At 35.3% G+C, this 144179-nt stretch overlaps 1 protein-coding gene across 6 annotated transcripts; it reads right to left on the reverse strand.

Moving 5' to 3' along the window:
• Positions 1-17630: 17630 nt before the first annotated feature.
• Positions 17631-120020, reverse strand: LOC145674498 (uncharacterized). 6 transcript variants are annotated; one of them, XM_081744641.1, is made up of 3 exons: positions 34890-35116; positions 24045-26101; positions 17631-20179 (listed from the first exon to the last, which is right to left on the reverse strand). In XM_081744641.1, exons 2-3 carry the CDS (start codon positions 25520-25522, stop codon positions 18343-18345), a joined length of 3315 nt encoding a protein of 1104 aa, XP_081600767.1. In that variant the 5' UTR covers positions 25523-26101; positions 34890-35116; the 3' UTR covers positions 17631-18342. The 6 variants fall into 6 exon arrangements, with proteins under 6 accessions (XP_081600767.1, XP_081600768.1, XP_081600773.1 ...); XM_081744642.1 differs by lacking the exon at positions 34890-35116 and adding an exon at positions 34441-34610; XM_081744647.1 differs by lacking the exons at positions 17631-20179; positions 34890-35116 and adding exons at positions 104529-106238; positions 119560-120016 and having other exon boundaries at positions 25551-26101.
• Between the last annotated feature and the right edge of the window lie 24159 nt (positions 120021-144179).

Raw genomic sequence — 144179 nt, forward strand, 5'->3', positions numbered from 1 at the left:
ACCCAGTACACATACGTTGATATTTGACCTTAGGTCACGTAGTTCTTCTTGGCCTCGAAGCGGGGCATTCTTGTTCTAGACTTCAGTTTGGCTCTAACGTAGATATCTCTTGCGTTCTGGCAACACTTTTTCGACGCTGCCTCGGACATCAGCTTCACTGTACGTTCCACAGCTTGACTATGGCAAGGAAATGTGTTGTTAGAGTAGCTGAAGTTCGGATGTTTTCTTCAAGCTGCTGTACTTTATGTTTCGTGTGATTGGCGGCTCTGTTAGACATTTAGACCAATTAATCATGTCGTAGTAATTTTCAGCTGTAAAGTTTAATTTCGGAACAATGAAGTCACGTGGGCGGCTTGATCTCGGAGTCTTCTGGCTGCGGCACTTTTTTTATCCTTCTCCAGAATAACGTTCATATATGAGGATTTTTATCTGCTGTCATCGCTACCAGCAGGTTTTCATGATGAGCGTAGTATCCGTTTGTTTGTCAGATCCCGACGTGATTCCCGATTCAACAGCTTCGCTGGATTCCCCTGACGACGCCAGTATCCTTCACCTGTGCCTATGCCTAATCCCACTAGTTGATGGACTTGCTTCTACACTTCCAGCGTCTTTCTTGGTTGTCTGCCCCTTAAATCTGGCTCACTTTACGGGAAAACATCTTTGACAGAGATTTGCTTGTTCAGACGTCAATGTTCATTTTCCGTGATGTTCTCTGGTCCAAAAGAAACTTGAATTCTCGTTTTGGAATCTTGCTTGCCCTTTCACAGTTGCAATCTTTGGCGATTTTACATTTGCAAGACGCAATATCAAAAAGAGGCTTTTCCGCGTGTGCAACAAAACCTGCACGAAGTGTTGCTTCTTGTCCTTGTCGACTGAAATGCTTTTCCTTGGTGCGACACTTATTATAAAATGTTTTCAGCATGTCAAAAACTCGCTTTTTTGAAATCACAGGAATGCTTGCTTTACGCCAAATATGTACAACTCTTTGTCTAACTAGTTTACAAATGTCAGTCACTGGTAATTTAGTTACACTTTCGTCACCACTTCAACCACTTCGAAACCAATGATAATGTCGCATAACGTCAGCGTACGTGGGTAACTGCACTTCACACAGTTCACTTGGAGTGCCAAATAAGCCTCGTTTCACACTTTCCCGCGTTCGTCTGCTATCAGGATTTTTCTTCATCTTGCTTTCCATTGCCTCCTAACTTGGGAACAAAAGTATACAAAATGTCTGAATCGTATAGCACTAAGAAGACTGTAACTTTAGGTACAATGCATAAACTCTCTGTCTTGACAGAAACAGTAGCGAACTAAAACAGTTAAAGCTTAAGCTGCAATAAACTGGCCTGTTGAATTGGTTGGCCGAAGCACGAAATATTTATGTCACTGCCGAACATCGAGCGAGAATATTCTAGAAACGTCGGCGTAGGTTCTGGAGCCAACGAGGCGAGCGGGAGGTGCGCGAATCTTTTGGACGGAGCCAGACGCTGCGACGACATTCGAAGAGCGTGGCCAAAGTAAGCAGCCACGAAGTTGTGTAGCTTGCTGCTAGATTTCATTTGCTGTCGGTATACATAACAAGCGAAGAGTTGCCAAAAACAAATCGTGCTGTGTCTATAATCATGGTTAACGTGGCATTCCAAACAAAATCTGGACATTCATTCCAACAACTGAGCTAATATGGCTGTACTTTGACTCATAAACATTTTAAAATTATTTACTGGCATTAATAAGGTTTCTTTTAATAAAATAATTGTATTACAGTAATCAAGTAACTAAAAACGACCACAAGTAGCTTTTCTGTCATTGGTGTTGTGCGTGTTGCCTAACCAAACACCTAAAAACTTTAAGTCTGTGGGGCAGGGTAAGGAGTTGTCCAAAAAAAATTTAAACCCTTACATTCAATAGCAACCTTTAATGGCGAATAACTACGAAACAGCTATATTTACACAAGTACACCATGTAATGTATAGTTATTCACCATTAAAGGTTGCGATTGAATGTGTGATCATGTTATTTCTCCACTTTCAGACTTTCAGGCACTATATTTCAAAATGGCATAAACTATTAGGAAAGATTTGGTGTTAAAATGTAACCCTGAAATATATTCTCGACAAAAAAGCAAGTATTAAAAGATGAAATGAAATCTTTGAGTTTTACGTCCCACGGTTATGCCGGTTAGGCTAAAGGAGATGGTGATGAAGAGTAATGAATGAAGAAAGTGGGAGGAAACGGGAGTACCCCGAGGAAACCCACGCACATGGTGTTTGTCCACCAAAAAGTTCACTTGGCGGGGGCTGGGATGGAACCCGGGACCCCAAGTACCAGAGGTGAACACTCTACCACTGAGCCACTGCGGCCCAAGCAAGAATTAAGTTAATTTGTTGAACGATAGTCTAGTTATAATCGTTTGAAATGGCTATGGTGAAATCAGTGGGCGCCAATATTGATGACTCATATTTGGCATAAATCTGTGTCGGACGAAAGCCCACCAAGCAGTTTTAACATACTGGACCACGTATCTGTTCAAAAAGTATTGGGGGTTTTGCCCCCCTCCCTCGAATGGTACCAAGATGTTGTCTGGCCCATGGACTAAGGGTGCCTTGTGGACAAACACCGTGTAGTTTTCTCTAGTTATTTCCGGCTCCTCCCACTTTCTTCATTTACCACAGTAGCGTAGCCAGGATGTGTGTTTGGGGGGGGGCAAGTGCTGTTATAGGTACATATAGAAAAATTACAAACAAAAAAATATATAAGCATAAACATATATAAAAAATTACAAACATCAAAGTACCAAAGTACATTGTTGGACCTCTTTGGGGGGGCGGCCCCTCCGGGCCCCCCTTCCCTACGCCACTGTTTCACCATTATCGTCTTCTTAACTTTGTTTCATAATGACTGGAAAAAAAATCAAAATGTTGTTTTTACTCTTTCTACATCTCGTGGTGTACGCCAATTTTGTGGTTGCAGTGAGGTACCATAAAGAACACCAAAAGCGATTCTACTAATGTAATGTCGTATAATGCATTGTCCTTCTTCCTAAGATACCTCTATTGACATGTAATGGGTTCTAATAACTTTATCAAGAACGTGGTAGGTATAAACTTTAATGTATGACATTTTAACGAACAGTCGTAAAGCATTATAATATTTATACATGCCATTAAATTGTGTCATTGTGACTCTATATTGTGTTTGCAATTATAAAAGAAAAAAACATAGTACATTTTTTATCTAAAAGAAGGTGACTGAATGAAAAATGGGAGAATACATGTTGATTTCGAAGTTACGACTACTTACTTTATAAATTTATAGTTTATATCTATTCTCAGGTTATCGAAATGACTAACGAAAAATATATAACTAGTTATGTAAATCAAAGAAATATGAGTGGAAATGTTAAGTTTTTGTGTAAATAAATTTATAGTTCTTTAAATACAGAAAAGGGAACATATCATACACATCGTTATTTTAGAGAACCTAACTATTCATCGAAAACCATAAAGTGAAAATTGTATGTAAGAGAATAACACTTACACAAATAATAAGATAATATATACATATACTGTATTATAAACAGGCAATTTGTGATACCTTTATTGAAGTTATAGCATTTGTTCCAAAGGATCAAACTAAACATACCCATGAATATATTATAATGAAAGAAATACAAGAGAGTATGAAGATAAATATGTGAGTAATGTATTGGCTTATTGCATATTATTTAATCTTAAAAAGAATGTAAAAGTATGACGAGGAAATATTATCTTGTAAAGGACAAACTGCGTTTCTTTACTAATATGACCGCAAACGGGGTAACCGTGGCTAATATTGTGAGAAAACGGGTCTTTGGGGAGCCAGTTTATTTATTTTCTTTAATTATGTTGCTTATTCAGTTATGAGTATTTTAAGTTTGAAGTTACCGACGAAGTGCCTGTGGTGCACCATCATGTAAGTAGCCGATTATGAGAGGGATATACTTTACACAAAAGCTCTTCCAATTTTCAAATTTACATTGTGTGTTGTAGTGGTAGTGAGTGGACGTGTTTTCCTCTTGCTCCTGAGTGCAGTGAACCGTGATGGATGTTGAGCTTGGAATTTATAGGGCCAGAATAGGCTTATTCAGAATTGCTGTGAAAGAATAATCAGGTTCTGTGTTAGTGAATACACCACGCTATACGAAAGTGCTTTTTGCCTACGGATTAATAATATTTACTTTGTTAATCATTGGGGGTGTAGAGCAGCATCCTGGGCCTCCTAGCACTCAACGCAATGACATTGCTGAAATTAAAGATATATTATCCTCTCTTCGCGCGTCCAATGAAAAAGTAGTGGCTGAAGTGGCATCCCTTTGTGCAGCTAATGAACACTTAACAACTGAAATCAAAACATTAAGGGAAAGAGTAACAAAACTGGTTGACAGAGTAGATACCATCGAAACGAAATTATTGGAAGTGACGAGTGAAGTTAGTGAACTACATCGCTATACTACGTTTTTAGAACAAAAAATTGACGATCTCGAAAACAGGTCACGAAGACAAAATTTAGTGTTTTATGGGGTGAAGGAGGAAGGGAATGAAGACTGGGCAACTACAGAGAAAAAAGTGTGTGATTTGCTAAACGACCGACTGCAAATGGAAATTGATGACAAACTTATACAGAGGGCTCACCGCGTTGGAAGAAAGTGTCAGGGCAGAACAAGACCCATAGTATGTAAATTTTTAAGTGATAAGAAAAAGGAACACGTATTACAAAATAAAAATAAACTTCGGGGTACAAACATTTATGTGGACCAAGGTTACTCTAGTTCTGTAAGACAGGAACGTAAACAGTTACCATATTATTTAATGAAAGCGCGTTAAGAAGGAAAATATGCAAATATCAATTTCCGATATTTGTATATTGAAGGGAAAAGATTCACGCTTGCCGAACTGCAGAACAGTGAAGACAGGTATTTCCAAGAAACTAACCAAGCTGAGGGAATTTACAATTAGCCACCTGAATCGCCTAAAGCACCTGTCAATCAAGAACAAGGAAAACCTCGACAGCATCTGCGACAAGAAAACCAAGCATCCGCTCCCTCCCCCAGCCCTCAATCTGGACATTCTAAGGCAGGCAGAAAGATATCAGCATGAGGGGGGTGCACCAAGGACACTTCCGTAAGTACAAAAACATTCGAAATGAGAGGTGAAAGTGACAATATAGTTAAGGGGAAAGATGGCTATTTTAATATATATATTCAAAACGTAAGGGGAACTCGTACCAAATTAAGAACGCTGACCGAAAATGTATTAAGTAACAATTATCAGGCAATTGCATTAACTGAATCTTGGCTTACTAACAGTCATAATGACTCTGAACTCTTTGATTCGCGGTATGTCGTGGTAAGAGCTGACAGAAATATTGTTACTTCTGGTAAGAAATTGGGTGGTGGTGTTGTATTAGCTGTAAATAAAAAATATCGTGTGCAGAAAATTCCTTCCCGAAATATTCCTGGTGTTGATTGTATTACAGTAAAAGTTTTTGTAGATACGGTTAATTGTATATATATTGGTCTTGTATATATTGCACCTGGGTCAAATCAATCAACGTATAGAGAATAGGCCTATTTAGAATAGATATTTAGTGTACTACAAACCAAGAGTAACATTCTTCTGACAGGCGACTATAATCTCTCACAGGTCACGGGAACTGATTTCAATTTTTTTAACATCTACTGGAACCTGTCAAGAATTATTTCACTTAATGATTTTTTATAATTTAAAACCTACAATAATATTAAAAAGTCGTATGGCAAAACGCTTGACCTAATACTCTCGAATCTTACCAGCGTAGAGGTCATACACGAACACCCTCCCCTTTTAACGGAGGATGCTCATCACCCAACCCTCCTAGCTGAATATAAATGTATTAATTCTAGAAATGCTAAGTGTACAAACAAAAGCGAAGTAAGAGACTATATTTTTTAAAGCTGACTTTGATAAACTGTATCGCGAAATATCACTAACAAATTGGGAACCTATCACAGATAGTTTGACTGTAGATGGCTCTGTGGATTTTTTCTATAATATACTCTATTCTATTTTTGACCGATGCATCCCGAGAAAAAGAGATAAATTCCATAATCCTACTTGGTTTTCAAGTGACACAATTAGATTAATTAAGAGCAAATCATATCACCATAAGAAATGGAAGCAGGGTTCTCGGGACGCACTTTATCACTATAATAAATTTAAAGAATTGAGAGCTCTTTCTAAAAAAAGAAATTTCTAATGCGTACAATATATATTTAAATAACTGTGAGGCCAATATTATAAATAATCCTAAACTTTCTGGGCGTATGTTAAGAATAAAAAGAGTAATTCGGGAAGTAATATCTTTCATTATGATGGTCAAACTTTGAGTGACGATGCTGGTATTGCAAACGCGTTTATGACAAATTTTCAAGTGACACACAATAAATCGAGCTACAATCTTATTCCTATGGAGCAACACAATAATTCGGAAATCCTAGACAAATTAAACATTAACTTTATAGATATCGAAGATGTGGAGAATGCTATTAAAAAACTTAAACCACGGTCATCTTGTGGACCAGACAAAATACCACCATATATCATTAAAGGCTGCTCAGAAATACTGAAACATCCCCTACAAGTTATTTTTAACAAGTCAATAGCTTCTTCTACATTTCCTACGAAATGGAAGATTGGTGACGTCTGTCCCATTCCCAAAACAGGCTGTCCTACAGACCAAATAAAAAATTATCGGCCGGTAACCCTACTATCTGCCCCACCTAAGATATTTGAAATTATTATATACGAAAAAAAAATATTCACATGTACGGTCAGTAATATCTCCCTTTCAACATGGTTTCATGCCAAAGAGGTCAACTGTAACTAATCTCTCAGAACTTACACATTTTATAGCTAATTAAGTTGATAAAAAGGAACAAGTAGATGTAATTTATACAGATTTCTCCAAGGCGTTCGACGTAACTAATCACGATATACTTCATAAGCAAACTTGTGACATTCAATTTTTCACAAAATCTTCAACAACTTATAGCATCCTATCTTTACCAACGGAAACATCGCGTTCGATACAAGAATATTTTAACTAAGGAATATGTCGTAGACTCTGGTGTGCCTCAGGGATCGAACTTAGGACCTCTGTTATTTATACTACTTGTTAATGATTTACCACCTGTAATAACATCTTCCCACAAACTTTTGTTTGCTGACGATCTAAAAATCTATCGCAGTATCTCCACGGAATTGGACGCAATTTCTTTGCAAAATGACATTAATGCTATTTTCCAATGGTGTGAATCAAACAAGTTGCTACTAAATATTAGAAAATGTAAAGTAGTATCATACACCAGGAAAATAAACTATGTACGCAATGTGTATACTATTAATCAAACGTCAATTGAGAGAGTGGATTATGTTACTGATCTTGGAGTCACTCTGCAGTCAAACCTATCATTCGATATTCATGTCAACAGAGTAATTGGTGAGGCCTTTAGGAATCTTGGCTTTGTGATGAGATTAGGAGGTGATTTTTCTAATACTAATGCTCTCAAAACATTATACACTGCCTATGTACGGTCTAAGGTGGAATATGCAGCGATAATATTCTAATAGCAAGAAATATATAAACAAAATCGAAAACATTCAAAATAAATTTGTGCGCTTTTTGACATATAAAGAAACAGGTATATATCCAAAATTTGAGAACTATGAAGGTCTTCGAAACAAATATTCATTACAATCTCTTGAAAACAGAAGAAGTTATTTCATATTATCTTTCTTACATAAAACAATTCATGGTGCAATAGATTCAGAATATTTGTTATCAGAAATCACAATTCGCGTCCCACATAGAGCAACGAGACACCATAATGACATATTCCATCTTTCAGCGCAAAGGACTAATGCATTAGATGTATCGCCTATCAGAAAAATGTGTATATTGTATAATAAGATGTCACAAGAACACCCAGATATAGATATTTTTAGTTACAAACAAAATTTTCATTCTACATAAATTTGTTGTATCCTGTATATCGTGCTATTTGTATTTTAACGTATATTTTACTTTCATATTATATTTTATTATATGTGTATTTTAGAGTGTATTACAATGGAATTGAGGTCATATTAGTATGTTATTATATGTGTATTTTAAAGTGTATTAAATACACTTTACAATAAGGGAAAACTGTAATTACTCATTTGCCTGGCGTTTTTCCGAAATAAATAAATAAATAAATTTAAAGGTAGTGGAAGAAATAATAAAAAACGACTTGAACCATATAAATATTGTTACTTGACTATTTCAACAAAAACGAAGTTGCAACTGTACTGACGATCTTTACGGGGATGGAGATTTCACAAGTTTGGTTGGACCTCGCATAGAATTTGTGTGAAAGACCATGAAGTCTACGAGCAGCCCTATCTATTGCTGACCTAGTTCATTAAGCGGATGTCAGCTTCTTTTTTACAAATATACCAATATATGTAGTCCTTATTTTAAGTAGAAAAATGCAGTTGGTAAAATGTTAATAATAAAAAGTCTTCAACAAAAAGCTATAATCTTGAACAGAAAATGGGTAAGGAAAGTAAGAAGAAACGCAATTATTACAGCAATAATATCGTTAATAAGTAAGCAATGGTTAGTATAATCATGACTTGTTTACAAACACGTATCTTCAGATCTTTTTGAGTACTCTATTTAGAAAGTTTAGAATATTTAGTTTGTTTTTCATATAATTCATTGAGAGTCAACTTTGCTGGGTTCTTAGATTGTAGGAACTTTTCCCATATTACAAGTAACTTTTCTCCTCTTGACATGATTTACAGTCGTGAAATTTAAAATAGAAGAAATTGTTTTATAACTATAAATTTTGGTATTTATTTTTTGTACGATCTTGTACTTAGTGAGAAATTCTAATTTGTAATTGTGAAAGTTGTGAATATTTGGAAGAATATGAAGAAATATTTTTTCATAGCCTTGTAAATGATAAACAAAGTAAATATTTTAAGTAAACACTTTTGTAATTTTCTTTCAAAGGATTCTAAAATGACGGCTTATATTTTGATGTCCCTATTCAAATTACCCGTCCCGAAAACAGGTTCGCATTCATTTTGACCAATTTGAAAATACTTATTTCCAAGGCTTTTTAATTAACTTGATTGATATTACCTACGATTACAACTACCATGTTCGAAAAAGTGTATGTGTGTCACCTTACGAAAAGAGAAGCAAGCTGCTAGTTTGATACTGCCAGGACAATGAATGAAAGCTGTCACTGATTATTGGCAACGAAAGATGCAGTTGTTAGTGCAACATACTCTTTTTTTTTATAAACATGTAAACTTGTACTCGAGCATCTCATTTTATTTGGTTCGATGTGATTTATCGATTTATGAATATATAATGTGCTTGATAATGTTATTTTTAAAGAAAGAAAATCAACATTCTGGACTATATCTCATTGAGTAATGTAGTCTTAGAATTGGTGTAATAAAGATCTTAATGACAGCGATGACAACATCTGTATAACTTTGGGGAGGCATTGAAATATGTGTATTTCTTTGTTACAAATTCGAATAAAGATATCTACATCCAGGGAGGTCAATCCCCAAGTTCAGCGCGCATGGTTAATGACGATATAATTCAGTTTCACTTTTATATCAATACGCAGATGTAACAAAGCATCAATTTTCATTTCTACGAATAGGATACTTTATTACATGTTCCAGAAAACTTTACATGGAAAATCTTTGAGTTTTACGTCCCACGGTTATACCGGTTAGGCTAGAGGAGACGGTGATTATGAGAAATGAATGAAATGGCGGAATTAAGAAAGTGGGAGGAAACGGGAGAAAGTGTTTGGCCACCACAAAGTTCACTTGGCGGGAGCAGGGTTTGAACCCAGAACCCCAAGCACCAGAGGTGAACGCTCTACCACTGAGCCACCGTGGCCCCCAAAAGTTTACACGGGTTCTTACACGCACGTATGACGTTTTGTTTACCTCAATATTATCAATGGAATGATTTATGTCTTGTCATTGGAAGACTGTTAGGACTACGCGTATCATTCTTGGAAATATGTGTGTCAATGTTAAGAGAAATCAAGCTACAAAAGGAACAATCCGATTGTTAACAGTTAATACTTTTTACTTTAGGAATCTGTTATCAGGATCACAAAATGCATTAAGCATACAAGTTACAAAACACTAGTTACTAATATGTATTTACTGATAGCTGGAAAGTGAACGCAACAATACTAATTTTCCTTTTATATCAACTAATCTTCGATCATATTTAATCCACATTAAACGTATTAAATACATAAGGAGAAACTTGCTATGAAAATTATTTGTTGGCTATCCAATAATTACAACATATAATTTTTAATTTGTCTTTTCGGGTTTGATTCCCAGTAAGAGGGCATTAAAATTCAAACGCTTTACGTCACGTCTCATCTAACCTAAGTACAGCAATGGGATACGAAACTCCAACAACCAACATCAGTAAACATTCATTTTGAAACATAATTGCGAATTTATAAAAGTAGCACACATAATTAAAATACCCTTTTCAACTTTCTTTCATAAATAATAATAATTATTTTTTTTTCGTAATACTGTGGGATGACGATTGAAGAATACATCTAAAATAAATGATAGTTCGGTGACTTATCCGTTGACAGATTTGTCCATTCTCACGATTGGCGCATTTGGTCATTTTCGCGTTTGGCGCATTTGGTAATTGACAGATTTGTCAATTGGCTGATTTGTCCATTTTCACAATTGTAGCATTTGGTCATTTTCGCGTTTGGCACATTTGGTAATTGGCAGAATTGTCCATTTTCACGTTTGGCGCATTTGGTCATTGGCAGATTTGTCCTAGACCCAAACGACACTGCATAAAGCACCATATCTTTTCTCCAGTAGTCAGGCATTTAGTATGACTTTAATTAGACGCCAAAATGGCTCTGCATAAGGCCCACACAAGTTTACAAGACATAAGTTAATCAAGTCTTATATGACTACTAGTATATTTCACAAATATTTCCCCGCAGACTGATTATACGGATCCATACATAAAGTGAAGAGATATGTACTTCTTTCTGCCTTCCCTTTTTGACAGTAGCGGCCGGTGGATTGTAGTTTCGGGTGTTGCAATACAAAAGATTGGAGGCAGAAGATATAAAATGGACTCAGTGATTAATCAGCATAACTTTAGATGCAAATGCTATGTGACATGTGAAATTAAATAAAATTTGTTTTAAAAAAATAAAAGACAATGCAAAGCATTCTATCCCATTAGTCACCTTATTTAATTAGAAAGTCCATTCTTCTTTCTCACTGGAGTAGATTTGTCTAATACATGCTGGTTGAACTGTGGTATTCCCATTATAAGGTCTTTTTTAGTGGAAAGCATAACGAATGGTGGTAACTTTTTTTGGAATATTCAATTCCTTCAAAGTGTCAATTCTTTTCGATGTGGAAAAACGCCTGTCTCCGTTTGCTTACGACATAGATTCAGAAGCTTTGCAGATTCACTAAATATTTTTCTAGATTATTGCGAACAATTCATTCTAGCAAACCAAGTCCCTCACAATGATCCAAATTCTTCTGCAGCGTAGACTGATGACATTTTGTGGCAGATTAGTGTTATAAAAAAATGTAAATTGAACACACTTCATTCACAGTTTATCTAGAAAAAAAAATTAAAACATCATTGATGCCATAAGACGTTCTGTGAATTTAAATTGGATTTTTTCGAACATTTCTGAATTGCCCTTTGTTTGTTTTGTCTAAGTCTTAATTGCAAATTTTTCCTCAGTGGAGAGTTGTGGAAATTGCTTTTTTGTAAGTTGTTTACAAAAGTCATGCTTTACAACTCATTCAGAATTTCTAGGTTATCACAGAATCAGAGCACGCACAACTCAAATAAATTTAATAACCAGAAACCAAAACAGCCGATTCAGGACAAAGAATAGCTGATACAAAAGAGGTATCTGAATCGTGAATGCCATAATCACCAACCCACAGACGTGCGTAAAAGAAAATTTACATTCCAAATCATCCGTCTTGGTTGTAAGCAATGCACGATTAACACAATATATTTCTACACGAGAGGAAACATTGCCTATATCAATATGATAATTCTGGAAAGCAAACCTCGAAAGGATCAGCATGTAACAGAAACAAAGTCAAAGAACTTGAAAACAAACAACATTGCCAATTCTACACCCAAAAATGTTTGCTGGGGGTGGTCCAAAGCGTTTGATGGGGCCCAATACGCCAATGTAAAATAGAACTGTCTTATTTTGCACCAAAAACGACGATAAGTAATTAATTATTCACACCTATATTTCTAGAACAAAATGATAGACCTATTATTTTTATAAGAAAAGAAAGAGTACATGATGAGGAGTAAAATAAAATATTTTGCCTGCATCAATCATTTCTCTGTTCAACAAGGATATCGTTAAGAAGGTCTACAAATGTTAGTCGAGTTTCGAAAAATTTCGGAAGTCCGGACCCGGTGGACCCCCTTTGTGGCTGCTCCCCTGAGCATTGCTAACGAGTACGAAATCAATGTGGCGTTTGCGATCATACAGTTTTATGTGGAAAGTTAACAAGAATATAAAATACATTTGTTTTATAAAACAAATATGTATATGCCAAAATACTATCCACAGAGGGGGAATTCTATATACTGACTTACTAATATTTGCTTCACAAATTCTTGTAGAAGAAGCCTCCATTATCTATATAAGCTATTAATTAACCTATAAATGTGTGTTTACTTTCATTTTTTTCAACTCTTATAATTTCTTTCTTATTTTATAATTTTGCGATAAGTTTTTTGTCATTATATTGGTTTGCTTCAATACTGTTCCATAAGTTAAAAATACGAATGCATAAAAATAAATTCCATTTGTAATTGGTACTGAAATAAAATACAGAAATCTTAATTGGCGCGAAAAACCTTCTCGTTCACTGGAAACCGTGCCGTGTTGTTGCAGAAGCACTGCAACGACCAGAGCTTTAACTTCTGAGATAGGGGAAAGGAGAATTAACAATCGCTCCAATTGCCGAGCTGTAAAAATCTGGTGGTTGTATGCTTGCTGCAACACAATATAAATTAGAGACTGTGACGGATTGTTTTTCACTTTTCAAACGGATTAATGAAGTTTACAGTTATGAATTAAAAAAAAATGTTATTTAAAGTATATGGGACTATTAGAAAATATTTTTCTCTTGTTCCTTACTAGTAGTGATAACAATATTTTTTCTTGAAATACTTTGGTCGTTGCGCAACGCTGCAATACTAACATTAGACGCCACTGAACTTTATCCCTTCAGCAATCATTTCTGAGTTGTCCAATTGCATTCGTCGTTGCACATTCAGTTTAAAAAGTATTGTCAAAAACACCAACCAACCTGTGCTGGTGGCCACTAAAAAGCACGAATGCTATATAACCGAGTCAGGTCAGGAGCACAGCAGGGGGCCCGAGCAATAGTGAGGAGGTGTGAGGAACGTAGCAGGCGCATCAGGGACGGCGGGTATACGCCTAAACGAGTATTCTGTAAAACCACTGCTTTCACGATAGAAAGATATGTGATAGTCCCTTCACTTACAAATTAAAAAAATACCTTTACTATTCTGCTCATCTTTAAATCTTAACACTCTTTCATGCTGACAATTTGTAACAACTTCAGAAATTTACATGAACTCCACCAACACTTCAATAATTTCGCTTCTTAACTCTTGACCTTTTCATGCCCTGAGCCAGTTTCCTTCACTTTATACATTATGATCAATGCTTGTTACGTTTCGATTTTTGTTTTTGTACGTACAAATCCGTGTCCGGCATAATAACACAACGTACTTCGTTTATTCACATAATGATGTATTACAATATTATTACTAATTTATTATCTAAATTTTAAAAATGGTGCATCCGTCACTACCGGTACTTAGCTTACGAGCAAACACGTGCATACCAGGTTCGACTTTCATTAATGTATTATTACGTACATACGCATCTCACAGTAAAAGCACACCATATCTTATTATTCACATGCTACTGTATTAAAATATTATTGCAAAATTCATCTGTAAATTTTACAAATCTGTGGATTCGTATAATCGATCTGCAGCAATATTTCAGATACTACTCCTTATAAGTGCAAGTGAAAGTTTACGGAAGCGATTTCAAATTTTTCCTAGGCCTTTTTGCACTTGGACCTCAGGGTCCTGTTTCTCAACGCAATAAGTGTTGTAAAAGCTAGTGCATCTTGTAGCCATGTTTTTTACGAGTTTCTCAGACTGTACCTAGAAGTTTCAAAGGACAGGTGAAGAGTTCAGTTCCAACAAATGCTTGAGAAGCTCTTTTGTATATAATAATGACACAAATATTAAAAATATGTTGATGAGTTATGCACTATAATAGGATTAAAAAAGATGCAAAGCCTAGCAATGCTGGAAGAATGACTCGATCCAATGGACCGCTTGGATCCCAAGTGATGCAACTCCAAAATTGAAAATTTTTAGAGATGAAATTTGAACTTAAACATCTCATGTAACTAGCATCAGTCAGAAAATGAAATTTCAATCATGTTTTCTTTGCAACAATAAAAGAAATAGGTTTTTTTCATGAGGCTTTGAACTTAAAAGGTCTCTCCTGAAATATTTGAAAGTTACACTACTTGGAATCCAAGCGGTATAAATGTTGCTTTTCCTAATTATAACAGTGACAATCACAGGAGTTGGATATGTACAGCTGGGGAAATAAAAAACCCAGAATCTTTAACAAGAATTAACTACTAGTACTAGAAACACTCTTCAGAGGTCACGGTTAATTTTCCTCCTTTGTTTTTTCACAGCAGTCTAGCACTAAAACTCAGAGAATGAAGGGTAAGCGGAGATATTTTTTGAGGAAAAGAGAACATACATCACACAGAACCACGCAAGTAACAAAGCTGTCTTATACATGTCGTAAAACTGAGCATAACTTTGAAAAAGCTTCTAAAATCATATACAAAGTAGTGAAAAATTGGAATCAATGAATAAGATTTTCAGACACCGGTGGCATGAGTTTGCTTTTCTCTAATGTTGATGAATACAATAATAACATGATCTTAGCAAACACAGAACTATGTAGTATAGCGGTTAATGTGTGGAATATTTAATCTGTAGTGCGAAGATTGATCTAAGCTAAGCTATGTATGTTATTGTTTGGATGCCAATCCGTTGGCTAGCTACTCCAATTGAATGTAAGAAAGGTGGATGGAACCTCTAATATAGGCTCTTTTTAACTTCCTTCCCATTGTTTTTGTTGTAAGCGTCGATTGTTGATTTAAGGGTAAAATATACTTAGTGGCCATATCTGTAAGATAATAAGAATAATATTTATACCTTATATTTTTATCTTCTAGGTTTGTGAAATAGATTTCCCAAAGCATCAGCTAATCTGAGAAACGTCTCATTTGGCTGAAAAGTTGGAAAACTTCTTAACGTACCACTAACAAAACCAAGCTTAAGGGATGACGATATACTAACAATTTTTTCTTTGGTTGTCCAGGTTACTTATCTGCAGAAGGTCCCTGTTGTCGTGACTAGACTTCATTGAAGAAACTACGAGGAGAAGCAAATGCTGTGCAGCAAGCCATTGAAGAGAGTCCAAAGACATACACAGAATACGAAACACAACACAAAGTCGACACATTTGAGAACTTTGTGGTTCTGAATAAGCAGACTAAAATATATCCTTTTGGATTGTCATATTTCACTTAGATACGGTAATTTATGTTTCGAATTGATGCCATGACTATTCAAGAATTGACGTATTTTGTCATAGTTCACAAAGATTTACGATGTCTTTGCTATTCAGGAATTTCGAAACAGGTCATTATATTTGAGGTGGAAGATATCCTCATCTGCATTGCTAATACCAAGGACAATGTAAAATCTGATGTTTCCTATAAATGTGATATTTCAGAATCGGATTTACTTTCACTTCAAGAGTAAGATGAAAATCGAGCATTTTATACATTCTCCTTCTCTCAAATCAAGCTACTACGAAACTAGAAATCGAGGTAGATAGCCTTGTGATTTGTTTCTGTTCAGTTCATTGTTATTTGTAATTTCCCCACATGCTTATAAGCTCCTGAGAAGTCACGGGAATATAATTTATCCTCATCTATCTACTATAAGGTGAATTTGCTCATCCTTTCAAAGCAGTCTCCAATATAAACAAACGGAAGAAAACTTGCAGTTTTATATAAAAGACAGGATATTACAATCCTATGAAAAGTATGTGGTGGATGAAATCTACCTCAAACGGCTTCTGAAATACAAGGTGGAAGTGTGGTTGGTGCTTGATCTAATAGTGATAATGTTACTACTAGTGCGCATGTGTTTATGATAGAAAAAAGGTATTATATTTCTGCGCTGTTGGCATCTAAAGCCACTTAGCCCGTTACGTATTAGGGATGACGTCTCTCTGCGATCACACTATCCGATGAAAGTGAAGAGGGAATCGGCCTGGGAACATTATGTTAGGTACTTTTTCATAATTTACCTGGTGTGAATGAGGGAAACCCAGTAAAAACATGCAAGATGGCTGGCCTGAGAAAGCTGTCACTTTTTCGACTGAGTGTCCCCCAGGAAACATGTTACTGGTCTGAATAAAGTGCACCATGAAGATAATCTTCCACATTAGGAAGGTACTTTCATATTTATAGACAATTTAAAATTGATGGAATATCGTCAATACGAAAACTCTTTCAAAGACAAGCGTCTTCGAGATGTAATCAAATTCCGTTAACCAGTACCACCTCTGATGGACAATCTTCATATATCAATACTTTCGTATGTTGGCATCACCGTTGGCAAGAACTAGCACTGAATTTTGGCGTTCTCTGCGAAGACATTCATTCTGCACTGGCCCACACAACCTATGCTCTGCCGGAATTGACATCGAACTGTCTCGATGAATTAAATATGCAATATGTTTTACTACTCAAGTTTCAAATTGATGTACTAGAAGCTCGATTTGTATTCTACAGGCAACTGGCAAGCACACAGTACCATATATCTATGTGCTAATACTTCGAAATTAAATTTCGAATGCCCTCACAAGGACCGGACATCCGAATCAAACCTTGCATGGAACAAGTTTTCCAGAGGTGCTATGTATTGTTTCCATTACGTACTTGAACAAAGACAGTTGGGAGAATGTCGGGAATATTCCCTCTAGAAATCCCTTTCATGAACTTGCACTTATCGAGTAGTCCCAGTTAAAAGCACACAATCTAAATGTATCTCGAATAGTAAAGGGCATAGAAAACGTGTGTACCAAGTTTTGTACTGATAGACAGAATAGATATGAGGGAAGAGCTTGCTCCGAAACTAACCACTTTTTGGCAATAAAGTAGGACTTATATCGGTATGCATATTCTGGACGCCTGATGTACACGGATCATGATCCCAAAAGTTATTGGCTAATAGCATTTCTTCCCGAGCAATTGATAAGCAGAGTATACAAGATAAATATTAAAACGAACATGGATAACAAAATTAATATATTGAAACTCACGTTTACAAAATACTTTGCCAATGAGGAATCTTTTATTTTCAGCACAGTACATGTTTTCTGCATTCCTTCGTGCTGTGATTGTACGATGAACTCTAAATATGAGAAATACAGAAAGCAATAAAATATTGTTCATCCAGATAATGGTTGCTGGTCCAGTAACCTAATCACATAGATAACTGTAATTTTGTTTTAGTTCCCTCGTCTGTTTTCAAATACTTCAAATTTGCTACAGTAAACAGGTATTCGGAAGTTGTTTCCTGATTTTAACTACGAAATATTTTATTTTTTTCTTTTTCACTCTGAAGGACAAAATAATACAAAATCTTTGTACCAAATCTTAATCGTCGTAGGGCTGTGCCAAATATCAATATTAAATCTTCATTCATTAATGCGCGTGTGGTATTAAATTTAGGCGTAAACTATCGCTAAAACTAAAACGCTTTTTACAGTGCTTTGAAGGTTCTTTTCTACTTTTTAGAACTACGCCTCAGCATAAGAAATAAGAACGTTACAAATATGTGAAAGGCAAAATTACAAATTTTATTATTATTCTGATCACATAAAAAACTAAAATTTAAGGTTCCACATAAGAGTAAATGAATGATTATTATTATCAGAGGAGAAAACTACACCATTTGCACTTACATCGCCAAACTGAGCCCCGAATAAATTCATATTACTCTTTACTCAATGATGCATTCCAAGTAAGATAATTATTTGAAATTTTCATTGCCAGAAATTTCAGACTCTTCAGATTCCAAAGATTTCTGACGGAAGTGTAATCGAGTATGGTTAACTAGAGATACCTTAGTTGCAAAATTACTTCCACAAGTTTCGCAACTGAATTTCTTCTCCTGTGGAAAGTGTGTAGTCATATGAAGTTTCAAGGATTTTTTGATTAGTGTTTTACCACAGATCTCACAGGAAACTCTAATTTTCTCTCTTTTTGTATGTACTACAGTGATATGCCCTTTCAGTCTAAATGCAGTACAAAATTTTTTTCCACAATATTTACATATATGAGACCAAGTTTCGCGATCAGTATGAGCTGATAGTATATGTGCTTTCAGACAACTTGGAATGTTATATGTTCGTCCACATATGTGACATGCGAATGAGTTTTCCTTAAAATGGTGTTGCATATAATGTGTTATTATATGTTGTTTTAATTTGAACTTCTTTCCACAATCGTTGCAAGACATCTCCTGTTTATCAGAATGAACTAGTTTTGTGTGACAAAGCAAATTTGACCTCTGACTGAATTTAGCATTACAGAGTTTACAAACAAACGGTTTCAAACCAGAGTGTAAATTTAAATGATTTTTTAAAGCTGGCTTACTAACGAAACCTTTACCACACTGATAACAAAAATATTTTCTCCTATTCTGAGAATGAATGTCTTCATGAGTTTTCAAGTTGCTCTCTTTCATAGACTTTCCGCAGGTTTTACACGTAACGTATTTTACCTCCGTGTGAACCTTCTTCATATGTAATAGCAATTGATGTTTAGACGAGAATACGTTACCACATAAAGAGCATTTTACTATCGTTGCCTTCAAATGCACAGTGCTCATATGATTTTTACAATTTTGCTTTAGTTTAAAAGATTGTGGACAGTAAATACAACTGAATGCCCTTATTTTATTGTGTTTACCATTCATGTGTGTTTTAAGATTAGATTTTTGGGTAAAACTTTTCCCACACTTCTTACAATTGAATGGTTTGTAGCCTGTATGTGTTCTATTGTGAAGCTCAAGCTCTTGCTTATTTGCGAATGACTTGTAACAAACTGTGCATAAGATACTGAAGTCATGTACACGTTTGTGTGCAATCAGACCTCCCTTATATTTAAACGATTTTCCGCATTCATTACATAAGAAGGCACATTCTTTATGTTGTCGAAAGTGTTTATCAAACTCTAACTTGCTATAGAAAATTTCTTTGCATATTGAGCATATTATTGTGTTTTGGCGATGCTTTTCTACGTGAAGTTTAAAATTATTTTCCTCCCTAAATCGTCTTTTACAATATACGCAACAGTAATTTTTTGCACTATGACGCAGTTTGTGCTCCCGTAAAGACCATCTTGATACAAAACATTTTTTACATACTTTACACCTGAATGGTTTTTCTCCAGTATGTGCTCTCTTATGAATCTGTAGGCTTAAATTGTATGGAAAGGCCTTCTCGCATAAATTACACACGAAGCGAGAAGTATGCGTACGTTTATGAGCTTTCAAGGAACCATATACCTTGTATGATTTCAGACACTGAGTACATTTGTATTTGTATTGTGGGTGTGTTCTCAAGTGACGCATGTAATCGTCCCTACAAGTGATAGAGTAGGAGCATATGTCACAACTGAAAACATTGTTCTTACTTTGAGCCGAAGTTGTTCTTGATGAACTTGCTTTCACACTATTGTTCTCCGTGATGCCAGTCTTCACCATATTCTTCTGGTCTTTGTTAATATTTTCAGAATCATTCTCCCAATGGCACAAACGATCATTAGCTTGCATATTTGTTCCATTTTCCAATGAGAAACTGAACCTTTAATGGAAGAAAAAAATACTGTATTTATATATTAATTGGAAAACGACAGTTAGCATATAAGATATATTCGATAAATCCAAGTGGGTTTGTATGAGAAACGTCAGTGAAAAATGATTAGCAGAGCAAATGGTAAGTGTGACAATAAATATGAAAACAACTGTCACGCAGGACAAGCATAAAAGTGGAGCAAACTTTAAAAAAAAAAAAAAAAAATACATAAATTTTATCAAGGTCTAAAATCGACCTCAGCAGATCGTATCGTATGTGAATATTAAATTAAAAAACTCTTTCTTCACTTCAATGTATATTTTCGATAATAGTTTCAGAGTCATTCATGAATTTTAATATTGTACCCTCCTTCAGGAAGTCGGTTTAGCCGGTTTCGGAATGTCCTCATAAAATGAATACAGTGTAGGCCAAACATCGAAATTAAAGAAATATATATATTTATGGTTAGGAAACATAACTCTTACAATCAAATGCAACAAACAAAATGATCATTAAACAATACAATTCCTACTCCTCTAAATTTATGCTTAAGAGTAATCCCTATGCCACTTCCTAATTGGTTTGTTACAAAGTTGTCAAGGGCAAACGTTAAAACAAAATTTAAACATATTTCGTTTGCTACAACACAAAGCTTATCATTCTAATATGAGCATGAATCTCTTTTCCAACATCTAAATCAAGAATGAAAAAATGAAATTTTAAGTTTTACGTTCCACGGTTATGCCGGTTAGGCTAAAGAAGACGGTGATAATGAGTAATGAATGAAATGGTGGAATGAACAAAGTGGGAGAGCCCCGAGAAAACCCACGCACACGGTGTTTGTCCACCAAAAAGTCCACTTGGCGGGAGCAGGGTTTGAACCCGAGACCCCTAGCACCAGAGGTGAACGCTCTACCACTGAGCCACCGCGGCCCCCTAAATAAAGAATGACCAGAATTGGCACTTTTAAACGGGAGAAACGACAGATGAAAAATAAAATTTATTTCCCGTATCGGTATTTCTTTACCTTACTTTAGCAAAGCCCAAACGTCTTGGAATATGCTCTTCCAATTTTCCTTAGATGTTATGCAGTCAATATGTTAATTTTGTAATTTTGTTCCCCTACCAATGCAGAACTTTTTTTAAAATCGATCGTCTTATACGACCTTAAAATGTTAAGCAGAAAAACAAAAGCAGTTTTTTCTAAAATTTGAATGAAAACTGGCAAATCTAGACAAACTTTGCATTAGGCCAGCAAGAAGGCTACTTTCGCAGAACATATGGTTTCCACGATTTAATTAACGAAAGAAATTTGTCCACAAACATATAAACGTAGTGTTTTTATATATTGCTAATTGCTATTTATTGCCACTAATTGATGGTTACACCTAAGTTGATAGTTTTCTGACGATTACAAATTTAGGAAAAAAATACTATAATGAAGACTTTTTCTTTTCAAATGATATCTGAAGTTCGAAATCCATTCAAGATTAAGAACAACTGACTCACCTTTGTATCCCGATTTTATTTTCTTTCTTTCGATGCACTAAGTTAAATCAATAATTCGGTGTGCTCAGTATTTTTGTTCCTATTTTTTTTTTCTGTTTCTTTACAAACTTGAAATTCCCCATCTGTTGGTGTGAAATACTGTATTTCTTATAAAAGAAACATCAAAGTATTTCGAAAAAAAAAGAAAAATTTGAAACAAAACACTTAATTGCATCGACATTTAACAAACACCTAGCTAGACTAATATCTGTCCGGTACCTAGTTGATGTAAACGGCAGTTCAAAGTATAAATTTTTGTATGTTCATTTCTGAGTCATTCATTCTGAAATGAAATGAAATGAAATCTTTAAGTTTTACGTCCCTCGGTTATGCCGGTTAGGCTAAAGGAAACGGTGATGATGAGAGATGAGTGAAATGGTGGAATGAAGAAAGTGGGAGGAATGAAGAAACGGGAGAACCCCGAGAAAACCCACGAACACGGTGTTTGTCTACCACAAAGTCCACACGGTGCGAACTGGCATCGAACCAGTGACCCCAAGCACCGGAGGTGAACGCTCTACTACTGAGCCACCGCGCCCCCTCATTCATCCTGGTCTTATGATACAACCTACCTATGTGGAAATAATATTTCCAAACCGGTTCCCTCTTATTTGACTCTCAATTCACTTACACATTTTTACATTTGGAATATACATAATCCTGCACAAGTTTCTCTTCTATAAAAATCAACGAAACTACTTTTCAACTATTTTATTGCAGACACTCAGCGGCCAAAAAAAAAAAAAAAAAATGCCATTATCTAACTCCGTAAGTAGATAACTGTGGCCACGATAACTTCTGAAATCACTTATAGTGAACAATGTGTACTATGAGAGAAATAAAACTATATTTTGAAATTTAATTTTCTTTTGTTTGTAGGTAATGATTTTCCATCTATGATCTTGGTATCTCTTGTTCTAAAATGAGTTCTAGAATTTTCGCTCTAATAGAAAGGGATTCGAATATTTAAAAGGGAAACAGATATGACTGGTTGAGGACAAAGCCACAGAGCTGATCGAAATATTAATGTTACTTAGTGCACAGACAAGAAAACAAAACAAAACCGAAAACAAGAAAGCGGTACAAAGGGTCATTATTTTTATACACTGTGTATAATACATACCTTATAACTTCTATTGGTAACTGTAAAGATCAGATTGTTTTATGTAACATAAACTATAATTACCAATGATCAAATTTCTATGACATTTTATATTTCTATGCACGCATCTTTCTATATGTACAATTGAATATAAATACATTTATGAGTGTTGTAAACACGAAAATTTGTTTTTCTTGCTCATAAAAATGCATATTTGATCGTTTGGTCATATTTGGCCTCCGAGAGAAAATATACTTTTGGCAAGTCCACTTTTTGCTCAGAAATATATTTTCCAGCGTACTTCAACGAAATCTTGTATATTCAGACCTGTGATCAATTTCTGACATTCTTCCTAACAAAGAAGTTAAGTTGAACAACGAAGAACTAGGACTTGACTTAAGCGATTTGTCTTAAATATATGGTCTTTATTCCGTTGCAATGTAGAAAGGAGTCTCTCAAAATGCAAGGCCACTGTTACTGCCACTTGCAGGTATTTCAAATTGGAGAAGTTGAAAATGCATGATATTATCTCGTAAAATGCTATTGACAAATTTCCACTTGTAACTACTACAGAATGGCACGTTTATACGTTAAATACTTCGTTTGTTCAGGTTTTATCATTGCCCTGTGATGAATGCTTCACAGTTTAAGGACGTTTCATATATATATGTGTTTTATATACATTATCAGGTAGCCTTGCTCAATGTGTTGCTGTGTTTAGTTTGTGAATATGAAAAAAAAAAAGGGTCTGATAGAATAGTTATAGCAAATAACATACTGTATAAACTTTTTCAAATGTAACTATTACAGAATTGCTCGCTTTGCTCTTTACATCAACATAAACATTTCTGTCCTTTATGTTTTCTCATTGTTCTGCGATGTTTGATACACGGTTTAAAGACATTTATTCACGAACAAAAATAATTAATTTTGTAAACATTTTAGAAATAAAATGCCATTAATCTTTTCTTCTTGTAGGGTCAGCAACGTGTTGTGATCAATGGTTCAGATTATAACAATATTTGTTCAGGACAAGATAACTTTTTCAACGTTTTTATAAAATGATTTTCTTAGTAACTTTTGTTTAATATTCATTTTTACAGACCAGTTTATCATATTTTAAGTACTCTTTTAGTCCTAAATGCATGCATATTTTCCAAGTTTTTACGTCATAGAATTCCGAACTTAATGATTACAAGTAAATATTTCTGGAGACATACTTACCCATTATCGTCCAAAGTGCTTGAATTATCATCCGACCTTGCTTTTGCCTCTGGTTCATTAAGAGTTTTAACAGAATGCATTAAGCTAGATTGTTTGGTTTCGATGTGATATTTTATTCTTGAAACTTGGTATTTCATCTGAAATTCTCTATTTTCTAAACAATCTTCTAGAAGTACACGGGCATTCAAATTCATACCAATAAATTTTTGCATATTTGGTAACTCCCCATCATTTGCAGCATTATAACATTCAGCGTAGACTGTCTTATTACCACTTTTAGCTCTGCTAATTTCACAGGCATTACGACATCTGTTACGGAACTCATTTGAAGAATAGTAATCAGCAGTTTCCTTCAAATAAAATGAAGGAAATTTTAGCCTTTCAACAACCACTCTAAGGCAATTTCCAGTATTAGTATTATTCCCAATTTTATTATTACGAGAAACGTAAGTTGATGTCAAATCACACTCTTCTGAGTCATGCTTAGCTTCGGTATTTTGGTATTTGACATTGTTAAGAGTTTTCTTCTGAACAAATAATGAAGTACATAACTCATTTTTAGAACTCACATTATTTACTACTTTGAACTCTGATGTTGAAATTTGATTCACCTCACTTTTCATATAGCACTTTTTATCGTTTAAACTGTCAATTCTACGGCCACTCTCCTCTTTTCCAATGAAGTTAAGAGATCCATTGTTTATATCACATTTATTCATTTGTTCTAAAGAACTGCAAGAATCCTTTTGAACTAAATTACTTTCAACTTCCACTTTAATGTTGTTCACTGTAAGTAAAGGATCTCTTTCTATATTTGTGTATCTCTGAGAAGGTGTTATTTTTCCTACATCAAATAAATCTTTCTCATTACAAGACTCTGCACAATCTTCCTTACGTTTAAAATATTTTTCGGAAGTACTTCCTTTCCTCTTTTCCAGTTGGTCAGACGTAACTAGTTTAGTTCTTTGAAAACCCAATCCAAATTGTTCTTTACTGATTGGTTCTACGGTCATTTCATCGTTCAGTTGACATTCTGAGCTTCGTATCTCTTCTTGATGTAATATGGGAGTAAATTTCTTCTCAGGTAAGCAATAATTTTCACGCACTTCTGGTTGTAAAATAGATTTATAATATACGTCACGGTTTTTGTTCTTGAGACAACTGCCACTCCCATTACCATTACAAGGATTATGCTTACACTGTGTTGTTAACATTTCATTTTCAAAAGCAGTGTTTTTTGAATTGCTCACGGGTAATGGTGTATCGCGGGAAGCTTTATTTTCTCCCTCCACCTCTGGCACCTCTCTTTCAAACTCTTTTAAAGCATTCCATTCAAGTAATATATCAGTATCACAACCTACAACGCCATCATCTACCGTTGACTGTTCTGTTTCACGGACACTGGTTTTGAAATTGGTAACCGGTGGCGATATATTAGTAACAAAACACGTGGTGTAATTTTCCTTTAGTTCCGACATTTTTCTTTCATAAACAATAACTTTCGAATTGATAACTGAAATATTTATTTACTGTATTGATTTTAAAAGAATTCAACGTAATTTGTACAGTGTCACACTGAAACTCAGGAACATTACTTAAAAAGAAAATTAAATTCTCTTTTCTCCCACAAAAAGAATGTCTTTCAAAAGAATTACCACATTTCAACGTAACGAGTACGTCCTGACGATCGGAACTCCGTGTACAGTGATGTTAAAAAAAACTGGCCAACCAGCTTCCTTGAAAATCCCTTTACTCCTACCAACAGTTGGAATTAAACAAAGCTAATGTAATTTTCTTTGGCCAATTGGAATGTCAATTTATTGCCAAATATTAAAATTTCCTACAAACCATTGCCAGAATATGACCTATCGCAAAATGGGGGGCCAAGAGCAGAAGGAGCTTACTGCAAACTGTCCAAGAGAAACAATTTAATTGCATAATTCGTTTATTATTAGCAAATTGAAGAAGTTCCTTTGATGTTTTGTTTCTTCATTTTCAGATCCAGTGATTGTAGTCACCCAAGAAGAATACTGTGTTCTGGCTTCCTGCGTATGTTTCTGAAAGAAAAAGAAATGCAATTAATCTATATTTTAAACGCTGACAGATAGCTAGTTGCAATCCTGACACTAATGTAGAGAAGTAAAATATATCAAGAATTTGTTAAAACAAAGCTATTGAAATTAAAAACATAATATAGAGAAATATTTAAAGTAAATTATTCATGTCGCATTTCATCTTGTCAAGATCTCATCTTAGCAATTTCCTTGAATTTGCACTTGATTAATCCAGTAGAGGGAAGAAATATTATTTTAATAATTATACAGGGTGAGTCATTAGTCCTTCGACTCTCTTATAACTTGAAGAGGGAGGGGAACATGTGAAAAGTAAGTACGACTAATGATATTGGGTGAGGGTCCGCAACTTTTCGGGAGTATGTCAATCATGGCTGCCATCTTGGATTCAATTCGAATTTTGGAAATGGAAAGTGGGGACATGTGAAATTTAACTAACATTGGTTCGAGCTTACGAATATAGTCGTGTATTTTTTCATTGTTGTAGGGTTCGGGAGTTGTGAAAGCCCAAAGGAAAAAATTACAAAGACAGGCATAAACGCTCTGTTGCAGGTGCACTAAACTGGGTTACACTGAGTAACAGAATCTCTTCTTATTGCAGGTGATCTAAAATGGGTTAGTTTGACACTGGCATAATCTACCTTCGTTGCAGATGATCTATCATATCATGCAAATTTATGATATATATCATGTAAATTTATGCGAGGTCTCCAATGATGTAACCATCATCCATTGCTAATAAACCATCACAAACTCACATCGGAACAGACCTCAGAATAAAAAGGTTCAGACCACTGCAATAAGAATTCTCGCTACCATTTCTTAACTAAATCATGTTATGCTACAGTTTTACTGCAACATATTTATTTGTGAGGAAAATTACAGGGCGTCTTGGGAAATCTTCATCCGAAGAAAACTATTTTCTCAAAATAAACTAGCTCCTGTGGACATTTTCATAAATGGTGACTTACGAAACGAGATATGAATGAAATTTTTAGTAATGGCATATGAAGAGACTCGCTATTTCGTTTTTGAAAAAAAAAGGTACGAAACGAAATTCATCCCCAACGTACGCTGCCCCTTTTGAATTGTTTCTTCAGAAATGAATTATTCCCTACTGGAAGCCAGTTATACTATGTTCTCAGGTTAATAATAAACCAGTTGAGAATGCTCCAAGAATGGAGATGGAGCGGGAAGGATAAATGTAATTGATTCTACATGTAAAAGTAAATCTTATAGGCACCTTCTTCTGTCCCTCACAAAATATCATATCTCTATGACTTACGGTTCCGATATATGGCTCCTTAAAGCTCCAAAAATTGGAACTTTTCTGACCATTATATAGGGAATGGTAGCCAGTTGCGAAATAGCTGGTTGGCCAGTGACCACCGGTTATTATTTGTTACCAAAAATGTTCACTATCCTCTTAGGTATTGATCAACACTAATATGATCTCCCTATGGCTTACGGTTCTCGAGATATGGCACTTTAATAACGAAATGGGAAGTATTTTTTTGACCAATATATTGGAAACGGTAAGTCATAGAGATGGTATTGGTGTTAGTCAATGTCGAAGAAGATGCGAAACATTTTGGTACCGATATTAACTGGTCAAAGCAGTGACCAGTTTGGACAGTGCCCAACGGTTTCTATTTCATTCCATAATCTTTGCCATCCTCTTGCGTATTGACAAGCAGCAATATCATTTCTTTATAACTTATGGTTCCCGAAATATGCCTCCTTAAATCACCGAAAACCGGCCACTTTTCGGCCAATATCTCGGGAACGATAATAGTGACGCGAAATATTCCATCACTTTCTCAAATAGATTTTGATGCTCTATCGATTGGAGGGTTCAAAATTGGAAAAAAAAGAAAGAAAAAAGCATATAACAGACATACAAATTTCAGTAACGAACTCTTTAAGTTCGTTGAATATGAACAAAATCGCATAAGGAAACTCACCCCCGAAGGTAAACTAACCCTTGTGGAATTCTTGCGGTGAAATGAGTTATATCAAAATGTCAAAGTTATTAACGAAACACTTATGTATGAAGCATAAACAAAATTGCCTAAGTCTTCTGTGAGAGAATCCTTCGTAAAAGAAAATAATTAAGAATGAATTACCCCTCGTTCGCTTTCTTTTTTCAGGTTGAATGAATTATGTCATATTGTTAGGTTCGTAAAGGACTTTTTTTTTATATGAAATATGAATAAAATCGCGTGGGTCTAAGAGAAATTTACCCCTAACAACACACTACTCTTATGAACTTTTCCCCGAGCAATAACTTATATTAAATTCAAATTAAACTACTCGCTGAGCAAAACAATACGTTTATTGTAAAAATTATTAACGTATAACAATTTCGCAACTATCCAAGCTATCTACTTGGCTTTATCATACACTAGAAATAGTGTTCATGATTTTGGTAAAAAATGGATAACTTTCTAAATTAAGATGCAACGACATCGCTTGTCCTGTCGTTGCTTCGCACACCTTATTCTCCATTGTGGGTACAGAAATAAAAAAAAGAAGAAAAATCTTTGCGAACTTTCCCGAATTCCTTGTGATTTTATGAATTGGAACGCATGCAAATGATGTAATTAGGAAGTGTGAATCATTTTAAAGACATTGATTTTACGTACCATGAATCTATGACAACTAGTTTACGACAGTTAACTACCTACGTGGAAGTAAATTCGTATAAAAACCCGTTCTGATAGTGTTGGTCTCAACTATGGAGTACTTACGTAGTAAGGAAAATAGGAATGCTTTATTTAACATATTCGTTATTATTTCAGAAATTACTGCGCGCTGATGTTTTCAAACATTTACAGATTTTTAAAACAAAGAATACGTTACAAAAGGTTTTAACTAGAATATTTCCAAACTATACTGTATTATGTTGTTGATTTTCTATGCATTCGAGTCTATTGCCAGTTGTTTCTATAACCACGTTATCGATCTTGACAAAAGATTTAGGAAATGAAAAGAAATATTTCGGTTTAACGTGCTACAATTATGTCATTTACGCTAAAGGAGACGGGTGATTAAGGCACGTGAATAAAGACAGAAGAACTGGTAAATGAGATTGTAGGAGGGATCGTGAGTACCCCTAGAAAACCCACGGAGATGATGATGTCCACCACAAACTGACTTGGAACGAAAATTTAGCCAGACTTGTTCACAATTCAGAGAATGCTTTACGCATAACAATTCCCAATTTTCCATAGATGTGTAATTAATTTTCTGTTAAAATTAAGAACAAAAGTAAAGTTGTACTAAATGTTTCATACTATCCTATGTTTCAGTGCCTTTTTTTAAGAAATCACTACTGGGTATCCAGTCAGAAAAGGGCCCTTGACATACACAGCAAAATTCAAACCCACAGATATTTTTTAAAGTGATTTTTGTATAATGTACACTTTTGAAATAAAAACATACAAAATGACGTATTTGTCAGACTTCTGCAGGCCGTTTTATTTCCGATTCAACACATCGCCATCAATACAGGAGCGGACATTTTCTTTTTTTCATTTTGGCTCAGATTCGCCTTCAGGCCGGTACAAAGATAAAACCGTACTGTGCTATCATAATGGGATATTTTTCCTTCATTTATTTATTTTTATATCCACATTTTTAAGTTGAACGTAGACAGGACAAGGACAAAGAAACGCGACTGGTAGAGTTGGAAAGGATACAAAATACACAACACAAGACACAAACTACTTAACAAGGAAATAATACGTGAACTTGACTAAACACTTCTCTAACGAAATCATTTTATGTGTATACGTATGTATTCAATAGTAAATATTACTACCAATACTTTATTTTAGAATATAATATAACCAAAAATTTATCTTTATGGTTTTAATCTTATGACATATAAGGCTTTTTGTTAGTGGTTTCACTTCTGGTATAATTTTTACACTTCAAATCTCACTCTGTTTCACATTGTTTGGTTTCTCTCCTGGTTTAAAAGCGTGATATTTTACTTGTAATTTGTTAATTTCTAGTATTATTTTCACACTTTAAATTTTAACCCACCCAATATTATTTGGTTTCTTACCTGTATTAAAGCATTTTAGGTGTTTGTTAATGGTTATACTTTTGCTATTATTTTCACACTCTACATCTGAATGCGTTCTGCGTTGTTTGGTTTCTTACATGTTTAGAATATAATTGAGTAAGTTTCTCATCTAGTTACCTTAGGTTTGATGGAACCATTAATATCACTAGCAGTTTTAACACCTGTATTAGTGTCACAGCAATTGATACATGATCTACTATCATCGAATAAGGGGCAATGACTGATAACACATTGCAACAGAGGTCTATGTGATATAAATATGTTGATTTTGAATGTAACAGATTATTCAACTCTGAAAAACGTCTTCACAAACTCCTTCCTTTTATAAATACACTATCAGGCCTGCTCTCCCATCTGTCCTTTTGCTTCAAGAACTGAACTACAGCCAGCCTTGGGTCATACTTTGCAGTACCCGTTCCATTTAACGCATGTCTTGTTTTCTCATCGACAAATGATTAATATTTCGAGGTTGGTTATAGTGTGAAACAACTCGTTCAATTGACATGATGTGAGGTGACACTGCAAGTAAGGCAGCAAGGAGTTTCTGCAGGATTCCAGAGAAGACTGGTAATAGTCTTCTCAGTCTTACAGAATCTTTTATTCCTGCATCAGCACTATTCACCAGTAATAGTACTTCTTCAATTCCTGGCCAGCTGTCGCATACATTTGAGACAAAAGTCTGTACTTCTTTTCCAAAAATTGCTTCTACTAATGGACGAGCAGCATTTATCATCGACTGTGCTGAAGATTCGGACGACGTAGTCTGAATGGAGCTGAGAATGCCGTCATCTTCTATGTTCAGTTGAACACCAAGGAAATTTAAGCGAGACTGCACTATTTCTCTTCAAGCAACTTCACAGTTTCTGTTCTGACGAGTCACATTCATATTATGAGTTGTACAGCACTCTTGCCTTTGTTCCTCGTCATCCACGTTGTTGCAAATTACGCAGTCCTTCTTTCCACGAGAAAAGTGATTCTCCAACATTAAATTCAGTTTCCTTAACACTGCACCCCTTGCTGTAAGAACACCAGGCAGTAGAAAATAAACCGTTGAAGAATTTTCTGAGAGATTTTAAGAGACGTTAATCATTTGATGTGAGATTTTCACTAAAAAGTCATGGACGTCGACACTCCGAATCAGCAGCGCCTTCTTGCTCTACATCTCGCCGTTTTGGATCGAAGATTGTCAGGTCAGAAACACAACTGGCTATCGTCGCAACACAAAGTGTGCCCCAAAAGTAAAAAAAAGTTATGTTCACAATATTTTATCAGAAATAATGAGTCTTAATTGCAACGAACCAAAACAGTGTTGTAAACTAAAGCTAAGTTCCATTTATAAATTAATATCCAAATAGCAAATTGTTTTCTTCTGTTATTTTCTCTCAAAGACTATTCAAAAAGTATATAAGGCAGACGTAATTTGGGCCGTTACATGTGAGAATTCAGCTTCAACCTTTCTACCTTTTTATTCGGTCTATTAACTTTCTCTGTATTAGAGTAGAATGAAAGTGCTAGCATCTCGAGGTACACAAATGAATACGCGAAACGAGGGAAAGAGGAATATCTGAAATTTCAAGAATGAAACTCTCCAATTTTATACCTATCCACAGAATACAAGCTCATACATATAGTCACAAAACCAAAGTATATTGAAGTATTTTTAAATTTATAGTAATTCAAGTAATTTATTGTTCAAGTATTATTCAAGTAATTCAAATATTTATGAAATGTACTGGGTATCCAAACTGCTGAGACTGGGTATCCAAGTGCTGGGCCAGGGTATCCATTTGGATACAAAAAGGTAGCTTAAAAAATGCCCTGCTATGTTTTGTGAATTTTATTAAATTGTTCACTTTCAAATGGTTCACTTTCATTTGAGTGTATAAATATATTTCGCTTCTATCTTTTCGTGTACAATCATATGTTTCTGAATATATATATATATATATATATATATATATATATATATATATATATATATATATATATATATATATATATATATATAAAGAAAGAATGAAACAACGAAACATACATGAGTTACAAATACGGATAACTCCGACGCACCGAATAGAGCAAACGCAACAGATATTTTGATAAACGAACTATACTCAAGTTTCAGCGAATTCTTCTCAATGTGCTAATAATAATAAGGCAAATTTTCACTTTAGTTATGTCATTCAATGAATCGATTCGTGAGAAATCCGACAGCAATGATTCTACAATTGTTTGCATGTTTCAAATGTTCATAGATTTAGCACTATGAAAACTTCATATCGTAACAGTTTTACATTTTATAAAGCTTGAAATATATCATGTATAAAATAATAGGCAAAACTACAGCAAGAACCACATTTTCCGACTGCCAAAAGTATAACCAAACACATTATTTGCACGAGAGTGGCAAGCACTTCTAATCCTTCCACAACAACAATTACAAAGGAAAAAACTAAAAACCAATGTACAATGTAAACAAACAAACAAACAAACAAAAAAAAAAAAAAAACAAATATCTGAGAGGAGACTAACTTTTTTCAATCCAAACTAATTGTATACCTTAAAATTAAGGGGAAAAATGTATGGCATTTAGAATCTCCTCTCAAATCCATACATAACGTGTTTTTTGCCATACACTGTATTGCTCTATTCTCGTGTACGTGCACACACATCGCCACTGACGCGCCTTCTCCGTATGAGTGGATCCCTTCGCCAACGATTTGGTTCACCTGCTACGCTTCTGCTCTGCCGTGTTTAGATATCATTTGTGCCTTTTAATGCCCATCTAGCAGAAATTGGTTCGTGTTTTATACTTCATAGTTTTTATGACATACATCCATTCTATATCTATACTCATGACAGGTACACATAATGAACTGGAATTGCTACCAAGTGAGCTGGAATCAGTACCAAGAGATTTGGGGGAAAAACTAAGTAATATCCTATGTTAATTCACAAATAAAACTGACGTTTAAACAACCTATGTAGACAACAGAAAAGTAATTAACACAGAAACACCGTAAAATAGTTAGATCCATTAGTATGTAACTGTAATTTAAAGATAAGTTTAATTGCCAGTGTTGTACATAGTGATGGGCAGTGGGAATATTCCCGGTGGGAAGGAAAATAAAAATGGGAATATTCCGGGAAATTACCCTGGAAAATAAATTCCCGGGAAGGAATTCATTTCCATTTCTTTACTTTATTTTCCAAATTAGAAGAACTACATGACTAATTATTTCATCTTAATTTATTATCATTTAATTCTAGGCTATAAATGATATGGAGGTTAAAAAATAAAATGCGCTGACCGTACTTTATGTAACTAATTAATAACACGATTTTAAAGTTCCATTTCCACTTGTACTAGAAACTAGCAAAGTACTACTTCACAAACGATGAAAAGGAACCAGTTCGTAAACTCATGTAAAAATTATGCAGAAATAGAGATGGAATACTATTAATACTCCAAGAACCACCGTTAGTAATAGATGTTGGTCTGTCTGCTATCTCTGGCTCGAATTTCCGAACAGGTACTCCGACTTCTCTTACATGTGAATTAATGCATGAAATTTCGAGAAATGGCAAGAAAGGAACGTCGTGTGTGGCAATGTTACGTCCAAAATTGTAAAGGTAAGCCAGTTTCATGCAAATATTGTGGACATAAATATGTATGCGCAAATGTTGACAAAATTGTGAGAGAGATGTTTTCCGGCAGTTACGCAACCTAATTTCTTTATAACCATTAAAACTTTATTATGTTTATGATATCAGTTGTAGGGTCAAGTGTAGAAAATGAATTTACATATAAATTTAAACTGTTTAGCGGTGTAAAAGTATGTGGATTTCCGGCAAGGTTCTAGATTACTGGTCCCTCTTCCCACTGAGCAGTAACAAAGACAGAAAACAACGTGCCCTGCGGGGCTGTAACCCGCCTTCACTGGCTAACGCTCGCCCGACAATACTGTGCAAATTAAATGTATAAACCTTAGTACAGAAAGAAACCCACACAGCTGCTAACCTAAACGGGAGACCAGTAATGTAGAACCTTCCCTAGACTTCCTGTACCAAATGTTGTTTTCAATATATTTACTCGCATAAAACACATTGTAAGCAAATATAGTCTACATTCATGCGTGCTGTCGACATAATAAAATAATACCGCTCAGAATATTCGTTTTAAAGAATCTTCTGAAGACAACAATAAATTACTGTGATTAAAAAACGAATTTACCTTTGAAATCATAATACAGTAATAGGATTTCAATATAGGTCCTCCAGCCTTGCTCCACATTGAAGAAGAGTAAACACGAAACTTGTTTACAATGACCACCTAGCTTATACTAGCCTACGATTAGTACACCCGTTTTACGCAAAAGCCACCGCCATCGACATCACCCGTACCAAGCAATATATTATAATTTATCTTACTGCAAATATTTCTCAGAAGCACAATAGATGATTCATAAAAGATTTCTAATTTTTAGCAATTGCCAAACGAAAATCGTCCCATGAACTCTGCCTGTGCCAAGTGGTGTAGTGTTATACCGCTCAATAATTAATTTAAAAAGTTAAGAAGTATTTCGAGTTGTGTGTTGAAAGTTAACCTGCACAAATTATATTATTATTATTATTATTATTATTAATAATAATAATACTTTCTTAAAGGCTTTGTTGTCTTACCTTTTATCCTTTCGAAGTTCAGAATCACAACATATTGAATTATTTAGATTTATTGAGAAAGTCTCAGCAGGTAGAACGAGAAAGAACCAATGGAATAATTTCCTCTTAATGCTCTACTTCCACATAGAATCACAAGAACATTGTAATTTTTCTCATAATATTTCATTTAATATAGCATAAACGAATTGGATTCATTATGTTGTCTTGTCTTGTCGTGGATCATTACCGGTTAAATATGTAGGTGAGCCAGCTCGCTAGTCATGTGTGCTAGAATTTTAAAATTGTCAAATGTGTACCTCACACGGAGGATTTATGATTCAGGAACAAATTTGAAGAAGTACAGGACACAATTGGGAAGAAAGGAAACAATCGCGAAAAGTTCAAAGTGAGGAAAATGTCAAAATTGGGAAACAAGTTTGTAACGGTGGAGGGTATTAATGGTTAAAATATGAAACAAATCTTTAATAACCTCCCGTTATCCGGAATCTCGGTAGCAGGAGCGCACGCTCCGAAAACAGTGAATCAAGAAATAGTGAACTCAAATAATAATACTAATATTAATACTACAACACTCTTGGGTCATAATCAACAACTTACCATTCGAGCCTTCAATACAAATATCGACAATGTTGTAATTCACGAAGTTGTCAGACGTAGCGTGGACATAGAGAGATGATCCATCTAGACCCAAAAGTTTCAGAATACACTTGCGTAAACTTGTTATTAAAAACCATACGTATTTATTTACTATATTTGTTTCTATAATACCACATTCTATCACAAAATAGTATTCATATACACAACAGATAATGCTCACCACAAGTGAACAATATTTTGACGTAAACAGTCGCTTCAATAATGATTTGATAACGTCACTCACTTTAATTATTGATACCGTTCAACATAAAACTGAGATTGACAAGTAATTAAAAGAAATAAAATATATCAAACTAGGAAACATACAAAATACTATATACAACCAAAATAATAATATACATGCAATAAGGTTTCTCGACTATTTAGTCTTTTCAGAATAAAGGAAAGTCCCAGACGACAGTAGCTAATTATGTTATTTCATAAGTCCAGAAAGAAGTTTGATCTCTTATTTATATTTATATTTATTATTTTTAATTATTTCCTTTTTACGGATGCACTGAACTATTATATTATACTTGCCACCTGATATAATTGTTTCTATCTTCCGTTCTGTCTTTGCCTGAACAGATGATTCACTAATGAAATACTAATTTGAATGCAAAGTGACTAACTAACTGACACTTGATAGTCGCGACTAGCGAACTTTTATTTAAATTGAATTCAACTTATTACTGATATTTTAATCATTCTTCACAAATAAATATGTTAGCTAGCACAGTTTTCAGAAATAATACAGTTATGTAACGATGTTATATAAATACAGTGGTTGTTAGATATTTTTATAGCTATAATTTGAAGTAATATTCCGCTATTATATAGGCCTATATCAAATATAGATTGATTTTCGTTCAAGCGCTTTTTGTGGATATATGTTTCATACTTGAGCTTAAGACTAAAAGAATTCAATGCAAAGTAATGCGTTCATTATATGCACGACGTTCTATATTTACTAATCCTTTAGAGTATATACAAATTATTAACCTCTACTAATATTGACTGGCGCAAGAAACTTTATGTTTACTTTTTGTAGCACTGATATGCAGTATCCAATAAAATAGATTAGGTTATGAGTGAGGTATTTGAAATGAATAATATTATATCGGCTTACATAAATAATGAATTAATATTGTAGATTTACATTTTATATGCGCATATGTTTTTACGGTAATATCAAAAGAATTCTATAATGTTACGAGTGCAAAGCATGCTTTAATGTGTCGTATATCGTATACACATATCACTTGTTTTAATTCTTTTCGTTGACATTAGTACGTGACATGCGATGTTTACTTGCAGTGGCTGGCTTCTTCACGAATGTGGCTTACTTGTTATTTTTCGAGCACATTCAGTTTTCTTACCTTTACCGGCAGGTTAAAACAAAAGAAGTCCTTTAACAATTCTTGTTCTATATTCTTAATTCTTCATCGCTGCATTCTTCTTTTATTATTCTCCTCTGTATACGTTCCCACTTGTTCTTATTACACTGCATTTCTCTTCTGTCTATCTGCAACTTGCTCCTCCTGCCGTCGATTCAACTTGCTGCTCCCCGATCATATGTTGTCAATGTTGCCAGTAAAGTTTAGACAGCTAAGGTAGAGTTCAGAAGGTTACTGAGCGGAGCGCTCAGTCACACCGCTTGAAGTGAGCGAAACGCAAAACTCGCGAAAACAACGGGTGCACAAATGCTGATGGGGCAGTGTGTCCTGTCACAAGTTCAGACAGTGAAAGAGGGTTGCAAGCCAGGTTGAACAGGGCAAAATGTTAGAGGAAAGTGGGAAGTGTAAAATGAAAAAAGATAAAAGAGTAGAAATAAGAATTGGATGTATGTACGGGTAAATGTAAAAGAAAGTGTAAGTGTAGCGTAGGTGTATAGGAGATCCATTCATTCATTGAGCACCACCACAAATGATTCAGTCGCCGTAACGGCCACTGTCGAACTCTTAAGTCCATGGATGTTAAAAAATAGACGATCTGCCCATACGCATCTTCATCATGTGAACTCAATGAAGCCAAAAAACAATAGAGCATCGTCTGAGCCAGCATGTCTGATTCGCTACTCTCGTTTCCGCCATGATTGTTGGCTCGAAACATTGCCATCTTAGTGGCGCGGAGCGGGCAGAATAGGTGAGGCGAAGTTATGACATACGGCTTGACGATTTTGCTGTATGGGCAGATCCTCTATTTTATAACAACTTTGTCTAAGTCCCTCTTCGAACTAGTTTAGTGAGCAATGGTGCTAGAACATAAGCACAGAAAGTCCCTAATGGAAAAACAACATCCACCTTATGCAGAGTCGTTTTGACGTATAATTAGCGTCATACTAAAGGCCTTAGTCCTGTAGGTAACATATTGTAATCGAACTCTTTAGTATGTTACTAATCACACTTCAGAATGACTCTGCATAAGGCCCCTGTAATTCTAATATTGGGTGAAAAGTCGCAAAAAAAAGCATTAAATTCGTTGTCTATATTCACTATTTTTAACTTGCAGGCGCTCATTTCTAAAAAAATATGGTAAATTATGATTACATGGATGCATACATAAATTCAAAAGATGTCACTCTCTGTCAGGAAAGTAAATGTTAATCCCTCTTTCGAGTCTGGTATTCTTTCGCTCCATCCATGGAGAATATGAAAATTAAATCAATCAAATGTGTAGTGAAAGGTAAGGATAAATGCTTAATCTGAATAAGACATTGAAGAGAGAAAAAAGCTGTGAATATCGATAGTGCATGTTGTAAATAAAGGAGACTCCGAAAGAGAAATCCAGAAACAGGTTGTGAACGGAGAAAAAAAGAGTAAAAATTGTCGGAGTGGGGATATAAAATACAAATGCGAACAAATACGCCGACAACTAAATGCTTACCAAGCACCCTTCTTGGTGTAGTTTTTAAGACGCTAGATTACAAATCCGAAGGACGTCCTTCGAATCCACTGCAAGGTGTATACTTTTTTATTTGTGTTAATAATGCATACAGTACATGAGAGGTACTAAAAGAGAGCGTATAATCGTTTAATATATTAAGTGAAAATAAAGGTAAGAATACCAGGGACAATTATTAGAGAAGTAAAACCATGAAAACGAGGAAGCAGGTAAATCTAATGAGGGGTATATATCAGAGGGCGGTGATAGAAATAACGATATTTTCCCGAATTTCGCACATTCAAGTATCTACAACAGGCAAATTTCTTCAGAAATGTGCCTATTACAGAGACCACCGTGTCAGAAATGTCGCAAGTAAAGGTACTGGTACTTGACAGGAGTTCAGTAGTTTACACTTTGCAAGAAAAGTTTAAATAATAAGGTTAATTGATGTCGTGTGCACACAAGTGGAAACAAGTTGCAGGTTGAAGTTTCACGGAATATTATCCGGCACCACTACACAGAGGTGCATTATGTAATGGAGTGACATTGTAAACTCTTCAGGTCATTGTGAGAATACGTTGTCTGCTACAGTTCTGTGACCAATTCCATTAAGAAGATGAGTACTCTCTATTTGTAGCTAACATGCAAAATTATGTTTTGCTCTGGTATAAATATTTTGATTATAATTTTACATGTTTTCTGATGAGTAACAAAATCAATGCGAAAAGCCTCAACACAGGAATATAGGCAGCCCAAAAATGTAGGGGGGCAGTAGAAGTTCCCGAAGGACCCGATCCAACTATATTATAGTTCATAACCATATCATAGTGCATTCGCAAGCCTACCGTGAAAATTTTAGGGGGCAGCAAAAATTTAGGGGGGACCAGCCCCCTACTTCCCCTGGATACGGGTCTGCCCTAACAGAAAATTGAATGTTGTTGGAAGGCTGTCAAGTACCGACATTCAATTCTGCTTGGTTTTAAAGGTTGACACACACCCCTGTCAAGTACTAATTCCAACCGTTCTTATACTAAAATTAGGTTTACTGCTTCAAACACGTATCAAACTGAAACATTAAAATTTGCATCAGAAAGTAAAACAACTGTATGGAAATAGTAGTTGACATGGGTGTCAAACACCGATTCCAGTGCATGTCAAGTACTGAATCTACTCTTTGTTGGCCCGAAGGAAAGTTTTCAGGTTTTGTATTGAAGTTTCTCTTACTAATCATCAGAATAATAAGCATGTAAGTAAATACGTTCTTTTCTGAAAAAGTATTAGAATTATGGCGCTAGAAATGTCTTCAAGCATCTGTCTCATTTGAATTACAAAGAGACAGGTTCACATGGCAAGGAATGCTCCCCAAAAATATCTTTCACATGTAGTAACTAATTCTGGTTTGAGGTTATTGTATGCTTGACAAAAAATCAGCCTATGTAGGGTTTTACGAGTCGCATAGGCATTCCTCATTAAATATTCTTTTAAATTATTACCTTGCAAAGTAGATTAATCTTAATCACTAAAGGCCTTATGCAGAGTCGTTCTGACGCGTGATTAGTGCCATACTAAAGACTTCGACTAACATATGTTTCCTGCTGTAGTCACTCTTTTAGTATGACGCTAATCATACTTCAAAATTACTCTGCATAAGGCCATAAGTGTTCAACTAATATTTTCAGGGCATTTTTAAGAGCAAAGATACTGCCATTTGTCGTGATCTCCAGCTAATCTCTTCGTTTCATTGTATAGATCACTCTCTTTAATATCTATCAATTACAACCTCCTTTTTGCACACTCTTTTTCTTGCTTCCATTTTCTCTATCATAGTTTGCAAAATACAACTCCTTAACTAAGTAGTAATCCAACCAATTTCTTGTCAAGTTTCTGCTTATCTCTAATATTGCTCTCGTCTATCTTGCTTTTTCCATACCTTTCTGATCAGTTTTCTTCTCTACCCAGCCAACGTTCTTGATTCTCCTGCATTTCACATGCTGTCTTTTCTCGTCACTTTTCCATTGTTTCGCCTCGTACAGTGCAATGCTCCATACACACATTTAATGAGTCTTTTTTTGAAATACTTTGTTCAGAGGCTAACAAAATATTTTTTTTTTCAAAGATTTTCTCTGCCTTTCACATCAACCAGCAATAAATAAACATTACTTTTTCCTTTTAAAACGATGCCACCAGTAAAAGGAAGATTCTTGTCATAATCCGAGGAACAGATGTTGGAAGCAATAAAGGGTGTTCAATATGGAGAACTCGTTTCAGCTTCAGCCAGAAAATATGGTGTTCCACGAAAATCTTTATTGTTTAATATAAAAGGAAAAACGCCAATTCGAAGCAAAATGGGTTCAAGCATCTAATCTCACGACAGATAAAGAAGATATTCTATTGAAGTGGATCATTGAAGTAGGACAAGCAGGATTTCCTCTGAATATGAATGAGCTTCTAAACAGTGTCCAATAGTTAATGCGTGATTTGATAGAAAAGTACCACTTCAAGAATAACAGATCTGTAAAAATTAGATCAAAAGGTTTCTTTTAATGCAAACATTTCTAGAAGGGTCCCACACAATTTGTGTGTCGCGAACGTCCGTTAAAAAATAAACAATTTCAAAGTGGTTTCCAAAAGTGTTAACCTACTTAAAGGAAGAAGTTCATGAGAATATTCTAGGAGACCCTAAGCGCTGTTGCGAAGCGTAATCTTAAACGTAGGGTAGGCCGAATAAACTAATAACGTGCAGTTTCCCCTTGTCAGTCTGAAAGCTCAGATAACGTGCTAATTAATTGTGTGATTGGGGATGTGAGAACTGACAAGTTGCGCCCAGCATCTTGTAAACATTGAATTTGGTAGAGCATAAAGTACGGGATCTGATCTGGGTTGCACACAAACAAAATCAAGCACGTACGAAAGAAACAGATTGTGATGTCAAAGGGGTTGAAAAGGTTGAGAAAGGAGTAACTTTTAGGATCGATTAATCTACTTGCACTTACTTGCAGGTCTCGGAGTTTCCTTCTTGACGATTCTTCCTGTGGATTGATGTCTGTCCATCCTTCTCTCTGGTCAGTTGGGCGTCCAGGTAGTCGTGTGTTAAGGGTCTGCGAAACCCGGGCAGGAAAACTAGCGTTGCGAGAACATTAAACTTAATTAAAATCGAAATCGCTCTTTAACGAATTGTCCACTCTAGTTGATAGCTATAACGTCAGCTAAGACAAAGTGCTCTCTCGGCTAGAGCAAGGTAAACTTCTTGTGAACTCGGAATTGCAGCTAGTGCTCCTAAATGTTGAATCGTCTCATTCGATCCGGACTACCTCTTCCGAAAAGTCTCTCAATCGTTTTCTTCGATGTCCCTTGGGGGTTAATATCCTGGGTCGTTGACTTTTTCTTCAGTCTCGATGAAAAGTACATGCTCATAGATTAACCAAAGGTGAGGTGAAGACAGGAATGCTGACAGGGAAAATCTGTCGTTTTTATTGATTAAGAAATTACATGGGCTGAAGGAATTAACAAATAGCAAGAAAACTTCCTTGTAAGAAAAGTAAATTAACTTAGAAAAAAGGTGATTGAACTTTAAATAAACGATGGTGCTTTTTACTGCATTGAATTTTAAAATAAAATGTCCCAAAGTCCAAAATAAAACTTCATTATGTGTTCAAATACACGTAACTTCACCCCCTGAAATCAAAGTCCCGAATGAAAACATTTCGGAGAAAAAAAAGTCACTATTAGTTTCTCTAAAAAAATATCTTTGTAGTTCCATTCAGTTTTCATAATAAAAGTCACAGCAGCAATTATAGTCTGGAAAGAAATCATATGGAGATAAACGATGAGTACAGCAAAAATGTTCACAACACTAACACAGTTGATACCAGTACAGTCAAGGCCAAATGACGTAAACACAGCAACGTCGATGTTGTAAACACAGCATCACTAAGCACAATATGTAGGTCTGGGAATCACAGGTACACCCAGCCACAAAAGTAATTCCCCCGTAAGCGCTCTAATTCCATTCCTTGGGGTCCAGGTCATTTGCAGTTGTGAGAACGCCTAGACAAATGCAACCCAACTTACACGTAACTTTTCTTGGCACTGACAGCAGTTGGTACTACTGAGTCAAGTCTGTATGGAAGTAAAATTGTGAGTAGATGACGCACAAAACATTTCTCCATTCTCAGATCAATCTCTCTGGTTCAGAGCGTGTTTTCCAATGAACATCATATGTTGATCTTAATATTGTTGTGTATGTAATGTATTTTTTCATTATATACTGTATGTTCAAATAAAATCACTGATCACATATTAATCAAAAATGCTTGAAAGTAGCTGAAAATATCAAATCTAGAACAACTGCTGGAAATAATTTTGTAAATAATTGCCTCCATTGAGAGACCTTCTCCAATTCACCTCATTCCAACATCTTTTTCTTTCTGGAAGAGAGAAGAACTTGCTTGTCACACTAAGTATGCATTGAAATTGAAACAGAAAGAGTTGAAAAAGTTTCAGCTTGACCGGGATTCGAACCCGGGTCCACCAAACAGAAGTTCAATGCGCTAACCATTCACCCACCACGCCATTTAAACATCCAGCCAAACTAATACCCAGTTAAAGTCGTTTCATGGAAAAATATAAACAAGAAAGTATAAGCAATTTGTGTGTGTGTCTTAATGACTTACTCGAGATTTCCTTGTTTAACCCTCGAGAAGTCGCGCTGAAAAAGTAACGCGAGTAGTCGCGCGCGGTCAAAAGGACCGCACGAACATAATGTGTTGCAAATATAGTTTTAAACATTTTTCTTGTATTACAAACGTAATTTTGTATATTTTCTGATTAAGAGGGAATAATATTTTTATTATAATAATAAGTTTTACAGTAATAACTATTAGAGAAACCTACAATTAGACATGTCCTTTTTTTTATTTCTCATTTGGAATAAAATGTTTTTTTTTTCGTTACATATTTCTTTAGATAGATAGCTACGCACTGGTTTTATTGAAATTTCTAAAGATGATGAAGGTTTTTATGTTTTTGTCAACTCTGGTTCGTCTAAAATTAGAAATTCAATAGTAAATTAGTTAAAAATATACTATATAAACATAATACTAAAACAAAGCGTCACAGCGCATTTTACATTGAATTAGAGCTCACTCGTAGCTAAGCGGTTAGCATACACGCCTTTGGCGTGGGACTTCCGGCTTCGATTCCCGGTGGGAGATCATGTGGTTCGGATCCTTCGTTAAGCAGTAGGTCCACGTCTTACATAGCCTTGATGCTGTAAAGGGCGCTAAATTGAAATCAAATCAAATTTACATTGAATTATTTTACGGTCCTGTTATTTTGAAACTTCACCTATACAGCACTACATTGAATTATTTTAGGTTATCTTCAAATTTACACTGTTCTAGACTTTGTCGTCGCTTATTTCGTCCTCTCCTGCTCTGACTAAATTCGGGGAATCGCTGGTCATTTTTGGGTTGAAGATCTTCAGATTCACTCGCAGACTCCTCACTTCACCTTTCGTGTTCACTCATATATATATATATATATATATATATATATATATATATATATATATATATATATATATATATATATATATATATATATATATATATATATATATTTGTTATGATCTCCCTCAGACAAAGCTTCCACGAGATCATCTCGGCCGATATATCCAAATAGTCCATTCCTAACATTTCCCTCCGTATTTTAAGCTGTTCATTTCGGATTTTCTCTTTTCTCATACTTGGTATCAGTTTGTTAACTTTGTCGACCTCTCTTCCGTCCATTAAAATAATATTTATGTTTATAAAGCTTAAAACATCTCCAAAGCAAAGTCACGTGCAGAGCGAAACACTGAGAAAAAACATTACACGGTTAGTCGCGCGCGGTGGAAAGCACCGCAGAATCAGTAAACAATCACTAGTAGTTAAACTAAACAACGGATAACAGAGTGATTAAGCAGGAATGTTCGGGAAGGTGAGGGGGAAGATTAGCTGGACGGAGAAGTCCGTCGGACAAACAGAATGGACACACGATCGAAAATAGTTTCCCTGTGGTGCTTTTGACCGCGGCGCGACTACTCGAGGGTTAACTCAAAAACAAGTTATATAGACGTTGCTCAATGAGGAAAATATCACGAAACGTTCTTCCAGTTGAGGCTACGCCATAGACAGAGCCATAATTTATGGGGAAGCAGAGACAACTGCCCCCCCCAGGGAAGCTCCCCGCCGTTCGAGGGACCCCGCTTTCAGACAAAATTTTCTTACTCCATATACGATAGGAATATGAAATTAGAAATGAAGCATCAAATAGGGTCGCCACATTACATTAAAAAAAAAAAAAAAAAAACAGAACAAGTAAACAGAACAAAAATCAGTCGTGGACCCATTTCAGTAAAGAATGTCTACTATTAGTGGCTCTAGAAATAATATTTATTCGTATGGCTTTGAGATTTATCAATATTGTCTCCTAATAATTATGTCATGTACGGAATGGGCCCAGAGAGTAACTAACGGAACCGCAGACCTTCCCGTGCGGGAGGACGTACAGGCTCCGGGGCGCCCTTAAAGAATAAGAGAAAGTTGGAAAGAGGGCACCCAAGAATTAGAAGAAAACTTTTCCTAGGGGCTCAAATAAGCTTATTAATGCTTGCATCTCCAGAAAGAAATCTAAGTTATTGTGCTGGTCATCCATTGCAGGGATTGTCCCGGTTATATTTCACTTCGTCTTTACCACAACTTCTAATTTTCAAAGAAGAAAAGACAGAAATTATTGTCACATTCTTTAAATTGTATCAACACGTGTAGAAATAGACAGTTCTATGTGTATGTTCCATAAGTAGTTTATTTTCTTATGTTCATATGAGGAATTTCTGGCAAATTGAGGCTACATGATCATGAGGCGCAATTCACTAGGGGTTCGAATCCCTCTGAAGAGCAAGGTCGGAATTTTAACTGTCCTCCGTATTTCTGTGTTCGTGTTCCTGTAATGTTTGGAATACGTCGAAAGCACATGAGGTTCCAATGGCGAACAATACTCCGCTAGGGGCGATTTCTTTAAAAGAAATTTTTAAAGCAGGAAACTCATTGCAGCTACTTGGGTTCAAATCCCGTCGTAGCAATTGTTATTTTTGTCTGAATGGGAAGATAATGTTTGTGTAATTGATGTTGTAATATGTCATTCCTTTATTATTATTATTATTATTATTATTATTATTATTATTATTATTACCACAGAAGGAAAGAAAAAGTAACATAGTCGAAGGTATTCATAGAAAGAGAAAAGATATAGAGTATGTCAGATGTTTCTTAGGTTTACACATGAACGCAATAATATGATTACGTTTATGGATTTACAAATAGAATTATCATTGTATGACAAGAAATGGAATATAAAGATTTGTTAGCTGATGACAGTAATGCATTTTGTTTCACCCTTCTTCTAGGTAGAAAATTGAGGTGACATCTTACATAGGATCATTCTCGTGACTAGTGTTGTAAGTTCGATCACAATTTGCAATTTGTGCACAGCTACGAACAATTCCTTTGAACTCATTTTTCGCCCACAGTACAGCAGTAAGGACGTATTTAGCCTTTATGTGTTCATCAATTCTTGTCCAAACACGTTGCTTGCAAGACGGTTTTGAATGAAGTTGATACGGATGACGTAATTTTGTGTTGTTGGGATTTCATCTGTGAAGGAGGTCGTGTCAACTCTTAGACCCAGAGAAATTGAATATTTTTCATGTTAGTATACATCAGAAGTATCAGTTTTGTAGATTGTAAAAATTTACTGAATTCCTACACCCGGAATCGAAATCGCGTCCCCAACATTACGAAACTAACGCTTAAGCCACTACTCTAAGACATCACTGTCCTGGGAGAAGAAAAAATGGAGCTGTAGTGAATTCAATAATTACACACTTTTACGATTCCAGGGTAATAATGCTGAAACTTTCTGACTTCAGTCATGATAAAATAGTAAAGTATTATGCAGAAAGAATAGTCCAAAGAAGTCAACTTTAAATTGACAACTCATATGTACGGAGGCGCTACTATATGCTCTCGCCTCGGACCCTGTTTTTTCACGGCATGGCATTGGACGAATACTTATATTAACTGGAATCTGGTGTTTCAGGGGACTGGATATTTTTTTTAAAGTTAACTAATTTAATGAACCTTCCTCAGTACCTTGTTTTCTACTTTTACGCGTTTTACTCACTTTTACAGTTTTCCCACTAACTCTTTAAGAAGAGGGAGAAAAACACAGAAACATTGAGGACAGTAAAAATCACAAACACTATTCGCGCGTTCTTCCCTTGCTTGAAGTAAAACAATAAAAAATGGAGAACATGCAATTTTTGGTCTTCCATCTTCTATGTGTTGTCAAATCTGTAAAACCAAACCAAACAAAGAGCAATACTATTATACAAAACGCTCAACATGTTAGCTATTCATGGCATAACTATTCCATGATACGAATAACTCCAGTATACCCACAAATCATAATTTTTCATATTTTATTGAAATACGTCATGACTTTTCTGACAACCTGATACTTTAAATGTTAATACGCAAAGTCCATTGATCTCAGCACTTATTCACTTACTCTCTTAGGATTATCAAAACCTTTAGGGTACTTCCCGTAGATATATAAAGGTGAAATGTGGTATGCAGGCTTTGTGTAGCATGCAAGTAAACATATAAAAAGCAACAGGATGATGTTTAACTCCGCCAAGTCCCCTTCAATGAAGTGAGTTATTTATTCAACAAAAGGACTTGAAATCCAATTAGAAAATTCATAAAATATAAAATATGTAGCAAAGTCTCGACTTTGCAATAATAATAATAATAATAATAGTAATAATAATAATAATAAGGTAATAACAGAATTAGAATATCAATTACGTAAACAATACCTTCCAATCAACAAAAAAATAATAAATGCCACACCAGAATAGGAACCCGGGTGACTGTAATGGCAGTTCTCTGCTCTCACACTTTGCCATCAATTCCTCAGACAAAGATTAGAAAATAAACTAGTAGTTATGTTAGATAATCATAGCACACACTATTTCTACACGTGTTGATATAATTCAGAGAATGTGAAATAATTTCTATCGTTTTTTGTTTTTCTTTGGAAACTAGAAGGCAAAGAAGAATTGTAGGGATGGGCACGAGCGAGTTCGAGCGAGTGTTCATTCAAACTCGACTTGACTCAAAACAGACATCTTTGAGCTCGACTCGAGAACTCAAATCGTAAAATTTCCTCTAACTTGACTGTAATTAGGCTCGAGTTTGGATTCGAGTCGAGTCAAAACGAAGAAAATCGAGCCAAATGCTGTGTGTAGTTTCAAGCACTTTCTTCAAGTATCCTACTTAAACAATATAATTATCAATGATGGCACTACTTCTAATTATTATTATTATTATTATTATTATTATTATTATTATTATTATTATTATTATTATTATTATTATTATTAATATTATTATTATTATTACTTTTACTATGGATCCCTATAGTAAAACTCCAAGCTTATATTAATGAAAAAAGTGTTATGAAAATTTTAAAAATCATTGGGCAAGGTTTGAACCCACGCTAAAAAGTATTTTCATAACTAGAAAGTTGCCCTAAAACACTCTGCCACGTGGGCTGACAGCAGTTTGCCTTAATTTTCGCTATATGTAGGTCATGTCTCTTGATGTCCTATCTGTATCGGCCAATAAGATCAGAGGATATCTGAAATTCTTGAAATCTCCCGCACACCAAGGTCTGCTGGGTCGTTAGTTACACCTCTGGGCCCGTTCCATACACGACAAATTAATTAAGGGGACAATATTGACAAATTTGACAATAATATACAAATATATATTATTTTTAGTGCCCGTAATAGTAGACATTTTTTTTACCGAAATGGGCTCACGACCCATTATTGTTTTATTTACTTTTAGTGTGCTGTTCTGTTTATGTAATGTAGTGAACCTGTTTGATGCTTCACTCGTAATTTCATTTTCATATCGTATATGGAATACGACAATCTTGTCTTAAAATGGGAACCCCTTGAACGGCGAGGAGCTTCCCTGCGGGTGGGGGGCAGTGGCCCCCATGCCCCCACAAGTTACGGCCCTGAGTCGTGGCAATCATTTTTTCTTAATTTGAAGGTATTTTTACGTAATTGATTTTGAAATTCTATTATTTCTTTATTATTATTATTATTATTATTATTGCAAAGCTGAGACTTGGCTACATATTTTATATTTTATGCATTTTCTGATTGGATTTCACGTCTTTTTGTTGAATAATCAAAACACTTCACTTTAGAAGAGGTTTGGAGAAGGGAAATATTGTCCTGTTGCTTTTCATTGGTTTACTTGCACGCTACACCAAGCCTGGATACTACATTTCACCTTTCTATATATGCGGGAAGTACCCTAGAGGTTGTGATGATCATAAGAGAATAAGTGAACAAGTGATGAGATCAATGAACTTTGCGTATTAACAATATTTCAAATATCAGGTTGTCAGAAATGTTATTATGTATTTCGGTAAAATATAACAAATAATGGTTTGTGGATATACTAGAGTTATATTATTCGGATCATGCAATAGTTTGTAATGAATTGCTAAGATGTTGATCGTTTTTTATTGTAGTATTGCTCTTTGTTTGGTTTGGTTTTACAGATTTGATCATAGATAGCGTGGGTTAATGAAAACTTGACCCACCTCCCACCGCGATCTACTCTGACCCATGATCCACCATCCACCTTGGCCCACTCTTACCCACTACCCACCATGAACCATTCCGATCTACCACCCACCATGAACCACTGACCCACCAAAACACATTGTCATCAACACTGACGCATGATCCACGTCCTGTTTTCTACCGACTAAAGAGTTTATACTTGTAATAAAACCAGGTTTTCAAATTCTAACTAACCGGAGTTCAAATTTCTACGGTCAATAATGATGCATCTGACCTTTAAGATATAAAATGGTAGTGTGTTTATCATGGGGAAACTTACGATGAATTTCAATTAAATTATCATGGTCTAATTATTTCCTTGTTGAATTATCGATAGTTCTCACTTTAAAAGCGGATGAAATTTGAAACTTCCAAATCAAGGTCGTAGACAAACATACAGAAACTTTCATTACAAATTTTATGTCTATATTTCTCACAACTTTATGGGTTTATTGCATTGTGGCCTAAGCGCTCCATAGAATAAACAAGCTTTGGCAATTATTATAAAGCGCATGGTAAGCATATATGGATATATGATCCGAAGCAGTGTTATTTATTGAGTTGAGTTGATTTTGAGTTTAACGTCCCTTTCAGCAGCTAGGCTATATAAAATGGACCTACGCCATGCCGTAAACGTCGCCAACACCTAGTGGTCCACTTGGGGGTAAACGTCGATCGTCAATATAGAGAGGAGTCGAAGGATTGCCGCTAGTGTCCCACAGCCGGCAAGGTTTCGTCGAGTCGAAACAGATATCTCGCGTCGGGGTGTTGTAGTTACCTCCGCGTCGCATCGAGGACTTCGTTTTGGTCCGCTCTCCTTCGATTCGTCGCGGAGAATCGCGAAGGGACAAACACGAACTATCGCCAGTCATGTGCATGCGGTTATTAATATATATTATTTTTTCCTGACGAATTGTTTCTAAAGTGAGCTCCGGGGGTCAAGAATAACCTCTGCCTCAACATCATGAACTGAAAAATCTTGAGTGTGATAATTGTATGAATTTAGAGGCAACTGTCATCGATCATTAGAAAGTGAGTATGGGAGAACTATGAAATAAAGTAAATAGACACGCGTAATTTTGTTATAAAATTACATGGCGAACGCATTTTATCTTATCCCAAACAGTTATCGTCTCACATATACGGTTAAAAGAGCTGTCTGATTGACCAAATTAAAACGTTCTCAACGATTTATACCTTTGCAAGCGACGTCTGTTTCATCGCCTCCATGGCGAAGTCGGAAGAATACCCGCCCAGTAATCAAGGTTGGTTGATCGAGCTTCGTCCTGGGACTTTTCTGGTACTTTTCTTCAATGTTTTTTAGACTCACCTTAATGTAAACAAATCACACATATAGGCGATTCAACATATTTTGGGGGAGTAATTTTGTGGTTCCTTGGCGTTTTGTCGTGTCAGAAGATGCTGTATACAATGCAGTGAACAGAGAGGGTCGGTGGGTCAGAGTGCGTCATAGTGAGTGGTGGGTCACGGTGGGTGGTGCGTCACAGTGGGTCACGGTGAATGATGGGTCACAGTGTGTCACATTCTGTTGACCCACTCCAACTCTGGATTTGACACCACATGGAAAATGGAAGACCATAAATTGCATATTCTCCATATCTTATTGTTCTACTTCAGGCAAGGAAAGAACGTGCGAATAGAGTTTGTGATTTTTACTCTCCTCAATATTTCTGTGTTTTTGTCCCTCTTCTTAAAGACTTAGTGGGAAAACTGTAAAAGTGAGTAAAACGCGTAAAAATAGTAAAGAAGGTACTGAGGAAGGTTCGTTACATTAACTTAAAAAATAATTCAGTGCCCTGAAACAGCAAATTCCAATCAATATAAGTATCTGTCAGACGCCGTGCCGTGAAAAATCAGGGCCCGAGGCGAGAGCATATGACATACATATGAGTTGTCAATTTAAAGTTGACTTCTCTGGACTATTCTTTCTGTATAATACTTTACTATTTTATCATGACTGAAATCAGAAAGTTTCAGCATTATCACAGAAATCGTAAAAGTGTGTAATTACTGAATTCACTACAGCTCCATTTTTTCCTTCTCTCAAAACAGTGATATCTTAGAGTAGTGGCTTAAGCGTTAGTTTCGTAATATTGGGGCTGCGAGTTCGATTCCTGTTGTAGCAATTCCGCAAAATGTATTAATCTAAAAAACTGATACTTCTGATGTATAGTAACATGCAAAATATTCAATTTCTCTGGATCTAAGAGTTGAGGCAACTTCCTTTACATGTGAAACGCAAACAACACAAAATTATGTCATCTGTATCAACCTTCGTAACTGTCTGGCAAGGAACGTGTTTGGACAAGAATTGATGAACACTTAAGGGCTAAACACATCCTTGCTGCTGTATTATGGGCAAAAAATGAGTTCCAAATTACTTACCATAAGGAAAATTCTATTCCTCTTAAATACGATTTTAGCATGTTGTGGAAAAAGACAATAGAGTTCTCGTCAAAAAATACCTTTTAGATTGTTTTGGAAATAAATTGGTACTAGTAGGTTTTGGAAATAAACAGTAAATGGAAATAGATGTTTTTTGAATTAAACACGATTTCTACATGCTATTTTTATCGGTATAAATATGATTTGGGAACAAAAATTTGTTGAAAATTAAATCTAGAGTCAAAGAAGAACAAAATGGTGTGTTTAACTCATTTTTGAAAAACAAATCAAAATTTTCCTCTTCTCTGTAATCATGAAAACAAGCTTCTAATTTGTCTTGTAGGATACGACTGTATATTGCATAAACTATGCCCAAATGAAGAGGAGACTACTGTTATATACAAATAATAGTTTATTTAAAAATATCTTAAGTATAGTTAGGTAAAGCAGCATGTTCCTATAGAATACTGCCATTTGATGTTGATATACTTATCCCACCGAGTAGGAAGTGGATGTCTTCAGTGTACTTACTCTTGGATTACTGATGTTCACAGTTCCACATATATCTCTTCAGTGACTTTTTAAGAAGGTCGAAGTTATGGAGTCACAAAGGGAGACCTGGGAGCTATACAAAGGATGTTCGAAGACTTCCATTGGAAATATTTTCAGCTGATTGGGTTAACATGTTCTCTGATCTGGAAGAATCTAAACTCCGCTATAGTAAAATTTTCCTTTTCACTTTGGTAACACTTATAGATTTCAGTGTTACGGAGCTTTCTCTAGTGATCAGTTACGTACGTGGTCTCAGACTCAATATCCGGTAGGAAACCATTGAAATTTAAACCTATCACAGTGGTTCGAAACTCAAATTTAAACTGTAGATCCACGTCTCATATAGCCTCAACAGTATAATCCTTAGTAAGCTAACAATCAAATTTATTGACTAGTTTGTTTCTTTTTGAAACATCTAGATTTTGTTTTCTAAAATCATTCATCTATCCGCAATCAAATATCTCTTACTAAAATGTAAAATGGTTTATTATTAGGCTATACAAATACATACAAACTTCCCCATCAAAAACACACAAATATAAGGAAATGATATATGATAAAAGCAGTCTACTGAAAGCTATTTTGAAAGGAAAATATACGATTATAGGACACAGTATGAGATAATGAGGAATCACATTACGTGTTGTGTGAAGGAAACGCTATGAAATTGTGGTAATAAGCATAATACATGTATATATATTTTATTTCAAAGTTATGGTAACTTAAACAAGTCAATTTCGCTTCACATTAAGAGACAATGGTAGGCTATCAAACTATGATAATCCAATACCGAAATTAGAATTGACAGGTTTGTCATCTCTTTATGAAAGAAACTGAGAGCTAATGACGAAGATGGATGAGGAAAATACCGGAACTGGAAGTATATCTCCTACCTTCCGGTTTTAAGAAAATGATGATGACAAAGACGAGGTGACATCTTCGTATTATGTACACATTTCAAGAAAAATCAATTGGATATCGCACCAACATGGTGGCGGTATTTGTTCCGTTATAGGTAGCTGAACAATTTCTTTTCTGCTCTTTTGTTTATGTCTCAAAAACAGAAGTTTTTATACCAAAAGTTACAAATAAATCTGTACTTTCCTTCTGTCAGCCGTTTGAAAATCTCTGGCGCCTTTGTATCTTACTGAGCTAATGCTAAACTGAATAACTGGACTACTTAAGGCACTCTAGGTAGCAATTAGGTCTTTCGAGAAGTTGTTTTCCTTTTAAGTTATAGAGGAACAAGAAATCAGAAACATTTCGGGAGTAAAAGATATACACACAATTCCATCCATACAGATAGAGGCTATATGGGATTTCCGTTAATATCTTTTAACCAACCAACCAATCCATTTCAAATAGTTAAATCCTAACAGATTTCTATTTCAATTATGGTAAAACAACAGCTCATTTCCTGTCCCTCCTTCAGTATTCACTTACGGTACGTACACAAGGCTGTCTGAGATTCTTACTTGGTATACTTGTGAGGTTACACATCAATGTGAAGGTCTTGTAATCTAGTTGGTGTTGATATCATACCCTAGGTTCTCGTAAATACTAACAAACAAAGTACCAATCAGAAAAATGCAGGATGATGTGATGTTTAAGGTAGCCTTTCTTTTACAGTAGTCGGATTGAAGTTTAGAGTCCGTCTCAGAACCGAGGCTACATGAGACATGAATCTACAGCTTAATGTGAGAACTGAACCACAACAGCTCCAACCAGGAAACGAACTGGGGTCTATGTGCCAAAGGGGCGACCTTACTGATGTGATCAGAATTCTCTGTAATCATGGTAACCTGCACTTTATGTCCTCGCTCCATATTACTGTGTCCCTACCTTTTTCAAAAGAGGAGGGAAGAATGGTTTATCATGTCCTCTTTCCTTGAATGGCTAGGAAACCAACTAGCTTGTATAACAACATTTTCTCCCTGATTCTTAAAATGTTATTGAGCCATTAAGAATAAATCAAATAATTCACTTACTTTTTCACGCAAAATGTCGTTTATTCCATATATTTCAAATATTTAACGTGGAACAACTTATAGCAGTATAACTTACGTCTTTATCAGAAGAATCAACAAGTAAGTCGTCGTCATGGATACCAAAAACATTCCATTATCTATATTACAAAAATATTTTTATCCTGTTCTTCTTCCATCGGTATAGCAGGCTAGTGCATATAAAAATAAAGTATCGCCCAAGAAAAATTACAAGTTTATTACAAGAAAATGTTACAACGAAATGACCACATTTCTTTGTATATGGCGCAATGAACATACGGACTTTTCTTTTATTTGGGCTACCAATTAAAAGAAAAAAAGAATCCTGAACCGTTAACTTTTACATGTTAATCATTCAAGTTTACGAATGCACCTCGTATACTTGAAAATTACAATTCATATAAATATACATATATATCAAATTTAATTTTATAACAATATTATTATTATATTTATTTTAAATTTTATCATTGATTTCATTTATTTATACGTTTCAACGACGATAAGGCACGTTCGAAATTTGATTTACAAGTTCTGTAATTCCAAGTCCTTTTTCGGGTCCATTAAATGCTGGTTAACAATTATTTACTTGGGATAATGAAGAGGGTTTTGAAGAAAGGATGTATGTATGATATCTATATGGTTGTTCTTTTGTACACTCCGCATCAAAAAAATTGCGACAGCTAATGCCGTGCAGCTAGGCCACCCAATATACACCTTATCCCATAATCGTGTCTGGTAAAGAGACCCCTCCCTTTCCTCCTTTCTTCTCTCCCATACTTAAATTAGCTAACAACATGTGCGCAATTCTAATTTCAAACTACACATGTATTAGTATTGATAAAATGAAATAACAAAAACCGAAACGAAACAAGATTCATAAGTTAATTTAGGGAGAAACGGAAGCACACACAATGAAAAATTGAAACCAATGGATGTCTATTACACAGGGGTTCAGAAATGGGGCAGAGAAAAAGAGAGAGATAGAGAGTAGGCGAGAGAAGAAGAAAAAGAAAAGCGAGAACAAATAAAAATGTGAAATTTTAAAAGTAGTAAGAAAAAAACCTAACATTACAAAGTTCCGTTGCCAGAAATCCAACAGTAATATACAAATAACGTTTGTTTTTATATATTTTTTCAGGACTATTCAAAATATAGAGGATGCTTGAAACATTCATTAAGTCACTTTCAAAAAGGATTGCATACTTAATTTCCAGTAGAACTGTAGATCTCAGAGACACATCTAAGATAAAGGCAAAAGTTTAACACATGCTTTGTTTCCGCGTGGTTCGGTTGTGAATTCGGTAGTGTTCATTGGACACACTGATTCAAAATACATTCTAATAAACCCAGTAGGTAGCATACATCATATCTTCCGTTCCAGACTACTAATGCAAAGTGAAGAAAAAAATAACGAAAAGAAAAAGAAAGAAAGAAAGATAAAGTTGAATAAGTGATATTTTACTGTTAAATTATTATCAGAAATATTCTATATTAAAGGTCCAAACCGTATCATAATGAAAAGTTACAAAATGTTCAAATGGGAAATTGGATGTTCCTTATAGATGTAGCATACCTTGCATGTTTCAAATTTCAACGTGAATAAAATACATTGAATTATAGGATGAAAACAATTTTTGTGTCAAACTAGAAATAAATAAAATTTTGTTTTCTAATAACCAAAGAGGTTGCCATTTTCTAGTATTTTCCGAAGATTTATCTGTTCGAACATCCAGCATCCCTTTTATCTCTTGCGGATATAAAGTTGTAATTTGCACGGATAGAATGAACACGCTGTAGCTCAAACGGATCCTAGTGTCAGTCGGATGAAGTTGGTTAACTTATGGACCACCACTGGGTCAAAATTCAAACCCGTAGTGACCCTAATTCGACTAAGACTCGATAACCCAGATGATAAAAAAGACATTTTGCTTATTCCCTTGTGTTTAACAGTATTTCTTTCCAGTGGACTGGAGATGTTATCCCCAGAGCACGAAAAACTCGACTTTGAAGTCGCCAGTTAATTACATTTTCCAGACCGGGTCTATCGGTCTCTTGCTCCGTTTTAACTTTGGAACACGCACACGAGCATGAATTGCGTGTGTGCGTGAGAGAAAGGGGGAGAAGTGAAAGATGCAAAGACAGGATAAGGAAACGTCAAGAAAGAGAGAGAGAGGGGAGAGACGGACAAATATAAATATGAAACTTATCATTACAGTGTATGATGATGAACGAACACAATGTTTCTTCGAATTCTTTCCAGTGATGTTTTGTAAGTTCTCCAACAGAAGATGAATCTTTGTTTGCAACCATTCTTTTATGCGAAAAATTATACTACCTGACGGGAAATCGAACCCAGACCTTAGAAGTCTCTCACCTTACCACGACACCACCGATTGCTTTACCTAAACTTTGTTCAACAAATACTGTAATATTTCTTTCTGAGAACGATAACGCGAAAAGTGTTTACTTCATAATAATGAAAGTAATCTTGATAAATGTGTTTGCTTCCACATTCTTAAGAATTACACGTCTAGTATGAGAAATCGATTCTTCACTATTACTTTCTAAAAAAGCAGCTTTGATGTGAACAGGATTTGAACCTATGCTGGACAGCTGTATTAATCGTATCTCCATTACGTTACCGCTACACTATCATGCCACCTGAAACTAGAACCCAAATATTACTTACTTTAGCCTTGATCTTTGGAATGATGAAACTCCTTCCTGTAAGGTTGTTTGCACCTATGTGCACAACGAGATTAATTTATTCGACGACCTAGAGAGAAATTAGTGCCCACTAATAAAGGAAATAACATACAATCCAGGAAAAGTTACGGAAATAAAAACATATTATACAGTTATATCGCCGTGCAAGTTCAAAAGTACGCGAATAATAATAATAATAATAATAATAATAATAATAATAATAATAATTATTATTATTATTATTATTATTACTAGCATCAATTGCCCGCTTCGCTGGGCTAAATTAAGAAAAAATAATAATATGCTCTCTGTTATTCAGTCACGTTTTACTATTACTAAAGCGCTCTTTGATATCGGTCATTTTCCATGAGTTTTACATATCCCCTCCCCTTGCCATGTTGCGGAGCACGGGATCTTCAGTGCCATTGTTCTTCTCAATGACCCGGAAAACTATAACTTCGACAATGATATTGGTTATTTTGATCATTTTATATGTCGCCCATCTCCTTCATGCTGCGGGGCTGAATTTGGATTTAAAAATCATCAGATGTGTCACTGTTGATCTCAGAGACTCCAAAAATTATAGATTCGATACTAATATCGATCATTTTTCGTTCTCTTTTAAATGATGCTTTCCTTTCCCATTCCTTTAGTTACATCACCACAGTGATATGACGAAAACGATATCAGGCCCGAAAGTCATACATATTAAAAATTTTATCGAGGTAGGTCATGTGGTTCAAGAGTTATTTTTATTTATTTTTATGTCTACCACTCCCCTCCCCTTCCTCCAAGTTTTACCGTCAAAGTGGTATGATGAAAACCACTGCAGGCTTGAACTTCATCCACGTTGAAAATTTGATTCAGATCTGTCTGGTGGTTCAAGACTTATTAACTCATTAACATAGTTCCTTTTATTTTTTATACATTGATTTATGTATATCTCCCCGCTTTGTTACTACTTGACCCTGTCACTACTAGCCCCGTCCTCCCCTAAATCTTCTATAATGAAAGTAACAAAAGGAGCACCACAAGGATTAATGTTGGGTCCTCTTTTGTTTGTTGTATATATTAATGATTTGGTTAACAGTCTAGGCTGTGTGAAGTCAACATTGTATGCTGATGACATAAATGTTCTTGTCAGTGGAGACTCAGTAAATGAAGCAGAAAGGCTCACTACAAAGAAGCTAACAAAAATTATTAGTTGGTTAAACATAAATAAATTAACTACGAATTTAGGAAAAACTAACCTTGTCAAATTTTGATTCCCGGGCCAATGAAATGAACTTGTACCAATAACTGTAAACACTGTAGAATTATGTCAAACACCATCTATTAAATTTCTAGGAGTATATGTTAATGAAGATTTGACATGGAAGACTCATGTTGAATACATTAATACTAAACTTAGTTCACTCTGCTTTGCATTCCGTAGGTTGCAAGGTAGTTTGTGCAAGGAAGCTGTCGTGTCCTTATATTATAGCAAAGTTTTTTCAATAATAAACTATGGTGTTTTATTTCGGGGGAATTTGAGAATAAGTGCTAGTACATTCCGAATAGAGAAAAAACATTTGAATAATGTTTAGTATGCCTGAACGATCCTCATGTAAAAATGTTTTTAAAAAATATAAATTATTGACATTATCTAGTTTATATATATATATATATATATATATATATATATATATATATATATATATATATATATATATATATATATATCGCACAATTATGTATGTAATCGAACAAAAGGATCTATTTTCATTATCTAATACGATTCACTCATACAGTACTAGGCAGAATTGTAATATGTATATTATCCAGCAGAACTATGGAAATTTTAGCAAAACTGTATATATGAATTGTATAAAATTATATAACAAATTACCAACAAAGTATAAGGGCATTAACCTAAAACAGATATTCAGAAATACTCTGTTAGAATTATTGTTAGAATAAAAGCTATTACTTTGTGGAAACTTATCCTACTGATAACATATAGAGAATGTAAACCATATCTGACAACTGTAATGCTTTATTGGGGATTGTCCTCATATTGTAAGCTATGAACAGGCAAATAAATATGAATATGAATAGCTAACTACTGCTGGGTACTTCAGCGGGACATGCCAAATGCTCAGCACAAGCGCAAATCTAAATCTAAGAATTTCAAACCATAAACTAAGAAAGGAATTCAGAATGTATTTTATATCTATATTATATGTGTGTATTGTATATTTTGTGTGTATTATACCTTTAAAAGAATGTTACAAAATATTTAGGTTACATGTGACGTATTTACAATATTTATTTAGGTAAAGCCAGGCTTTTATGCACTGCAGCTAGCAATTAGTGTTCTAGTGAAATTACAGTTTGAGTTATTTGCATTGATACAATATTAAAGATTTATAGATGGTGATACCCCTATATCTCAAAAACTTTGGATGATAGAGATAAACGGTTTTCATATATGAAATCAGGAGGTTGGGATTGTCTTAGAATGTGTGTTGGATACTCAATATCCGCAGAAAATTTATTTTCGTTTTTCAGTGTAATGTGTTGTATCTGAAACGAATCATCCTATATGATGAATATTCGATCCTTAGAAGTTTTATTTCATTGTTGTCACTATTAACGTTTCTTATAGGGGAGGGTGGACCACAGTGAGACGTTTGAGTTATCTCTAGTTTGCATGGATGAATTATGTCGCCATCTGCAGTGTAAATTGATAAATACAAAACCTACCCACAAGTCAATATTGCAAATGGCTGTACGTTATGGCGTACGCATAACGACACATGTGTTAGAAATTCACATCGAAAGTAATTTTTCGGCAAATTATTCAGTACGTCGTTTTGTGGTGATCCTCTAAGAATACAGGTAACTTAAATTCGAATGTTAAATTCATACATCTTTCTTTATAACTCAGTATAATTTTATTAATATAGTGCATGTTCTTCCAGGTGATCGGACTGAATATGAGTTAAAAAACAGATCGGGCCAGAATGAGACAAGCACGTATGGGCCACAATGAGACATCCCAAAATACAAAACTATAAAACGAAGCCAAACTGTTGGAAGTTTTCAACATTTTTACTTATAATAAATTCGTAATATTATTATATAGATTTAAATATTTGTTTCTTTGTAGATCCAGGATGTCGAGAGGAAGGAAGAGGAAAACCAACAAGGGATTATTTACAGAAGAATCAATGAGAAAGGCAGTAAAAGCAGTGTTGGTTGGAGTCTATGGTCAGAAAGTTTCTCTGCGGCAAGCAGCAAAACAATACGTCAAATTTCAAACTCTGCAAAGATGTGTTAAAAAGCAGCAGCTAATCCCTAAAAATGGCATTCGGATGGTGCCAAAATATAATAGCAGACAAGTGTTCAGTGAAGCAGAAGAAATCTCTTTAGCGGACTACATGATACAGTGCTCAAAAATGTGTTATGGCAAATCCGCCAAGGATTTCAGGGAACTAGCTTACGAAATGGCTAAAATAAATAACAAGACGGTTCCAGATTCATGGGAGACCAACAAAAAAGCTGGAATTGATTGGATGCAAGGGTTTTTAAAACGTCATCCCCACTTAAGTAAGGGCTGCAGTATCTCGCGTGCAACTTCATTCAATAAGCATAATGTTACTAAGTTCTTTGAAAATTTAGAGAATGCGTACGCTCGGTCTGAGAAGTTTTCTGATGGAACTCGCATCTATAATTTAGATGAAACCTCAACTACAACAGCGCAGAAACCTAGAAAGATTTTAGCATCGAAAGGCATGAAACAAGTGGGCAAGTGTACGAGTGGAGAACGAGGTGTCTTGGTTACAACGTGCTGTATTATAAGTGCATCGGGAAATACATTGCCACCAGCAATGATCTTCCCTCGAAAAACCTTCAAGCCACACATGATTCGCGGTGCCCCTCCCGGAACACTGGGGTTAGTTACTAGCTCTGGATGGATGACAGGTGAAGTGTTTCCTGAAGTGATGAGACATTTCATTAAACACAGTGGCTTTTCAAAGGACAATCCAACCATTCTTACATATGATAATCATGAGAGTCATTTGAGTATTGAGGCGTTGAATGTTGCTAAAGAAAATGGCGTGATTCTAGTCACTTTACCACCACACTGTAGCAATAAACTACAGCCGTTGGATGTGAGTGTGTTTTATTCATTTAAAGCTCATTATAATGCAGCTATCGACCCGTGGTTGCTGCATCACCCTGGAACGACAATGACAATTTACGACATTGCTGCCTGTGTTGGGGTAGCTCACGAACGCTCTATGATACCATCAAACATAAAAAAATTTGGCTTTAAGAAAACGGGAATTTTTCCATTCGATAGTGAAATATTCACTGCTGATGACTTTCTAACCAGTTATGTGACTGATCGTGATCCTTGTGATAACTCAAATTATATAACAGCTCCAGCAATCAGTGAAAGTCCCCCAATGGTAGTTTGTGCTGAAAGTGTTGAAGACTCTTCAGGTCCTAGTGTATTAGGAGCAAGTATAGAAATAGGCATACAAACCAATAGCCCTATTGAAAGTAACACTTCGAAATTTATCAGTCCAGTCCTTTTCAAAGGATTCCCTAAAGCTAGTAAAAGGAAACGAGCTGCGACTGGTCGCACGAAAGCGTCACTGACCTTCGCCTTATCTCCACTCGCATTCAGCTCACAGTGTGAGGACCAATTGAACACAGACTTCTACGAAAAGTGACAGAACTTTCTTGGTTACCTTTAAAGTGGGTCCCATTTGGTCCCGGGCAGTAGTTCTTGATTAAGCATAATAAAAACTACCTTGAATGTAATTTATAGAGAAAAATAATAATAATAATAATAATAATAATAATAATAATAATAATAATAATAAACTAAAATAGTGTTTTTAGTTTTCCAGAAGGAAAACAAAATTTTCCTTTTTTTCAGGCCTCAAAAACACTAGCAGCAACACTTTTTTTTGGCTTTGTACATTGTAGCTGGCCCCCCTCAAAAACGACGGGCCAGTCCTACATAAACCTGCTGGCTACACTCCTGTGTGCATCCAATCATAAGAAAACATTGCCCCCGACAAAACCGGTGTCGGCCATGTCGCCGGCAATATCGGGGACGTGACCGACAGCATCTGCGTGTCGGAGGATCGGTCGATAATGTCGGTGGCGTGTGCAAGGTACGGTTTGAGTACATTAAAGTCGATTCCACCGCCGACATTATCGGTGCTTCCATCGATATTGTCGTTGCCATGTGCAAAAGCACTTACGGTATCTCTTGCCGATTTTTATCAAGACGTCTTTCACTTGTGTCTGCAAAGGGACATTTACAGATGTGAGGAATAACAAGGAGATTCATGCTCATAAATGAATGATGCGCTGTGTAAAGAGCGCAGGTTCAGCTAGTGTATATATTAAAATGCTAGGTTTATATGTTTCGCCAGTTCTTTCGACAATGAGATCTCGAAAACCGCAAGTGCTAGAAACGTGCCGTTTTCACTGGTCGATTTCAAATGTTGTGTAGATCGGCCAGCTTTAATTTAATATTTAAAAAATATGTTCGTTATTGCATTTTTTAAAGGTACACTGGAAATGTTGAATTTTTTTAAAAAAATAAAGCATCATATCCTACGAGTTATACATCCCAAAACCACATGATTGTATATAGAGATTTTATATCTCTCAAGACTTAGTTTCATGGCAAGATGATAATAAAAAAGAAGGATAATCATTTCTCCAGTCTAAGATGAATCTTTACTGTTGGGAGTGTTTTGCTCAATGAACACCATATTTCACTGACATTATAATTAATTGTGTACGTAATGTATTTGCTTATTACATATTGCGATCATATATTAATTAAAAACTCCAACCGGAAGTAGTCGCCACGCGTAGAGTAGTCGCTACGGTCTCGCCTTCGGTGCGAGCGGTCCCGGATGGGGCACTGGGTCGAAAAAAGTTTTAAAAGTCTTTTCAGGCCAGAAATCCTGAATGAAGTTTTCCTCATTCACATCGGACAAATGCTGGGATTGTACCTAATGTATAGGTCCCAGTCCGTTTGCTTCCTTCCCCAATCCTTTCTTCCTTCCCTTTCCCCGGATAGTGTGCTTGCCGAGGGACGTCATCCCTCATACATGACGAGCTAAATGGTCATACATGCCGAAAACCTAAAAGTCTAAACCCTAATTATAATCCAACCGGAAGTAGGCTCGAATCTTGCAAACGTTTTGAGATATTGAGCAAATAAAATAAAAAAAAATCTCCCCTTTATGATACCCCTTGCCGATTTTTATCGACACGTTCTTGTGACTGCAAAGGAACATATACAGATGATGTGAGGAATGGCAAGAAAATTCATCTTTATATGTGAATGATGCGCTGTGTACAGAGCGCAGGTTTAACTTGCCTATATATTAAAACGCTAGGTTTATATGTTTGTCTCCAATCTTTCGACAATGAGATCTCAAAAATCACAAATACTAGAAACGTCTCGTTTTTGCAGTTCGATTTCAAATTTTGTGTAGATTGTCCAGTTCTAATTGAATATTTAAAAAAATGTGACCGTTATTTCATCATTACATTTTTTAGGGGTACATTGGAAGTACTAAAATTTTAAAAAAGTAAAGCAATACCCTATGAGTTACACATTCGAATATAACGTAGTTGTACACAGGAGTTGTATATCTGTCAGGCGTTAGTTTCATGGCCAAATGATAATGAAAAAGAAAGGATAACTTTTTGTACAGGCTAAGATGAATCTTTATTGTTTGGATTGTTTTGCGCAATGAACACCTTATATCACTAACATTATAATTAATTGTGTATGTAATTTATTTGCTTATTACATATTGCATGCAAGAAGAAATAAAACTCTGATCATACATGAATTAGAAACTCCAACCGAAAGGAGGCTTAATTTTGAAAATGGTACGAGATATTGAAAAAATAATCAAAGAATATCCCCTTTATATCCCTTGCCGACTTTTTTCAAGACGTCTTTCAATTGTGTCTGTAAAGGGACATGTACAGATGCTGTGAAGAATGACAAGAAGATTCATGTTCATACGTGAATGATGCTCTGTGTAGAGAGCGCAGTTACAGCTCGTAAATATTAATATGCTATGGAATACGTTAATTCACTAAGAAAATACCTCAAAATCACATTTTAAAATTAACTTCAACAGTTTGCCACTACAGTACAATTACTACCCACAATGTGAACGGTTTATATTATTCGTATAATAATTGATACTTCTAGTCTATTTAGTGTTTAATAATCTCCTTCCACTTTAAAGTTATACTTTCTTATGAAAATATAAACTAAACTGACTCGTAGGCTATGTAATGTGGATGTCCAACGCCGCATTCACGAAAGCTCCATTGACTTCTCACCGAACTGAATGCACTTTCTACTTTGTATTCCTGTTTCTGCGAGGTCGAACTTCTTTTTGTCCTCCAATCTGCACTAAAGTATTCCTAATTGTCGTTTTCCGATTGAATTTCCAGTTAAAACTTTGAAAGCGTTTCTAGTTTCTTACATCCAGGATACAGGACCTACCCACCTAAGCTTCATTGACTTGATGACTCTTAACAACGTTTGGTAAGCGGTATAAATTATGCAGTTCCTCGTCATGAAGTTTCCACCATTTCTTATCTCAACCCACTTGGGTCCGAATATCAGCCTCAAGATCTTGTTCTCAAATACTTTCAGTCTACGTTCTTCCCTCAGAATAAGCGAGCATGTTACAAAACTATACAGAACAACAGACATGATTAACGTTTAATATGTTTTAAGCTTGAGCTCCTCGACAGAATTCGCGTCTAGAAATTTTGAACTGATAGCAACACGAATTCCCTGCTTCCAGTTGACATTAAATTTATTCGTCAATATGGTTTTGGTCTTTTAATGTAGATTGTATTTATTTGAATATATTCACATTGCCGAAAGTATTATTGATATTTTAATGTGTCCACTTAGTATTGTAATGCATTTGCATTATTGTGGTCACGGAAAATTTCCATGTATGAAAACATACTGTTTAATAGAATTATATTCACTTTCTGATTTCTCAAAATAACTAATTAGTTAACTCCATTCTCATTTTTTTATTTTTGTTATTTTGTCTTCATTATATTTCTCTTTCACAGATCTATCTGTTAGATTTTGCACACAGTACAAACTTTACACCCTCAATCCCTATAGAAATATTACACGCTATTTTAAAATGTGTATTTCATTCGATAGTCATATCTTATTTTTAGAAGTAATAGATTGATCGATAATCTCACTGTCTGGTGTCATATATTGTCAAATGCAGTAATGAAACTTTAGCAACTGAGTTTGCGATGTCCACACAGCATATCATTCCAATATGACCATGAATCTCATTTCTAGAGACGTCGAAATCAAGAATGGCACTTTCGGCACAATTGGAACTTTTAAATAGGAGAAACGACAGATTGAAAAATAAAACTAATTTCCCTATCGGTATTTGTTTACCTTAGCAATGCCCAAACGACTTGGAATATGATCTTCCAGTTTTACTTGGATGTTATGCAGTCAATTCATTAATTCTGTAATTTTGTTTGCCTAACATTGCAGATTTTGTTTTAATCCATTGTCTCAAAGGACCCTTAAAACGTTAAACAGAAAAACCAAAGCATTTTGTTTTCTAAAATTTAATAAAACCTGGGAAACCTACACAGAATTTGGAATCGACCCATTAAAACGGCACTTTTCCAGAACATACGGTTTCCGCGATCTCATTATCGAAAGAAATTTGTCCACAAACATATAAAGGTAGTATTTTTATATATGGGTAATTGCTGTATATTTATACTAATTGTACGTTATACTAAAGTCGAGACTTTTCTGACCATTACAAATTTATATAAAAATAACTGTAATAAGTATTTTTTCAAGATGTTTTAAGTTAGAAATGCACGTAAGATTAAGAACAACTGACTCACCTTTGTATCGCGTTTCTTTCCATACACTAAGTTTTATCAATATTTCAGTGTGCTCAGTATTTTTTTCTCGATCTGTACTCCTCCTTTACAAACCTATTAATTCCCCATCCGTTGGTGTGTATATTGTACCGTCTTATAAAAAAACCGATGTATATATATATATATATATATATATATATATATATATATATATATATATATATATATATATATATATATATATAAAAGAAATATTTCCAAATAAAACAATGACATCAACATTTAACAAACACTTAGCTTGATTCATATCTGTCCATTACCGAGTTGAAGTAAACGCCAGTTCATAAGTAACAGATTTTGTATGTCCATTTGTGAATCATTGATCTTTGTTTTATGATACAACATAAATAAAAACAACACTATTTCCAAACCGATTTCCTCTTATTTGACTCTTCACTCAGTTACACATTTTTTATTTCGAATATATATAATTATGCACAAGTTTCTCTTCTATAAAAATCAGTGTGAGCATCAAAAAAGAAAAGAACACTGTAAACGCCATTTCCGAAATAACTTGTGATAAATAATATGAATTGTAAGAAGATAAAAAAAATCTGAAATTGAATTTGTATTTATCTTTTGCTTGGAGATAATGATGTCCCATTTATGATATTTGTTCCTCTTGTTCTAAATTGCGTTCGGAAGTTTTGCTCCTAATAAAAAAAAGATTCGAGTATGTACACGGAAACAAACGTAACTATTGATAACAAGTCACCAAGCTGGCCGAAATATTAGTGTTACTTAATGCATAGATAAGAAACCGAAACAAAAGCAAAGAAGCGTGATAAAAAGGTTCATTGTTTTTACATAATGTGTCCTATAGCATCTATTGGTACTGATACACTTGAGATTGTTTTAATGTATAATTAACTATGGTTACTACTGCTCAGATTTCTATGACGTGCCACACTTTTATCCTCACATCTTTCTATACGTACAGTATAACGCAATTGATTTGTCTGATGTATGCCCTTATAATTATGTAAAAGGAAGTTTCTCGAAATGGAAGGCCATTGTTAATGCCAACTGGAGGCACTTCAAATTCGAGAATTTGAAAATGCATGTTGGCATCTAGTATAACTATAAAGTTTTACGTAAAACGATAGGTACAATTTTAGTTCTATCATGCATGTTTTCCAAGTTCTTTGGTCATAGAATTCCTTCTATAGAAACACTCACCCATTATCCTCCAAAATGCTTGAGTTACCATCCGAACTTGCGCTTGCCTCTGGTTCATTAAGAGCTTTCACCGAACGCATTAAGGTAGACTGTTTAATTTTGATGTTCTATTATTGAAACTTGGCATATCACCTTTAATTCTCTATTTAATTGTGGTTTTACAAGTTTCTTGTGTACGTTCAAAGTATTCAGAAAGGGAATAAAAACAGTGTGACAATAGGTATCGTGTTGGTCTTTGAAAATTTTGTCTGATTTGGAGTCTTTTATATTGTTAGGTAATTTGTTGTAGATTAATATTCCTGTATTCTTAAGACATTTTTGGTGTTGTATTGTGTGAAGGTATAGTAAAATCTCTTTTCTTTCTTGTATTGTAAGTATGTACGTCACTATTGCACTGAGTGTCGATTTGAGATGTTTGTTTATAAAAATTGCAATCCCTAATATGTAGAGACTAGGCAGGGGAAGAATTTCTAGTTCTCTGAATATTTTTCTACATGAAGCTCTTGATTTAATACCTTTTATTGTTCATATTACTTTTTTTTGTATTGTGAATATTATCTCACTTTGCGCTGAGGTTCCCTAGTGCACTATTCCATATGAAAGTATCGTTTCAAATTGACTATAGTAAATTATTTTAAGTGTTGGTATGTTGAATGCAGTTTTCACACTTTTCAATGCATAGTGTATTTTACAAAGTTTCCTTTGCAATGTGTTAATGTGCTTATCCCACGTCACTGTGTCATTTACCCTAACAGGTTTACTTACCCATTTTAAAGTATGGTTGTTTATTTCTTTCCCCTTCTCCTTCTATGGTCATTCAACGATTCCAATCCCTACAATATTTCACTCTCTGCCGTACTCTTAGCCTTTCTACCACAACTGCTGCCACTGCGCTTTATTCTGAAACTCGAGTCTCATCCTGAACAATTTACCTTAATGACCTAGGACCACCCCCTCTAGATTTTGGCAGGGGTATATAGGACCAACCCCCCTTAAATTTTGGAAATTGCCAAATCTAAAAAAATGGTATGGTAGCCTACGACCAAGGTATATAACTATATTAGTATTGGGATCCACCTCGTTAACTTTCATGGGTAAAAAATTGCCAAAACTTCAAATTTCAAAGGTTTTGACCTAATTTATCCCCTTTGATGACGTCTTATTACCTTATATGGTTATATGGTCTTATATAGGGATCCATTCACTTTCATATGACATGGGTTCATTGATGCATGCCTTTAAAATTTTGGGAGTGGTACCTTGGCCCACTCCTTAAATTTTGGAAATTGTCAAATTTAAACATTTAATAGTACAGGACCCTAATATATATCACTATAAATTTAGGTGGTCCATATTGCTCCCTTTCATGGGTAAAACGTTGTCAAATTATAAACGTAAGCAACACGTTGTACCACGTGTTCGGTTTTGGACCCGATTTATCCTCTTTGATAAGGTTCTATTACCTTATATGGTTAAATGGGTTTATATAGGGGTCTATTCCCATTCATAAGACATAGGTAGATAAGTGCACCCCTTTAAAAATTTACAGAAGTACCTTGGCCCACCCTTTAAAATTTGAAAATTGTTCAATTTGTTATAATAATTAGTATAGGACCTTAATATATATCACTATAAGTATTACCAGAAATTAGTTTGACCACGTACTCGATTATTGACTCAATTTATTCCCTTTGATAAGAGTTTGGCACGTTATAAGTGTATGTACATGGGGTCCATTTCCCTTATACTTTGATGTTCTCTTTTAAAGTTTGTTTGGTGTACATAGGACCATTCCTTAAACTTGAGAATTATAAAATAACAAAATTTGGTAAACGTTCTCTAGTACCCATTGTAAATGTTGGTGTCTATTTTGTTCTCTTTTATATCCAAATACTAAAATTTCGAAGCAGGAGCGTCATTTAGGGAGGGCAGGAGGGGGCAGTTGCCCCCCCAAGAGTTTGAGGAATACATATACTTTAATCGATTGTCTATTGATATACTAGTACAAAACATTGAAGTCTTATGTCGGTGGTGCTCTTCCTCCCCCCCCCTCAAGCGAAGGCTGAAATGACGCCCCTGTTTCGAAGGTTATTGACCTATTTTATCTTCTTTGATACGGTTTTATTTTTGAATGAGTACAGGATTTATTACTTTTTTCATGAGAGACAGGCATATTTGTGCACCAAATTTAAATTTTGGGAGGGGTTCATTGCTTATTGTCAAATTAATAATTGGTAATTGTTCTTAGAATATGTACATAAAAATTGGGTGATCCAGCTTGGGTAAATCATTGTCAAATATTAGTACGGGCACGTGGTCAGTAGTAGATAAGCGTAACACGCCGAGTCAGAAAAAATTTTAGCCTCGCCCCCTCTGTCACGTGGTATCATAGAAAACTAAACCGATTTTAGTAGAAAAACGAGCCTGTTTATAATCCAAAACGTTTTGGTGAATTCGGTTAGTGACAGAATTTGAAATGTTTTTGAAGGTTCTGAGAAAAACAAATTAAATTTCAAAGTTGACTTGCGCGGCATTTTATAATTGTTCGTGTGTCCAGCGTAGCTGGTACGTTCAGCTAGCATACTAATATAAGCATTTGCAACCCCAACTGTAGCCGATGACGAAAGGGGAAGCATGACACAAGTAACATTGTCAGATTTACTCTCACTCAAATATCAAGGTATCGAAAAAACCTTTTGCAATGTAGCTTTTTTTTTTTTTTTGCAGTAGATACACAAAGAAAGTAAGATTGACTGTTAGAATAACAATAGAGGAATACAAACTCATTCTTTATCAGTTAAACTTTTTACGATAAGTTTTGCGACATGAGCTCAGTTGTTCCCACGCCGGTGGAAGCGTGATGACAGTTTTGATTCATTGTGATCTGTGATAGTTCAGTGAATTTTGTCGTGCGCGTTTCTTCTGTTATGTTTTGTTATTTTCTTGTTATAGTTATTCCGTGCGTTATTTGTGTGTTATTATTAGTGTTATCAGTTACTTAGTTTTGCGTTTAACTGCTATAGTGCTGGCTTTTGAGACAGTGGCTGAAAATTCCCACAGTGTTATAAGAAACAAAGAAAGAAAGGGAAACCCCTTTCTACTAGTGTAAAGCCATGTTATTAAACGTTTATTCATATTTTCGAAACTAGCCAGTGAAGCTGGAGAGAGGGTTTGCCCTAAGGCGTCAAGGCACCTCTCGATAACGGGGGAGAGTAATAGTGATTCATGCCATGACAGAGTGGGTTAATTCCTGGAGCTGACCCCGTTTTTGCTGGCATAAAAACAGGTGATTATCACGGAGAATTGGATGCAGGAAAATATGAACAACATTTACAAGAAAAACTCTTTCCCAAAGTGCCACCTAATTATGTGATTGTTATTGATAATGAATCCACACACTCAGTAGAAGACGATAAAATCCCTACGAAATCATGTACTAAAAACAAATTATATAGTGCTTAAAATAAAGAAATTGTAGAGTGATTGAATATGATTCATGCTGGAACAAATTTTAAGTAATAGAAATGTTAAATAAAGGTGCTTCTAACATAGAAGTCTCCTACAGAATAGACCGCATTGCAAACGAAGCCGCACTGTTTCCAGGAGTAGATTACATATGGTAAGTAATTACACTTGCTCCTCTATTATTATTATTATTATTATTATTATTATTATTATTATTATTATTATTATTATTATTATTTAGTCGCTTACCGCTGCTCTGTCTGGTTTATGTTCTTTTCTCAAATCGGCCACCGCTTACTCAATAATAAGTGGCAACGTCGCGCCGTAAGAACGTCATTAGTTGAACGTCATTTCCGTTTTATAATCTTCCTAGGGTGGGACAGAGAGTACGAAAACTTCAGAAAGAATATGGCCCGCTATAAACAATACCAAATCCGCCCCCCGCTTGGTCTAGTGGCTAGCTCGCCTGCCTTCTGTGGTCCCGGGTCCAATTGCCGGTGGGTTATGGTTGAATGATAAAAGTGGTTCGGATTCCACTGTAATCCGTACCCAATCTCCTTTCGGCATTAAGGCCTAAGCGTGGAACGCTAATCTCAAGCAAACAAACAAACAGTACCTAGGTTCTGACTCCCCCTCCACTCTTTATTCTACATGCCGTCTCTCTATTTGTCGATACAACTTACTTAGAACTATGAAACTATCTTCTTCCATGGTGAAATGGAAAAAGATTATGTAATTGCCGCTACTTTACAAAAATATAAACAAAAGATGTCAGTAGAAAACACGTTATAACATTTTTTTGAGGCTCGTTTCGGCGCCTCTGTGACTCTGGTGTCTCGGGCAGTTGCCCGGGTTGTCCGGCCTTTGGTCCGCCCCTGAAAGTACGGACACATAACTAAGGGCTGCGGAGGAGAGGTTAACCTTCATGTTATGCCACTGGTTTGACGTGTTTGAAATGATCAGTAACTGATCGGTTAGTGAAATAATTTCGACGGTTACTGATATTTAAAATTCAGCTAAAACAAAATTACCTAATCAAATACATTTTATATCCTGATGTCACAATTTGATTTTTCCTCACATAAAAAGAGAAAAACAATAGTAATAAAAGCCCTTACTCGTACTGGGCTCTAACTAACAACCTAATTCGTACAGACTAGTTGCTCTGACCAACTGAGTTTCGATTTCTTACGCGAAAGAAAAGAAAATGAAATGAAATCTTTGAGTTTTACGGTTATGCCGGTTAGGCTAAAGGAGACGGTGATTATGAGAGATGAATGAAATGGTGGAATGAAGAAAGTGGGAGGAAACGGGAGAAGCCCGAGGAAACCCACGCACACGGTGTTTGTCCACCACGAAGTTCACTTGGCGGGAGCAGGGTTTGAACCCGGGACCCCATGCACCAGAGGTGAACGCTCTACCACTGAGCCACCGCGGCCCTTTTACGCGAAAGAAGTCTGTCATATTATGAGGCATGCTTTTCATTATGATCGTGCTGTTAATTTATTCTTTCGATAGGTAATTTCTACTCTTTGCTTTGTCTATATAAACAAATGTATAGTTTCATATATTAAAGAGTCTTTGGGTAATGTGTAATAATAATTTCACGGCAAATATATCTTTCAGTTTTACGTCCCACGGTTATGCCGGTTAGGCTAAAGGAGACGGTGATGATGAGTGATGAATGAAATGGTGGAATGAAGAAAGTGAGAGGAAACGGGAGAACCCCGAGAAAACCCACGCACACGGTGTTTGACACGGCAAATATACTTGCTTAAATTTATTGTATCCTATGAGTTGCTCTGATTGTCTGTTCCTATGGTGGTTTTAAAACAAATACGTCAAAACTGTTTGAAGTAATACGAACACGGCTTAAGAACAGGGACGAAACTCAGTTATCACTCGATTGACCTTGACGGCAAATCACAAAAAGGTAGCTACAAATGTAAGTTCAGCATGCATTTCTATTGAGTTCTGTTCAGTAATGCTATCTGTCAATCACGTTTGTTCTTAGGAATAATATTTAACAAACCTAACTTTTCCATAGAGCGCAATGGCAGAGAACCAAAGGAAGGAATTCTTGCCCTTGTTAACGTGGGGTACCACAATGTGCAATAAAAATGTCGCGTCTCCTTGAAGTGAAAATAACTCGTTTTCCTTTATATATTTGAAGTCTTTGAGGGTTTCAAAATGAGGAAACGTTACTGGCAAACAAGATCGCATTTAGGGGTAGGTCCATGGGGTCCAGACCCCCTCTGATATCCCATCTTTTCTGTAATTTTAGCCTAATTTTTGGGGTTATTTAAAAAATTATTATAATTTATCCTAATATTGATGTCGGACCCTCCAAATAGCTTTGACCGCTCCTAAAATAAATTCCTGGAGTAGTGCCTGTTGACAAATATATTTTCAATATATTCGTTAAACAATAAAGTAAAATAACTAAATTAGGAGCAAAAAGATTCAACACGGGCTAACTTTTGTCCACTGCCAATATTGTTAGAAGGGAATAGCAAAAATTCCTAGTCAATGCTGAACCTTGGAACTTCATCCCGAACAGCAAATCTATTATTGAGAACTACATATGAAGCATTTTATCAATACTTATCCAGCATTTATCTGGCATGAAATTATGATTTACACCAAAACTGCACTCTCCAAAAATTTGTATCTAAACATTGCTCTACGTATCTGCGAAGCAATGACATTTTTTTTATCGAAATATGTTAGCAGGAAACTCTAACATCCAGTCATTTTATTTAAATCGCAATAAACCGTATAAAAATGCGTATACGTGAAGACAAAGCTTGCTCCATTGGTAAAGTGTTGGAAGAATGAAAACTCAATGTTCGTAGTTTCGAATCTATCCACTCACCACAACATTTTATTCTTATGTGTAACGATGAAATAGACTTCTGAATGCATTTATTTCCTGAAAACTTCCGTCTCTTCATTGATATGCAGTTAGTCATGGTAAAACTTTTCAATTGGAAGTGAATTGACTTTTTACACAAACTAAAACAATTTTAAATCAATAAATGTCTATGTGTACATATAGGTATTTCTTATCTGTAGTTCTGTATTCCTTTCACTTTGAAACGACAAATGAGAAGTGATCGAAAAAATTAAACTTGAGATTTCAACGAATTTACACGTATTATGGCCCCTAATACCGAGAAAGTTATGTTTCGATACACGTCCATCTATTCGTCCGTCCGTTCGTTACACTTTGATGTTGCACTCGCCTAGAGACCATACCCTTCAACTTATCTGCACCAAATTTTAGTTTAAGATATTCATAGCATTTCCTATATTTTTTTTATTTCTCTCCTACTCCTAAAACAAGGGTAGTTTCCTGTACGGTGAAAATAGAAAAAACTATTGCTCTAACGATCTTTTCTTCTTTCTTTTTTTATAAATCAATATTTAATTAAGAACCTTATCTTGTGGCATAAGGCATTTATCTAAGAAAAATATACCAGGAGTAGTTTATACTTAGGGGTGAGTTTTTTTCTCAGTGATTTTCTCAAAATGAACTCAAGTGTTTCCGTTCATATTTCATAAATAAATTTTTCATTAATAACTTAACAATATGGCATAACTCGTTTGTACCAAAAAATTGCGAGGGGTATTTTATTCTTGGTAGAGTGTGTTGTCTGGGCGATTTTCTCAAAAATAAATATTTCTTTAATAACCTAATATGGCAAAACTCGTTTGTCCTAAAAATATGCGAGGGGTAGTTTACTCTTGGGGATATTTTCAATCCACGATTTTCTCAAAAATGAGTCAAGCAATTTTGTTCATACCCAGAAATAAATATCTAACTAAAAACCTAATAATATGGAATTCAGGATAACTCGCTTATCCTGAAAGAATCCTCAAGAGATAGTTTATTCGGGGAGTTATCTTTACCTCTCGAAAATTACTCGGGCAATTTTATTGATAATTCATAAATAAGTATTTCATTAATAACCCTATATTTTAGTATAAGTCATTTCTATGAAAAACAATTACGACGGAGTTTATTTTGCGGGTCAAGGTTTTTCCCAATAATTTTCTCGAACGACAGGCGATTTTGTTCAAATTTCGCAAATAAATATTTCATTAATACCCAAAAGTATATCTAAACTCATTGTTCGAAACAATTCACAAGAGGTAAGTTGCTCCTGACGTGTTCTTTTTGAACGACTTTCTCAAAAATGACTAATTTGATTTTTTCATATTTCATAAACAATTATTGCATTAATTGTTCTATTATATGTCTAATGAAAATATGTTCAAAGTATGACTTAGTTTTGTAGTGCGGATTTTCTTCAATCGAAGTTTTTTATTCGATAATCTGACATTCGATGTATTTGAATAATACGATAATTTTATTCGTATTATCCAAATACACACTTCAGTAACAACTGCGGCCTAACACAGTTAAGAAATTGAAATGAAAAAGTTTAGTGCAGAGGCCCATACCCTGTAATTGAATATTCGTTTGGTAAACTCGCTAGCTTTTTGTGGTAAACTAAGGCTTTTCTTTTTCGAGCGGCAAAAGAGAGAAGAAAATATGGGGATTGTGAAAATAATATATCAAATTCAGATTTTTACGGATTTACATGTTTCATGGCGTAAACACACCAAAAATGTGATTTTTCTATACCCGTCCTTCCGGTCCGTCCGTTCGCTGTGCACTCGCCTAGAGACCATACCGTTCAACGCATCTGCACCAAATTTTAAACTTAGGGTTTACATAGTATTCCTACAGGAGATTTTCCAATTTTTTTCCTACTGCCTAAAATAAGTGTGGTTTACTAACAGTGACGACGCCAGAAGGGGGCAAGCGCCCCCCTAGTAGCTACTTCTGCTCCCCTGACAGCCACCTAGACTGCCCCCCAGACTCCTACAATCTTTAGACATTCTACATGTAGTATTTTATATCAGTATCATAACCAATCTCATTGTCAAGTTCTAGTCTACTTTCCATGCATTTACTATGTGGAGATTAGTCCTCAAGCTTTCTTCTTTGAGCATCTGGGTATTCACGCATATTTCTGTTTTCTAATTTAGCGCCTTTTGAGGTAAATTTTAATTATACTTCTTTCTTATGATTTTTAATTATTGTGCCTAGCGAACAATAGTAGATTTGGTCGACTTGTTTTCTTCTCATTGGATCAACATCGATTGGAAACAAAAGAAAGGTAAAACCAGTTACGTAACTTGTTTGTATTTTTCTAGGTTTGAAGTTTGTTTTATTTAAAGTTCTATACTTCTTTTTTTTTCTGAAACATTATTCTCGGTTTTCAGTATTCAGAGGATGTACTTATAACAGCTTAGTTTGCAACTACCAGGGCTTAATTTTTTGAAGGGGATAAAAAGAGTTGTGTTTTCCCTTCCTGCAAATGATAATAATAAATTTATGGAATTAAATTGATTCACAATAAAACGTATTGTCGGAGTGCTGATCTTTAGTCAGTAATTGGTATATACTAGTTCTCCCTTACTTTTTTTTGTTTCAAAGTACTGACGTGTCGTCTACCATATGAACTAGGAATTGCTGAAAAATTCGTAGCCCAACCTAGGAGTGCACGTGGAATGGCGAAGTTTCACTTCTTCTACACTTCCCCCGAGAGTCAATATACTACCTTGTACAGTGCTCCAGTTTTTGCAGAAAAGTTAAAAAATCTGAAGATTTCCTCGCACCACTGTTCGTAGCACTACCCCTATTAGATCTAAAATGGCGTCTTTTCAAGTGTTATTTAGGTTTGGGAAATAAGTACACGTAATAGTTAGACGGAGCTAAATCTGCGGAATAACAATAACATTTTCTTTTGAGCATTCAGCTGGTACTTGTAAAAGTTTGTATAATTTCATGAGCTTGTTTAGTCTAAGTACATATAACAATGTTGGAAACGAAAATAATCGTACATTAGATTTAGTAATATCTAACATAGAAGGACTGGAAGTTGAAAGAGCGGAAATGTCATTGGTGTCCGAAGATCGCCATCATCCAGCACTGGTGATCTTATGGTCATATAAACGACCACCAAAAATGAAATCCCAAAATAACTTCCAGGGTTACAACTTTAGAAGGGCTAACTTCTTAAAAATGTATAATGATTTATCAAATGTGAATTGGGACTGTCTTAAGCTTTCAAATGATGTTGATGTTGTAGTAGATAAATTTTACGAAATACTTCATAACGTTTTAGGTGCAAGTGTTCCTCCTAAGAAACTCACCAACCATAATTATCCGTGCTGGTTTACGGCTAGTATAATTAAAAAACTTAAAGCAAAATCATACCATCACGAAAAGTGGAAAAGTGGAAAGGGGAATATTTCATTTCACAGGGAGGAATTTCGCAAAATGCGCAGGGAAATAAAACTAGAAATATCGCAAGCTCTTAGAACGTTCATATTAGAAACGGAAAATAAAATAGGCACGGACCCTTGTTATTTCTGGAACTACATTAAAAGTAAAACTAAACATATTTCAACTGGGTTTCTTACCTTTAATGGTCAGGAATTAAAACACAACGACGATATTGCTAATGTGTTTGCTAATTATTTTCGGTCAGTATACTCAGATGTCGGTGCTAAATATAATATACAACATTACACTCCTGACAAACCTGTTTATGATACATTAGATCTGTTAGTACTCAATGAAATAAAAATGGAAGAAGTAGAAGAAGCGATAAGAAAATTGAAGCCAAAAACGTCTTGTGGTTCAGATGGCGTACCACCTTATATACTGAAAGGTTGTATGGACATTCTTAAATATCCCATACATATTATAGCGAATATCTCAGTAAAGACAAGAATTTTTCCAGAAAAGTGGAAAGAAACCATAATCTGTCCGATACCGAAGGCCAACGGAACTAGAGATATAGATAAATTTAGACCCATATCAGTATTGTCACCATTTTCAAAGGTATTTGAACAGATTATTTATCAACGTGTTCTAAATCATGTGAAACCCGTGTTATCGACCTATCAGCACGGCTTTGTACAAGATAGATCAACATCCACGAATCTGACCATCATTACTAACTACATTTCAACGGAGATAGATAAAGGTAATCAGGTGGATGTAATCTATACTGACTTTTCTAAAGCCTTCGACCTAGTGGATCATGACATTTTACTAACCAAACTAAACTCTTTCCACTTTTCTCAAGAGTACAAACAGTTAATATCTTCCTACTTAAGTAACCGTAGGCAATCAGTTGTTTATAAAGGATGCATCTCTGAAAAGTTCAATGCTTTGTCAGGAGTTCCCCACGGCTCAAATCTCGGACCGCTTTTGTTTCTCTTAGCAGTGAATGATTTGCCGACTAGAATTAAACATGCTAACTGTCTCCTATTTGCAGACGACCTCAAAATATATATTAAGGTAGATTCAATTGATGATTGCGAGAAAGTACAACAAGACTTAACTAACATTATGGAATGGTGTAATAAAAATAAATTTAAAATGAATGTAAATAAATGTAACTTCCTACGTTTTACACGTAAGAATAGTTATGTAGACTATACTTATTCGATTGATGGGACAAAATTAAGCTCTCCCAAGTATATCAAAGATCTTGGAATTTTCTTTGATCAAAATTTAACCTTTAAGCATCATATGGAAACAGTAACGAGCGAGGCTTATAGAAACCTTGGTTTTATCATGAGGCTAGGTAAAGAGGTTCGTAATGATTTAACTTTAATGAAATTGTACTTCACTTACGTTCGGTCAAAGTTAGAATATGCTACTGTTGTGTGGACACCAAATATGCAAAAATACTGTGATATGATTGAGGGAATACAGAAAAAATTCCTAAGACTTCTAACGTACAGGAAAACTGGGCTTTACCCGAAATATGAATCTTACAGAGAGTTACTGGAAAATTATCAACTACCCACTTTATACGAAAGAAGAAGATATAATGATCTAATATTTTTATATAAATTAATACATGATAAGATTGACTATTGAGCTGCGTTCGTTGCTTTGTTTTCAAGTCTCATCAACCAGAACGAGGATAGGAAACACATCTACGTTTTATCAAAGAAAGGCAAGAACAAATATGCTTCGGAAATCTCCTATATGGAGAATAAGCACTCTCCACAATGAAGTAGAAAAAGACTTCAATATTGATATATTTAGCATGTCGGAAAGTGTGTACAAAAGAACAATTAAACAGGCATGTTTTGAAAACGGCACATAAGGAGCTCATATGCTAAAGACAATATGAATGTGTGTTTTTTTTCGAATTGTCTATTTTGTAATGTAACTTTCTTTTAATTATTTGTATATCTCATTGTTTTGTATTAATATGTATTTCGTTGTCAAAGGCAACACAATAATTGGGCCTAGAGCCTGTTGTGTTGTGCTTGAACTAAAATAAAATAAAATAAATAAAATGATCTAGACATTGAAATCCTAGATTATGCAATGTCAGTTGTGTTCGCAGGGGCTTGATGAACAGGCGTATTCTCCTGAAAGAACAGAATTCCTTTCTTTTCATTTTCCGCAGCTTTGAACTTTGAATTTTTCTTTCAGTTTTGTGAGTAATGTAGAGATTCTGGATTACATATCTGATCGTTGCGGAGGTAGTCTATGAGTACGACTCCATACTTATCCCAGAAGAATGTTGCAAAAAGTATCTCAACCTACTTCTGTGTCTTGAACTTCTTGGGGCGATGAAGAAATGAGTGCTACTACTCCATTAACTATAGTTTCGGCTCAGGATCATAGTGGTACAACCATATTTCATCTATGGTTACTATTCGTGAGCAAAATTGATCAGCATCACGGTCAAATTGGAAGAAGACTTCTCTTAATGCCGTTACTCTTTTATTCTCCTGACAGATATTTTGGGAACCCATTATGCCGAGAACTTGCGCATACTCAATCCATTCTGAACTATGCTACCGACGATTTCCAAAGAAATGCCCAGAATCTCTGACACAAGTTTTGGGGAGAAGGTAAAAACTGAGAAATTGGGGTGCAGCCAGACCTCAGACTATAATAAGTATATCGTGAGTTTGCTATACACTTTAAAAACTATATAAATTATAGCTTAAATTATTTTTGTCACTCAAAAACTGGGGTGGCCTACGCCCTCCGGCTCCGGGCTTTATCCACCACTGGCTTTAATGCTGCAGTTTTCAAGAATAATGTCACAAATTTACAACGACTCACCAATGGTAGTCGTCAACCTGGTTCGGCTAATAATATAAGTAGATCTTGAGTGGTAGTATTTGTTTACACATTAAAATATCTTCCGTGATTACATTTACTAGTATTCTCACCTTTTATATTGAAATTACAAAACGATGATACGTTTTAAACAATTTTATTCGTTGATTCTCTTTGAACGAATATGTACATAGACTGTATTGCAATCGTACATGTTTGTTAGGTATCTATCAACAACTACATAGCAACTAATTATTCAATAATGTATATATCTTATATATTTTGAAAACATTCTTCTTTTGTTCTTTTTAAATTAACATTATATTTGGTATAGTGCTTATGTAGAAGCACTTTCTGCCCGATAAATACAAGTAATTATCAATTTATACAAAGTATCTCGTTGTATAAAAATGTCGCCCGACGATGGGACTGAATATAAAAGTTACAAGGGATCTTGGTTTTTATATCTAAGAACCACTGGTCCGTTTATAAGAACAATATTCCATTATGTCCTATACATTTTGATCAACCCTCGTATGTATATATAACATTATTTAGTTTCCTTTACATGAATACATTTATACTAAATCTTTTATTCCGTTAATACTTATTTTTGACAATAAAGTTTCAACACAAATTAATATAATGTAAACAATTTTTGTGTTTAATCAATCATGAATTAAATTATAATCCTTCACATTAATAAGAAAGAATTAAAATCATTGGAAAATTATCGTTGGTTAATGAAAATCAAAGAAAATTAAATTGAATAAAAATCAAAAATTAAACGCAACCTACGTTCGAGCGAACAAAAGGAAGAAAATAAATCTATTTCTACACAAACAGAAGACACCCTTTTATATTTTCTTTCTTAGTCTCCTTCATTCCTATTTATTTGAGCAAGAATGTCAGGCGCGACTAACTTTTTCACTAGACGCATCCATTTTTCTTTTGTATACTGGGTAGGTCTCCAAACCTTCAACTCATCTATATTACGAAGTCCAATTGACGTACCCGTTTTAGCGTTCAACAATTCAAAAACTTTAGGGTTTATTTCCTTAAAACATAAATAAGGACCTGAGAAAATGTCACAAAATTTGTAAATCTTCTTTAGCAACACATTACTTTGTGGATGTTGTTTAACAAAAACTAAGTCATTGACCTTGATCCGATATTTTCCTTCTTGCAAAGACTCTACTTGAGAATTACGTTTCAAAAATTTGTTATGTCTTCGGATTTTTACCATATTCACTAAATTGGAAGAATCTACGATTGTTGAATCTTCTAACTTGACATTAAAATGTCGTTCCACAGGGAAAATCAAATCAGAACCGTTATGTACAATACGAAGCAAAAAACCTGCAACATGAAAGTTTAAGTTCATTGTGAAACTACGCCAACAACATAGGCAACCAACCTAACGTCTTTGTGGCACTGATCACGCCAGGATAACCTTCGGCTTCGTCCCCCTGCACACTTCGTTTGGAGCAAGAAATGCATAGACCACGTGACTACAAATCACAAATTTCTTCCAAGATGGAGTAATAGATTGAGGTTCTTCTCATTTCTCTTCTCATTTTACATCCTCAGTTTTAAAGAGAGAGAAAGAGAAAAGGGTCAACGTGATAAAAACTAAATAAAGAGGAATATGCGAAATATAAAGGAAAAGAAAACGTGCGCATATATTGACAAATGACACATGCACTTCAAAGGAGACCACCTCAAATTTGGTTATGAACCATATATAATAACTGTGAGAATCAGCAAACCACAAAGACATAATTACACACAGTAAGTGTTATATAACACATATTTATTTAAATAAATAAAAATGCTCGCAGAAAGCTGAAAATGTCTTTAAAATCTCAACCATAACTGAAACAAGAGATTACTTCTCTATTGTTTTTCTTCGTAGCATCCATCTACATGGAGAAATGAGAAAGAGAGAACATCTTAAGAGATTCGCACGTATACAATATCGGAAACTGCTAAATGGAAAAAATTACAGTCTTTGGATGGGATTCGAACCCAGAACCATAGTATTAGAAATCCCACACTCTACCGATGTAGCTAGTCTGACAGTAATACCCTGTTCTTCCATCATTACCTATGAAAGATGGAATGGAGTCTGCAGAAAACTACGTCTAACATATCCACGACAGACCGCCTATAACCTATGTCTAATTGGTACTTAAAAAAGCTAGTTCTACACGTGCATAGAAAAGTAAAATCAAATGAGTAGTTAGTACACATCACTTTGTCTGTCTCACTCTATCTCTGACTATAGAAATCGAGGAAGAAGAAAAAAAGTATAGAGGTGAGAACATAGGAAGAACAAGCAAAAATATAAGTTGCAGGAAACTGAATATCAAGGGGAGAGAGAGAGAGACAGAGAGACAGAGAGAAAAATAGAGGAACGGAGCAAATGATTTAATATACATCGGAAAAGAAGGTTCACAACTGTGCTATACATTTAATGTATTGAATACTCTGCAGGCCCGTATCCACGGGGGGGCTAGGGGGGCCGGGACCCCCCTAAACTTTGGCTGGCCCCAATAAAGGTTTCACGATAGGCTTGCAAATGAACTATAATATGGTGGTGAAGTATAATATGATTGGGTCGGGCTGCCCCTAACTTCGGCCGCCCCCCCCTAAATTTTTGGGCTGGCTACGGGCCTGATACTCTATTTCTTCTAAATTGCTTGCTAGATGATAAATATTAATTTGTAAAAACGTAGCAAATGCCCGCGTTGTCTTGTTTTCTTACTGTTTCAGTAATAGTGGAAAACGTGGTTTATGCAACATAATAAATTACTAATTTTCCCACAACAATCATGTAGATGTTGTTGATGATTTTGAGTTTAACGTCCGTTCAGCAGCGAGACTATATGAGACGTGGACCTACTTATTAACGTGGAATCCGAACCATATGAGCTGCTGCCGGGAATCGAAGCAACCATGTACTGTTGGTAAGAAATTTCTAAGCAAAAGAAAAAAACTGATCAGCAAAATACATAAAACGATAGTCCTGCAAACTATTACTTAAAGAGAATTTATTGTAAAATCAATACATCCATGTGGCGGTATATAGTCGTAAAGTGATTAGAAAACTTAATATTAAACTGTCGATCACATTGTTTTACTTATTTGAATTCAATGTCGTATAAATTCGGTTTTAGCTCTAGATTTCAGCGTTCTCACTTCGATTCTTAACTTGTTGGAAATATGCATTAATCGAAATTATTAAAAGTATACGAAATTTAACTAGCTAAAAGAAGAGAATAACATAAAAATCCGGATTAGAGTATTACAATAAACATGTGTATTTTGTTTAGGGTTTGCAAGTCATAGCTTATAGGAATTATAGAAAAAAACGTTCGTTGTGAAAGTACAAGAAAGAAAGCAGAGAATAGACACAAACCTCAGGTGGGTTTGAACACGAGAAGGCGGAGGTAGTAGACTACTCTACTAAACCGCTCCGCTATATCTTAATTCTCTAGTATGTTTTGAAAAATATTGTCTAGAGTATTTGCACTTTATTTGTTTCTGTTTTGTTGTTTGTCATATAATGTATACGAGTGGCGAATAATAGAATAGAACTGTTTTAGACGAGTATGAACAAATTTTCCAGACAAGTTGTAATCTTATATGTATCTAAATTGCACAAATAAATCAGATTAAATCTGTAAAGTGCTTCGGGGGTTTTGATGGAAGTTAACTGTTGCATAGTTACGAGCTTTTGTTTATGCCCACCACTCGATGGAAGTTATGTTCTTGAAAAATAGTAACTGCTACTATATTCTAATGTATTGGATTTAAAAAAAAATGGAAAATATTTTGTTACTAACAGTGAGTGAGTATTTTTGCGTGCAACAACAGTTGATTACAGGCACATCTACTTCTTCTGCGCATGTTTTTCATAATACGACGTCATTATAGCAATATTGTGCATTATCGTATATTCAAAGACGTTTTTAGCACTTTTACTTTTGTGTAAGAATGGCGCAATATGATCATTCTGTACGTGAGAGTGTTATCGCTCTTATTGAACATGCGGGATTGAGTGTTCCTGAAGCAGGTGCTCGATTAGGCGTGCATCGTGCAACAACGTTCAGATGGTGGAAAAAAATATGAGAAAACTGGAAGTCTAACTCGAAAATCTGGAAGTGGTCGGCCACGAGTGTCCTCACCGACACAAGACCAACGATTAGTTGATCAATGCTGTCGACAGCCTTTCATGTGTGCCCGACAACAGCAGCAGTCTACCGCCTTTCCAGGTGATGTAACTACAGTCCGACGGCGACTTCGGGCCGCAGACTTAAGGTCCTTCCGGGCTGCTGTTAAGGAGAGATTGACAGAAGATCACAAAGTCGATAGACTGGCGTTTGCAGAGCTAAATATTACTTGTCACTGGGGCACTGTTGTCTTTACAGATGAGAAAATATTTTCCACTGGAAACTTTGGGCCAACACGTGTGTATCGCCCATCTGGAAGACGGTTTGATCCACAATATATGGCCCGTTCAGCGCGAATGGGTCATGTGACGATTCACTGTTGGGGATGGATATGCGAGACTGCAGGTTGAGGTGGTATCCATCGAATTATAGGCCGACTTAATGGTAAAAAAAATGTTGATCTTCTCGACTTTATGCTCCCTGAAATAAAAGCACATGTTGGCGACGACGTACTCTAATCCGCATTTTTATGTTATTCTCTTCTTTTAGCTAGTTAAATTTCGTATAGTACTTTTATAATTTCGATTAATGCATATTTCCAACAAGTTAAGAATCGAAGTGAGAACGCTGAAATCTAGAGCTAAAACCGAATCTATACGACATTGAATTCAAATAAGTAAAACAATGTGATCGACAGTTTAACATTAAGTTTTCTAATCACTTTACGACTATATACCGCCACATGGATGTATTGATTTTACAATAAATTCTCTTTAAGTAATAGTTTGCAGGACTATCGTTTTATGTATTTTGCTGATCAGTTTTTTTCTTTTGCTTAGAAATTTCTTACCAACAGTACATGGTTGCTTCGATTCCCGGCAGCAGCTCATATGGTTCGGATTCCACGTTAATAAGTAGGTCCACGTCTCATATAGTCTCGCTGCTGAACGGACGTTAAACTCAAAATCATCAACAACATCTACATGATTGTTGTGGGAAAATTAGTAATTTATTATGTTGCATAAACCACGTTTTCCACTATTACTGAAACAGTAAGAAAACAAGACAACGCGGGCATTTGCTACGTTTTTACAAATTAATATTTATCATCTAGCAAGCAATTTAGAAGAAATAGAGTATCAGGCCCGTAGCCAGCCCAAAAATTTAGGGAGGGGGCGGCCGAAGTTAGGGGCAGCCCGACCCAATCATATTATACTTCACCACCATATTATAGTTCATTTGCAAGCCTATCGTGAAACCTTTATTGGGGCCAGCCAAAGTTTAGGGGGGTCCCGGCCCCCCTAGCCCCCCCGTGAATACCGGCCTGCAGAGTATTCAATACATTAAATGTATAGCACAGTTGTGAACCTTCTTTTCCGATGTATATTAAATCATTTGCTCCGTTCCTCTATTTTTCTCTATGTCTCTCTCTCTCTCCCCTTGATATTCAGTTTCCTGCAACTTATATTTTTGCTTGTTCTTCCTATGTTCTCACCTCTATACTTTTTTTCTTCTTCCTCGATTTCTATAGTCAGAGATAGAGTGAGACAGACAAAGTGATGTGTACTAACTACTCATTTGATTTTACTTTTCTATGCACGTGTAGAACTAGCTTTTTTAAGTACCAATTAGACATAGGTTATAGGCGGTCTGTCGTGGATATGTTAGACGTAGTTTTCTGCAGACTCCATTCCATCTTTCATAGGTAATGATGGAAGAACAGGGTATTACTGTCAGACTAGCTACATCGGTAGAGTGTGGGATTTCTAATACTATGGTACTGGGTTCGAATCCCATCCAAAGACTGTAATTTTTTCCATTTAGCAGTTTCCGATATTGTATACGTGCGAATCTCTTAAGATGTTCTCTCTTTCTCATTTCTCCATGTAGATGGATGCTACGAAGAAAAACAATAGAGAAGTAATCTCTTGTTTCAGTTATGGTTGAGATTTTAAAGACATTTTCAGCTTTCTGCGAGCATTTTTATTTATTTAAATAAATATGTGTTATATAACACTTACTGTGTGTAATTATGTCTTTGTGGTTTGCTGATTCTCACAGTTATTATATATGGTTCATAACCAAATTTGAGGTGGTCTCCTTTGAAGTGCATGTGTCATTTGTCAATATATGCGCACGTTTTCTTTTCCTTTATATTTCGCATATTCCTCTTTATTTAGTTTTTATCACGTTGACCCTTTTCTCTTTCTCTCTCTTTAAAACTGAGGATGTAAAATGAGAAGAGAAATGAGAAGAACCTCAATCTATTACTCCATCTTGTGAGAAATTTGTGATTTGTAGTCACGTGGTCTATGCATTTCTTGCTCCAAACGAAGTGTGCAGGGGGACGAAGCCGAAGGTTATCCTGGCGTGATCAGTGCCACAAAGACGTTAGGTTGGTTGCCTATGTTGTTGGCGTAGTTTCACAATGAACTTAAACTTTCATGTTGCAGGTTTTTTGCTTCGTATTGTACATTAGGAACATTATTATATTGACAAGCAATATCATCTAATTTTGGAAGCAGTTTCTGAACGATTTCCTGAGGTATGCCAGGTATAGTCAACGTTTGGTTTCTAAAATCGAGCATGACACGCAATTGAGATAATAAATCTAAACCCATAATTAATTTTTCATTCAGTTCCTTTATTACTAGAATAGGGATTGATATTTCAAAACCTTGAATAGCTATTGTCACACGAGTAATTCCAGCTATTCTCTTTTTATGTTTACCGGTAAAATCAACTATAATAAGATTCTCAGCCTTTTGTAACTTAGGATTCGAATAATTACTAGTAATTGTTTCCCATAGCGAATATGATAATAAAGAGGCGTTTGCTCCTGTGTCAAGTAAAGCTTCAGTGCTTAACCCATTGATTTTGACAGGTATTTTAGCTGTACTGTATGATTTTAAAAATACCAAATTTTCTTCAACATCAAAACCATCATTGACAGTATCATCTTTGGACCAACAACGATTTACTACAGGCATAAATTGGTACTGACATCTATTAACTGCTATTTTCGAATAATTATTTACAGATACGTCATGTAAAAGGTCGTTTTCATCATTAACATGAACATGTAAGTTGGAAGATAAATATTCATAAGAATCAATAGCTGACGGGAGTTTGACGTTATCGCATAAATTTGAAGAAAAATGTTCATGAGAATCTATAGCTGATATGGGTTTAACCCCTACCACATCAGCTGCAATTAGTTTAAATTCATACTCGTGTATGGTTCCAATAAAGTGCATTGTACAGCACAATCATGATTATGTCCCGTATTACTGTTCTGTACAGGAATTGCATCAATATCTGGATTTTGATGCGAAGTGCCATCTCTTAACCCCCGATTACGTCTATCCACGTAGTTTACTGTATTCCTGGAATTTCGCCATGTATTTCGTCTATTTCTGAACCTGTTTTGGGTATATGGTCTTACATAAGGATTGCCACGACTAATTAGGTTAGGCGGATTCCCTACATAGCTTTGTCTATTTTGCTCGTTCTGATTGCTTGAATTTACTCGGTTTAGATTGTGTTCCGTATCGTTCACACTACGGATATTTAGATTCCGAACAGGTACAAAATGATCTGAATTATTTTTACTTTTACCTATTCCTGATTGTTGATTCAGAGCATGGTATTGAGTTTCATAACATTGAACAAGCATTAATAAATGGTTAAAACTCATACACTGTGTAGAAAATAGGATCTGTTGTAACTTAAACGGTAGCAAATTTCGAATTGATGCTATGATTCTAGATTCCGATTGCAATGGATTTACGACTTTTAATTCGTTGTATGTATTTACAACAAACTCGACAACAGATTTGTGCAAACGAGGATTGAAATGTTGGTTTCTAATCGTGGCATCTCTATTTGCAAGCAAAAAGTCATTTTCGTAATTTGCGATTAGCGCTGCTTGGAATTCCTCATACGTACTAACGTGATCTCGTACTGCTTTAAACCATAAAGAACATGGTGGGAGTAATAAATGAGGGATTAGTTTCATATATTGTGATCTATCTATACACATTATATTGCACTCGTCCTGAAATTTTTCTAGGAAAGAAGTAGCATTCTCATTACATTTACCACTGAACTTACTCATAACACGTATTTCACTCATCTTGACGCTTAACTTTACCTTCCTTTTATCATTCCGTGTTCTTGTTGAGCGACAATTCCTACCTATGGCGTGATGTGTAGTTGCACCATCTCTTTTCCGCCCATCTGTACTCCTCGGATGAATTTCTTCCAACATAATGTCCTCATCAGATACGGGTGAAGGCGAAGTCATCTCTTGTGAACAAGGGAATTCTACACGATCATTATCCATGTTGTTGTGGTATGTGTTGTCCTGGATTTGTGGTGTCCTGATTTTCTCTTGTAAGCTAGCTATCAACTGTGTATTCACACGTATCTGGTTGGAGTTATCCATGACCTGAATCTTTTGTTGCTGTACAGAAGATTCTATTACTTCCAAATCCCTTTTTACACCACTGACTTCTTGGATTAGGTGGTTTTGATTATCCTGGCAATCCTCAGATATTCTTTTTAACTTTTCATCAAACTGCGAAGTGATGTCATTCATTGCCTGAATAATAAATTGTTTCGTCTCTTCTGACTTCTGCTCCAATCGCCTGTTGGATTCCTCGGACTTTTGCTCCATCGTCTGCTTTAATTCTTCATATCGTCTGTTGGATTCCTCGGACTTCTGCTCTATCATCTGCTTTAATCCTTTATATTGTCTGTTGGATTCCTGCTTCATGACTTCCATATCGTCTTTTCGGCTTTGTTCTTGCCGCTGTAAGACTAATAAAATTCGGTCTTCTAGTGTCATTCCTGGTGCTGCATTTTGTCCATCGTTATCACTATCACTGGTTTCTTTCTGCATTGCCTCACCGTTCATTTTTCGTGTGATTATTCTACCACTTCTAAGTCTTGTCAAGTTCGTAGTCATTAACCTTATTACAAAAGTAAATTCACCCTTACTTTACTTCGGGATATGAATTTGCAAGGTCCCGGGTGAGGTAAACCAAAATTTTTACAACGACTCACCAATGGTAGTCGTCAACCTGGTTCGGCTAATAATATAAGTAGATCTTGAGTGGTAGTATTTGTTTACACATTAAATATCTTCCGTGATTACATTTACTAGTATTCTCACCTTTTATATTGAAATTACAAAACGATGATACGTTTTAAACAATTTTATTCGTTGATTCTCTTTGAACGAATATGTACATAGACTGTATTGCAATCGTACATGTTTGTTAGGTATCTATCAACAACTACATAGCAACTAATTATTCAATAATGTATATATCTTATATATTTTGAAAACATTATTCTTTTGTTCTTTTTAAATTAACATTATATTTGGTATAGTGCTTATGTAGAAGCACTTTCTGCCCAATAAATACAAGTAATTATCAATTTATACAAAGTATCTCGTTGTAAATTGCATCCATGATTTCGGGAAGAGTCATTGCTCTTAATCATCCTGGATGTAAAGCATAATTTGTTGAGAAATCGCCACGTTTATACTAAGCCACTTACTTGTTCAACACTGTATATAACGGAGGAGTGTCCCGTGGTGTTTCACTGATTTCCTAATTAATTTAGTTCGGTGGCTTTCCTTGGTGGAACAAAAATGTTATAACAGTTAGGATCTGGATGTTTGTGAAATTATCTGTTTGGGCACACATAATCAGTTCACAGGCCTGAGAAACAATAAGAATTTCATTATTAATATGAAAATTTGTATTTGTACATACAGAGATATGTTTTTCCAAACTACGGTTTCATTTTTCTACCTAGTACCTACACTCGTTCTGGATTGGACTACGACATTTTCAGCAGCTCCTCGTAAATTCTCTCTCTCTCTCTCTCTCTCTCTCTCTATATATATATATATATATATATATATATATATATATATATATAGAGAGAGAGAGAGAGAGAGAGAGAGAGATACGTAACATATAGTACTAGACGAAAGTGTTACTTGTAGCATATGCGAAAGTAATTCAATTTAAGTTTAGGCTTCAAAAGTTTCATTGAAAATATTTCATGTGCAGGCGTTACTTATTTGTACTTACAAATTTTACTTGAAATAAGTTTAATTTATAATCATTTAGGTCTAATATAAAAACAGCAACGAAATACACAATGTAATGTAAAATAAGTCAAACGTATTAAATATGTCATTTTTGGTATGGCAAATAGCCACAACTCGAAAATGTATCTGCCCCTCCTTTGCTCCCCTAAGAACTTAAAGCTGGCGTCGTCACTGTTTACTAACAGCCGAAAATCGAAAAAGCTACTTTCTCAAAAATGGTTTTAACAATTTTGTTTATTTTTCATCAATCAATATTTAATTAACAACCCTATATTGCAGTAAGAGATATTTCTCTTAGAAAAGATTACGAGGGGTAGTTTATTCTTGAATGTGAATATTCTCGACGATTTTCTCAGAAAAGAAAATGAAATGAAATCTTTAAGTTTTACGTCCCACGATTTCTCAGAAAAGACACTGGCATTTTGTTCTCACTTCATAAATAAATATTTAACCTGACAACATGGTATGTTAATTGACCTGAAAAATATATGAAGGGAAAGGGGGAAAAAAACAAGGAATATCAGAAAACTGTAATTTCGAGAAAACGACGTTTTAATATTAAAAACCGCGTACAAAATGAATAGGGTTAGTCAAATTTTTTGCCCCTTTCCTAGGATATTTCTACAACTATGCATACATGGTATATACAGTCAAATAGTACAAAGCACCCGTTAAAGCACACACATGGACACTCCTTGTTTTTTCACCTTGCCCTTGTTTATTCTTGGAGTTCAATTTATTCTCAGGAGCTTCTCAAACACGACCTAGTGGATTTTGTTTATATTTCATAAAATATCAAAGAAATAGCCTGAAAGATGTGCATAGACTTCAGGTGGTGATTCGTGAATGGAAAGAAGAAACGTCCTCTTGCAGTTTCTCAAATTCAGCGTAGTTTTTCGAGATACAGGGTTACAACTTGAAATCATAAATCGATTCATGACATTTGGAAATGAATACAAACGTGAGGAGAAGTTTCTGGAGGTGATTCCTGAGATCGAAACGAGACAAAGTCTTGTTGCGGCTCTTTTTAAATTCAGCTTTGTATTCGAGATAAAAGATTGCTAACTTGGAATCAAAAATCGACTCCTGACAATTGGAAGTTAATACAAACATGTGGACAAATTTCGGAAGGTGGTTCCCGAGGTAAGAAACAATTGAAAAAGTTCACTTGTCGTTTTTTGAATTCAGCTTCGTTTTCGGAATACTGGGTTCCTAACTTAAATCGACTTCTGACAATTGGGAATGAACACGTACATGTGAGGAAACTTTGTGAGGTTATTCATGACGTCAAAACTAGATTTTAAAAAAGTCGTTCTCTTTTACAGATTAGTCTTTGGAGTCGATGTTGAATTTCAAGTTGGTAACCCTGTATCTCGAAAACGAAGCTGAATTCGAAAACTGCAAGAGGACTATTTGTCTCCTTTTGATGTCACGAATCACCTCCCGAAGTTTGTGGACATCTTTCAGGGTCATCCTTAATGAAGATTCTTCTCGAAAAGTTAACCATTAACTTTCGGCATTATTTATCTTTTTTAAATAACAAATGCCGTAATTTTAAGGCAAAAAGCTCATTCTGAGAGAATAGATCTTGAAAAATAATTTTAAAACTTAGACTTATGTTTTCGAGACATTCCAGACAACACGAGACATTTTACAAGCTATCTCGTGTCCAAAACATTTGTCTCGTCTTATCTTTGATACCACAAGGCGCGTCTCGTCTCTCTCTCGAGACATGTCTCATCTCGTGCGCATTCCTTAACACTTGGGACAGGATTATCTTTCTACTCAAACCATTGTTTTTATAACGGCTGCATATTTATAATAATTGCCGTCAACATAAGTTACAGTCCTTTCAGTTGAATTAATTGTTTATTATTTTTTTATTATTATTGGAATTAAAATTAAATGGAATTTCTAGTTTAACGTTGCAGGATTATCCACCTACGCTACGGGACAATTTTGATGAATGAAATGGTGAAATGAAGAAAGTGGGAGGAAAATGGAAAATCCCAAGAAAACCCATGCACACGCTATTTGTCCACCTCAAATTTCACTTGGCGCGAAGTGGAATCGAGCCACGGACCCCATGCATCAAAGGTGAATGCTCTACCACTTCTTTTTAATTCCTTCCGAAATTTCGAACCTATATGAAAACGGAGATATTTTCAAAAAAATTCAAAATAAAGAGACGCGTCATTTATTTTGCTCATAGGGGTACATGTAACGTGGTCCAGATAATCATTAATAAATCTCATCTAATTATTATGAGAATATGTAATTTGCTTTCATTTGATTTCCTACGTTTACATTATAAAGTAACATTTTCCGAGTACTAATCCTATTATAAAGATATTATTACAGCGAGAAAGTACCTTTTCTTAAGGTGTCGGAATTGCTGGGAACTCCAGGAAGTCATGTATCATTAAACGCATAAAGATTCCTTCGTTTTTATTTTCCCGCAAAATAACCTAGATATTCAATGATTTGACTTCATCAAATTTATTGAAATGTATCTACTCTTTCGAAATTTAATTTTTGTTAAATATAACTTTAAAATTTTACAATTAAATTAAGTTTAAAAATATTAAAATTATACATTACAGGAAACAATATTTTAAAAGATAGATTTCAAATAATCAGTAAAATCAAATTATTAAAAATCCTGTTCATTTTTAAGAAAATAGAATACACTTCCATAGAAATCAATGGAAGTACGCCCGAAGATAGTGGCGATATTTGTTCCGTTATAGATAGCTGAATAATTTGTATTCTGCACTTTTGTTTGTCTCAAACAATAGAAGTTTTGATATTAAAAGTTATAAATGATGTACAGTTTCTTTCTGTCACCCGTTTGAAAATCTCTGGCGCCATTTGTATCTTACTGAGCTAATACTTAACTGAATATCTGGATAACTCAAGGTAGCAATAACGCCTTTCGAGTTGATTTTCTGTTTGAGTTATGCCGGAACAAATAGAAACAATTCGAGATATAAATATATATATATATACACAATTCCATCTACAAAAGCTATAATGAATTTTTGGTTAATGTTGCTTAACTAAGCAATAAATAAATAAAGTAGTTAAACCCTAATAGATTTATATTTCAATAATAGTATAAGTTAATTCCCCCCTTCCTCACTTCAGTATTCATCTACGTATACCCATACATGCTCTAATTACATAAATTTGCATGGCCTAATTAATATGACATCACCCAAGTCGGAAGGCCTCCTATTCTAGGTGATGTTGGTATCACACCCTAGGTTCTCGTGAACACTAAGCTACACAATCCCAACTAGATATGCAGGATGCAGCGATGTCCAAATAGACTTTCTTTCTTAGTAATTGGATTAAAGTTTAGCGTCCATTTCAAAACCGAGACTATACGAGACATGCATCTACAGTTTAACGTGGGATCCGAACCACAAAAGCTCCAACTGCGTATCGAAGTGGGGTATCCGTAAAAAGAGGTGACCTTACTGATGTGATAATAATTTTCTACCCTTATGCCAATTTACACTTCATGTCCTCGCTGCATATATCTGTGCACCTACCATTTTTCAGGAGGACAGGGAAGAATGGTTTATCATCTCTTCCTTCCCTGAATGGCTAGGAAACCCACCATCTTTTGGCAATAAAGTAGCAGAATATCTGTACTCATATACTGGACACTTTATATACCTAGACCATGATCCCAAAAGTTATGGGCTAACATGCGTTTCTTTCCGAGCAACTCATAAGCAAAATATACAAGGTGAATATCAAAACAAACATGGATATAAAAATTGCTATATTGAAATTCATGTCTAAAAATTATTTTCTCAATAAAGTACCTTTTATTCTGAGTATAGTACATGTTTTCTTCATTCCTTCGCGCTGTTATTGTACGATGAACACTACAAATGAGGAAAACAGAAAGAAAAAAAATTCTTCATCCAGATAATGGTACCTGGTCCAGTCACCTAATCACAAACATTATCGTAATTTTGATTTAGTTCTCTCATCTGCTTTCAAATATCATAAATCTCGTGCTGTACTTATCTATTCGTAAGCAGTTTCCTGATTTTAACTCTAGCAAATATCACAAATTTTCCCTTTTCTCTCTCCGGAACAAAATAACATAAAACCCTTGTACTGTAAGTCTTAATCGTCGTTGGATTGGACCAAATTTCAATATTAAATTTTCACCTGCCAGTACAGGTATGTTAGTTCCAAAGTAAAGTGTAAATTACAGCTGACTTCCACCTTTTTTACAGTGCTTTAGAGCTTTTTTGATACTTTTTAGAACTATACCTTTACATTAGAAAGCAATCAATATGTTAAAGTTACAATAAATTTTGTTATTATCCAGACGAAACACTAAAATTATTTAGTAAATAAACGAATAATACTATCACAGGAGGAAACGACACCGTAAGCACCTATATTGCAAAACTAACCCCCGATTGAACTCTTAATATTCTTTACTCTAAAGTGTAATCCAAGTATGATACCTATTTAAAATTTTCATTTGCAGAAATTTCGGATTTCTCACTTACGTGTATTTGAATATGGTTAACTAGAGATACCTTAGTTGTAAAATTACTTCCACAAGTTTCGCAACTGAATTTCTTCTCCTGTGGAAAGTGTGTAGTCATATGAAGTTTCAAGGATTTTTTGATTAGTGTTTTACAACAGATCTCACAGGAAACTCTAATTTTCTCTCTTTTTGTATGTACTACAGTGATATGCCCTTTCAGTCTAAATGCAGTACAAAATTTTTTTCCACAATATTTACAGATATGAGACCAAGTTTCGCGATCAGTATGAGCTGATAGCATATGTGCTCTCAGACAACTACGAATATTATATGTTTTCCCACATACGTGACAAATGAATGGGTTTTCCTTAAAATGGTGCTGCATGTAATGTTCAGCTATAAGTGATTTAAATTTAAACTTCTTTCCACATTCGTTGCAGGAGAACTCAGGTTTATTAGAATGGATTCCTTTGATATGATTACGTAAATGTGTTCTCTGAGCGAATTTAGCGTCACAGATTTTACAAACAAACGGTTTCAAACCAGCATGTAAATTTAAATGAGTTTTTAGATACGGTTTATTCACGAAACCTTTACCACAAAGATTACAACAGTACTTTTTCCTTTTCTGGGAATGAATGTCTTCATGATATTTCAAACTGCATTCTTTCACAACCTTCCCGCAGGTTTTGCATGAAACATACTTTATTCCAGTGTGTGAGTTCTTCATATGTGAATGTAAAGTACCTTTAGTGGAGAAAACATAATTACATAAGGAACATTTGGCTGTCGCTGTCTTCAAATGCACAAAATTAATATGATCCTTGTAACTTCGTTTCAGTTTAAAAGATAGCGGACAATATGTGCAACTGAATACGTGTAATTCACCGTGTTTACCTTTCATGTGTGTTTTAAGATTAGATTTTTGGGTAAAATTTCTCCCACATTTCTCGCAACTAAATGGTTTATAACCCGTATGTGTTCTATTGTGAAGCTCAAGATCTGTCTTACTTGCGAATGGCTTGTTACAAACTGTGCATGTGAAACTGAACTCGTGTACATGTTTGTGTGTAGAGAGAGACTGCCTAGATTTAAATGATTTTCCGCATTCATCACATGAGAAGGTGCGTTCTTTATGTTGTCGTAAGTGTTTACGAAACAGTAACTTGCCATAGAAAATTTCATTGCATATTGAGCATATTATTGTGTTTTGACGATGCTTTTCTACGTGGAGTTTAAAACTATTTTCCTCCCTAAATCGTCTTTTACAATATGCGCAACAGTACTCTTTTGCACTATGACGCAGTTTGTGTTCCTGTAAATACCATCTTGATACAAAACGTTTTTTACATACTTTACATCTGAATGGTTTTTCTCCAGTGTGCACTCTACTATGAATCTGTAGTTCTGAGTTGGTTGAACATGTCTTCTGACATACATTACACAAGAAGCGAGTAGTATGAGTACGTTTATGATTTTTCAACGATCCATACACCTTGTACGATTTCACACATTGAGTACATTTGTATTTGTATTCTGGGTGTGTTCTCAAGTGGCACATGTAGTCATCCTTGCAAGTAAAAGAGTAGGAGCATATGTCACAACTGAAAACTTTGTTTTTACTTTCAACGGCGGTTGTTCTTGATGAAATTGTCTTCACACTACTGTACTCGACATTGCTAGTATTAATTCTATTCATCTGGTTTTTGATAATATTTTCAGAATCATTCTCCCCATGATACAAGTTATCGTTACTTCTCACGGTTGCTCCATGTTTCAATGAGAAACTGAACCTTTAATGAAAAAAATACCATATATTTTAATTAGAACACGATAGTTACAACTATATATTGGCTAGAACTATATATTAGATTTTTGGGTAAAACTTCTCCCACATTTCTCGCAACTGAATGGTTTTTAACCCGTATGTGTTCTATTGCTAAGCTCAAGCTCTGTCTTACTTGAGAATGGCAACCGTCAATGAAGAATGATTAGAAGAGGAAATGTTAAGTATCAAAATATACTTGAAAACAAAAACTAATGTCACTCTGGATAATAGTAAATGTAGATCAAACTTTAAAAAAATCCATAAACTTTATCAAGATTTAGAATTGAGATCAGCAAATCCTGTCGTAAGTTGATATTAAATTTTAAAACTCATTACTTCAATGATTATGCTTAATAACAGTTCTAGAATCATTCATCAATTTTAATATTGCATCCTCTTTCAGGAAGTCAGTGATTAGGCGATTTAGGGATGTCCTTCTAAACTGAATAATGCAGGCCAAAACATCGAAATTATATATATATATATATATATATATATATATATATATATATATATATATATATATGGTTAGGAAACAGAACTCTTATTCTCGCAAGCAACAAACAAAATGAAACAGGTCATTAAACAATACAATTTCTACTTCTCTAAATTTACGCTGAAGAATAATACCTATGCGATTGCCTGATTGGTTTTTTACAAAATTGTCAAGAGCAAATATTAAAACTCAATTTAAACATCTTTTGTTCGCACCTATGATACATGACACTATTACTATAAAGGTAACCAAGAAAGTTCTCTCTCTTTTTGTGGAGGTCTGTGTTCTCAGACCGTGAGTTGAATGCGAATGGAGATAAGGCGAAGGTCAGTTGTTGGTGTGGGTACATCCAACATACAAACTGGTTATGGCAGTTCAGTTACACTGTGTACTTGCGAAAGGACAGAGTGAACATGGGACCTTCTGACAGCGTCATAAGGGCGTGTATGCTGTACGAGTTTCAACTAGGGTCAATCGCCGCTCCAGCGGGGTGGAAGATATGCCAGTTCTTTTGTGAGTGTGCCATGACTACGCGGACAGTGGAGCCGTGTTTTAACAAGCTTATCGACGGTGACGAAACACTCGAAGACGCATCACGTGCCGGAAGACCAACACATGTACAAAATGAAGATCGTCAGGCAACAATTGAGGCGAAAGGTGGCCAGACATGTGAGGAAATCAAGCTACAATTTAGTGTGAGTGGAGAAACAATTCGGCACCACCTCCAACAACTTGGGAAGCAATACAAGTTGGGTGGATGGGTCCAAACGATTTGGCTCCAGGCCAGAAGGCAACGCGAGCAGATACCTGTGTTTCTTTGTTGTCTTGTCTGAGGAAGGAGCCATTTCTGGGCAAGGTGTTGTCATGTGATGAGAAGTGGGCTCTGTACGAAGCTCCACAGCGCAATCATTGGTTAGCATCCCACGAACCGGTTCCAAAACAGCCGAATCCAACAATGCACCAGAAGGAGCTCCTCCTGTGTGTTTGAACTACTCGCGGCTTCATGCATCGGGAACTGCTACCAGCTGGTCGGAGTATCAATGCAACTGTGTACTGTCAGCAGATCAGCCGTGTTCGAGAAAGAAAAGTCAAAACTCTGGAGCAAGTACTTCTCAATCGCAAAGGTGTCCTGCTGTTACAGGACAACGCTGAGACCCATGTGGCTACGATGAGCCGCGATTCCATTCTACGCCTTGGATAGGAAACACTATTGCATCCGCCATATTCCCCGGGTATTGCACTTTCCGATTGTCACCTGTTTAATTCCTTAGACAATCATCTTAAAGAACGCCAGTTCAAATCCCTAGTAGAGTTGAAAAATGCACTTTATACATTTTTCGCTTCAAGGTCCACCGCGATGGAATCCATGGCCTTCCAGACCGTTGGAAGAAAGTCGTCGATGCTGATGGGGACTACTTTTTGATCTTGCACATACGTCTTAGGTGACATATCGATGTTTGAAGTTAATGGGTGAAAAAGCGAAAGAACTCTTGATTACCTTCATAGTTATAGTCTTACAGTGAGTGTAATCCTCAAAAGGCTTTATCCCTTATGCTTGTAAGAATGAGAGAACTATGAAACAAAGATGGTTGTGCTATTACTGTACAAACCACATACAACTAAAAACTAGCTTGTGGTTAAAAAAGAACAGCTTCGTAGTAATGGTGGGGATTTGTTATGTACGAACAGTACTACCAGTAGGAATCCAATGCGAATATTAGGTTATCAAATCATCACTCTAACTAGGTACATTTGCGAAGTGTCCCAACGAGATTCGTGTAAAATTGATTCAAATACGAATAACTTTGCATTTGAAACAATTTTTACACGAATCCCGGGAAGACACTTCGCGAATGTACCTAGTAAGAAGCCGAATTTAGTGATATCATATAAGCTATCAAAGTCTACTGCAAAACAGGAAACCGTCGAACACGAACTCGTTTTAGCAAACTATTTCCATTTGAGTGAAAATAAATAAGTACTTAGTAATAATAATATGATGTTCATTTCCCATCATTTATCACTGTCCTAGTTTTTCTATCTCAAGTTACGGTGCCTTTCTTCACAGCATAAAGAACTGTCACAAGAAGTCTGCCACATCAATCTATCTCTAACACGTCGTTTCCTAAACAAAAGTTCCAGCATTTGAGTGTTGACTACACTTTCGATTTGTCTAACACCTGGTGCTATTTGTAAAGCTTAAGTAAAGCAAGTGAGCATGTAACAGGTGGTGAATTTCGATTGTATGTTGAGTTGATTTTGAGTTTAACGTACCTTTCAGCAGCGAGGCTATATGAGACGAGACCTACAGATTAACGTGGAATCTAAACCACATGAGCTCCCGCCGGGAATCGAATCTAGGTGTCTCACGCAAAAACGTGTACGTTAACCCCTCAGCAGCGGGGGAGCACCTTTATCGATTACATGTATTTACTGTAGGCTATTTAAGAGAGAAAAAATGGAAATCCATTTATAGCGCTTTCTGTTTCTTCTTTTTTTATTTTAGAGCGCACCAGGCTTAATTCGGTAATTTACCTCCGAAATCAATCTGATTTTGCTTCATTTGACTCATACAACGGAAAGGATTCCAAGTTTTATTTGGGTTTATTCTTGAATATATTAAAGTTATTTAATATTTCTTATATTGGTAAGTTCACTTATCAAATGCAAAAGCCTTGATCTCAAAAGGTGATGAGAAAATTGCCGTAGAAATTCTACTGAAAGCATAAAATTAAAATTTGCGCTAGTTCGCTTGTGAGCTCCCAGTAGCTAATAAATGCCTCCGTGACATAGTGGTCAACGTAACCAATTTGAAATTTACAGATCAGTGTTCGAACACAGGTCGTGCATATTCCTTACTTTTATTTCTAGTATCCAACTGCCATCATTGTTAAACATTTTACCTGTTTGAAAAGAGCTGCATGTTGCTCTTAATGCAATAAATACAAAATAGGCATAAGTAGGCACTAACTCTTTCTGCAATGCGTCGCAGGTTTAATCCCACACCAAGAAATCCTTACTTTTTGCATCAATAAACTCAAATTGATCCTAATCATTTATAATTTTATGTATCACGAAAGTGTATACAAAATACAATGAATGAAAAAGAGAGAAAAATCTTGACAAAAAGAACATTTTATAGATACTTCCCATGAAAAATCTTCAAATCAGCATTCATCAACTATTATGTAAAAATTCATGTTAAGAACAGCCTCAAAATTTGGAACAACCTATATCCCGCTTTTTGAAAGCATAGAGAACCCAGGGTTTAGTGTATTTGGAGTAAACATAGTTGGTCGTATCGGAATGAAATCTTTTACATGATGAATATTCGATCGTTATGTTTCAATTTATAATTGTCACTATTAATGATTCTTATATATCTTGCACTTTTAGCATGATAAGTTTGCATTGCCGATAAAAAGATTTTATCCCACATCTTGTTTTTTGCATCCTCATTTATGTGCATCCCCGCCTCCTCCCGCCGCAGATGTGCCCAATGAACGCATCAATTGTTGACATATTTCCTTGATTCGGTTAGATAGCATATTCGTTTTCAGTGTCACCTAGCATAAGTTGGTTTTGTTCTTGCTCAGTCGGATTTGTGCCATACATCCGGATGAATGTTTATACCCGTAAGAGGAAGTCCTCGTAAAGTAAATCTGCACCCCTGACTGCAACTTCTACCATAGGAAACAATTTTTAAGGCAGTACGAGTGAGTATCGTGACGAAATAATTGCAGATAATATGATAGCACGTAATCAATTCTACGGCACATGAGTTTGCACGCACATTACCTACCTGTCCTCAGTTATTTGGGGACGTGAAAGGCTAATAATAGTCCAGAACATCTTAGGCAATCCTTTAAAGCAAGAAAAGTAGCTTGTTTTAAAATTCTTAACGTTCCTAAGCTGACGAACCTCAAAAAATACTATTTTGTTTCCTAGAGGCCACGAAACGTGTAAATTCGTTGAATCTCGGATCAGACGATGAACCGGATTTTCTATGTATTATTTTGACTTTCCATCCTTCATGAGAACAATATTTACATCATGCAGTTAGATTAGTAACTATCAAATGGAGCACTATTTAGCATAAGAAATACTAATATAAAACTGGAGAAAGTTAACTGTGTATTATTACAATAATAATTCATACTTTCAGTCCATAAGAAGTGTTTGATAATCTCCTTCTATTTTCTAGCAATATTTTATGAAAATTTAAGTTAACTAACTAATTCTACAGGCTCCGAAACGCGGAGGTTCATTCCTCATTCACGAAAGGTTTCTATGGATTTTTTTCTCAGGCAACTGGACCCAGTCTCTACTTTGTATTCGTATTTCTGCGAGATTCTTAATATTGTCCTCCCATCTGCGGCTAGGTATCCCTAATGGTCGTTTTCCGATCGGATTTCCAACTGAAATTTTGAAAGCGTTCCTACTTGCTTTCTTTGTAGCTACATGACATGGCCAGCTGAGTCTCCTAGACTTAATGACCCAAACAAAATTTAGTAGAAGATATAAATTAAGCAGTTTCTCGTTATGAAGTTTCCGCCATTACTCTTCTCGCCTGTTTTGGGTCCGACTGTTAGGCTCAGGATATTATTTTCAGATTCTTTATATGTGTGTTCTCCTTTAAAGTACGAGACCATTTTTCGAAAGCACACGGCACGAAAGGCATAATTATCGATTTACGTATTTTAAACTTCAAGCCGTTGGACAAAATTCGAAAATACAAAAGGGTTAGGGGGAGGCGCGGTGGCTCAGTGGAAGAGCGTTCACCTCCGGTGCTTGGGGTCCCTGGTTCGATCCCAGCTCGCGCCGTGTGGACTTTGTGGTGGACAAACTCCGTGTGCGTGGGTTTTCTCGGGGTTCTCCCTCCAGCCCCCGCCAAGTGAACTTTGTGGTGGACAAACACCGTGCTCGTGGGTTTTCTCGGGGTTCTCCCGTTTCCTCCCACTTTCTTCATTCCACCATTTCACTCATCTCTCATAATCACCGTCTCCTTTAGCCTAACCGGCATAACCGTGGGACGTAAAACTCAAAGATTCCATTTCATTTCGGGGTTCTCCCGTTTCCTCCCACTTTCTTCATTCCACCATTTCACTCATTTCTCATTATCACCGTCTCCTTTAGCCTAACCGACATAATCGTTGGACGTTAAACTTAAAGATTTCATTTCATTTTTTACAAAAGGGTTAGGACTGAATCATAGCATGAGCTCCATGCTTTAAGTCGACATTTAATTTCTTCGTAGATATGGTTTTGGTCTCTTTAATTTTCATTGTATATATCTGCAGATACCTCACTTTGTCGATAGTATTATTTGATTTTTTAATGTATCCACATGATATTTTAAGGTGTTTGCATTATTATGGTCACGAAGAATTTCCATGTATGAAAATATCCTATTTAATATAATTCCATTTATCCAATGATTACCATCCAGCGCGGGAATGTGATTGATCTTAGACAAATTACCTCCTGGTAAAGAACTGGACGAGATTTTTCTTCTATAACCCGCAATAAGATAGAAGTACAGACATCATAAAAGGCTGACAACCACTTTGACGATGTTCCGAAGAATGTATTGAATCCAGGAAAGGATTATTTTTAATTCACTGGCGAAATATAAATTCAATGATTTCTCAAAGTAACCAATTAGTAAATTCCATTCTTATTTTGTGTTTGTCATATTCCTCTGTAAGAGATGTTAGATTTTGTTCACAGAACGAACTTGAAAAAACTCTCTATCCCTTTAGAAATATTACACACTATTTTGAAGTGTGTGCTTAACACGGTAGTACTATCTTATTGTTTACAAGTGATAGATTCATCGATAAAGAAAATCTGAGTGTGTGTATTGTCAAATGCAATAAGAAAGCTCTAACAACTGAACTTGCGATGTCCACACAGAGTATCATTCTAATATAAGCATGCATCTCTTTTCTAAAAATATATAAATAAAGAATGGCAAAAATTGGCATTCTTAAAAGGAAGAAACGACAGATTGAAAAATAAAACTAATTTCCCGCATCAGTATTTGTTTATATTAGCAACGGCCAAACGACTTTGAATAGGCTTTATCGGTGTTATTTGCATGTTACGCAGTGAATTCATTATAATTTTGCTTAACATTGTACAACATTTTTTTAATCGATCGTCTAGAAAAGACCATTTAGAAAAGCAGATTTTTCTAAAATTTGAATGAAAGCTGGCAAAAGTATATAAAATTTGGAATCGACCCGCAAAAACGGCACTTTTCCAGAATATGTGGTTTCCGCTATCTCATTATCGAAAGAAATTTGTCGACAAAGACATAAACGTAGTATTTTTATATATGGATAATTGCTGTACATTTCCACTAGCAGAAGGTTACACCGAAGGCGATAGTTTTCCAACCACTACAAATTTAGAAAAAAAATACTATAATATATACTTTTTAAAATAATGTCAAGATATTTTAAATTAGTATTAAGAACAAGAAAATCACTTTTGTATCGCGTTTTTGTTTTTCACGCACTATGTTCCATCAGTATTTCGGCATGCTCTGTATTTCTTTCCTCGATCAGTTCTGTCTATTTGTTTACAAACCTGTTAATTCCCCTTCCGTTGGTGGGAAATATTGTACCGTCCTATAAAAGAAAACCCGAAGTATTTCGAGAAAAGAAAGAAAGAAATATCTGGAAACACTTAATTACATCAACATTTAACAAACACCTAGACTGATTCATATTTGCCACTACCAGTTGAAGCAAACGACAGTTTATAAGTAACAGATTTTGTATGCCCATTTCTGAGTCCTTGATCTTGGTGTTATGATGCAATATATGTAAAAAATAAATAAATAAAGAGAAACAAAATATCCAGACCGATTTCCTCTTATTTGACTCTTCATTCACTTACACACACACACACACACACATATATATATATATATATATATATATATATATATATATATATATATATATATATATATATATATATATAACTATGCGTAAGTTCCACTTCTATAAAATTCAATGTAACTATTTTTTAACTACTTTATTGCCGAAGCTGAGCAGCAAAAAAGAACAGAACACAGCAGGAATGGTACATCCCTTACTGCGAGAAAGAGTGGAAGTCCGCTGAAGACACAATTATTGTGTTAGAAGTGTTACGTGATTATGTCATTTATATTATAACATAGCATTGCTCAGTGTGTTGTGTTTAGTTTGACAATACGGAAACAAGGATTGACAGAATGGTTATTGAAAAAAAAAAAGATACTTTATATATTTTTCACCCGAAAGATTACAGAATTGCTCGCCTCCCTTTTTACGTTAAAATAAAAGCACTTCTGTCGTTTGTTTTCTCATTGTCCTGCGATGAATGATTCACGATTTAAAGACATTTGTTTACGAACAACAATAATTAACCTTTAAACTATTTAAAAATTAAACGCAATTCATCTTTTCTGTTTGTGGGATAAGCAATGTGTTGTGATCAATGCTTAGAATCTTAAAGATATTTATTCACGACAAGATAACTTTATTTAACATCTTAATAAACTGACATTCTTATGAATTTTTGCTAAATAATTACATCTTGTAGGCCACTCTGAAATATCTTCAGCACATTTTAGGCATGAATGCATGCATATTTTCGTAAGTTTTTAGGTCATAGAAATCCTAGCATTAATGATTATAAATAAATATTTTTTGAGACACACTTACCCATTATCCTCCAAAGTGCTTGAGTTATCCAAACTTGGGCTTGCCTCTGGTTCATTAAGGGTTTTAACAGAATGCATTAAGATGGATTGTTTACTTTCGAGGTGAGGTTCTATTTTTGACACCTTGTATTTCACCTTAAATTCTCCATTTTTTAAACAATCTTCCAGAAGTACACGGGCATTCAGATTCATACCAATACACTTTTGCCTACTTCTTAATTCCCCATCATTTGAAGCATTATAATATTTACCATAGATTTTACCATAACACTTTCTATCGTGTAAGCCGCCAAATTTACGGTCACTTTCCTCTTCTCCAATGAAGTTGAGAGATCCATTGTCTATATCACATTTATTCATTTGCCTTAAAGTATTCCAAGAATCCTCATTTACTAAAATACTTTCAACTTCCACTTTAATATCGTTTACTGTAAGTAAAGGATCTATTTGTATATTTGTGTATCTCTGAGAATATGATATTTCTTCTAACTCTAATGACTCCTCCTCATTACAAGACTTTGTACAATTTTCCTTACGTTTCATATATTTTTTACAACAGCTTCCTTTCCTCTTGTCGATTTGATCAGATGTAACTAATTCATTTCCTTCAAAGGCCAATGCAAATTGTCCTTCACTAGTTCCTTCTACTGTCATTTCCTCGTTCGGTTGTAATTCTGAGCTAGGTATCTCTTCTTGATGTAATATGGAAGTAAATTTCTTCTGAGGTAAGTCATAATTATTACGCTCTTCTGGTTGCAAAATAGATATACAATATACTTCATGGTTTTTACTCTTGGGACAACTGCCAATCCCATTACTATTACAAGGATTGTGGTTACACTGTATTGTTGACATCTCATTTTCAAACATAGTGTCTTTTGAGTTGCTTACAGGTAATGCTGTATCGCTACGACACGCTCTATTCTCTCTTTGCACTATTGGCACTTCTCTTTCAAAGTCTTTTGAAGTATTCCCTTCGCGTGATATATCGGTATCGCAACCTAGAATCCCATCATCTACCGTTGACTGTTTTGTTTCAGGGACACTGGTTTTTAAATTGATATCTGATGGTGACATATTAGTAACAAAAGACGTGATGTCACTTTCTTCTAGTTCCGACATCTTTCATTCATAAACAGTAACTTTGGAATTGATAACAGAAACACTTACTTTCTGTATTGGTTTTAAACAATTTTAAGTAATTTCAACAGACCCACACACTCTCTGAAATTCCGGAAAATTACTTGAAAAGAATATTAAGTTCCGTTTTCTTCAACAAAAAGAATGTCTTTGAAAACAATCACCAGATTTCAAGGTAACAAGCATATTCTGTCTATCGGAAATATGTGTAAAGTGTTGTTCAAAAAAACCCTGGCCAACCAACTGTCCTTAAAAATCCCTTTACACTTACCAACATTTGAACTAAACAAAACTAATGGCATCTTCTTTGCCAATTAAGATGTCCACTTAGAGCTAAATATTAAAACTTCCTTCAAACCGATGGTAGAATATCAATAAAGCAAGATGGGTAACCAAAACCAGAAGAACAAACTTTCTCCAAACTGTGGAGAATGAACAATTTAACTCTGTAATTTGTTTACAAATAATTTATCAAGTTGAAGAGCTTTATTTGATGTTTTGTTTCATTTTCTGATCCAATGTTGGTAATCACCCAAGAAAAGTATTATAAGCTGGCTTACCCCAAATGTTTCTGAAAGAAAGAGTAAATGCAATTAATCTACATTTTAAACAGACACAATATAAACAAGCGAAAAAATATCAAGAATTTGTTAAAACAGTTATTGGAATAAAAAATTAAACAGACGGAAATATTTAAAGTAAATTAGACATATTTAATGTCGCACTTCATAAGGTCCATAAAACATGCCTAAAAGTCGAAAACGTAATTTACTCTTGTCAAAACTCAGTGCATATGACTTTTTGAGATTGCTGGTATCGAATCTGATTATTGTCTCTCTAAAGTATGACCCTTTTTAGAAACATTACCAGGAGGAAACTATTCGATTGTATTTCGAGATGTATTTTGGATATGATAAGCTGGTCATTAGAGTTGTTTTCATGTTATTTCGGGTTTGTATAGTTTCCAATTTGGCCCCCAGAGGGAGTGGTCATCAGAGTTGTAATGATGATGTTTGTTGGTGCTGAGAAGTTATTCTGCGTGTTAAAGCCACATTCCATGTCAATGAAAATGTTAATCGACACAATTGTCGAATCTGGGGAACAGACAATCTACACAGAATCATTGTAGTTGATACCAGATTCCCCAAAGCTCAACTTGTTTGTGCGATATCACAATGGAAGCTCTACGGACCCTTTTGTTTCGCAGAGGACACTGTAAAAGGCATGTCCTACCTGGACATGCTCCAGGTAGGTTTAATTCACAAATGAATGTGGACTGAAAATTATGTTTTCCAGCATGATGGAGCATCACCTTATTATCACAGTCAAGTTCGTCCATACCTCAATGATATCCTGTCACAACGTACAATAGGAAAAACAGATCCTTTGGACAACGCTTTTCTAAAGCGGCCAGCCTGTTTCCAGGTTTAACCCCTCTTGATTTTTCTTATAGCATTAATGAAGGACTGTGCTTACATGCCTTCCCTTCCAGAGAACTTACACGAATTGCGAATCAAGCAGTAGCAACACTGGTCAAACCAGATATGCTAACCACAGGCTGGCAGGAGCTAGATTTCCTCATAGATGTTAGTCGTGTCACACACGTGACCACATCAAATCTAAATAATGTCTTTAGTTCACCATAAAACAATTTAGAGCCTTGCATTAAAAAAATAACTCACATTATGTATAGTACTTTTTCATTTAAAAAAAAATATTCCAAAATTAAACTTCCATTACACACACACGCTGTGCAGTAATTATATATATATATATATATATGCATAGCACGTTTTTCGTTCGCTCATAACAAAATAAACTATATTTCATGAGTTATGTGTTTTTGGCTGTCTAAAGAATTTAAAGCGAAAGACTGCTAAGCAGACAGACGATTCATTCAGCACAAAGCATATTTTTGGTGTAAATTTCGTCATTATTAAATATTTTCTTTTCTGACCGGTGTGAACGTTTAGAGTCAATCATGAGTGTCTTTTCTCTTATTTCCTAATTTCACTTCAGAAACAAATAGTCTTTCCACTGGATTCTAACATTTGACCTACGATCACGCATTTTCCATTTGACTATTTTGCCCGTGAATAATATCATTTTGGTGATAATTTAAGTAGATATACTGTGAGTAAAACTTGCAGTTCTTCAATTTTTCTTTAATTACTTAATATATATGCAAATTCATGCTTATACAGAACTATTCAGACTCTGCAGACAATGTATATAATTACTTTTCAAGGAAAAAGAATGTTTAAGAATTCAAGAAAAAATGTCAAAATGTTGTTCTGATGACATGTGGGCAGAGAGTTGGAATTTGTTAAGACAAAATTCATACAGGAGTGCAATATAAAAATATTTTCCAAACAGTTAAATACCACGTAAATCCCTTACTTATATGAAACTTTCTGTATGAGTTACAAATAAAACACGAAACAAGAAAACACAAATACTGGGAAATTTTGTAGAAAACCTTTCCTCGGGATCATATCGGTTTATTCTACGTGGAAAAAACTCACCAAGATCGACTAATAATCTTTAAAGAAAGTGAAGCACCATGCGATAGACATGTAGATCCATTTAGATATATCCGGCCTTTAAAGAAATTTCGCTGTAGGTCTCGAGGCGGTTCTCAGCGTTGTATGCAGGGGTAAACACTCCGAAATCTCGAATTTCTACAAATTTTGCCTAATTTAAAGGTCAGTTTTACTAATTTTAATACCATTTCTCCTATATTAAATTTGGACCCCTGGAGCTTTCGATTCCCTTTTCGACCCGGAAATAAATTCCTGTGTATTCCCTGGACAAAATGAACCATATGTTTCCATGCAAGGGCAGAATCATATTAAACATTCTTGCTTTCACCCTGCTGATTTCGATCGATCTTTAGTAAATTACTCCTTTGTTTGCCTTCAATGAGGCTAACTGAGCAAGGTCGTTTTAGGAAAACGTGAATTGGCAGTGAAACAAGAAAGAGACCATCAAGTGAAAGAGATGGATACTCATTGTAGTCTATTTCTAGTTCAAATGTTGCTTCTACTTCTATGTTGGTCGTCTTACGGTTCTGGATTAAAAGTATAAATCACATATTAACTTAGCTACTTAAAATTACCGTATTTTCGTATCATAGACAGTTTTTATCTACACGTACGGGAAACTAAAATACATTTTGCGTTTAACAATATTATCCTTTAATTTCCAACCCTGTCTGCGATAGAAATTTAGAGAAAATGAGCCAGACATAAATGGAATTCTTAAGGACTTAGGTTCATTTTTTGACTTAGATTTTAACGGGCTGTCTAGATTTCCATGACCAGGACTGTGCAAGTAATCAAAATATTAGGATCTTACGTTCTACATATATAGTAAGCTAGAAATACGAAATGGAAAGATCGTCGTTTAGAACATATTACTCTATAAGAAAGACATGACGAAGTGTAGTGCTATGTCAAAGTGAAGGCACAGTCTTCATATAGATGTTGGTAACCTGTGAAACACACTAGGCATGTGTTTCATCCAATATAGTGTTTATCTACTAACCTCCTCTACGCTTACGCCAACAGTCGCAAAAGCGTCTACCCCCCACGGACGATCCCATCACTGCGACTCAGTCTCCTATCACGTTCCTGTCCTGCCTCATTTAGATTTCATTCGTGCATTTCAGTGGCCAACTAGAACAAGTTGATTTGGGTTTGAAAATTAATTCATGTTTTATGCATTGCAGGTATTATGGCATTTGTGCGCACGCTGAAGTCAATCTGCACCTAATAATGCAATTCTTAGCAAGTCTTCAGTATAGGCACTCCATTCATTTGACTCTTTCAAAGACCTGAGTCCTCGAAACAGTTCCTTTCATGTTTGGTGCATATAACTCATCTCTAGAGTGGATCGTGAAAGAAGTCACACCGGTTAAAATATGTTTAACCTTTCATAATACTAATTCTTATATACGACAATCAGTTTATCAGATAATTTTCTTCCCATAGAGTTGAGCACCGGTCGCCAATTTTATAAAGCTTCTGAGCTACCGTACATTTTTTTAAACCCTACTGTGAGCTACCAACCAACAGAAGTAACATTTTTTTTTCTTTTCTTTTTTTAAAAAAAAACTAACATTTGTTTATTGCTTATAAACTAGCATTACCAAGATTAGCACAGCGAAGCAATAACGCGATCTACCGAAAATATGCCAGGGATTGACAATTTGGCGGTCACTGATATAAAGCGATAGAAGTTTAAATTTCACAAATATGACTTCCCACACGAGCCACTTCTAAATATTTCAATAACTATAAAGACACAAAAAGCAAAATACGAAAGGAAGAACATAAAAAAAATAAACTATATCACACACTTAACACACGAGAGTTGCAAGCTTCCCGCAACAAAAATTATAATACAATTTTCGAAAATAAATACTAATATATAGCAATTAGGTATCTTAAAATAAAGTAAAAATAATTGGCTTAAAAAAAAATACTTGAAATTTTAATTTGGAGAATACAGCTCGCCATATGCCTTATGAAAAAGAAAACTTTTTTTTTTTTCTCCAACAGTATAATCACCAAAAAATTTTCTTTTTCACAGATAGAACTCAAACTGAAGCATCATCCCTTCGGAGCAATGTGTACAGCTAAGACTTCTTTTTAAATGACACCAAAGATTCTCGATGTTTTAGGTGTATGGCCCGGTAGTCGGATCGACGATGTTATGAGAATGACTTACGGTTAAATGTTCCTATTCACCATAATTAAAACAATTATAAACTTTACAACAGTCAGTTATATTAGAATTCGCGTTCATGTGTCTTAAGATGATGTCCAATAAAATCTTCGCAATCGTTTCATTATCGGGGCACTCACTGGGGAATATATGGCCAGTATTTCTACAAATACTGCCAACAATCTACACTTGTTTTTTCAATCTCCACACATTGTACTTTACATCATGCAAAATGAACTTCATCTACTTCAACTATGTTATTAGCTCTACCAATAAGAAAAGTGTGTCTAAATTGCAGCCTCTAAACACAGTTCTAGGCAGAAGTTTAATCAATCACTGTGCGTAAGTACGACAAGTTTAATCAATCACTTGTCGTACTTGTGCGTGTGTGTGTGTTTTGTTAAAAGTACTACTTTTGTCTTTTTTTTTATCATCTTACTGTATACCTGTATTTTTCTTGTATATAACCGTGTCTTTTGTACTCAATTGATTGTATGTTTTTTGTATAACACAATGTACTTCCTTGACAAGGGTTAGGTGGTAGAGCAGCAATATGCTGAACCTCGCCAGCTTGAATAAAGCCTTTTTCAATTTCAATTTCAATCACATATAGTGGTACTGGCTATTTAAATTCCTTATTTCGCCTTCATTAAATAACACATCAACGCCATTCTACACATCATGCCACGGGAAGGTTCTAGAACATAGGCCCCCTTTATAAAACTTATGAAGTATATTTTACGTACCCTGTTCTGGCTCCTTATTCTGTCTTTTTTTTTTCTTCCAGTATTTTGACACTTTTATCGTTGAAATATATTATTACGGAAACTAAGAACTTCAACTATTGAAGAGTTCAGTATCATGCTTGTTTTTAATGTCCGCTAAGTTGTTTCATAAGCTCCCAAATTATTTGAAGGGTATCAAAAACATACTGAATTTCAAAAATGAACTATTTAATTTTTTGTGTAACAAAATTTATTATGATATTAATGAATACTTGGGTGATAGTTTGTAAATTAATGTAATATCAATTATATTGAAATGTCTTCATATTATTTGACTAGTCCTATGTACTGGTCTCTGACCAATAATGTACGATATGGATGAATAAAAGAATGAAAGAATGAAATGGAAGAATTATAATTTTAGATAAATGAAGTTTCTTCTTTGTCTTTGCTTCTACATACACAAATTTTACTTTAGTTTGAGTTTTATTTTATTCGAAATTCCATTCAGTTTCGTCTTTGTCTTCAGAGTAGATGTTTAATCTTTTATTATTGGCGGTAGACGTAGTATGCGATTGTATTGTGTGAAACTGTCGAAGTATTTATATATTCCTTTATACCTCGTATGTTTTGTGTACGTTTTATAGTTTCCTTCAGTGTTCTATTTAACTCTATTGTGTTTGTATGTGTGTTTGGGTTTTATGGGTTTACAAAATAATTTTTGTGCTATACCGTGTTCTTTGACATTCATTTTTCGCAATGAGCATGTTGTTCTGTATTGTTGAAGTTACCTTCTTCTCTTATTATTTTTATAGGGCAAGTTGGGTGAATTACAAAATATATTATTTGAAATTATTAATTAATGAATTGCCTTGCATTTAACGATTTCTTCTAATAATATACATATTCTAAAATAATACATGTTTGAGGGTGTCGAGTGCACTGCCTTCCACTGTTATTTTGGAATGTAGATATTTGGAAGAAATTCTTTTATGCAAGTGGTATTTCGATTAGTTAATAGTTTGAAATAGGCGACATCACGAAGTGAACGGAACAGATACATTTCTACAACCGGAATCAAAACAACCATGTCATCGGAAACCAAAGAACAAAATCAGCGGAACATCCTTAAGAAATGCATTCTAAGGCTGTGAGAGTGCTGCTAAGAAAAGTTCGTATCTCGTGCAGGTGCAGTTTTGGAAGATTTAAAGCTTAAATTCAATACTGGACATGAAAAACTATGTCTAAAAGGAACAACTTTCTCCAGACGACAGAATTAAATACACAGTAATACAACTATATTTTAAGTTCAGAAGTGTAAGGTCACTAGTGCAAAATCATTACAAGTGATTTACGACGGATACTGAAACTCGTATCATTGCCGAAACTCACTTCTTTCCACTACCTTCCCTTGCGTACATACCATAGCCATCGTCTCCTACCTTCGGACGCGCACGGGCGAGCCCACCAGCTTCGCCCTGCCCTGGTTCGGTGAGATAGCATTCGTGCTTTCTAGTGGACGCCTAGCACAGGCTGGTATTTTTGCACTATAGTTTTTATGTTACACACTCGGAAGCCGTATTTATTCGCAAATCGTAAAAGAATTGTAAGTTTTCAAGAGTTACTTATTGTGGCCTCCTTGAATTTTATATATGCCAAGTGAGATGTTTCATCTCGAACAGTGGAAACCTTTTAGGGGCAATAGGAGGAAAATTAGTAAAATAATTTTTCAAGAATTATTAAAGTGGTACGCCAAACGTAAATCTGTACGTCTATTTCATGAATATAATGGTGGTTCCTCCATCACCAATACAACCTCTAAAAATCTTCATAATATGGCAGGGTTCTAGAAAGCTTGCCCGCAACCTATTGAGTTGTAATAAGGAAAATAATTAACCTTGTTACTAACCTACCTTCACTCTCTAGACAGTACTGTGTGAATTGAGTATTGAGCTTTGATAAAAGAACCAAGCTTGTTTCACCGATGTGTGCGGGTCAGACTAACAGTTGACAAACAAAATGAAAGAGAAGTAATTCTATGTAAGGTATATTAAAATAACAGCAAATAGCAAAACAACTTTGAAAAGGCTAAACTGCCGCAGATGGCGACCCCGGATAAAACCCACATGAATCTGTTTTCCATGTTGAATTACAACTTATCTGTTCTTACTTTCATTTATCTTACCTACAATAAACCATTCTTCATTTCTGGCCAGCACTACACAATATTAGTAACAAATATTTCTTATTTGCATGGTCCTGTTGCTCTTTCCTACATCACTAAACATCAGTATTGTATTACTAAGCAAAATTTGTACCTTGGAACTGTTAAGTGTTTGAAACTACACATTACTCATTAATGACTAAAGAAATGCAACCGATTAAATATCTCATCTTCCCAAAGTGAGAGGTTAAATTTAAATTTAAGTTACACCACTTGAGCGAGACGTAATGTCAACTGATATTTAGACTGCTTTATCAATAACACACAACTATATTTATAAAAAAAAGTGATTTATTTAAGGTACGAAACATGGCTGAGCGAGCAAACGGGGCTACAAGCCCAGCAGGACTTGTTTTGTTCCCCCATGACAATACAGCAGCATACAAATCCCAAGTTAGTTAATAACACAGTGGGTTTGAAACACTGTCAATTAAGCTATCCGTGTAACGTGGGTTCCTGTCACCACGGCATAGCGCGTCCTCAGGTTACGGATCGAGGAGAACGCCTCTAGATATAGAGGTTAGCTGCGAACATACCAAATAAGCAGTCGCGGACAGACGACTAGAAGTGGTCCTCCAGCTTAGAGGTTTGAATAAGGCTAACAACCTCATCCTCGAAAAAAAAAGGCACTTGTTCAGAAACAGTCACAAAAGCCTCGGTCAAGGACTGATAACTTGGCACGACCTCAGCAAAAGAAAATGGACACGAGATTCGGAACATGGACTATTAGAAGTCTTTATAGGGCAGGCGCGTTAAAATCGGTAACCATTGAGTTGGAGAAATACAGGATGGACCTAGTAGGAGTTCAGGAAGTTAGGTGCGAAGGAAATGGATCTGTAATTCCGGAAATTTTACGTTATTTTACGGAGAAGGAAATAAAAACCACCAATTAGGAACAGGGATATTCGTTCACAAACGAATATTACCAGCAATTAAGAAGGTTGAATTTGTTACTGACAGACTTCCTTTTATTACTCTTAAGGGTCGGTTCATGCCAAGTGAACTTTGCGGTGGACAAACACCGTGTGCGTGGGTTTTCTCGGGGTTTTCCCGTTTCCTCCCACTTTCTTCATTCCACCATTTCATTCATTTCTCGTTATCGCCGTCTCCTTTAGCCTAACCGGCATAACCGTGGGACGTAAAACTCAAAGATTTTCTTAAGGGTCGGTGGTGTGTTATTATCGTTTTAAATGTACATGCCCCAACAGAAGATAAGGATGGCGATATAAAAGACAGATTTTACGAAAAAGTGGAACGGATATTTGACCAACTCCCACGATACCATTTGAAAATTCTATTAGGGAATTTGAATGTGAAGGAGAAGATATTTTCAAACCGGTTATAGGGAACGAAAGTCTACATAAGGAAGGTAATGACAACGGTGTTAGGCTCGTGAACTTTGCAACATCCAAAAACCTAATCGTGAAGAGTACAAAATACTCACATCGCGATGTTCATAAATACACTTGGACCTCACCAGACGGAAAAACACACAATCAAATTGATCAAGTTTTAATAGATAGAAGAAGGCAATCTAGCATAATTAATGTCCGGTCATTTAGAGGTGCTGGTTGTGACACTGACAACTACCTGGTAGCAGCGTTAGTAAGAGAAAGATTGTCGTAGAATAGTATATATATATATATATATATATATATATATATATATAAATTCAATGCCCGAAAACGGAGAGATTTAATTTAAAGAAATTATAAGAGAGCCAGGTAAGAGAGGAATACTAGATTGAAGTTTCGAATAGATTATCGGTTTTAGAAGATTCGGAGTGCACTAGTGTTGAGGATACCTGCATTGAAATTAGAGATAGCATTAAAACTTCACCAAATGAAAAAATAGGATACGTGGAAATACGTAAGAACAAACCATGGATCGACCAGGAATGCATTAAACTAGCAGAGAAGAGAAAACAGGCAAAATTACGCTGGCTACAAAATCCGAATGAAATAAATAAATAAATAAATAAAAAATTGCAGATATCGGGCGGGAAACTTCCAAACCTTTTAGAATGAAGAAACGCGATTTTTTGAAAGCTAAAATTAAGGAACTTGAAGATAATAGTAAAAATAAAAATATTCGGGACATGTACAAGAGGATCAGCGAATTTAAGAAAGGCTATCAACCTCGTGCTTATATATTAAAGAAAGCTGACGGAACACTTCTCACTGATACGAATTGCAACTTAAATAGATGGAAAGATTTGTTTGACGATTTGCTTAACACGCAGCCAAAAATTAGTGTGCATGGAGAAAAGGAGGTACACACCGCAGAACCGTACATTCCAGAACCCAACCGAACAGAAGTAGAAACCGCTATAAAGAAATTAAACAAGCACTAATCTCCGGTTGTAGACGAAATTCCGGCTGAGTTAATTTTAGCCGGAGGCGAAAAATTGTGGAACAAGATACATAAAATCATTCTCCTTATCTGGAAGAATTGCCACAAGAGTGGAAAGAAATAGTCATTGTTCCAATTCACAAGAAAAGCGACAAAACTGACTGTAATAATTATCGAGGCATTTCTCTTCTGTCAACATCCTATAAAATCCTTTCAAATATTCTATCAGCAAGATTGACCCCATACGCAGATGAAATTATTGGAGATTATCAGTGCGGATTTAGACGAAATCGATCAACTATCGACCAAATATTTACCATTCAACAAATACTCGAAAACAAAATGGTAATACAATACCCCAGTACATCAACTATTTATTGATTTTAGGAAGGCCTACGACTCGGTTAGAAGAGAAACATTATACAACGTTCTTACAGAGCTTGGAATACCGAGAAAGCTAATTACATTGATTAAGATATGTTTAAATGAATTCCAAAGTAAAGTCCGGGTAGGAAAATTTTTGTCCACAAGCTTTCACGTCGAAAATGGCCTGAAACAAGGAGATGCATTGTCGCCATTATTATTTAACTTCGTTCTGGAATACGCTATAAGGAAACTCAAAGATAGCAACCAGGGCCTAGAGTTAAACGGTATTCACCAGGTTATGGCATATGCTGATGATGTAAATTTAATAGGGGATGACAGGAGAATAAGAGAAAGAAATACAAAATACAAACTAAATACATGGAAGTACGTCGGGACCGTAATAAAGCAAATTATGGATACGTTAAAATGTTAAATAATACTTTTGATAAAGTTGATACTTTCTAATACCTAGGATCAGTATTAACAGAGGAAAATCATATTCACAAAGAAATTAAATGTTGACTAAAAGCAAGAAATTCGTGTTATTATTCGGTTCAAAATCTCTTGTCGTCGCGATTTCTGCGGAGGAATTTGAAACTTAAAATATATAAAACGAAATCATGCCTGTTGTTCTGTATGGTTGCGAAACATGGTCGCTTACTCTGAGAGAAGAACATAGACTGAAAGTATTTGAGAACAAGATCCTGAGACGAAAGTTCGGAACCAAGAGGAACGGGAATGGCGGAAACTTCGTAACACGGAACTACATAAGTTATACGGTTTACCGAACATTGTTAGGGTCATCAAGTTTAGGAGGCTTAGCTGGGCAGGTCATGTAGCTAGAATTGAAGAAAATAGAAACGCTTTCAAGGTATTGACTGGAAGACCAATCAGAAAACGACCATTAGGAAGACCTAGGCGCAGATGGGAGGACAATATTAAGATGGATTTCGCAGAGATAGGAATACAAAGTAGAAACTGGATCCCATTGGCTAAGGATAGAAGTCAGCGGAGAGCTTTTGTGAACGTGACGTTGAACCTCCGGGTTCCATAGGCCATAGAATTAGTTAGTTTAGTTAGTCAGATTATGCTATACTGCTACTTCACCTCATATCACATCAATCGGCGAACACAAAGTTTAAAATGTGCCTTAAGTTTTCTCCCTTATTAATCACCCTACAGTGATGAACTTTCTATATTCGTTACTTCCATTGTCACACACAGTCTCATTCTGTTTATTTCTTCGTAAATTTTGTATTTAGTGGCCACCATCTGCGGCAGTTAACCCCATTGAAAACAGGTTAATGTGAGGTTAATTTGAGTCCGCCATCTGCGGAACATCAACTCATAATCCTTACTTTTTATCCTTTGTAATCTAACAATAAACTTCCATTTTTAATTCATTCTACACACAAGTGTAGAATCGCAACGTGGAATAAGTGTTTAATCTTTCACTGAGTAAGACTTTGCAGAGAGGAGAATGAAAAACTTTGAAGCAATAATTTCCTTTCAGTTATACTACTTCCTCTTTAGCCCTAACCCTCCAAAGTGGATAGTACAATCAGAAGAACGCTTGCAATTTTCCTCATCCGGTAATAGTATACATGAGAACGTCGTGATCTGCGTTTCTTCTGTGTTCTATTACCACTTTACAGGAAATACCATAAATTTTTTACGTAGTGCAATAGTAAGAAGTATCCATGTGCACAAGAGATGCGATATGCGTTAAATTCCCCTCCCCCTTACACACACATAGTCATAGATAAAGTACAAGGGCACTACACATGCAGATATGAAGTACAGGTACGTTCTGTTTTATTTTCGTATCAGTCGATAAGTAAATCAAAGTCGCTTTGTTACCCCTAGTGATGGGTAAATTCCCGGGAAGATATTTTTCGGGAATATTCCCTGGGAAGATTCCCAAAATGGGAATTTATCCGGGAATTTATGTTCAATCAGAAAGAAAATTGCATTCTATTAATATATTATGATTTCAAAGTTGAATCAATTTTTATATCACAGCATATGATTACTGTTGTCCACAGAGGATTCTTTAAAATGTATATTCTGAACGGTACTATGCTACTTTATTAACACTTTATTACATTTAGAGAGTACGCATAAATGTATATTTATTTACAATATGTTCTTTCCATTAAATATGAATGAAAAAATTATATAGGAAATTATATAGTAACAGTTTAAATTTATATGTAAGTGGATTTGCTCAACTTGACTCTATTACTGATATTATAAACACATTAAATTTATAAATGTTATAAACCAATTAGATTGGGTAAATGCTAGAAGATACATGTCTCACCAATTTATCAACATTTGCGCATACATATTTATGTTCACAAAATTTGCAAGATACTTTCCTATCTTTATATTTTAACACGTAACATTGCATACACGACCTTTTATTCTACCTATTTCTCGAAATTCCATACGTTAATTCACATGTAAAAAAGTCCGAGTACTTCTTCAGAAATTCGAGTCAGAGAGAGGAGACGTCTATTACTAATGGTGGTTCAGGGTTTATTAATAGTACTTCATCTCTATTTCTACATAATTCTAAATTAGTTTACAAAATGGTTCCTTTTAATCATTTGTAAATTAGTACTTTGCTAATTTTGGCTGTTCTTTAGCATTGGGGGCCAGCTTTTGCACCTACTTTTTTGCAATATTCTATTCCGATGCGGTTGTTTTATGGTTTCATACGTTAAATTACGTTACCAACATTAAATTCTGACAGCGTTACAGAGCGAGCGTTAGCGAATGAAGGCAGGTTAGAGCCCCGCATGGCACGTTGTTTTCTATCTTCGTTACCAACAATTCACTTTCTTTTCTCACATAAATTACTTCCACTTACCTTTCCGTTTTGTATAAATCCCCTACTGCCCTAAAGCAATGTGTTCGATACTTTCTTGACTACTTGAACATCACTATCAACTCATTTCTTCCCTAAATCATCCTACTTTTTGCTAGTTTTGGCCCCCCAATTCTAAATATTTACCTTACTTTTAATGCAAATGGAAATGGAATTTAAAAATCATATTATCAGTTATATAAAGTACCGTCAAATAATTTTAAATTTTTTAACCTCCAAATTCTTTAAAACCTAGAAGTAAACCATAATATATTAAAATAAAGTAATTAGTCATATGGTTCTTATAATTTGGTAGATAAAGTAAAGAAATGGAAATAAATTCCTTCCCGGGAATTTATAGGCCAGGGAAAAAACCCGGGAATATTCCCATTTTTAAATTCCTTCCCACCGGGAATATTCCCACTGCCCATCACTAGTTACCCCCTTGGTAAGTTCGTAGATACTCAATGAATAATCCCTGAAAGTATGAGCATCCAGCTCCTTCGGGAACTGATGCGGCTTTACGTATACTATATCCTATTTGGTTCAGAATATAGCAGAAATTACTATTATTCTTTTATCTCCAAATAATTAATGCTTATAAATGTTTTGGCGCCTCACTTACGTCCACGACTCTACGTAAAGAATTCTTGACTCATCGTAGACCATTACCGGTGAAATAGGTAGGTGCACCAGCTCGCTAGTCATGTGTGCTATGATTGCAAAATAGTCTAATGTGTACCTCACACGCAGGATTTATGATTCAGGAACAAAATTGAATAAAATACAGGACACAATTGGGAAGAAAGGACACAATCGTGAAAAACGTCAAAGGCAGGAAAAGGTCAAAATCGGGAAAGAAGTTCAGACAGTGAAAGAGGGCTGAAAGACAAGTTGAACAGGGCAAAATGTTAGAGGAAAGTGGGAAGTGTAAAATGAAAAAAGAACAAAAAGTAGAAAAAAGAAGGGGATGCGTGTACGTGTAAATGTAAAAGAAAGTGTAAGTGTAGTGTAGGTGTATAGGAGATCCCACGCAACTCTCTTCCTCACAGAGCACCACAGCACACTAGGCACTCGCCGTAACGGCTACTGTCGAACTCCCCAAAGGATCCACATAATGAATATCCCTCCTCACAAGAGTTCTCATCTGTCAGCAGTATTGATAAACCGTGAAGATAAAAGACACTACACGAGGGACAAATCAATGCAATTGATCGTGAAAAGTAACTAAAAATAATTCCTGAAATGCCTTGCCTACATTACTTTAAACTTTCAGGGGCGTGTTTATCTATCCAACTAACCAACACGATATCGGGTCAACAACAAAAGGTCAAACATGAAAATTCGAAATAGTATTGTACGGTTATCAATGCATCACGAGTTTAAACTGGAATGAAATGTTCGTGAAACGAGGAAGAATGATGATAGACGTCAAGCTCAAATCGAGTCAGAATTAGAGTAGATTAGGTGGATTATATAAGGAAGACTTGATCATTATTAGGTAATGATAATTAGTAGTGAGGATCTTGTTTTTTTCTCTTCAAATTTTGTTTTGTTTGTTTTTTCTTGTTCAATGTGTTATGGTTTCGCAAACCCAACCTTCTCCTTGTTCCCGTTCCTGAAAAATAAATATGAATGGTGAAATAAAGGTTGAAGAATGATATTGCAATGATGGTAGCCCGTTTCGGTTCAAATCTTTAGGTGCCGAAACCGAAGAGGCGCGTCTGAGAAAAAAAGTCTAAAACATACACTACTTTAGCCTTAGATGAAAAGGAAGTTGCGAAGAGCTATAACCTGGGAAGTCTACACAAAATATTAGTAACCTCTTTGCTCCAATAACTTTAACGGACGGTAATGAAGGAAAAGATCGAATGAAATTTCAAGTTAGAATGAATTAGCTAAAGTTTTGATCGCATATAACTATTATTGCTAGTAGCATTCCGTATTTGTTTAGATCACTACCCTTTTATAACCGTTTCTTATAAAACACCTAAGCAAGCATTCAGTGAACTAATCGCCATTAAAACCTATAATCAAAGCAAAATGCTGCAAATTAAGTTGAGCACTTTGGCAGTCTCAAACATGGAAAGCGAAAAGAGCCACTACAATTGATATTAAAAAAGTAATTAACGAATTTCTCTCTGAAAAAGACAACCCGCACAGTTGTTTATCAGAAGGTAATTTATATATATATATATATCGGGTGAGGCATTTAAAAGTGTTTTTGGGAATATCTTGAAAACTATAAATCGGATTTTAAAAATGTTGTAACAAAAGTTGTTCATCTCGAAAGGGGACATCCAATGATACCACACGCGACCCCTTGCCCCCACACCCGGGGGATCAACTTTGAAATCTTAAAAAGGAACCTCATTTTTTATTGCCAATTCTGATTCTCCGTGAAAAAATACACGTAGCTTTTGTAATGAACATTTTTTCGTTGCGTGATAGATGGCGTTGTAATTGACGAAAATCAAAATGGCTTACAAACGAAAAATGAGGCAATTAAAACTGTTTTTGGAAATACCTGGAAAGCTACAAATCGAAATAAAAAAAATTGCAACAAAAGTGTTTTCGTCTCGAAGGGAGACATCCAACGATACCACATTCGACTCAATGCCCCCACCGCCGGAGGAGAGAAGGGTCAACATTGAAATCTTAAATAGAAAATCTAATTTTTTGTTGCATATTCTGATTTTCCGTGAAAAAATACACAACTTTTGTATTGAACATTTTTTTGCTTGCGTGATATATGGTGCTGTAATCGGCAAGATCAAGATGGGTTACAAACAGTCCGCAAAATCAAAATGGATTACAAATAGTTCAAAAATAATATTTCAAGAATTACACATCAGGTTAGGAAAATTAATACTTTTGATATCTTCGCAAATGCTATCAAATGACACTATAGTTGATCCCCGCACTAGCATCTCAGGAGGTTAGAAAGGCATTTTTTATTGCAAAAGCACTTGATTCTCCAGAACTTAATACATTACTTTGTCCACATTGTTGGTGTAATTTCTGTCACATATGTCACTGAAATGGACAGGAGTTGGAAACATTCATGGTTTGTTTTTATCAATGTATTAATTTCTAGTTTTAGCGTTCCCCAGGAACAACGATCTGGACGTAGTAATAATTTGTTCCCTTCGGGATGCTTTCTTTATGTGAGTTCCCTTGCGTATCAGCATAAGGAGCAGGATGTTTCGGCGCAAAAGCCGTTACGGGGCAAAACGTTTGGGCGCAAAGCCGTATATCTAAATGGGTTAATCTACTTGCATGGGTTATAATGCATTTCATAACGAGTACCCGGATGTTTCGCACTAAAAGCCTTGAAAATAGGCACCAATATCACAAATATTCTGTCATAAAAATAACTGTACAACGTAAGAAATTCAGAAAGATGAAATTTGTTCCCAATTTTCTTTAAATAATCTTCAGAAACTAATTTTTCGTCACGTAATAGTGTGCTCTATGGTAAACAGTCACTGAAATTCTCAATTGCATTAAATGCTTAGGCCTAGTTTAGTTCTATAAATTTTTGTATAATGCAGAAAGAAAAAGAATCTTATGTTACATTTACCATGACATTATCATTACATCACGGAATTATGAGCCAAACCCAACAAGTATTCTACAATATCAACAGTTTAAAAAGTCAGTACAATAGTGCGAATTCTTTTATCTGCCCGAATATATTTTCTTCTTTCCTTGGGAGTGTCTTCTCCTCAAAGCATTGCCTGGTACACTAAGTCATGCCTTTTTATGTCCTCCGAAGTGCATCAATAAACCGCCAAGTCGATTAATATCGTTCCTTATGTTAGATATATTGTAAAGGACAGAAGTTTATTTTGGGGTGTCACACGCTGCCTACAGTAAATTTTATTTGGACTACTACTCCTATTTAAATGTATAGTTAGTGCATATTTTTTATGAAATCTGAAATAAATTTCTGTTAATACAATACAGTCTCAACTATCCGGCCTAATGAGCATATCAAATAACAAAAAAGCGTTCAATAAGTACTAATTTCCTCAACCACCCATCCATAGCATTGAAAACTCCATTTTTATTCTAAAACCAGCTTTTACTTATTTTCTCTGATCTCTTGATGCAGGCCAGTACTTAATAAACATTTCTTGTCTTATTCCATGCGTTTTATTAATTTATCATAGAAAAAGGAAATGCAAAAAATGGAAAGTATATGCAGTATTGTACACATTTTAAGTCACTTCTTTAAAATAACCAAACATTAACAAAAAAAAAATCTTCTTTTACACAAATGACATGTCCTTATTACATCTGTCTTATTAAAAAGAAAAATCCTTACAAAACTAAGCCGCATAGTACGGAGATCGGACACTAACGATCCGCATAGTGGAGAGTCTGCTGCAATTTCTTCCTTTCTTTCAACTGGTAGAGATAAGTTATGCACGACGTGGAGGAACTTTACTGTGTTGCAGATGTTATTTTTAGTTTTTGCAAAATTATTGTGGAAGTTTCTCAAAATTTCAAGGGCCTATTTTCATATTTTAGTGCCTAAACATCCGGGTTCTAGTTATGAAATAAAGTATAAGTAGGTAGGTAAATCTATTTGTATAAAAGTTTTTGTGTCCAATAGTCTCGGGCCCAAATGTCATGGACCCTCATCATTGGAGTCCTTGTTTCAAGTGTGTCCTCTTCCCTCTCACCATCGTGGTGGTTGTTTTAGGAGGGTATCCTTGCTTCTCACACATCTCAATTGCTTACTGAAACAAATGTTCGAAATGGTGCCCGTCTTCTACAATACACATTGCAAGTGTTACATATACAGCGAGTCGCAGTCCTTGCTTCATAGACGGTAATTTGAATGATAAAGAATGTGTTGCACAAAATAGTCACAATTTCGAACATTTTCTTATCACTTGTCAAAGGTGTTTAGGGATGGGCATGAGCAAGTTCGAACGAGTTTTCTGTAAAAGTCGTCTCGACTCGAAACACACTTTTGAGCTCGACTCAAAAAAGACATCTTTGAGCTCAACTATAGAACCCGACTCGAAAAATTCCCTCCAACTCGACTCGAATTCGGGTGGAGTTTTGAGTCGAGTCAACCCAAAACGAGACAAATCCTGTGCGTAGTTTCAAGTACTTCTTCAAGTATCCTACATAGATAATATAATTATTATCAATGATACTACTACTACTACATATTATTATTATTATTATTATTATTATTATTATTATTATTATTATTATTATTATTATTATTATTACAACACCGTGTATAAATATGAAAGATCGGCGGTTTGTATCTCAATACTAGAAACTAGTTGTCTGCCGACCTCGGTAGTCGTGAAGCTTAGGAGGCAAGGACATCGTTCGGAAGTTCTGGGTTTGAGTTCCAGTGGAGAAGTATTAAGGCCAACATACACTAGCGTATTTTTCGATGCGTAAAATGATGTCGTAAATTTCGATCCGTAAGGTGGAACATACAACTAGCGTAAAAATAGGCGCGTAAAAGAAGAAGAAAAAGAAGCGATCATTTTTCGCTCTTTCTCTTGCCTGTTGTTTGAGCACGCTGTCGTTTTCCAGTTTACTCAAGTTGTTTGAACAGGACGAATCTATCTTTTAAGTGCATGTCTTATAAACATTATGCTATTAAGGAAACGAATAAAAAGAAAGAACAAAAGAATAGAAAGATTTGGACTAGGAAGTGATATTCAAATGTAGGATTACTTTTTTTCTTTTTCATAGTATCGGAATGTGAAATTCCCATAGAATGTTTTAACAAAGTTAAATGAGACAGATTTGTTTTTAAAGGAAAAAAAAAACAAAAGCTAAATGCGTGATTTTGCGAAAGCAGTAATTCAATTTAATAACTTTTCTCACTAAACTTGTTAGATTTCTCGAATAAATAAATAAATCTACCTTCTGTGGCGTAACATATCTCATGGAACCAGGGTCTACCATCCAGCTTGTGCCACTCATGTCTTTGGGGCAGTGTGCGGATTCCGGGGTCAAATTTCCTTCTATTTTGTTTCAATCCCTTCCAAAAGCAACCAACTTTCTCCTGTTAGGAACTATTTTAATCCCCTTCAAATATACACAACCTAATTCGCACACTGCTTTTGGGTAATATATGCTCAGTACATCTGCTGCTCTTCTAGAATCTAATCCTTAATGAAAGGGTCAAGAAAAAGAAGGAAAATCAACCATCTCCAAGTACAAACAAACGAAGTTTTAATTTCGAAGTGTGACTTGACAAGTTATTTAGAAGTTTACAAAAGAATGTTTAGAATAATTAAAATTTAATATATAGAAAACGAATTAACACTTGATCTGAAGTACAACATAACCAAATGAAAACAATATCAATTGTATTGTTGTACTTTGCTAATATGAAAGGCGGCAACTAAATCACTCTCCTGTTTTCTTTCCCAATCTTTCAAGCATAGCATTTGTTCTAACAGTGACGATATTGATGTACCATGCTACATTACATTGGATAGTACATTTGCTCTTAATAATAAATTGCTTGGAAATTAAAGTATCTTTTTAAGACATATAATACTTTACATTAAATACAACTAATTTTTAAATATATAAGTGCTTGTTTTATCACTTATCCGCTTAGCAACTATAGAATAGATTGCTGTATATTTAGAATAGTTCTCATCAGAGCCGCAGCTAGGGTGGGTGAGGGGGGCGGTTGCCCTGGGCGCTGATAGCAAGAGGGTGCCGAACGACAAAGAAGAAAGAAAAAGTATAGAGATGAATAGACAACGCGTCGCCCCGAAAAAGTATTGGCGCCATACTAAGGCAATATTGTTGGTATGGAACGAAATAGATTTGTTAAAAAATTTCTTGCTCGCTACACTCGCAATCCAAACGTTTCTATAAGGGTCCCAACAAGTTTTTACTTATTACTTTAAAACAAGCTATTATATATGATTTCTTAATGAAGATATGACATGCATGCTGCCAAATAATGACTTACAATGTACACAAGAGCGTTTTAAAAATCAGAAACGGTCACAGTCTTAAATACGCACGTATTCGGTGTTTTGACGATGATGAGTTAATCACGTTTTTCTACCCAATCGTTTTAATCACGGCGCGTGAGAATAAAGGTATAAAATTGAAAGGAGTGAAGAGATATACACAAATTGCTGTTTTTGCGCGGGGATACTAAAAATGAAGGTAAACAAGGGGAATAATAACGTTCTTTAATTTGAATAGAATAGGGGTTAATGGGTCAGAACTTAACCCCACGAATTTCGTCTTTTTCAAAGACTGATCCCTACCAGTGTTTTTTTATTCCATTGACACATGAAATGTTCCAATTTAAAGGAATTTATTGGGAATATTTCTCCATCAACTACGTGTATCACCAGGCTTCTTTTGTGCATACGTATCTCGTTGTGTGATATTTTTATCTATCTACATACATACAAAAGATACACACACACTCTAGATATACGTGTGTGTGTATTTTTAATGTGTTTATTAATAATAAGTAACCTTCAATTCAAAATTTTCATTCATTAAGGAATTAAGTAAGTACTATAATTTTAAACACATGTAATTAAAAGCCCGACTATATCTTGGATTTTAAATACAAACATTAAACATATTCTTTACTTCTATCGATCAATATTAAGAAATTCGCAAAGAAGGTCCCTTCAGAGCTTCCGTTACATTTCACTTTTTTTTTACCGTAAAACAATCAAAATTAAAATTTTCTTTATGTGGTCACATACAGAATAAAATTACAAAAGTTTACAAGTATTACTGGAAATTGATGCTGTTACTCATTTCGAACATTTTTAAGCACATAGTTTCTAACGTATTAAAATTTCATTTCTTATAGATAGTATGAAACGTAAATAGTTGTAAATTTTCATAACCGTTCTCAAAGTGGATTTGTGTTCAGCCAAAGTCAGTTTTGTAAGTTTAACAAAAAGTCCAAGATAAGCCTCCTGAAAACAGCTTTTATTTGTAAAAGAATAGAGAATGATCACTTTTGGCTGTTGCAATAGTCTATGCAAGCAGCTTGAAAAAATTCAACACATAGCATAACAACAAAAGCTGTTTCTCTTATTTGTAAAAAGAAATAAAACTTGATAAGTTGAGTGTAGGGGCGCCGAATTCTACTTCGCCCCGGGCGTCGAAATCTCTAGCTACAGCTCTGTTTTTCATCTCACTTCTAAACATTTGTCTAGTTTACTGACACTTAACGATTCGACTGTGATTTTCCTCATTGTTGTAAAAAAAATATAGAAATTTTTTCGAACTTTTAACACACCCCTTCACCGGACGCGAATTCTTATTAATTAATACACTGAGAAAAATCCGTTATCCGTACAGCGTATATTGTACAAATATACGGAATCATTATGTTTAATACATAAATCAGTACGGAACATATGTTATCCATATGCTACAGACTTTCCTCGCTTAGATGTTACATCATGCCGTTTCAGGATGTATGACATCTAACAGTCTTCCATATATCACATATGTATACGTATGTTATATACGCCAGCTGTATGTTACATGCGTATATCTATATGTGAGATCCTGCACACTTATATACAGTTCTTTCGTTCGTACAGAAAGTACGTTTTTTCGAAACATTTATAGGGAAAGTATGTATAAGATATACTTTTTTTAGTTATACGTTTGCTGTACGTTGTCCAAAAACTACAGGATTTACACCCATGTAACCTACGTTTTTACGTACACCACATACATTTTTTCTCAGTGTATAATTTCACAATACGCCTTCTGTCCGCCTCTCATGTTAGTGTACATAAGATATAAGAAATTTACAGCATTCAATGTAGGGTCTACTGAAAACATTTTGACACAGTAAGCAGACACTTTTGATCGTTGTAAACTAACTTTTAAAATTAAAAATAATGATTGATTCAAATGACTGGACCAAACCACATGTTCAAATTAAATATAACAAATTTGCTGGTTTTTTAAAAAAAATCATTTACTTAATTGCAAACAAATTAAAAAGTTGTATCAAATGTAATGACTATTAGTGAATATTCTATGCTTTAATGCATCGTTGGATGGCTAACAGTTAATGAAAATATATGAAAGTAATTGTAGATATGAAGTGAAGTGATTCAAATAAAAGAGTATAGATATAATTAAATACTACTAAAATTATTCCTCAACAATGTCTTAAAATTCACTTAAATTGGGAATATTATTAACAAGTGTGCTGTCCATCTGCGATTAGGGGCGTGGAGGTAACTGCTACCCATACTTTTTTTTCTTTATACTATAACCTAATTACATGCCCCCTTACTATTAGTAGTGTTTTGTCCCCTTTTTTAGTGTTTATAACCAATTTCCGTCACTGGTACTTTCCGTTACAAGTGAATGAATCCTCTTTTTGCACAACTACAATTGATCGCGGAAAGTAAAAAAAAATTAACACTTTATTAAAGTTGTTTTAGTTATTTTGTATACTTAATATTAAATTTGTCTAAAAAATTAAAGAAAAAAGAGGTTTGCACGTGCGTTATATGAGAACATAAGAAACTGCAAAGAATAAAATGTAAGGTTGTTACAAATGATTGGAGCTGTTTCATGAATTTGGCGTAGCTATGATATTTGGCATATTATCACGAAGTTTTACCATAATGTTGCATGATGAGAGAAATGGTCTCGGAAGTCCGTCGTTCGATCCTTGTGGATGTCACTTATATTTATTTTTTTTCAAGAAGATTTGAACTCATTTAGCCTCAAGCTTCTTTGAAGCAATTTGTAACCTTTTATGGTTCATTAAACTAGATGAAATGGCAGAAGTCCTTTACCCCGCACATGTCTACATTTTAGTCCTTATCCTGCCTTTTTTCCCCTTACTTGCCACTTTTCACATTACACATCTTGTTATATGCCAGCTATACTTTGTTTTATTATTTTGTTGAGTCAATATCCTGATATTGACTAACGTGCCAGATAATGCTCTTTCTACTGAGTGAAGTGATTTATATCCGCAAACATAAACATTATTTTATTTTGGAAATACTTATTTTCTACATTATCAGCTATATTGGTGAGTTTACGTTGGACGATGTCACCTACTGTGAGGTCGATTGAGGGTAATGCTTATGATACTGAACTTTGGAGGTTTTTGTCCTAAACCTTCTAGAACTTTCGATTTTATGTCAAGACAACGTGATTGTGGGTATTCCCGAATATTTGAAGTTTTGTTACCTTTTATGGGCAGAAGAAGAAAAGGGGTTGGGTTTTGTAAAACCAGCCTTTGAATGAAACCACGAACACCGAGTTGGTCGAGGAAGTGTGTATAAGATATTGACGGAGAAAACATCATTAGACGTCATGTCATGGAGCTACTTCCATACTTGAAGGTAGTGTAATCAGCTGACGTATTGAAGGGACTTTACATTACAAACTATTACATTTTACAGACCTAAAATTCTAGTTTACTTTCCCTAATTCTGCCGCATCTTTTGAAATATGTATTTTGTGCATTTCATTTATAAGTACAATATTAGTTCAGTTAAAGCTACATCCCGAAATTAGTATTCTTGCATTTTCATGAAAGAATTATACAATTTAATTACTCATGTTTCCGGCTTTTCACAAAAGCTGGTGATGGAGACAACATCTCCAACCTGTTGGGCAACGATTTTCTTACATTTTCTAGGTTGCCTTCAGTGCTATGCCGACTCCATGTATAGTAATGCAACAATAATATAGACCTTAATTTATTTAATTTCGAACTTATAGTAGTCGAATTCGGCCCAAGCATTAGCTATTCACTTTGAGCTCCTACGTGGCTAAGTAGTTAGCGTACGCGCCTTTGGCGTGGGAGACCCGGGCTCGATTCCCGGCGGGAGCTCATGTGGTTCGGATTCCACTTTAATCAGTAGGTCCACGTCTCATATAGCCTCGTTGCTAAAAGGGACGCTAAACTAAAATATCAATCAATCAGTTAGCTATTCACAACTCTCTATCCTGCAATTCAACTCAGATTAGGTTATTTTCAAACAAAGTTAAACTATTCTGAACGACTGGTTTGATTAAATTTTACTACATGTTGGTACAAACATCCAACTGCTTATTAAATTTAATTGAGAAGTACCCAATTTGGGTTCAGATTTTTTCAAATGTAGTCTAAACTGTTAACTCATTAAAGATACTTTGAACCAAATCCATTCGTTCGTTTAAATTTATTTTTTACTACATTTGTTTGACAACTTATGAACCAAATTTGTTTCGTTTCTCTCAGTGTAAAGATCCCGCCGAATTGTATGTTTTTAATACTCATAGTTCTTGTGTTCATTGCATAAGGCATATTTCACTGTAAGAAAGCGTAGTTATAAGGAATTAAGCAGAAAGTAAAGAAAAATGTAAATAAACTTGTATGTTATACGAAACTGAAAACAAATATAAATTAATTTCGAAGCTCTAGTAGTAAAAATATCATTTAAATAACACACTATTAAGCAGGAAGTTGCGTCAATTATTATATCGGGTGTTGCAAAATAAGTGTTACAACTCTTGGGAGGTGACTCCTGCCACTGAGACAAGAAAAGAAAGTTCTCTTCAACTTATGGCTATCAGACATAGTTTCGGACCTACAAGGTGCCGAAAGTGTGGGAAAATGACTTTCGGACGCCAATAGTTCGGAAACTATCCAACGTAAAGAGAGCGGGTAAAAAATTCACTGAAGAAGTCATACCTGCTGTATTGAATTTTATATGTTCCACAATCCTACCATGCACGCGCAAGGGATTCCCCAAAGGAACGTAGGGAGTCCCTGATAATCTGCCAAATGAAAATTGGTCTAAATGGATATGAATTGATAGGGTTTCTACCAGGTAACAATACTTCGTTTGTATGAAATCGATATCTGGAACAAATACGAAATGGCGGACACCTTCAAGCCCGTTGTGTGTGGTTGCATAATCGCCAGGTACGGATGCTGGCCAACAGTGACGTTCTGAGTATTAAGTGTAGCGAATTTGTACTTAAATGTTCTAGAAAGACATCTGAAGTGTTGGTAGAGCACAACAGATAAAGCAGGGTGATTCACATGTGTGGAAACACTTAACGAAAAATGCCCATAAATGCACTCAGTAAACGTGAGTTCAAAGCGTCGGAAATGTAAGGATTAGCGTCAAGAACACGAGAGCCATTGCCAATTCACCAATAAGATTCCCTCAAACCAATGCAATATGATGCGCAAGGTTGCATACCTATAAGAAATGAAATGAAATCTTTAAGTTTTACGTCCTACGGTTATGCCGGTTAGGCTAAAGGATTCGGTGATGATGAGAGATGAATAAAATGGTGGAATGAAGTAAGTGGGAGGAAACGGGAGAACCCCGGGAAAACCCACGAGCACGGTGTTTGTCCACTACAAAGTTCACACGGCGCGAGCTGGGAGCGAACCGAGGACCCCACGCACCGGAGGTGAACGCTCTACCACTGAGCCATCGCGCCCCCATTGCATACCAATAAGGATGCAACAACTGAGGCCAAGTTGAAATTGTGCAAAGGGACTCACTAAGAAACTGGATAAACTAAATGAATGTCACTAGTGGAATCACATGATCGATATTGAAATGTGGCAAATGTGTGTGTTGATATCGACATGTAGCTAATGAACAAATGTCAACATATCCCAGTACTGCTGGGACACCGTCCCACGTGCGAAAAATATTGAAATAACTACTCGGGTCTTGAATCTAAGGACGTGGGCTCCCAATAAGATTGGAAACTGCGACCACGCGAGCGAAAGCGAGCGCTCTAGCCCTAGCCCTAAGGCTTCGAGGGAGCCTCAATTTCTCTGTATTCATTTCTTTGAGGGTACCCACTTTGTTTGGCAAGCGCTCTTGTACAGCCTCTGGACATGCTTGTGTGTTTCATTTTGTTACTCCTACTACACAGTTGTAAACAATCAGAGCTTAAGGACGTTCCTATTTCTCTTGTCGTTTTATTTTTCATATGTATGGTGTTCCAGCAGTAGTGCTACTTGTGCCAAATTGGTTCATTTTCGTCTTTGTCTTGGCATGTGCACTGTTGTTTGAGATATGAATTTCTGGAGGTATTTTCCTGTATTTCGAGTACGTCATATGTCCCAGAAGACGTGGGACATGATACAAGTTTGTTGTTTTTACGCTCTATTAGAATATGAACCATGGATTAAGAGATTTCTTTTCATATGTGTCGACTGTGGGACACTGTCCCAAACAAAGAGGGACATTGATACAATCGTGTTCTAGTTACGTTCTATCAAAAAGTGCATCAGATGTAATAGCAGAATGTATCCTCGTCGCCATAAGTGCCTTTACATCGCAGTGACGGGTATGTGACCGCGCAGTACTCCAAGGAAGGGATGGTTGTATAAGAATTTTTGATTAATTTTGAAGAGTTTTTATTTTGACTAGGGAATTAACATAGGTATAGGGAGTAAAGACACAGATTTGAAGCATCAGTGCACGAAAAGATTCGTATTCTCAGTTTTTCTATTTATTGCTTTATATGTTAAGTTAAACACCACAATATGTATCACTGATATCGCAGATCGTATTATTTTGTAAAATCGTGTCTGTAACCTATTGTCAAAACATTCATCTCAAGACATGATGTAGAGAAAAGAGAAAGAGATAAGACATCTGTAATATATGTATAATTACTCAATAAGTAATTATAAGTAAATTAGACTCAATAAGTAATTGTAGAAATTAGTTAAAGGACACGTAAGAGAGCGAAAAGGAGGTCTAGAAGTCTGAACTTTTTAGAAACGTCCTAGATAGGTGAAAATATAGTTAAAAATTGCAAAAGGTATCATGTAATTTATCTTTCTTTTCTTATATTCTAGTATACTTTTTTCTTTCACATCCAAACATCTCTATTCAGAATTACGAGATAAAGGTGAAGAGAGAAACATTTCCATCTCAAGAATTATATCAGAAAACAAATCTTTTGACTTAGGCTAGATTCGAACTCGTAACCCTTGAATCCATAAGTCTGCGCTCTACCGATTGAGCTAACAATTACTGTTGCAAAAGCCTGATTTCTACAACTACCGGTTGCTGAATGGTGTGTATTAACGAAATTGGCCGAGATAATTGCTTCATATAGCTATTGCAATAATAATAATAATAATAATAATAATAATAATAATAATAATAATAATAATAATAATAATAATAATAATAATAATAATAAAGAAGATGATGAACAGAATTTAAAAAGTCGCATTGTTAAAAGTTTGGTGTGCGAAGTTAGTCCTAATATGAGATTTTATTAATTATATATAATAAATGTAAGCGTGGTTTATTCGTGCGTGCTAATCAAACTGCGCAACTCATAAGGGTTGTACGCGTATGGTACAGTAGCCTTGCGTCCTCCAACCGTGAAGAAAGATTCGGTTTGAACCTATGCGTGTCCTAAGAGGAAGGAGGAGATTCAAAGAAAGAAAAGTGGTTTAGAAATTATGCAAAAATAGAATATCTCACGAGGTGAGGTGATATAGAGTTCAGCGTGTCTTTCAGCTGTGACTCTATACAAGATATGCATCTACGACGTTACGTGGAACCCAAACCGCACGACTCCTGCCGGGAATCGAAACCAATATCACCTCTAGCTCTATCATGGGAGACACAGGGACATGTAAAAATAATCGAAAATAAACGATATTAATGTCAAATCCATAGCTTTCGAGGTCCTAAAAATTCCTAATTGAAAGATATGAGTGTTTATTCAATAGTTTTCGGGGTCGCTGAAGTGAATAATGACACTCCCGATACCATAAAAGCCCAAGTTTTTATTCTTCGTTAGCGGCAAGTAAATTCATTTGCTCCTGCTGGAAATGGATTCGTACTATTTCATTCCGATTCAAAGTTTTATTCTACTGGGAAAACTAATCTCAAATATATCTTTGAAATATAAACCTATTCTTCCCGTGCAACGCCGGGTATTTCAATTAGTAAATAAATAATTTAAGAAACAATGAGTATATTTAATGGAAACAGACATAGGGAGAATAGGGAGAACTAGCAATAGGGAGAACTATTGGAGGTGTATTTTATTTATCTACTGTCGAATTTAGTGTGGAATAATTTCAAATAATTTTTTTCGAAACTATCGAGACGAGACTGAGACCGCTATTTGTCGGTTGAAAGGAGACTAATACTGTAAATAGTCTCGTATTGTCTCGTTTTGATACCAGTCCTACTTCGGAGTTTGTTCTCTAGTAACTGGTTGCGTAGTGCATCTACAGTATATAAGAAGTCGTATATTTAATGTTTGAGAACTTACCCCACCTCCACTTGACGGATCGTTCTAACTAAAATTACCAGACCGTTTATGTAATTTTGCGTTTAAGTACAGGTCCTATCCTTATGTCAATTATTTTCTTGCAAAAGAGAATGAAAAATATAACAGTTATAACGTTGATCGCGCATAATCCTGTATAGATAAAAGGCACTTTATAGAGCGTCGGATTCCGTGGCGTAAATATAGTAGTTACTGGCTTGGTAAGTTCATCACTGAACGCGTTTCCGTCATATCGTGCAATGACGTCACCTTTGACACATGCTCGGGACAGGACCACAGGAGAAGTAACGCTCTTGTTTGCTTACTCGGTGCTGTTTGTTCTTTGGAACCTGATGTGAAATTACTGCTTTCTCCTTACTTTCAGCTGTTTTTGCTATTTCTAATTTAGGTGTCTATTATATTAGTGGAATTTTATTCCATCATGGAAATATATTTTATTTCTTTTTAAATGTAAATAAAAAGAAGTCTATTTGGACAAGTTTCCCCACAACCCTAGAGGTATTGTTTTGGGTGCGCTTTTCTTTTCTTTTGCTTTAGGGCCGCGGTGGCTCAGTGGCAGAGCTTTCACCTCTAGTACGTGGGGCCTCGGGTTCGATCCCAGCCCCCGCCAATTGAACTTTGTGGCGGACGAACACCGTGTGCGTTGGTTTCCTCGGGGTTCTCCCATTTCATCCCACTCTCTTCATTTCATTCATTACTCATCATCACCGTCTCCTTTAGCCTAACCGGCACAACCGTGGGACGTAAAACTTAAAGATTTCATTTCATTTCTTCAACACAAATGCAATTAAAACCTGACTCTGAGAGCGCAAGAGTGTTATCTTGTTCGAAGGGTCAGTGATTTTGTGTCGAAAGTAATGTCACGCGAAAGACAGGCTGCGCGTGGGCTTACCTTGTCTTACGTTGGGCAACATTGCTCTTGGTCAAGTGGCCTATTGCTTATGCCTTTAGGTATTTGCCCTAAAGCCATACAGCGAGCTGTGTGCGTTCTGTTACTCCCTCCCTGCCCTCGCGGTGTTTGCGAAAATATTATTTGCTTTTCATGCATTGGGATAAGGGGTAAGACATACCTTGGGACAATGGAAGGGAGTGACATATAAAATGATCGAAAACGACAACCGATGTTAATGTAGAATTCATAGTCTCGAGGTCGCTGAGATGATTAGGCGTAAAGCTATCAACTATTTTCTGTTAGTGGTTTCTTCATATACGTCTACCAAGTTAACGAACCTTGACATATCCGCGTACAGTAGTTGGTTAGTGTGTCCTCGATAGCTATTTTTACTTTTTCCATGATCATCCTATACCATACAGTATTTTTTATGTTTTGAAAAAGCTTGATTTTATCAATTCGTTAAACAACAATGTTTCTTTTTTTCTAACCATGTTTCTTAGTATTATCTTCTTCATTCTAACTAATTTAAATATTTTCAGAATTTTGACTAAAAAATGTTACAATGATCAAGATTTGTATAAGAAGAGGAGCCTTCATTTCTAATCATTGTCATAAACGGAAGGGAAAACTTATAAAAATTGAAATAACTTAGTAGACGTAGAAAATCGATAGAAATAATGAACATCAACTATTGGTTGACTGTTAGAAGTATAGTAGATATAGTTCTCAACCCAAGTAGAAGATGCACTCTTTGCTTCATGAAAATAATAACATTTTTGAAAAATAATAACAGAAAAGTAATTTGAAGACATTTACTGAGCGAACGAAGGTTACTGGTTAGTGTTGACGCTTCGTAATTAAGAGTCTCTCGGTTCAAATTTCGATACGAGGCATCCTGACTAGTGATTTTGCAGTACCACTGGGCGAATACCCGGATACCTTTAATACATAAGCTTTGGCAAATTTTCTTGAAATCTTTGTTCTTATGTTGTTAATGTTTCAGTGTGAAATGGCATTTTGCTGCATGGAAAATATTTTTAGTAAACAAAATATAGTAGATGAATGGTTAGTGTAAGGGACTCCTACTTGTATGGCTTAGGTTCAAATCCCGACTGTTCTTATTGATTTTTTCTTTTAGCTACGTTCATATGTTGCACTCCAGAAGTTCAATTTTGAATTAAATGTAGTCGCAGCTAGTTTAAACTGAAATTATTTTCAAAACTATTTGCTATTACATGTTTTTGTTTTACTTGCGATGTTTCAACTTTGATATTAGATCTTAGAACCCTAATGTAACTCATTTCCCTACGTCATATGATGAATGTTTTCACAACAACGATAGTCGGGCGGTAATACAGAATTTCATTGTTACTGCAGGGCCGGATCTTGAAGCCTGCGAACTACGCGTTCGCAGGAGGCGCCAGGTGAACAGGGAGCCAAATTAGAAAAATGAATTTTATTTTAAATGTAAATATTTATTTAAAAAAATTGTTATGATGAGACATTTTCCTCATATAGCTTCAAATAAATATTGTACAGACTGAGATACAGATAACATACATCAAAAGAACAAAGTCGAATCTTTGCGTGGTTGGCTGTAAAACAATCTTTACAAATGAAATGGACTCGTACATCAATTGATGCCAATACTACACGCACAAGTGATGCTAGTTTGAGGAAAATTTCCACGGCACAGGATAGACCTTTTTAAAGAGGGAAAAGGGATATTTTACGAATATGAGATAAAATGAAGATAAATTTAGCTTTCCAATAGATGTTGTATTAAGCACTATGACCGCAGAGCTAGAGACAGTGGTATTTTTTCCACAATTCCACCATATGCACAAAATACAAATATAACAGACTCTTCATTCCTTCGTCAACAATCCTTCCGACACCTTGCTAGAGAATATCATTGCCAAATATGTCTATAAAATCCGAATGGATCAACAAACGAAAGGAATTCAACCGCAAGTATTGTTTATGAAGTGGGTGGCATTATCACAGTAGAAAGAAATGTCTCCAAGGGTTCTCCTCCATCTTGTCTTAAACAGTGTCTTCGCATAGTACTTGGGTTCAATGACCTCAGTTAAGGGTTGAGAAAGATCACCGTAAATGAAATTCACACCACCAAAGTTGAAGCAAGCATGGGCGCCCAAAAGGGGACGAGGGGGTCTGGCCCCACCTGGCTTACGACAAGTATAATATATATGTACAATTTCTTAAGATTTTCTTAATACAAATAAAAATACCAAACGTATTATACCAACCAGGAAGATGACCCCTCTAAAAAAATTCTTCGGGCCCCCATGCAAGCAAGTAGGTTTTCTTGTCCATTCGCCCAGGGAGTGGAGCGAATACTAACAAAAGACGGGCGGTACAAATGGATTTTTTAAAAATCATTTCTGAGGGAAATTTTAACTGAGGTTCCTAATGGCTCAAATCGCTGTCCACTGCTTAATGCTCACTTTGTTTAATATCTATTAGTTCATTTGTCGTTCGTCAAGATTTTCATTTCTATCCTAAGTCATTTCGTTTTTGTTTTATTTTTTTAAATTTATGATGTGTACTTTCACTTTTTAATAGTACTTTGTTTTTCATGTAATAATAATGAGCAACGATATAAAACCAAGTGAGCATTTTATCGGAAAAGAAAGCTACAAAACATGAAAGAAGATAAGAGGCAACCGAAGGCTCTAAAAGGTTTCTTTCGCGTTCTGAACAAAATCATACAAATGTTGAGGTGGGGAGTTGTCAATACCAGTCACTGTTAACGAAGCATTTGCAGGTCGACATTCTTTTGAAACTGTAAGGTTATTTTACCTGATTGCAGTAATTTAATTGTTGAATTAAAATGGGACGATACGGTCATTTCTGTTACGGGTCTGAATTAAATTTCATGTATTTCAAAATATGTTTGAATACAATTAGTTTTCACGCGGCATATAAGTATATAACTTGAAAGGATATAATCGAAAGCGATGAAAGGTCATTTGGATTACAAGTAGTTTTTTTTTCAGTACTCTCACTTTCAGTCACAGCAGCATATACAGATGCTTGTGTTATTATAACAGTATAACAATAATTATTAATCCATTCTCTGTTATTAAATTTAGATGGAGCGATATTTTAAATTAGTAATAATTCTAATGCAAAGTAGAGTTTTGATTATTAGTTACTTGTGTTCAGGGATGCACCAACATAGGTGCTAGGGATGCGCACGAGACGAATCGAGACAGGATTTTCCAGACAAAATTCGAGTCGAGACACGGTTCTTCCAATAGAGAAATATAGACTACACTTTTCGAGTCAAGACATCACTTTTACTACACATTTTCGAGACGAGACAGCTACACATCTTGTCTCGTGGGCATCCCTAATAGGTGCAGTGTTCCTTTCAGAAAAAATCTTCCGGGGCGTACACTTATTATTCAGAGGGCCACTGCTGCTACTCTTTTATTTATTATTATACTAACGACGTATTATTTTGATCTCCTCCCGAGGGAAAGTGGCCCCCTAAAAATATGTGTGGGCGAAACACTGCACAGGTAGTCTCAGAGTCTGGAACCTTCAATTACCACAATTTCAGGGTCAGATACACAAAATTATTTGCATTTGTAGGCTATTCCGAAAAATCTTCTGACCCGAAAGAAAAATCTTGGGTGCATCTTTGCTTGTGTTTACACTGTGTTACTGCCTGATTTCGTACGTTTATGTTGGAAAGAAACATGAAAGAATTGAATTGTTCTATAGGCCTAAAGGGCCCTGAAAAGAATTTTTGCGAAGGAACCTGATTTTAAAGTGCTGCCACTGGATCAAGGACAAATTAAATATCAATTAAGACACACACTTTTGTCATTTGTTGTGTATTGAACTAGTTTAACTAAAATTAATAAAGAATTATTTGAAATCAAGTATATCTCAAGAACGATTAAATGGACTAGCTTTGATGGCCATTGAAAATTACATTCTGAATGAAATTGATATTGATGCAATAATAAGAGATTTTGCCGAAATGAAAGCCAGAAAAGTGTCTTTATAACAGGAACTTTATAGTAACAAAAAAAAAACGAGAAATTAAGCTAACTACCATATTTGTATCACTAGAAAACACTATTTAAATATGCTTTTAATGAAGTGTAAGAGCATATCTCTTTGTCAAAATCAAACCTGTGATAATGTTAGACTTAAAGCTCATTAGTTTTATTCTATTTCGACTTTTATGTTTCAACTGTATTTGTCAAAATACATCTTAGGTATACATTTTAGTTGTTTCCTGTGCTTATTTAATAAAAAATATATAAATTATTCAAACTGGAACTTTGGTCATGATTCATCCACAGTTAATTAGGTTTAATTTCGCCATTTTCCTTTAATACTCACAGGAAGACTGAATTATTATATATTGAAGAAATTTGTAATTGTAACAATTATCTGAAGAATTTTTGTCCATTACAGCATTCTATTCTTTTATTATCATTTAGGCGGGGGCGACTAAATATTGTTTATTTACACTTACAAAATGTCTACAACCGATCCTGTTACTGTTATATATATATATATATATATAGAGAGAGAGAGAGAGAGAGAGAAAGTTTTGATTCAGAAAAAAGTACAGTTGAACGTACGATGCAACATGGGCTCCTGGAGCGATTTCAAACGAATTTAGTATACGTATACATTACCATCTGAACAATTTAACCATAAAAATGCTTTCGATCACTGAAATAAATTCCTGACTACGCTCCTGTAAAGCAGTAAGAATTTTAGAGACTGATCATGGGGTAATGCCTCCCTGGAGCAACGACAGTTCCCCAGAAATCATACCTCTGATAGTTCCGGATGTGACACCAGTATTTGTGTATTACCACTCCTCACTCTAAGTGTATTGAAACTTAAGTCAAAGAAACTGTTCTGAAATCTTCACCGGTTCTCTCCTCTGAAACTGCATGCGAATGGGGCCCACCTTGGTCGTATACCACATCTGGAATATTACCGTTTATATCAGAGATCCCGAAAAATATATATTCGGCACAAATAAAGGATGTTTTCGATTTTATTTTATTTTATTTATTTATTTATTTATTTGCCTGTCACCCTCCCACTCTGACCTCCATGCCAACCAAGGCTTAACTTGAACTTAAGCAACATCGACAGCGTCACTATTCATCTGCGACCACGAAAACTAATACCATAACGATTTCGATATTAATATTGTTCATATTGAGTACTTTTACATGCCACTTCCCCCCTTATTACGGATGGCTTCAGTGTCTCGCCCCCACAACTATGGAGCAATTACAACAAACTTACGTATAGCTACAAACCACCATCTGTAAAATAAATGTGCGGGTGAACTTTTTCGGGGAGGAATTCATTAGCTACTTTTCCAATATCAATGTGGTGGCATTTTTCTCTTTCCATGCTAAAGATTGCCGAAGAGCTCAACTGCATTTGCACCACTGTCTTATGAATATACATTTTAATGGCATTTACTTTACTAAGTGCTTGCTTAGGTGTTACAGGAAAAGTGAGGTTCTGTTATAAATGCGTAGGGGTCTAAACAAATACGGAAAACTATTAGAAATGACACTACTCGAAATGAGTTTTCGCAATATAATGGAACAGTATTTTATTCGAATGTGAAGGAAATCATTGCATAAATTGACCCTTCCCCTCCTTAGAAGTCTAAGCTACAATACGTATCTAATAATCTTGAATTAGAAATATATGCATCGAGTTTCATATCCTTAACTTTAAGGTCTCCTGAGTTAAGTAAATGAATAACCTTCCTGCTAACGAAAGAATAAAGCTTTGGGCTTTAATGGTATCTGGAGTGTAATTATTAATTTCAGCAACCCCGAAAACTATTGAATAGACACTCATATCTTTCAATTAAGAATTATTAAATTTTCCCGCCTCCCATTAAACCTCCATGCCGATAATGCTAAACTTTGATGTGAACGATATAGAAGGTTTCATAATTCATGTACTCAAAAGCTATGGATTTAACATTAATATCGTTTATTTTCGATTATTTTTGCATGTCCCTCTGTCTCCTGGGACGCCCATTAAGGGGGTAAGAGGAGGCGATTGCCCCTTCTAGAGGAAATTATACTTTGCAAGATCGAAAACCCAAAAATTGTTTGAATATTTACCCCAAAATTTGTAACTATATTTGAAATGTCGCTTATACTTGGCCCCTTTGAAAACCACAATATGGGCGCCCTTGTGTGTCTCTCATGATAGAGCTAGAGATGATACGGGTTTCGATTCCCGGCAGGAGTCGTGTAGTTCGGGTTCCACGTTAAGTCGTAGATGCACATCTTGTATAGAGTCACAGCTGAAAGACACGCTGAACTCTATATCACCTCACCTCGTGAGATATTCTATTTTTGCATAATTTCTAAACCACTTTTCTTTCTTTGAATCTCCTCCTTCCTCTTAGGACACGCATAGGTTCAAACCGAATCTTTCTTCACGGTTGGAGGACGCAAGGCTACTGTACCATACGCGTACAACCCTTATGAGTTGCGCAGTTTGAGTAGCACGCACGAATAAACCACGCTTACATTTATTATATATAATTAATAAAATCTCATATTAGGACTAACTTCGCACACCAAACTTTTAACAATGCGACTTTTTAAATTCTGTTCATCATCTTCTTTATTATTATTATTATTATTATTATTATTATTATTATTATTATTATTATTATTATTATTATTATTATTATTATTATTATTATTATTATTATTGCAATAGCTATATGAAGCAATTATCTCGGCCAATTTCGTTAATACACACCATTCAGCAACCGGTAGTTGTGGAAATCAGGCTTTTGCAACAGTAATTGTTAGCTCAATCAGTTGCTCGGCAGACGCCGAGCTGTTCACACCGCTGTCTCTGTAGGTGTGCGAGTGGCAGTGTTGAGTGTTTTTTTTCAACTCACGCCGCATTGTCAAGTGGAGTATTTTCTACTATCAAGTACTTAGTGTTTGCTATTAGCTAATTTCATCATATAGTCTAGTGCGAAGTACTGTTTTCCAGTGAACCATGTCAGTTATTCGAGTGAATACTTTACGTTTATCATTTCAAGATGTAGTGAACAAGCCTAATACATTAGTGTTACATGAATGGATTCGTAATACTTTTCATTTGCTTCCAGATCAAGTTTTCAGTATTGAGTTCGATTACAGTCGCAAACAGTTATATCTAAAGTTAATATCGCAAGTGATTTGTGAACAAATTCTCTTTCGAGTGAATGGAAAGGTCACTTATTCAGATGAGCTTGGTACATACAATATTTTAATAGATTCCGCAAGTTCCAATGTAGTGACAGTTCGTTTACATTTGGTACCCACCGAATTAGAAGATCAACATATTTCCCGTGTCCTATCTCAGTATGGTGATATCAAATCAATTACAGATGAAATGTATTCTACTGGCCATATCTACGAAGTCCGAACTGGTAGAAAGATAATACGTATGTGCATTAAGCGCCCTATACCTTCTTATGTGACTATATGTGGTTTACGATTGTGGTTATCGTGTGGAGGCCAAGTTAAAACCTGCGCTATCTGTGACTCCCCGAATCATTTTTTGATGGAATGTGCGAAGCGCCGTCTCCCTCCAGCCGTATCGGCTTCCCTCACCAGTGCTCCAACTTCCAGATCACCGCCCATGCCCGGTTCTTTGAATACAAAGTGGATACTTTACCTTATGTTCATTCATTTACCAGCTTTCCCGTATTAAGTGAGTAACGTCCTCCGACTTTACAGGAAAACCTTCCATCGCCAACTATGACTTGTGATCCTACTCTTCCAAGTGCACTCACTATAAATGAACCTACTTGTCAACTCGATGTCCCCAAGAGTTTTACCATTGCACCTATCACTACTACTCCCGCTACTGTCTCCCAGAGAAACCTTGCATTCAATACAACATCTCAGAGTGACTCATCAACCTTCAGTACCATTGTGACGACTTCTCCGGATCTTCCACAACAAAGTCTTCCTGCTCCAGCATTTCCAAAATCGGAAGAGGATCAGTTACCTGAAACCGCCGTAAATACTCCGTTGTCAGCGATTACGGATGACTCCTGCCAAGAAATGAGTGTTTCATCTGAAATGGATTCTCCAACTATAGAAGCGTCCCAGTTTTCCGCTCTACCCGAAAAGAGGCGTAGAAAAGGCCGATCTCAGTCCTCACCTCGTGATAACCCCAATCGAGCCAATAAACATCAGAAAACTAAAAGTGTTCTCCCTGTGAATCATAATTGTGTGTCTGGTTTCACAAGGTCACGAGCAGATTCCCATCAAAGTGAACTAAGTACTAAGGTAAACGACGTTGTTGCCCCTCCAGACAAGTGATCATATCACCTCCCAATTTAGGATGGGAATATGTGCGAGAGATATTACCCGTCTTTGTTGTGTCAAGTTCATTATGCCATTTCTTGGCGCAGTGTTTATTTGGTGTATTTTTCTTCTTTTGTGGCCATTAACTATGTTTGCAACGCGTATAGCCACAATTAATATCAACGGTATTTCAAGTCTTACTAAGCAAAAGGCATTAGCCGATTACATCAACAAATCAGATCTGGACATAATTTTCCTTCAAGAGTGCAATATTGATCATTTCTCCTATCTCTTTAATCACATGTGGGAAATCAATCCTTCTGAAACTGGTTCTGGCACTGCTATTTTATATCGTAAAGATATTTCTTTAACCGACTTTTCTAAATTTCCGTCAGGTCGCATTATTACAGCCAATTATGAAAATATACATTTTTGTAACTTATATTCACCTTCAGGCAATAATAATCGTTCCGAGCGCAACTCTTTCTATCTCACTGACGTTCCTACGGAGTTACATTCTGGTACACGAGATTTGATCTGTGTAGGAGACTACAACGCAGTGTTAGATCCTATAGACTCAAGTTTTGGTTACAATACTTCTCTTACACTGCGAAAATTGGTTCAAGACTTTAAGTTAGTTGACGTATGGCGTCATTATAAAGGTAACACCCCAGG

The sequence above is a fragment of the Thermobia domestica genome, chromosome 17, assembly GCF_964235325.1.
Source record: "Thermobia domestica chromosome 17, izTheDome1.hap1.1, whole genome shotgun sequence".
Lineage (NCBI taxonomy): Eukaryota > Metazoa > Arthropoda > Insecta > Zygentoma > Lepismatidae > Thermobia > Thermobia domestica.

Bases quoted from the DNA above. Each gene is read 5' to 3' on its own strand.
- LOC145674498 (XM_081744641.1), bottom strand. From the start codon at position 25,522: ATGTCGGAACTAAAGGAAAATTACACCACGTGTTTTGTTACTAATATA. The intron at 20,180-24,044 runs GTAAGTATGTCT...CTTCCATTAAAG, and splicing joins AGCACTTTGGACGATAATGG to GTTCAGTTTCTCATTGGAAA.